This window comes from Lynx rufus, unplaced genomic scaffold, assembly GCF_022079265.1.
Source record: "Lynx rufus isolate CCGP_SWC_20201006 ecotype Redwood Valley unplaced genomic scaffold, mLynRuf1.p SCAF_13, whole genome shotgun sequence".
Lineage (NCBI taxonomy): Eukaryota > Metazoa > Chordata > Mammalia > Carnivora > Felidae > Lynx > Lynx rufus.
In genome coordinates, this window is record NW_025814827.1 from 44,746,095 (window position 1) to 44,890,273 (window position 144,179).

The window sequence follows — 144,179 nt, forward strand, 5'->3', positions numbered from 1 at the left end:
CAGATTAAAGGGCATGTGGGTGGGTTTCTGCTAAAACCCATCTTGAGGAGGGATCCCCGCTCATGACAAGTACCAGCAATGTCCTGGTCAGGAGGAAGGGAATGAGCACAGAAATAAGTCCAAATAAGTGTGCAGGGGACAAGAAGGACTCACCAGGCAGGATTTCCCCTGGATTTCCTGCCTTGCCTCCTGACCTTTCCCATCTCAGCCCAATGGATTAGGTCCCAGGCGAGCAGGCCCTAGGATGCAAACCAGAAATTTTAAGGAGGAAGCCAGTTTAGCTTCACTCAGGAGACCTAGTGTATTTAAAGATTCTTTTCATCCACCTGTTTTTTTGCAGGGAGCTCTGTAAAGGCAGAAGGAAAGGTTAAAAAGAAAAAGTTAAAAGTCTATGAAGCACAAATAAAGATGTTAAATATTTGTCTGGCAAAGAGATTAAAAATCTGGTACATGTCTACAAAGGAGCCTGAAGGAGACTTTGTCAAGGAGCAAATAGGTAGCACAAAAAAGACACTGCCTGGAACTTGTCTAGTTTGTGAGATTTGGGCAACTGTCCGCAGCAGCCAGGGTGCTAGGAAAGCAGATCAGGCATCCTCCTCAAGGGGGAGAGGGGGGCCCTGCGTGCAGTTTGTGTAAAGCCATTTGCTGTGGTGTGACATGGGGAGTAGTGGCCAAAAGGTGGTATTCGGGCAGGGAACCAGGCTGACCATCCACCCCGGTGAGTATGAAAGATGAGGCTACATGGGGCCCTCTCCTTCCTAGGCCACAGCTCATGAGCTCTCCTGGACAGGGGAGCCCCATGCACTTGGCTTACCCAATCATTGGGAATCAGACCAGGAATGACCAAAAAGCCCTGAAATATCTACCTTTGAACATGTCCCCATAAAAACTCCCTGACTCTCCTTCCCTTTGGCAATTAGTTTCTAGTAAACCAGAATCTCATGAGTCGATGTGAGCAATTGCAATAAAAAGCAGAGAAACAGCCCCAAAGTGCAATAAAGTAGAAACTATGTGAGTGTACCAGCCAGGGGGTAGACAATGAAGGAAGAAGGAAAGGAAATGGATTATCCAAACTAAGGCGGTGGCTTGGACAGAAAAAGAAAAGCAATAAAAAAATTTAAAAATAAGCAATGCATATATTTATCGGGCCTCGTTGCCCTGTGGAAGCCTGGCTTCCGCCTGCAGCAGCCAACTTCTGGGCTTATTGTCAGTGCAGGGTTGAAGGATCAAGACCATATTGAGCCCCAGGGCCCTTCTGCAAAGAGCTGCTCCTGTTCCTGTTTTTGTAAAGCCTCCCCTGACTGTGAGAAGGTAGCAACTACAAATTCATATTTGGAAAAGGAACTCTCTTAACTGTGAATCCAAGTAAGTTTGAAGGGACTGGTAGAGCAAGGAGGTGCGGTGGGGAGTTCAAAATACTTCCTTGTTCTGATTTAAATTACTTGTCCCCAACCACTCCCCTCCCCCACCAAAACATTCCAGATTAGCTTCCACATCTCATGTTGTGTTGGGAAGATAGAGTCCCCATCAGAGAGATTAGAACTCCATTGTACAAAGACTAAATTACCTTCAGCCAAAAAACATTCCTATCATCCATCTTAAACGAAACTATCGGTACAGGGAGAAAAATTGAATACAGGATCCTGAGGGATTCCGCTAAAGCCAGGAAATGTTTGCCAAAAAAACAGAGAGGAAATTGGCATATTGAGACTATGCAAATTCAGTAGACCAAATATAAATCTTCCTGACGTAGATACTAAAACCCTGAAATTTATCTCCTGAAATAATGGGACCCTGCGATTTTATTAACAAATGCAGGAAATTCTACAGACAGATTTCTTTTCTTCTTTTACCTCTACTTTACCTCTCTTAAAGGAGCTGTTCTCAATCCCCAGTCCAGTAAGTGAGGTCTTGGTGGGTAGAACTGTCTGGTTAACTCAGAGCATTTAACCCCACTTTTCCCTCCATTACCACTATCACTGATTAAGCTGCCACTTTGCTTAGTTCAGCTGAGGAGAAGGGAAAAAATTCATTTGTCCTCTGAATCATGAGAATAGAGCAATACGTTCGCTCCCTCAAATACACACCCACCTTTCCATAATGGTAGTAATGTGTGTGAGAGTACTTGGAAAAGTTTGAAATCCTATATATAAAAGTAAGGAACTGTCACTTCTTGAAAATCTATGTTTCTGGTAGGCTTCTGAGAGGAGTGATCCTTATGCCCTTACTGCTGGGAAAGCTGACTTATTATAAAAATGGGGCAAAATGGAAATGGGGGAAGCCTGTTGAAGGGCCCCAGTCTCCTTCTGACATAAGCTAAATGTCCTGATTACTGAGTTTCATTTATTCAGATCTGCTTTCTGGGATTAAGAGAGGATATGGTGCTGGAAAAGGCAAGTTGCCAAACCCAGCCTAGTCAAAGCTCTTGAGAAGACTGGTTCAGGGGCATGTAAATAATTAAGTGATACAGTGTGTGCAGCCTGGAAGGAGTTAATGCAGCCCCGGTAGCAGACAGCATGGAATGTTCTGGGATAGGCCTTGCCTAACGAACACGCAGTGTGGTTAGCCATGAAGTTGTCAGGCGCACAAGTGCCTTGCTCAGCAGGGACGAACCCGGCACATGTCTGCCACAACAGAAACAATAATACATGATATTGTTAAATCCCACGACTTCAGTAGTCTCTGGGGTCCTGCCTAATTAAGGCTTCCAGGGGATTCATATGAACATCCTGGGAGGCTCGAGGACATCCCTTTTCAGAGGGTGGGCAGCCGAACCTGGGGACCAAACAGGAGGTTTTACCTTCTGTGTCTGGCTTTTTACATGCGGGGGCTGCAGAGTAGCAGAGCTGGATTCCAAAGACTCAGGATTACATTCTGTCTTCCTTCGATCAGCAGAGCACTAAGATTGCTGCCACAGCAACACTTTGGCGCCGTCTGAGGACTCAGCTGAGGGCAGCCATCTGTTTCGCTTATGTCTTGCTGTTAAGGCAGCGCAAGTAAAGTGTGGGGGACTCTGGAAAGTGTGAGGCTGTGAAATGGGGGAGAGACAAGAATGGTCATTGGAATTCCTGCCTCCTTTGTCCATAAAGCAGGTGGACACTTCTTAGCTAAATAGTAGAGTTTTCTCTCCTCGCTTCCATGTTGGTAAGCAAGCTAAAGCTTTGTCCCTTTGCTAATAAGTAGTTGCTGGAAGTGACGGCTGACTAGACAGACACAACAAATTCAGTCAAAAAGGCCAAAGAGCTTAAAAGTTGAATGCAGTTACGGAGCTAAAATATTTGTTGTCCATCTTCTTGGGGGACAGGGTTTGGTCACCACTGTGCCAAATAATGCCCCACCTCGGTTCCTTACTTACACTGTCTGTGGCATCCACCAGACACAGCCATGGGGAAGCTGTGTTTGATCAAAGGAGGACATTTATAACAACTCCAGGTAAATATTCAAGAGCCTGGCTCTGACAGAGGCCTCACTTAACTCTCCCACTGGGGCTCACTGGGCTGCTGCGTGAGGTCGGGACACCGCGGGTTAGACCACAGGGTGACCAGCTTTCCCGTTTGACTGGGATTGAGGACCTTCCCGGGACAAAGGTCTTCTTTGCTAACCCCAGAATAGCCCCCAGGATAGTCAGACACCGTAACAAAGCTCAATGTAAACTTTCTGTGAGATACCACTAGCATTTCACCGGGTTCGAGACGGACAGAAAAGCCACACGTGTGAAGAAAGGTTCAGATGTGCCTGTCGTTTTCATTTCTGAGGCTGGGGCAAGAAGGGAAGCTTGGGAGATAGAGTTTCATGAAGCCAGAGACTAAACCTCATCTAATTCTAGTCAGCCTCCAAAACGCTGAACGCTCTCCTCCTGTCTCCCTATAATCAATTCATTGTCATCAGAAATGTGTGACACCTCGAAGGGAGGAGAGGACATGTCTTGAAAACTGATCAGAGAAATTGTCCCGAAAATGATGCCGTAAAATGGAAATGAGACCTTTAGAAAGAGAGATGCTGAACATGAGAAATCAGTAAGCCTCCGGATGGCAACCAGAGGAAGGGGAGAGAGATGAGAGTCAGGCCCTCAGGGGACCCGGCAGGTCAGTGTCCCAGAACCAAACATGGAAATGTTCCCCTGGCCCTCAGTGGGATCCAGGCCCCTGTAGGTGAGTCTCTTCTCCCCAGAGTTAAAGAGGAAGATGTCTATGAGCCTCAGAGTTCTCCCTGGGGTTTTTGTAAAGGCCTCCACTGCAGTGCTGATACTGGTAGCTCTGGCTACGGAAAGCTGACATTTGGACAAGGGACCATCTTGACCGTCCATCCAAGTAAGTGTAACAGGACACAGCTGCACACCAGGAATTCTGGAATTTCACCCCAGGTATCAGGCTTGACAGAAATGTGTGTTGCCTGGGAACCAGATCTTGCCTGAAGTCAACAGGACCCCCAAGGTCCTGTCCCTTCTTTAATCTCAATGTTAACAGGTTCTCTTTTGGACCCTAAGCCACCAGGTCTGTCTGATCCCTGCTGTTGAGTGAAGGTGACCTTGACCCCACAAAGATAGAAAAGAATCTTTCTTTGCTGCTTTCAGAACCTTCTTTGGAGATGCTGCCCAACTTTGGGGGTGGGGAAGGTCACCCTTTCCAGTCAACCCCCATCCCTCCACCAAGTAACCCAGTCTAACATTTAGTACCATTTCCTATCAGGAACTTCTTCCTTGTATGAATCTTAAATTCTTCTTAGTGCAGCGGAAGCCATTCCCACCGGTATCTTCTGCAGTGGAGAGGGATAATTGAGAGCAGAGTTTGAATAGGTATGTGGCGTTCAGTTCAGAATGGCTTTTAAATGAAAGCAGAGAGGGGAAAAAATGAAAACTGAATGGGAATCTGAGGTCTTATTTCAAATCCCTCTATGTTCTCTGAATGTCTCCCACTGCTTCTGTAGATGCAAAACTACAAAGAGAGAGAGAGAGAGAGAGAACAGAATGGAAAGAATTACATAGCCACTGTGTCCATTCCTATCGCTGAAACCACCAGGCAAGGGATTACAATTAATTCCAAAGACTTTCAGATACAAGGCTTAATACCTTTTTCCTCACGGTGACTTGTATCCTTGCTGATAATTAGAGCAGATAGAAAGATTTGGCTTCCGTGTGTTTGTTGCTGCACCCCGCTGGGAAGAGAGGAAAAACTCTGCCTGGTTGTTTTGTTGTTGTTGTTGTTGGTTTGGTTTTTTTTTTTTTTTTTTAAGATTCATAAAGTTCCTTCTGTCAGTCGTTGTAAAACTCCCTGCTGCAGGGAGAAGCGTGACAGCTCCAAGAAGCCGATACTTAGAAGGGGGATGCAACTAACCATGAAGCCAAGCAAGCTGGAAAGACCCACACTCAGTGTCCCCCGTGCACTTTTTTGCATTTTAGGCCTTTTGGCTTTCTTGCAGGGGTTCTAATGGAGTCAAATAGAAATGGATCGAGGAGATTCTGGAGCCCCGTGGGTGCTCAGAAATGGGAAATGAACAACCAGGTAGAAATATGTCTTTCGAGGTGGCTTGGTAAGAAGACTAGGATGAGGAGATGTGGGTAGGAGGGCAGGATGTGACTCCGATTGCTATTTCCGGGCACTCTGTTTTCTCAGGCTCTCCCTCCAGGGCAGAGTCACCTGTGCCAAAGGAACGAGAGTGGAGGCCATGTATTTCGGTGCAGGCACAGTCTATCAGGCGGAGTCCCTGCTCTGTGTGTGCTGGGGAGGTCGTCTGACATCCCAGTTATCTCTCCACTGAGTGGCAGCATCAGTTCATGTCAGGTGGGGATGGAGCTAGAATGTGTCAGGGCTGCTACAAGGCAGAATGTCGGGTTGTTGCGACCATCTTGAATGTGCCAGATGCCTCCAAGGGAAACCTGGTTCTAATGAGCAGGGGGCACTCGGACCAACTGCCCAGTTTTTGGTTGAGCTTCTCCAAGCCCAGTCGGATGGGGGCCAAAGCTGAGAGGTTGACATTTGAGCCTGGGAGCCTTCTGACCAAACGATGCCAGCCGGGTCTGAAGAGCCAAAATTGCCTTCAGGGCTCTGCTTTGGTTGTCAGCCCCCTTGTCCTTGTCATTTCAGCAAAACGCATCCACTTAGAAAGGTCAGCTCTTCATTAGCCAGACAAATGAGAACAACATATTGACCAGAGATAAGGAGCCCAGATCTCAGCATCTGAGAGCCTGGCATTTCCAGTCTTTTAATCACAGCGTGCTGGGGAACATATGCTGTCTCAGGGAAGGCCGATCAATGGTGCCTGAGGACCTGGTGTCACCAAGCTAGAGCTTGGAGATGGAAATGAGATGCAGATTGGGATGTTTTGTGGATGGGGGAATAACAAAGAAGTGAGGAGGAGAGGAGAGCTCACTGATGCTTTTTCAAACCTGCAGCATGTCAAAAATTGGAATCCAAGGTGGAGAACACATTTGCAGCAAGTTTCCTATCGTTCCCTATAGAATATGGCCTGACTGTGGCCCCACACTCACAGAAACCATGGGTACCTGAGATGCCTTTTGAAGTGGCATAGAGAGGTCGAGGTCTAAGATCTGTAAGAGTCACCTGTCAGTTTTTGCAAAGTGTTGAGTGGCTGTGTGGCAACCTCCTCCAACAAGTTGACATTTGGGCAGGGGACAAGCATATCAATCATTCCAAGTAAGTCTCCCCGTGACTTTGCCTGTGGGGTGTGGTGGGGCTGTCACATGCATGGGCCTCAAAGGGCTGTGCAAGTGGCATGGTGGTTGAGGATACCAAGCTGAGAAAATCAAGGATTATTAACTCTAGCCAGAAAAAAAAAAAAAGGTCAAAGAGTAGCAAATGTAGTTTTCGACCTTAAAAGTTAGCATACAGAGCTCAGGACTTGAAAATGGCAATTTGAAAAACAACCTGTGTCATCAACCTGTGTCCTCCCCACATGATGTCCCTGCATATGGGGGACAAGGTGGGGCAGGGGTGAAGATGAACAACGGACAGTGCATAATGGCGTTTAGGGAATGAGCAGGTTGGAAAGGAGCAAGGTGTTCAGAGCCTCATACTGAGTTAATCTGGAGACGATGGATTGTTCCAGAAATCTCGCAAAGAAAATCCTTCCCAGACTCAAAAGATATAATAAAGAGACCTAATTAAAATGCACTTGAAAATCATATGATCATCAGGAGAGAAATTACGTCTTAAAAGAAAAAGAATTTTTTAAATGGCCAGGCATAAAACAAATGGGCCTACGCCTTTAATTAGGCAGTGAGCAGCCCAAGATGCCCATTAGCCTTCCCTTTAATCCCCTCTCAGGAGGGCTCAGTCCCTCCAGCAGTGCACGGTCACAGCTGCTCTCAGCCCTGCAGCTCCTTTTCCTCTATCGCTCTGTTCCTTCGCCTGCCCAGGGAGAGAGAAGGCCTGCCTGCCTGCATGCCTGCTCTCCAGCCAGCAGGCTGGGTGGGGCCCCAGGTGTAAGTGCTGGCTCTCTCCTCTGCCTGGTTTTTGTTGGGCTCCCTATCACAGTGGAACACCGGTAACCAGAACTTCTATTTTGGGCGAGGGACAAGTTTGACTGTCATCCCAAGTAAGTCAAAGAAAATTTTCCATCGCGCGCCCCGTTGTGTCAAGCAAGGCCTTTAAACTCCAGCAAGAATTGTCAAAAGTCTGCTACTCTGTTTCTCTGCTTCTGGGGATAACTTTTGCTGGAACATAGCTAAGAGCCCCTCCCCTCCACACCAAGAATGATTTATGCCTTGACTGGTCTTTATTGCCCTGCCTGAAAATCCCTGAGGGAAGGAGGCAGGCTGTCCCCTAGCTCACCCCTCACTTCTGCACTGACCAGAGACGCTTGGCCCTTTGTGGCACAGGTCGTGGGAGCAGCAAATAGGGGGACAAGTATCAACTGAGAGGAAACGGGCCAGAAGGCTAGAAAAGGGAAATGAGATAATTTGGGAGAAAACCAAAATATGAGGCCGCGTAGAAGGATGAACAGGATGGCAGGGGTGTCCAGGCTCGTCACTGTGTTGGACCCGAGGGATCACTGACAGCACGTGGAGAGAGAAAGAGGGTTTCTGTTCTCTCCAAAGGAAAATTTGGCAGAAGAATTCAAACAGACCTCACATGTCAAGCCTCTCCTAATTACAGTCTCGCATCTCAGTTTCTCTGGCAGGAAATTAGGACGAAAGAGTCACTGGTGGCTTTGAGGTTGTAGAAGCATTGTGAGGAGGGGGTGCTGCACGAGAAATGGGTGGGGGGCTGCAGTGCAGTTTAAAGAGTTTGGAGCAATGATTTTTGTAATGACTTAGAACACTGTGTGTCTAACTACGGAGGCAACAAATTAACTTTCGGGACAGGAACTAGAGTCACTATTACACCCAGTAAGTACTTCATCCTTGGTCAGGGACTCAGTTATTCTTTAATTTCTAGGTCAGCTGTGTAAGATGCTGGGGGGGGGGGGTCCTACTAGACCATGCAGGCTCAGACATGGGAATTTCTATCTGTCCTTTCTCATAACTGGTAGAGATGGGTGTCAACCAAATATCTGAGCTTTCTGGGGCACTTGAATATTTAATTCAAAATGAGAAAATATGATTCACAATTCTCTGTTTGCTGCTGCCATCATATGCTAATGTGACATGTGAAGAAAATTCAGACAGAATAACTTCATCTTCACTTTTATCTTGTATGATAATTTTCGCTCCGAGTAGTGCACATGTTTGGAAGAAATGGTAGAAACACAGGCTATCAAATAGACAAGCAACAAGGAGACCCAGAGAGGCAGGCAGACAGAATGCCAGGCAGTATAATTTTACAAAATTAGTCCAGCCACTGCAAAGTGGCTCTCTTTGCAGATGGCATAGGTACTTGGAAAGGTGCTAAGAGCTGATGTTCTAGGTGGGACAGGCTTACTCAGTGGCAAGACTAAGCACTCATTCCAAGGAGAAAGCTTATTATTTATCTTTTTAAGTTTCTTTCTTTATTTTTGAGAGGGAGCACAAGCAGGAGAGGGGCACGGAGAGAGAGGGAGAGAGAGAGAAACCCAAGCAGGTTCGGCATTGTCAGTGCAGAGCGCAACTCGGGGCTCGAACCTACGAATCGTGACATCATGACCTGAGCCAGACGCTTAACTGACTGCGCCACTCAGGCGCCCCTCCAACGGGAAAGTTTACACTTGGAAAACCCAAAGATTTTGTTTTGTTTTGTTTTGTTTTGTTCCAGTAGTTTATTAGTATGGCAGCACATCTACATTTAGTAAATTATAGTTTAGGCAAGGCACATAATTAACTGTTAAAATCAACTATGTCTAGATCTATGACAGAGAGGGAGAGAGAAAAAGAGAGAGGGATACTGGATATATATACACACAGTAATGTGAAAAACATAGGGCGCATACATTTCTTGCACCTGAAATTAAAAGCTGTGGAAAATCTGAATATGTTCACTTAGTAATCAAAGACAACTTCACAAAATGGAAAGAAAAGCATACTGAAAAAGCGAGAACTGAAGGTATGGAACCTTTTCAAGTCTGCATTTTCCAACTGTCTTAACGACTCAGTTACCTAGAGGAATCTTTTTTTTTTTTTTTTTTTTTTTTTTTCCTGCATTAGAAATTACAGGCACGAGTACTGAGGATTTGGATGGCTCAGACTCTTACAGTGAAAATTACGTGATAAAGCACCTCCCAGCCAGGCTGGATGGAGCATCTTTAGACATCCAAGGTTTTTCTTCTCCTCTGTCCAGATACAATAGGAAAGTGGTGCTCTCCTTTCTCTGTATCCAAGGACAGGGAGTTCAGAGAGTGTCCCAGAGTTATAAAGTGAGACCTGAGCAGTGGGATCTGGGGACCCAGCAATGGTCAGTCGGCTTAGTAGCCAGAAACTTTCGGGGAAATTGTCCAGGGTCAAAACATAACAAACCAAGGAAAATGCCAAACTTCCCCGCATCACTAAGAGCAGCTCGGTGTAAGAATGCCATACCCAGCAGGGGACAGTCAGAGTGGCTGTAAATCAACGCAGAGCCCCAAATATTTGAAAACTGTATGTGGAGGCCAGCTATAATGAGTTTGTTTCCAAGCAGTGCTTCCAGAAATTGTTAGTGGTTGGTAGTTGCTATGGGTTTTGAAATTAGAGGACATCACAGCACAGTAGAATGTTTTGGAACAGGGGGAGCATGATTAGGATTAATGAGATGAAAGAAAATTCTGGCCAGAGGGCTAGAAAAGTCCTGAAAGAAAAGATACACTAGGCCTTTGGAGTGTTCCTTCAAGGGAAGAGTTGCAACATTTATCTAGGCCAAGAAGCAAAAAGCAAACACAGGCCAATTCCATACACAATCGACCTGGTCACATTTAAAAGTTTCTGCAATTATTCCAACGGCCTTGGCTTGGCTTCTTGGCCAAATCCCAGCAGTTCCTAAAAGCAAAGTGGAACAGTCCTCTGTTTCCAGAGCCAAGCCACTGGCCCCCACCCCACCCAGTGCGCACCCCTGCCCACGTGGTTTTTGTAGAGGAGTCTGATGCTGTGGGAAACAACCCAATCTTTGGCTCCGGAACCATTTTGAGAGTCAAGCCTTGTGAGTATAAAACACATTCTGGGACTCCCTAGTCTCAACCCGAGTTTCATTCCGTGCTGAGGAAACTTTCTGGTTTAGACATATTTGATTCCAAAGAAAGAAAGTGAAATTTCAGGGGCACCATAAGAACTTCACTAGTGTCACTCAAGAATCGCCAAGCGTTGCCTCTGAGAGAGCCAATCACACCAATTAACTAGAGTGACCCACAGCTTTAAAATAGAATTTAAAAAAAAATTTTTTTTATGTCAGCATCTCTATGGACCACAGTGCTTGCTATTTGGTATCTTGACTCCAAGATGGAAAACTTAGTGTGCAGTCTCAAGCTTAGCCACTTCTCCCAAGCCTGCCACTTAGGGAGGTGTGGGAGCTCAAAGGGCATTTCTGGGTGGTGTCAGGGGGAAGCTGGGCAGACCGGCTGGCAAGATGACACTTGCGACAGGCATCTGCCCTGTTTCTGTAAAGCTGCTGACAACAGTGAGAAGACTGGCAGCAGGGAAAGGCTGATTTTTGGGACCAGGACTCCTTTACCCGTCAGGCTAACTTACGTCTGAGGGCAAGTGAGGTCTTCATGTCTTTTCCTATTATGTGTTCTAGACTGACCATTGAGTTGTCCTGTTTTAGATTCCAGATAGACAAACCATGGCGTTGTTTTGTGCCCCTTTAAATATCCGTGACGAAGGGTCTCCGTCTTAGCCATCCTCTCCGACACGATGGGGGAGAAGTTTGTGGCCACAGCCACTCTGGTAAAACGGGTTAGTGGCTGTGTAGTGGCACTCCCAGTCCTCATCCTTGGGCCCCTTCCCTCGATCGTGTATTTTTTGAGCTTTTATGACAGCAACAAGAGAGGGGGAGAGATAACCAACAGCACCAGCCGGGCCGGTGTCTGGGGGCTTCTGAGCCGCTGTAGAGGTTCTGAGGGTTTCAGGGCATGGGTCTCTGGCAGGGAGATTTATGTAAAGGGTTGACCCATGGTGTCAATGTAGGAGGAAGTACTAACAGACTCACCTTTGGGAAGGGGACCGAGCTCATCATCCAGCCCTGTAAGTGTTTCTGCTCAGGACATCAGGATCCAAATGCAGGCCCCCTGGGAACATTTCCCAACCCTGCTCATGAGCCTCTGCTACCCCTGCCACCAATGGCACCTTCCTACACACAGAGGGGATTTTGAGCCGTGTAGATGAGGGAGGTGATACAGTCTGTGATTCGGAGGACTCCTGTGTGCTTTTGCGATTGTATTTGATTACGAGGCCATTGTTGGGAATTCTAGGCTCCAAGAGACAAAGGGTACCACTTAGGATTGGGGCACAAACATCTGTGGGCTGCCTTCTTAGCAGCACTGTGCAATGACTTTCACAGGAATTGCGGAAATGGCTGTGCATGTGGAGGTTTGATTGTTTCTCTTTTTCTGCCTTCATGCCCTCTTCTCTGCCTGACTTAGAGACCTTACATTAGAACAGTGATTAATCATTTGATTTCTGAGCCCCATCACTCATCAAGTCTGGCAAGAGGGATCCATTAACATAAAACCCAGAAAGGAAAAGGACAAAGAGTTCACTTCCCAGAGTCTCCAGTGTTGAACTTGACAAGTCTTTGGCCTTAATCAACGAGCCAGCACCCTATGATCAGTTGAGGCCAAAGAGGGCCACAGGCTGATAGTGTTAGCCAAGCAGGTATCTGCCTGGACCCCCCTGCCCTCACAGGGGCTAAGAGTGCAGTGTTTGGAAAATGGACATGGGTCCCTGAGGGCCCACCCGGCTGTACATCTGGGAGGAGGTCATGGAGAGAGCTCTGAGTAAGCCAGTGGAGGGTGGTGACCAGATGGAAACTTGAGCAAGTTTCTGTTATGGAGCATCTCACAGTGTGACCACTGGCAGTGCCAGGAAATTAGTCTTTGGGACTGGAACGAGACTTCAGGTCACCCCGGGTAGGTGATAGGAGCCATGAGGTAACTTAACTGTGTGTTGCTTTAAAACAGGGGGTACTACAGAGGGGATGTCCTGGCTGGATATAGTCCTTCCTCCCTTCCAGTGGAGGTGATCTCACAGAGGATATCTGCATTCAGTCAGAATTTGTGTTATTTTTATTTCCATTACTGAATCTTTCCTTTCCACCTGGGCAAACAGACTTCTCCCTGCTCCACGCTTCTTCAGTCTTCATATCCTATGTGTTTCCATTGGAACAGTGGGTCTGGGAATTAATTTGTCACTCCAGGCAGCAGAACGAAAAGGGTTCTCAAATGGAGACTAGAGAGCGCCACTTATTCTGGTAACTTTTCAGCGGCGATACGTGCAAATGGAAGGAAGTGGGCTAGGTGAACTTCTAATGACTGTTTTAGAGAGACTGTAAGGAAACTTGCTTAACGTCCTACACACTCAGCTTCTGAGAGGAGTCATTTGGTCAGACACTCAGTGCACTAAAAGCAAAACCTCGACCCTCTGAACACATAGTCAATCGCTAACCCTCTCCCCCAAAGCTCTGCTGTGTTTCATTATTTGCCAATTACAAGATGACTACATGATAATTAACATGAAATTATATAGATGAGTAGTTTGAGTATTTTGAACCCATAATTAAGATGCAAATTATAGAAGTTCTGGAGCATGCCACGAGCCAGTACCTCATACATAGTGGTCCCTGAAGACAAACAGTGTGTTCGGGCACGATTTGTTTGTGGCATGGGTTGATACACAGTTCAGGAACCTGTTTGCAAGCTGATTAGATGTCTCCAAGTGCCAATTTGGGGTCTAGATGAGCTGTGCTCAGTGAGCTGAGAAGTGCCCGCTTTTACAGCCTAGAAGCATGACAAGGTGGCTGGGTTCCTATAGTAAATGGAGAATAGGATTATTGCGTTGTGTGGTACTGGTGGATGCCTCTCCCCTTCATCCCTGCCACGCTGGGAGCCTGGCTGCAAGTCTTCCCCAGGAGGTTTTTGTTAAAGGGTGTGTCACTGTGGCAATAACAACAATGACCTACGCTTTGGAGCAGGGACCAGACTGACGGTAAAGCCATGTGAGTGAGGGGAGTGGGTCAATCTCAAAAGCTGATCAGGGCGAGTAGTGGCGTTCTTCTGTGCAGTTTTAGTGGGATTAAGACACTGCCCCTCCCAACCGAACCGAGGCATCCAGTTTCTTTGTGCCTGAGCTGGTTGGAAGTCTGTCAGTTAATGAATTCAGGCAATCCTAAGGACAGATCATAGAGAAGTAGAAGTTTTCACTGGCTTCTTCATTGGCTCTGGATATAAAGAAATGCTAAGGATAACAGGCAAACCCACATTCTGTGATAAGATGAAGACCTAACAACTCAGAAATTGGGGTTTCCTCCATAAGGACCCCTCTAATCCAAAAGGAGTGCAAGCAGCTCTCTTAATGTGGTTTTTGGCTTTTGTTGGTTTTGTTGTTGTTTTTACTAATATTCTTTATACGAACTACGGCTCTGAAAGTGGCATGGTGCTCCTGCCCCCGGTGTTAACCATCTGTGTTAGGTGGTTTGTCCCTGCCTGACCTTGTGAGTTGTCCTATGTGTCTCAGGCATGAGCAGGCCATCAAAACCCAGTGTTCTGGAAGCAAAATGGATGGTTTAAGAGCAAGCTCAGATCTCTCTGCACAGCTGGCTGTTACTTTTAGAGGGATGTCCTAACCCTGCCGAGGAGCTGGGAGCTGAGGCTGCGGGGCGGTGAGTCTTCTGCCAGAGGGGAAAGTGGCCTCGCTCTTCCAGTCTCCCCCTCAGTCCTTCCTTCCTCCTGATTATTGTAAGGCCTCGTATGACTGTGTGAATTATGGAGGCAGCCAAAGCAAGCTCTACTTTGGAAAAGGCACTAAACTCTCTGTTAAACCAAGTAAGTTGGGGGGGTGGTCTCAGAAACTAAATCGGTGAGCAGGACTCAAGGATGACCCAGAGTGAAGGAGGCGAAATTCACCAGCCTCTTTCTCTGTGGTGTCTTTCCACCCTTCACACATGACCCTCAAAACTGCCCCTGGTCTATGCCCCTGGCTGTCCTCAGTCCAGACGGGCACTTCCCTCTGCTGGACGGCAGAAAACTCTGGGCTTCATAACAGGAAACAAAGTTCTCCCCAGGATGGCATTTCTCAGGAGTGATCACCCGCCTCACTGTGGTGAGTGGGCAACCTTCTCAGCAGTGGTGTCGTAGATGAGCCATGGTCTGTGTGGCTGCTGTGTGGTTGGTTTTCAGGCACTAGAGTTAATGGAGCACCACAGGAGGGGGGCAGCAGAGTGGTTACTGTGAGGGGCTTTTTATTTAGGGAAAACGCACTGTGGAACTCAGACGGCGGGTATGTAGTCAACTTTGGCAAAGGCACCTCACTGCTGGTCACACCCGGTGAGTTCTTGTGGTTAACTAATTATTCTTTCTGGAAAGAAACCCAGTGGGGCCTGTTGAAACACAGCTGAATTTAATTGCTTCGTTTAGCATGCAGGCATTAACTGTGTCAGATGTGTGAGCCAGATATGAATACATGTTTCCCCAGAGGCTGGATTTGGTTATCAGGTCTATGGGCAGTTTGATAAATTGTATTAATACCACAGGCGGTGTTTCTCGAAAGTCCACATAGCATGTTGAGGCTTTGGGAAAGAGGCAGAGATAAGAGAAAGAAAGGCTCTGTGTTAGAGACAGAAACAAACCAGTGGAAAGGGAGACGACCAAAGCAGGAGTGTGTAGCCAAGGAAGTGTGTCCTTAACAGACAAGTGACGGGGACCCAGTTGAGTTTATGCCCGTGTCACCGGGTAGAGGTGAAAAATCTGGGAAGTGGACTGGGGACTCGGATGAGAGTTGAGCAGCAGGAGTTAAAAGCTTCTCATGGCTTTCTGGACAGCCCCCTTTTCGCCGAGAGGACCCACTTCACCCATTCACCTGACCGAGCTGTCCCTGTGGGAGGAGCAGAGAATCCCGATACCCTGAAAAGCTCCCCACCTCCACTGGATTATCTGTGATAAAGCAGAATGTTTATCCAAACTGTGAAGCTGTCAGGGACAGGGTAATAGAGATGGATTATAGAAAGCAGTATTGAAGAGTTACGGGCCATCCCCACACCTTGCAGAATTCAGTGTTTTTTGGTTGTGCTTTTGTTGTTCTTTTTTTGCTTTCCCATTAGAGTCGCAGCAACTGGGTGCTTTCCATGCCGACATACTCTTTGTAGCAATGCCTGCCACTTTACATTTTGTGGTATTTCTCGTCGACAAACCTCTGTGCCTGAAGCAGGTGTGACAATAATGTAATGGGGCTGATTTGTCAACAAATGGAGTTGATACATTTAAATGAGTGGCCCAGCCAAACCACTCAGCTTCAAGTGGCACACAGGTTATTCCAACACTGCCCATGGCACCCCTTCGCTTTTGAATCCACCCTCAAAGGTCAAGGCACATCCTTTTTTTTTTTTTTTTAAGACACATTCTTTTTGTACCATCCATGATGCCTCTGTCTTTGAAGGTGGATTTCATTTTTGTTAATAATCACAAGCCTTTCAGAGCCATGATTTATAAAATAAAGGAGGGACTCAAACTAGTTACTGGTACTATTTTGGTTCCAAAATGAGGTATGAATATAAAATAGTATCATTGGTGTGTTTGTGTGGCTCATAAACTGATTCTCATCGAGAGTCCTAAAGGGACTACTTCAAAGGGGTCAAAAATCATTTAGATGTTCAAATCCTGAGATGTTTTGAGCCTCTTTTAGCTATTTTATCCTCTTTACTTAATAAACACACTTAAGATAAACATAGCATGAAATTGAGGAAGTTTTGCAAACTCAGACCTCATCAAACCAATGAAGACTTTATGTATGAACTGAGATAATTATCCCAAATAAATTCCTTTTGGAAAAACATGAGGGCAGTACCTTCCAATGGGAAGTGCATATGATGTCCTACTAATTGATAACAAACCTATTCCACGAAATGGTAACTTTATGTCGGTTTGTGTAGAGCCACATAACACTGTGACAACTCAGGAAACTACAAATACATCTTTGGAGAAGGCACCAGGCTGACGGTTTTACCAAGTGAGTATTACAGACAAGACAAGACTTTATTTTTAAAGCTGTTGGTGTTCAAGGATCAAGAGAAGGTAAAATAAGAGAGATATTCATTATAAACTATAGAAGCAAAAATTACTGCTCCCTGAAGTGGTAATTCTGGGTCTCTCTACTCCAGAAAGGAGAGGTAAAGGAGACTTCTGAGGACCACCAAGATGGATTTACCACCATTTTCATTTGAATTGTATTAATCCTTAGAAAAATATTAGCTAAAATGCTTGAGAGACCCCTCTAAACACTGTAGGAATTCCTTGGTCCGTATTCTCTTCTTTTAAAACTGTATTCTCATTCCATACTTTTCACTTGCTTTTCCCACCCTTCTTTTGGCCTCCCTCCTTTGTCCAACTCAACATTTCATCTGGGCATTCATATTTTGAGAAACCATTATGCCCACTTCTTAGCCTGTCACTTAAGACTCTAAAACCTGGCCATTTTGGTTCTCTAAATTTATTCCTACTTGTTCCCTTCCACAAATGCTCTGCTCGAGGCAAATGAGGCACCTACTTCCCCTGAATGCCTGCACTTGCCCAAACCAATACCTGGTGTTCATAAATCAGTCACCATGGACCCACAACTGTAAACAGACTAGCACACATGAAACACATTGAGTTTCACAGGTGACACCGCACTGAATTTCATAGGGAGAGCTTGAGAAATCATATCCCTTTTTAAAAATTAAAGAGGCTTGGGTAAGAGAGATCCAGCAAGCAAATAGTAAAGTAGGAAGGAAGGAAATGCTTCTGTAGTGGATGTGGGAAGGACGGATCTATCCACAGGAAGATATTCTCCAGAGGAGAAAAAACACTGACTAAATCCAAGAAGGAAATGTATCGGCTGCCATATTACCTGTGTGTTCCTTGTTTCCCCCCTGGTATGCTCTGTTCCTGATTGTTTCTTGTTAAGCCCACGGTCCTCCAAGCAGCCAGAGGTGAGGAAAAGGGAGGACACCATGCTATACACTCAGCAGGGGTGTCCATGGACTTTTCTTCTCAGATTTTCCTTCAAGTTACCCTCAAAGTTAAGAGAGATTCAAAAGATTCACCTAGACAGAATAGGAGAAGTTGCCTATAAGAGAAACATTTCAGGTTAGCTCTCAACATGTGTACCTGAGGAAAGGGACAGTAAGAATGGAAAAGTGTCCACTGGGACAAAGACAGAAAATGTCTTGTCCTGGTGACCATCTGAGCAGGGAGTAGAAAGGGCTGGAGTTGGAGTTGGTGAATTCAGGGCTGGCCAGTGCCTGTAACTATCTTTAGTTCTATGGAATGAGAAAAGGTGAGAATCCCCTCTGCTGTTCCACAAGCTGGACGTCGGTCAGAGCTGTCTGGCTCCAGCACCCCGAGGGATGGACCGACATGCTGACCCCCACCCCTGCCGCGGGGCCCTGGCAGTCACCCTCAGTCTCTCCCACAGTGACGACAATATCTCTGACTGCTTTGGCGTGGTGCCATGGACACGAACTGTTCCTCCTTTGTCCAAATGAGGAATATGATCTTCAGAACCCCTGGAGAATTATTATCTAAAACACCAGAGGATACACTAGGATTTTGGCAGTCAGCATTCTGGGCTTGTACAGGAAAACTCCCTCTTTAGAATATTTAGAAAGAATATCCTTCATTTATCCAACGTGGAAACAGTCCTGAAATCCAAGCTGGTGCTAAGATTCTGTGCCAGGTTATTACTGTGACAATTACTTAATATTCTCTGTGCTCACGGTATCGCTCCTTCCAGAAGATCTTTAGGGAAAACTTAGTTCAGTTTCTAGGAGGTTTTTGCTGAGCTGAAGATCACTGTGTGAATAATAATGCGGGCAGCAAGCTCACATTTGGAGGGGGAACAAGGTTAATGGTCAAATCCTGTGAGTATCTCTGCTGAATCCATAATGAGTGCTCTAATTTCTAAAGGAAGCCGTAGCACTGAGCTTCATTTGGGGGCTGTTTTCTCCACCCACTTTTATTTTTTATGTTAATTCTGATTACGAATCCTCATGATTATACTGTGCCATAGGTACATGATTATACATATGCCATAGGTACATGTGAAAATGGGCACATGTGTGATGGCCGGGCACAGGAACAGATGGATTGGAGAGTAACAGGCTCCTTGTGCTTTTTGTCTTAACCATTGGGTGAGAAAGTCCTGACTGTGTTGAGTGCAGGGATGGGTGAGCACTGGAGTCAGGAGAGTCCTTCTCCAGTGGCTTTGTCAGGATTGCCCGACTCCTTCCTGGTCAGGGAGTGGGTCGGTCTAGAGGGGAGGGATGCACTGTTTAATCCGAGAAGAGCCTTTCCGTCCCAACCACGCTACGAATTGACCACAATAATATGTAGTCCCCTCCACTGCCTCTTTGGCTGGGGTCCCAGCTGGAGGAGCACACTGCCTGGATTGGGGGATTGAAAGGGAGTTCCTGGTGCACGTTGGCCTGGTTGGTTTCTGTAAGGCTTTCTATGACTGTGTAATATTGGCAACAACCGTAAGCTGATTTGGGGATTGGGGACAAGTCTGGCAGTAAATCCAAGTGAGTCTTCAAATTAACTCTCTCAAACCTGTCTGTGCAGTTTGCAATATCTCAGAAACCGTCTCTCCCTTTTGAGCCCTAATGTTTAAAATGTGCAGTTGCAGGTGGTGTTTTTCTCCCGTCCACCCAAGCTGAGCCCTTGCATCTCCTTCAGTCAAAATGACAAGATAGAGGGATCCAGGAATGCAGGGTAGGAAGGCAGTTGGAGTACCTGACTGTTTTCTTATAGCACAAACAGGTGGGCCCATTCCAAAAAAGGGCTATTAGGGAGCGTTGAAAGTTGGAGAAGGTGGGAATATGCATCATGTTTCATGGCATCCTCCATGCACACTGTGCCAACTTCGCATGGGCCATTGTAAATACTGTTCCCCTGAGGCCAAAGATAAGTCAAGCACTGCTGGGAACTCCCAGGACTCAGGGCCATCCCTGTGACCTCCTTGGAGAGCACCTCCCCACCAAGGACAACCCAGGATGACTCAGATTTGCCATATAATTACTGCATCTCTCAGCCTTCCTTGGCTTACAGCCTTACAGTGGATTTGTTAGAAGTAACGGGAAAGGAACTGGTTTCATCCTAATTCTGGCCTCCTCCAAGATGTTCTTGTCTCCAAGAATCTCCAAGAGCATCTTAGAGACCACCTACCCTGTTTGGAATTGTGCTTTGTATAACCAGGCTGTGTTTGTTCCCAGTAGTGTTTGCTGTGGCTTTGGCTGGGGCTAGCTCCCAGGACAGTTCCAGCCTTGGCAAAGCTCAGGGAGAAGAAGGGGAGTTCACAGTGGAGCCAAGGGGCTTCAGGAAAGACATCTTTGATATAGGGGTTAATGAATTTCTAAACAAGCTTCTGTGTGTTAACCTGATAAGACTCTCCAGGGAGAAGGTCACCTTACCTTTGCAGCTCTAAATGTAAGACATGCGTTGCAAGAAAAAAAAAAATGGGAAATGTCAATTGCAGTGCCAAAATGAAGAGACTGGGTCTAAATACTGAATCAGTTTTAATGTTCAGTTTGTGAAATGTAAGCCTTTCAGCAGAACCAGCTCAGGGTACATTTATTAGGGTCAGTGAGCTAACTGTTTTGTCAATGTTACTGGCATACACACTTCAAAGGAGAACCCAAAATAGAAAAAATGGCTAAGAGCATAGTAGTTAAGAACATGAATTTTGGAATCAAACTGCCTGGGCAAAACCTAACTCTGCTATTTACTGGACGTGTGACCTTCGGCAGGTTACCTAATCTCTTTATGCCTCCTTTTTCTCATCTGTAAAATGGGGATAATAATACTACCTACCTCACTGAATTATCAGATTAACAGAGTTAACACCTATAAAGGGCTTTGCCTAGTGGCTGGCACATAGTAAGTCTTCAACAAATATCAGTTATTATTACTAGATCAGGTTGCTGGCAGGAAGGAAAAGGAAAAAATCCTATCCTAAAGTTTTTGTAAAGCGCAGCAGTGGAGTGTGGCTCTGGCAGCAGAGGAAAGTTCATCTTTGGGCAGGGGACAAGTTTACAAGTGAAACCAGGTGGGTCTGAATGTTCCTGACTGAGGCACAACTGCCCACTACATTCCTTTTGAGGGTCATCTTATCCACCTTCTCAATTTCTAACCAAGGACTTTGATTGTTAGGTTTTATTTTCCTTTTATACAAGCTAGTAGGATGTGTGTAAAGCCCGGCTAATAGGGTCTTCTCTAACCTATTTGGTTTCAGCTAGAGGCTAAAAGGGCAGAAAGACTGGAGGTGATCTGGGTCTGGAAATTCTAGGCTAAGACTGAGAGAATATAAATTTGGCTGACCTTGGAGAAATAAAAACATCCAATGTGAGAGGCTCACAGAAAGTAAAAGTGATTTTCCTAATAGTACACTAGAGTAGAAACCGCCCCTATGGCTACTAGAATTCTCCAAGAACTGTCATTCAGGGAGAAAACTGTCTTTCAAGCATGGAAATAGCAAGCTTTTATTTGAAATGCAGAAAAAATGGGAAGGAAAGAAGAGAAACTGTTGGTGACTTGGATTTTTTTTTCTTTTGTCAAGAAACATGGAAGACCGCATTTTACATGGGATGGGGTTTTGGTTTTTTAAGTTTATTTATCTTGAGAAAGAGAGAGGGAGAATGGGTGGGGGAGAGGCAGAGAGAGAGGGAGAGAGAGAACCCCAGGCAGGCTCTGTGCTGTCAGTGCAGAGCCCGACATGGGACTCAATCCCACAACCCGTGGGATCTTGACCTGAGCCGAAACCAAGAGTCGGAGGCTTAACGGACTGAGCTGCCCAGGAGCCCTCCACAGGATGATTTTTAAGAGGCTATCACCAAATAGGAGTCGAAATGTGTGCAGCATACCCCTGGCGAGTGTTATAGAGGAAGAAGAGGAAGGAAATTTAGCAGAGTATAGTCTTTTTGTACTGGGCAAAAACACTGTGCTGATTCTGGAACAAACAAGCTTGTCTTTGGGACTGGAACAAGACTCACCGTTATTCCCTGTAAGTCCTTTACCACTTGAGAGAAAGCCCTTAATCTATAATGACCAGCTCTCACATCCCAGACACCTAATGAATTTCTAAATGAGCTTCCGTGTGTTAACTTGATAAGACTCTCCAGGGAGAAGGTCACCCTTACTTTCCTGGCTCTAAATGTAAGACATGTTTTGAAAGAAAAAAAATAGGAAATGTCAATTGCAGTGCCAAAATGAAGATGGTGGATATAAATATTGGACCAGTTTTAATGTTAAGTTTATAAAATGTAACCCTTTCAGAAGAACCGTTTCAGGGCACATTTATTAGTTTGTGTCTACACAGCACAATTGTCCAGTTAATTTGATTAATGTCAGCAGCTGATCCAGATACTTAGGCACTTCCTTGAGAAAACTTCTTTGAGCTCAAAATTGCCTGAATTGACTGTCACATTACCTAAATAATTGCCAGATCTGTTTTACTTTGTGCTGTATAGACTCAGCCTAATAAAAACAAATGCTGTTTTGTTTTTCCCCCAGTCTGTCTCCTCTCCACACAGAAAGTTTTCCTTCTATTCACACAAAGGAAAGATACCCAGCAAGCCATTTGACTGATTGCTGCTGCTAGTTTGCATTTATATGACTCCTTTCCTTGGAAGAGATTAAGACACTTCATACGACTTATTAGCTAAACAGATTGACAGCCTAATTAGAAGGAGAGACGCAGATTCTGAGTATCTTTTTGTGGCTGCTGTTCTGCCCCTTCGTGTAGAACATTTGGTCAGATTGCTCTGTGATACAGAAATGAGAAAAGGAGGCGATCTTCGTTTGTAGTGTGGGTCTTCTCTGCCGTACGTGAGAGGTGGTTACAGGAGGTAGAACAGTACTAAATAGGTCAGGGCAACTGACGGAGCCAGGAGCATTTCTTTCCCCTAGAACTCTTGTGTTCCCACAAAGCAGGGCTCGACAGATTTTAACATCAGCTGTTGGTGTGTGTCTACTCCTTCTTACTTTGGTTTTCAGACCCTTCCACTCCAGGTCTGTCCCTTCCATCCCTGGCTCCTTTCTCTCTCCTTTGATTCCTGGCAACCATGTCCACCCCAGCACCAACCCCACCACACACTGCTGCCTGCCTCTTTAGCCCATCCGTTGTATTTCGGAGAAGTTTCTTGGCTCCTCCGGTGATCTTCAATGGCTCAGGCACCTGAGGAAATCCTCCCTGAAGGCAGATCCCAGCAGAGTCCCCACGGAGGTGGAGGTGGCCACCATGGGCTACAGAACGCCTACATCAAGGCTGGCACAGGGGGCCCTGGATGAGGAACACCCCCTGGAGGAAGATCTGCGTGGAGTAAGGAACACCATGGTTTTCATGGTACATGAGTCTGAATCCTCTCCTATCTGGGAAACTGTAGCTTCCACCTTGGGACCCGAGACACATTGTCTCTGAAGAGACGTTTCACAGCAGGGTTTTCGTAGTAGCGTCAGCCACTGTGGACCGACAGGCTTTGGGGATGTGCTGCATTTTGGGTCCGGCACTCAAGTGATGGTCATACCGCGTAAGTGTCTTTTTTCCTCTCTGTGCACGAGTATGTCTGTAAATCATATCGAGGGCTTCTGTTTTATCCCCCATTTCCCAGGGAGTACTGAGCGTATACAGTTTCCGGATCTGGCTACACTGCCAGTTTGACCATTAAGATGGTGAAATTCGTTTTAAAAATAACTTTGACTGATTTCATTTAATGCCACCGACAGCAAAGGGAAATTGGCATGTCATGGCAAGCTAATCGATGCTCATTCACCACTGGGGGGGGGGGGAGGCAGGGTGAGGGGAGGTGGGGGCTGTCATTTCTTCTTATCCCTCCCTCCCTCCCTCCCCCCGGCAGTGAGGCCTCAGAATTCAGCTGACCTTTTCCACACCTTTCCCTTCTGGCAGATTAAGTGGTCGTGTTTGCTAACTTTCTTGTGAAAAAACACACGAGACAGATCTATTCTCCCTCAGTTTTTACTAAGAAAGCTTTTCGTTAGTGATTTTGACAATAAACTTCGGCTAACATATTCCCCCCACCCCACCCCACCCCCGTTCCTGTTAGTAATATCTTGGCTTGAACAAGCCCATTTCCCCCACATTATTCAAAATGCGTTTCTCTGGTGTGAACCCACTGCTCTACCCCCAGCCCTTTTATCTTCTCAACATGCTCTAATAAGATAAACAGGGTCACACACCATCAGACATATTTCACAGACAGAAAAGCCAAAGCACAGACAAGTTAAATAATTTAAGTCAAACCAAAAAAACCAGAACTGAGATTAGAGCTTGAGACACCCTGTTTTCTTAGGGTGAATTATTTTGAGCTGTCATCTTTGTGAATTGAAAACAATAGGCACAGGCCATGGGAACGTGCAGGGGTTGAAATTTAACCAAAACAAAAATGGACTGTGTCACTGCACTGTGTTTTAAATGGATCTCCAAGTGTTTGTAGCTGGTAGTTATCAGCTGCATCCTGGGCTCAGGGGGTTTTTGTAGGCCTCGGTATCACAGTGTTCACCAACAGTGGCAAATTCTTCTTTGGGGCTGGAACCAGATTACAAGTGTTTCCAAGTAAGTGCTGGAAACCAAGCAGCGATTTTGAAAAGGTGTTTTCTATTAAATGGCCAATTTGCTTTGGTACCTCCTCACGGTACTGCAGGCCGCCTAACAGTGTGCTCTGTAGGGTCCTCGGCGCCTCCACCTGCCTGGGTCCCTAGGGACTCCGGTCTCACAGGTAGAACTCTCTGTAAACCAAATCGGCTTAACCTATGTGTGAATGCCACGGTTCTGACTAGAATCTTATCAGCAGTGAAAATAAGACGCTAGAGAATCAGATGCATTACGACTCCAGACAAATGATCTGTTCCTCTCTTTTGCATTTTTATTTAAAATATTGGGGAAGGCGAAGCAAGTTCAACTTCGCCGATCTGAAAACTTTATGAATTATGCTTCTCTTATATGCAGAGAGACCTAGATTGACTTTGGATGTTTAGTCATTCAATTTCACCATCTGTGTGTGGAATCTGTAATGGGCAAGGGAATCAAATATAATTAAATGAGCAAATAATCTTCAGTAGTCAATATTCCTACATTGTTTTATGTGCTTTGCTCTGGACTTTTTATCTGGGATTTATCTCTAATAGGCTCCCCGGAAGGACAGTGAAGGTTTTTGTTAAGGTTTTTGTGTCTGTGTGGATAGCAACTATCGGTTGATCTGGGGCTCTGGGACCAAGCTAATTATAAAGCCAGGTAAGTCTCAGGTGCCTGTAAGGGAGAGGAGACATGAGTTGAATAATACAGGAAGCATAGCATGCAAATTATATTTTTAAGAACAATCTGGCTTGCTGGAGACAATGCATTCAACCCAAATGGGGTTTTCACTCCCAGTGAGAGGAAATGTCAGCCACCAGCTCTCTTGTTTGGTCTAGTTGCTTCCAGAATGAATAATACTTAACTAGCCCTGTACGAGAGCAGAGCTGACTTGTTGGGGAGTATCTAATTCCCCCTGATACAGTTAGACTTCTTTCCCAAGGATAGAACCGGCTTCATTCCACTGGAAGACCAAATTCAAAGAAAAGAGAAAGGTCCACAGTCAAAGACCAATGGGTGAAAAGTAGTGTGTCTGCAGCTTTCCCCACATCATTGCCTCTGGCTCCTGTCTTGGGTGTCTACAGCTTTCCCCACATCACTCCCTCTGGCTCCCGTCTTTGGATGCCTGCAAAACTTCCAGTCACTTGCTGGTGCATCACCTCGGGTTCTGGGCCTTAGTGCAAGTCCCACAAGGATGGAACTTAACAGGCAGTATCGGGGCAGGTCAAGGAAATATGGAGGCTGAAGGGATACCTGGCAAGTTGGCCTTTGCAGTGGTGGGACAGAGACGTGCTTAGCCTAGAAAGACTAGGCCCATCATCACCCCATCCCACCATGCCCCTTCCTGCGGGTTATTGTAAGGCTCTGAAGGGCTGTGTGAATTATGGGGGTGCTGGAAACAAGCTCATCTTTGGGACCGGAACTGCACTTTCTGTCAAGCCAAGTGCGTGAGTAGTGGGGTTCTGTGTCCATGGCAAGTGGCCAGTAATGGCCACTCTGGTGAGAAGGAGGGCCGGGGCTGCCCTGGTACCCCCACGGTCATCCCTTTCCTACCATGCTACAGCCAAGAAGGGGAAACAGTACGAAGGTTGAGATAAATCCTAGGAAGAAAAACTTCTGTGGCAATGTTGTTCCTATCTAAATGCTGCAGGCTTTCTGCTCCGTGAATTCAATTTCTAGGCCACATATCTGCTCTGGTCGTACCTTTACCTGGGGAGAGACAGCCTCTGCTAACCTGTTTGTACAATTGTGTGTCAGCTGGTCCAAGCACCTTCTCCTACCAGCCATCTCTTCTTTGTCTTGTTCTTCCAAACAAGGCTGCAGAGCTACAGGGGGGAGATTGCTAAGAAGTCGGGTGGAACTGACCCAGAGCTGGAGGAGGACAGAGAGGAGGCTTAGAGTAGGTTAACTCAGTTTTAAAACTGTGACCCTTGTAGCACCTTCCTGATTTTCCTACGTTTGTCTCCCCTTTCATTTTCCCCTACAATGAGTCCTTTTGGTTCATTCTGGACACCTACTGCTCCCAGGCTGAGGGGTCAAAAATTCAGGTTTGAATTCTTTCTCTCCAAATCTGAAGAATCAGCAAGTCACAGTCATGTCAGAGATGAGATCGAGTCTCCTCTCTCAGAGTGTACAGTTCTGACACTCAAGCTCTACTTTTAACCAAGACCTGGTACCACTGTCTTAGAGGCTCACCCTATGTCTTTTCTTCAATACCTGATGTATATTACCACCCAACCAATGCTCAGCTTTGTGATAAAGGGGCTCTTGTGAGCTCTTATGCCTGCCTTTAGGATACAACCATTCTTATAACAAAAATGTTCACTTCTTCCATTTGTTTCAGGACTTGACTTTCTAAATGTGCAGGAGATGGTGCATCCTAACTCCCTGCCCTTGTCTGTCTAAGATATCATGAGTTCACGGTGAAACTTCTTTGGGAAATGATAGGACTGTTTATGTTTTATTACTCCTCCCTGGTGAAATATTTTCTTTGGCTACCACATAGACACTATTACACAGGAAGAAAGCTTTGAAATAACTTGACCAATGAATAGGGGACAGGACTGCAGAGTTTGGTGGGAGTCTGGATGTGAGTTTAGATGGCTCTGTTGCTGGGAAACATCCCTGTAGAATAGGACTGCATCATCTCTACAGACCTGTGTGTCTAAGGCTGAGCTCACACATTTGAGAGCAAGAGTTGACAAATTATCTGATTCAGCTTTGGCAGAGTTAAACCTACAAATGCAAAAAGTTCTGAAAAGCTCATAAGTTTGGTCTTTTAAAATAAAAATGTTTTGCTTTATGTAGCACAACCAATTTTTTTCTTCCTACTCTAAAAGGCCAATTTCCAGAGACAAAGGAAAAAAAAAAAATCACAGGGAGTCCAACTGCCCCCTCACCACCACACCATGTGTCTGGTGGGGTTTTACTAGGGGATTCAGTAAAGGGAGGAAATGCTGTGGGAATAACAATGACAGACTCTTCTTTGGAGCCGGAACCCAGCTGGTGGTAAAGCCCAGTAAGTGGCCATGTTCTATTTATATTTGACCAAACAAATAAATCCTGTGAAGTTAGTGAAGATTTAATTTAATATGTAGACAAATGTACCTTTTGAAAGATGACTTTTGCAAATGCATGAAACATTCATGATTGTTGAGAATAGAGCAATAACGACAAATAGATGCAAAATGAGACCTCCCCAAATTGCCTTTAATGTGGTAGCTTAGCTCTCCTTCTTCCGAAGAGAAATTGGGGCCCTGAGTTATTTACAGCCACAGTGGTTCTTAAACTACGTTCTGCAATGATTTGTGTGTTTGCTGTGATCTTGCCCACCAAACAAACTTGTCTTTCATTCTATTAAAAATGAGAATCCATCTCATTTTAAATTCTACTAATATGTATAAGGTACCTTCTTTGTCTCTCATGCCTGCATATGTATTTATTTTAATAGATCCAGTACGAAACCCACACAGTTTCCTGTTTTGACAAATGTCCACATCTAGTCCCATACGTGTCAAATTTCGCTAAAAACATAGCTCTACTATTCAAATGCAATGGGGGATTAAAACAATTCAGAGATAAATTGATGGTCCCAGATGGCTTTATAAACACCTGAAAGGAAATTCAGACTAAAATAAAATGGCAGGTGTGATGGCTAGATTTTTGTTTAACGATCAATTTCTCCGTAGGGAGTAAAAACTTTACACATACCCCACTGGGGAGGATGGAAATAAGGAATTCAGGAGGCTAGCATTCCTGGGGGTTGCACCCAAGGTGTTAGTTCCTCCACAGCACCATTTTGGAGACAACAGGGCCCGTCCAAATGTCAGTCAAAAAGTTCATATTAAGAGGCATGTATTGTCAAGTTGACTGACTGGGTTATAATTGAGACTATGAAATGACCAACATAAGGAGCTTTAAAATAGGATAGCCTATTTGTGAATGGTTTAGCTGTGGGAAATGCCGAAAGACCAGGAAACAAGCTACATTGCTCCATAAGTTTGTTTAAATCTAGTAAACATGACCATCCCATGTTAATCTTTTTAAATGACTGCAATAAACAGCATTTGGGGGTCAGGTAGACAATGAGGAGGAGACAGTGGGGCTTGGTTCTTTATGAGTCAAACAAGGACCGCATCAGGGCTGGTGGTAATGGCACTAGGTGTCCATCTCTTAGTGCTGAGAGACTGTATCTGTGGACAGTGAAAGGAGAACATTTCCCAAGAGACTAGGATCCCTCTGGGCCAAAATGAATAATCCCCACTACTTCCTGCTGGCTCAGGGCTCTAGTGAGTGCAGCAAACGTGTTCTTGGCAGGGTTTGGTGACATGGCCACTCTAACAGAGCCAAAGGTGAGGGGAGGGCTCTGTAATGCAGTTCTATCCTCAGGTGGAAAATCAGATGTGTGGCTGACATGGCCCCGACCTGCCCCCATCTTTCTTTGGGCTCTGAAGGGTGAATTTCTAGCCCCATGGTTGTCGCCCAGCCATTTTTTTTGACTGCCATAATAGAATTGTGTTTGATATCGCAAAGGACTCTGCTGAATTGGTTGCTTTGGTAATTTGCCCTCAGTGTTAAATGAGGTCATCCAATTTCCTCTCTGCACATTTGCAATGAGCAGCATAAAATTCAGGCAAAATGACAAGGAGATACAGAGAAAGATGGCTGAAGAGATAATGAAGCCTGTTCATTACAGTAGGAGGAGATAGTGTGGGGATCTGTTAAGTCCCAGGAAGATGAAATATCCATTAAGGGGTGCTTTCCTGAAAAGTGTCACCAAGAGTTTTTGTTGTGGCCCCAATCACAGTGTGAACAAATTCTGAAAACATCATCTTTGGAAAGGGGACTCAACTTCATGTTCTCCTCAGTAAGTGCTGCTCTTGTAATTTTCTGATATTAAATCTCACAGAGTTCAAAGTTGTTTGGTGTCAGGCACGAAAAGTTTCTCAGGCTCTAAGACATGTAGGGAGCATCTAGGTCCTGGGCCCTTCTGCTCTCACAGAGACTCAGTCCTTGGTCCTTCCACAGCTCAGCCAAGTGCCAATTCTTTCCTCTCTAGGGCTGGGAAAGTTGCTGTCAGTGTTTTGCTGCTTACCTATCAATTATCTTTTTCATTGTTTATATATTATCAAGAGTACAAAATTGTGAAACTTTGCCCAGAGTCTATCTTCAGGTCTCCCCCCAGGCTTGTCCCCAGTGGACTTTATTTGAACACACTGCTAAACCCAGTGTGATTTCTGGCTCCAACCTAAGTGGTTTTGGAAGTAACCACAGCCTACCTATGACCCTCTCCTTCCACTTGTTCATAAAAGACCCACTTTTTCCCATTTGGCCTCTGCTAAGATTCCTGGCTCTGATGCCCCATGCCTTCTCATTTCCCTTGTTCCAGGGATGGGTGGGAGATAACTTTGTAAAGGCCTATTTAAATGCCAGAGGCAACAAAGATGGTATGTCAGCCAAGAGCAACATCTTGTGTCAAGCCTTCTCCCTGTGTGCCATTTTCCAAATCCTTTCCTTCATGTAGAAAAAGGAGGCACTCCTTTTTAGTTCTAGCACAGCAAAGAGTTCAGTATGAGGCCAGAGATAGGAGTTTCCTTCAGAACATTTTTCACAGGCTAACAATAAAATGGAAGTTTGCAGGTGGTTCAGAAATGCATTCTTGGGCCACAGCTCCATGTACAGAAACTCTTACAGACAGTAGACGGTCAAAGCTAGAGGCATCTTAATTATACCACATTTTGTAGAGGATCAGGGAGAAGGAGGCAAAGACAAGCAAGGGAAAACAAAAACTATTGTTAAGTGGGAAGATTTTTATCTGGGAAAAAGATTAACAAGAGGAAACATCCCGAAAAACTTGGGTCAGACATTCAGAGTTTTTGTTATAGAGGCAATCACTGTGGGGATTCAGGAAACACGCTTATCTTTGGAAAGGGCACAAGACTTTCTGTGATTGCAAGTAAGTGTCCCTGGCTATCTCTAATTTTGATCTGCATGGCTTCTTCCCTTAATGATTTTTCAATGTTCCCAGGAATGCTTTGCCCCCAAACAAAGGTCTGTTAAGAGCTGGGAAGCTAGTTCTGAGCAGGAAGTTAAACAGGTTACAATGGCAGGATTCAAAAGCCCAGCAGACAATCATGGGCATATAGCGCAGCCCAGCCTCAGTGCCTCCGGCTTGCTCTGACCCCACACCCTGGCCCAGTTCCCTCCTCCGATCCCAGGAGACCAAAACCTTAGGAAAGAAAAGTGGAGACTCCTTGGCCTGAGGCACATAGGAAGGCTTGTGTGAGATCCAAGAGCCATTTAAAATATTTAATGTTGTTATTAATTTTAAATTTGTCTAAGAAATACATGAAGATGTCTCATGGTAAAAACAATTCAAATTACAGATAAAGCCAATATTCACCTTGACCCATTTCCTTCAGTATCAGTTTGCTCCCCAGAAACAACCACTGGGACTAGTGTGGTACGTCGTGATGAGTTTCTGTTTAGAGTCTGTTGACGCAAAATTTCCTTCAAGGAGAGAGGCTAGAGACACAAAGAACTCGGGCTGCAGTTTGCAGATTTCAATTAGATAAGGCACAGTTTCTTGAATGCAAAAGCTGTTGGCAAAGGAGAACCACCTTCCCAGGAGCTCTTAAAGACTGGATAGGTCTTTGGTCAGAGAACACCTTGGCAGAAGATGGGAGGAAGAACTGGATGGCCTCTGAAAGCCAGCCATGTCTCTAGGACTCCAAGGGATGGTCCACCCCATGGCCAGCCTCTGTCACAGCTCTTCTGCCTGTCATCTGGTTACTGTGACAGTCTGAGCTTCTGTCAGCACTGCTCCTTGTGCTGTGAGTGGTTTCATTTTCTCAGCATCTGCAGGGATTTTGCAAAGAAAGGAAACTCTGGGTAGACTCTAGGGTTGGGAGTTACCAACTCACATTCGAGAAAGGCACCAAGCTCATGGTCACACCAAGTAAGTTCTTCTTTCTGGCTAATTATTCTTCCCAAGAAGGCTGTCTTCCATCACGCGGAAGCTGTCAAAACACAGGTGGTGTTTTTTTTGCTTGGTTTGTGTTGGTGGTTCGTGATACCAGCTGGAAAACAAGGTTATTAATGCGTATATTCCCTACGGCATTGTGCTTTAGCTTTTACTATCCGTGGAGTCTCTCCCTGAGAAAATATGTGAACCTCCATGAGAAGGAAGGTCCACGGAAAGTAGGGAGAAAAAAGGCAGGAATTGGATGAAAATAGACAAAAGGCCTGCAGGAATAACAAACAAGACGGGATCCCAGGAGACTAGCAGTAGCCACTTTGAGTGAATTTCCCAAGAGGTGCTCCCGCCAAGGCCCATTCTTTCAAGGAAGATTATGGCAAATACAATCGGGCTGGGAAGTTGCGAGTTATTAGTATTCATCCCACGTTCTAACCTAATTACAAGAAGATTGTTTTGGCCATGGGCAGTCATTTTAGATTTTGTTTTCCTGCTTGCCTCCTCCACCTCCACCTGTCTTCCTAGAGGCCCCAGTCAAGGTTATTGCAATAGCACTGAACACTGTGTAACACCAACGCAGGCAAATTAACCTTTGGGGACGGGACCACGCTCACTGTGAAGCCAAGTAAGTTGTATTCTTCTTTGGCTGGGCCTTTAGGGGCAATCAATCAAATCATTAGTTTGAAAAATACTTTAATCCTGTGCATCTGCTTGGGCTCTTTATTAATGTTCTTTCCCCAGGCCAAAGAGAGTTGGTTTCCTTCTCTGCTTTAAAATGAGATGCGCGCGCGTGCACACACACACACACACACACACACATGCACACACAATCTGTTACTACAGCTCATAGTGAGGGGTTCTCAGGAGCATATACAACATTTTCAAAGAAATAGAGATATAAACAACCACTGAGCCAATGAGAATGTCAGGAAGGACTTCCAGAGGGACCCAATGCCATACCACCCCTAACTAGGCTTCCCTGTGTGCTCCCTGGCCCTCCAGGGATGGTCTAGGGCAGGAAATTCCTCAGTGCCTCTCTGTAATCAATTCTGAAATTTAGCAATGTGTGCTGTCAGAAAGTATTTTTTTTTGACCACCCCCACCCACCACCACACCACCCGCCACTGCAGTTTAAATCTCTAAAAAGAACCATTAGAACTTTGGGCATCTCATCTGGAAACAAAATTTCTGTTGTAGAAAGTGAGACTCAGCGCTGAGTCTACTTCTGCAGCATCCCTGAGATGCCATTGTTCCCTTGGGACATTTTAAACACAAGTGTTTATGGATTAGGTGACATAGAATGAGCTTTAGAGATAGAAAAACCTAAATTCAAGTCCTGGCTCCCAGACTTTGCTCAGCTGTGTGACCTTGGGCAAACTACCTAACCTCTCTGAGCCTCAATTTCCCCATCCATAAAATAAGGATAAAAACAAATACCCACTCTGTTGAGTTACTGTAAGGATCAGATAAAATGACACAGCTAAAGTATTTAGCATAGTGCCCAAAACATAAAAGGAGCTCATTAAACCCTAGCTATTAATAATAATGATAAACATCATCCCCAACACACAGTGGAACTTTTGTTTTGCCCCTCGGGCTCTTCTGTCAAGACTCTGTCATGCATCAGGAGAAGAGCCGGCATTGGTGGGGGGAGGGTGGAGAATGTCAGCCTGCTCTATGAAATTCTTCACCTGGGATTTGAAAGTATCTAAGCGGAAATAGAAAGAATCCTCGCTCATTTAAATACAAAATCATCCAAGTGTCAGAGGCAGGGGAGAGGTATCTGCAGAGAGCTGCATGGTTGGAGCTCCTGAGGCCACTCACAGGGATGCACTCACAGTAGCTGAAACCTTACACAGCCTCCCACCACGCTGACCCCAGTGTGACTACCTCCAGAATGCCCCAAGACACAGGCTTCCCCTATGGAGGGACAGGGACAGAGAGAGGCTGGAAGCTTCATAGAAAAGAGCAACTTGTCCCCCAAATTGTCCTTCTGCTCCTCTGGGTGGTGAAGCTCATGGTGAAATATGGTGCCTGAAAATAGCCCCTGAATGAAACTCTCAGACCCAGAGATTGAGGATCAGTAAAGTCTCTGTAGAGGCAAACAGGGGCAGTGCCTATGGAAGAAAAGAGGTTAAAGGGCAAGTGGAATTGCCTACCATATGTCAGTCTGGGAACGGAGGCTCTGGACAAGAGCTGGAGGGGCTGTGTTCTCCAGCCCCATCAGGACGCAGCCCACAGGACACAGCTAAGACTGCAAGAAGAAGGGAGCAAGCTTAGTGGTAAAACCTTCCTAATAGGTTTTTGAACAATGAAAATGAGCTGTCAGGAGTAGTTGCCAGAGCACTTTCTCTAGAGGGTTTCTGAAAGGAGATAGACACCCTCCTATCAGGGGTGATTGAAGCACAACTCTGCCTTGAGGCAGGAGGAGAAATGAGAGAACCTCTTTAAGCCTCTTCCAGACCCTGGAGTCTCTCTCTGTGAAAAAAAACTCTGGCTCATTAACGCAGAGCTGCACCCTTCAGGACACCAGGGTTGTTGGGTTAGGTTTTGGAACCTTTGCTCGGCGTGTCCCAAACCCCCTTTGTTCCCGGGACTGGACAGGACAAACAGGTTGGCTTTTTCATCCTAAAGCTAGAAACACAGGTTCTGGGTCCTGGGTCGCTTGTGCTGTTGAGATGAAGTCAGGGGAGCTCTAGGGGGTTTTTGCAGAGCCCAGAGGCACTGTGGGAATAACTATGGCCAGGGTTTGATCTTTGGTCAGGGAACCAGCTTGTCTGTGCTGCCCTGTAAGTACCACTAGATGGGAGGGAAATGAGATGGAATGAGCCCGAGCGTCTCGAGGCCTGGGTCCATCTTGACCTCAGGTGCAGGGATGGAGAGGGAGGTAGAAAGGGATAATGAGGGGGAGGGATCGCTTATTCAGGGAGGAAAATCATAGGTGTGTGTGAATGACACCCAAGCAAGTGCACTGGAGGTTTCCCTCCTCAGGAGGGCTCGGTGTGGGGGAACGCTGAGTTGGCAGGTTTTTGATGCTGAGCTAATCACTGTGTACAAGGACAAGGCTTCTCCTTTATCTTTGGGAAGGGGACAAGGCTGCTTGTCAAGCCAAGTAAGTGGCATGTAATTTGAATTGTGCACTGAATACTATTATCTCCAAAGGGAAGACCTGATCTCTTTTCTATGGGGGCCTCCTTGAGTCAGAAGAATATTAAAGGGATTGAGCAGACCAAGGGTCAGTCATCTTCCTCAGCCTCTCATCCTTGAAGGAGATCTGGGAGGGGTAGAGGGGAAGAAACCCAGCAGGACCCCACCAGGAATCCAGGCCTGGGGTCTGCCTGCTCTCTCAAACTTCCAATAAGTAACCCCATCTGACGGCAAGTCTTCCTCAGAGATTTCAGTAGAGTTATCCCTATTTTGTAAACTTACAAACCGAGGCTAGTAGACGCCAGTGACGGATATAGTTCCAAGAGGCTCCAAGCTCAGACATCCTACAACTGCTTTTCTAGGAGACTCATGAATTCAAATCACCAGATAATTTAAAGGTGAGAGTAGCAGTGGTGATCAGTTGTCACCTGCACTCCAGTGGTACCGAGGACTGGAGTCACTAAAGAGTCTAGAGCGAGGGCCGAGGCTTTGTTAACCCCAGAGGCGCCGCTCTCTGGCCCTGCTGCCTGGGGAGTACAGCTCTTGGCACATATCATCCTTGGCGTCTTGAAAGAAGAGAAATTAGAAGAGAAGGGAGGGAAAAGCTTATATCTCATATCATGCAGTTACCTCATTTTGTAGCAAGATTGTTTCCCCATGAGCAGTTTGTCTTCATTTACCAGCTGTCTTCTCGGGGGAAGCCATTTTGTAGTAGTGTTTGTCACCAGTGTGACAACTGATGGCTGGTGGAAATTGAATTTTGGAGCAGGGACCCAGGTTGTGGTCACTGCGGGTACACCTGATTCCCCAGAGTCTCACCTGCCCTTAATTTTTTAACCCCTGTGTGCCAAGTATTTCTAGCTGAGACCACAAGAAACATATTTGAAAGGAAGCCATTTCCCTGAGCAGCAATACCCAGAGCCATTAAGCAAACACGAGAAATCCGTTTGGATAGAAACATTTTCGGATAAATAGGAATTCTCATTATTCTCTATCAGTCCCCTGTGTAAGTACTTTATTCCCCTTATAAGAAAAAAAGTTACAATAAGTATAGCCACAATTCATGCTATGGTGTGAGAAGAGATCTGCTGTGGGTTTGGAGGAAGAGGATTAGAAATGTGTTCAGGAAGATTGGATATGTTTTTGACAGGATATGTAACACAGTGTGAATTATAACCAGGGAGGAAAGCTTATCTTCGGACAAGGCACTGAGTTATCTGTGAAGCCCAGTAAGTATAAAAGTGTACCCCTGGATTAAGGAATGTCTGTGGATTAGGAGCTGATTTAGCCCCAATTATACACTATACGAAGAATGTTTAGAAAGGGTGAATGAGCATCAAATAGAAGGAGGACAAAAGTACCCCTGGCTAGGACCTGATGTCTTGGTGTGAAATGGGCATGTAGGGGAGCCCTGGGTATCTCTCCCAGAATATATGTGGTGAGAGTAAAGGGGTGTGACTGATTCTTGGGGTACCGGCTAGGCCCTGTAGCCCTGGATTTGCAGTCATCAGTGACAAGATTTCTAATTCTTTAACAAGCCTCTAAGGCACCATTCTTTTCAGCTAAGTAAGATTATGTCCATTTATGGAAGGAAACTTGCAAGTAATTATCATTGACCAAAATAACTGTGACTAGCCTCTCCCAGAGTCTGAAAATCACCTTTTTTTTTTTAATGTTTATTTATTTATTTTGAGAGAGCGAGAGCAAGAACAAGGCAGGGGTAGAGAAAGAGAGGAAGAGAGAGAACCCCAAGCAGGCTCCATGCTGTCAGTGCAGAAACCGACTCAGGGTTCCACGAACCATGAGATCATGACCTGAGCTGAAATCAAGAGTCAGAAGCTTAACTGACTGAGCCACCCAGGCGCCCCTGAAAATCACTTAAAAAAAAAAGTTTACTCATAAGTACAAGGGGATGCTTCTTGTTTCTGAAACTTTAGGCCAAAAATTTGTATGACATAGCCTCATGGAGCAGAAAGAACCCTTAAAATCATCCCTTTTGATTGTCTCCATTTATGATGGAACTAAGGCCTGGGGAAGAGACTGATCATGATCTCATAGCTTCATTTACCAGCTAATTTACCAGGTAATTTATGATGGTCTTACAGCCTATCTGTGCCTGAGCTGGAACTAAAACTTAAATCTCCAGTTTTCTGAGCTTGTCTCAACCATTAATTTACCTGGCCTGATGTTTGAGGAGTCCACAGGACTCACCTGACAAATATTTTTGTTCATCTACTCTCTGCCAGGCTTGATGCTCGGACCAGGGACCCATTAGGGAACAAACTCAATGTGATATTGCCCTCAGGGAAGTTACCTTCTGGAAGTGGATCTCATTTGTTCCTTCGAATGTGACAATCTGTATTCTGATCCCTCCTGGGCACGACCCTTTCGTGCCATCCTCACTACTTTAGAAAATATTAAAATTTATTTTTGTCCCATTTTTGAAGACTTTTGGCAGCTAGATCAATATAGGTCCCACTTTAGCCAGGAGAAAAGAAATGATCCAAAAGTAAAGTGGAAAACTAGAAATTTCCCCTGATAATTTAATCATTGTAAAATTATTTTAGCAATATCAAACTAGCAGCCAAACTAACCAGATAATTGCAGCTCCGTACCTCATTTAGATCCTGTAGACTGAGTCTAAGGAGGACGCAAGGATTTGAGCAGTTCCCTAGTTGCACAACCCAGTGATGCCCAGAGTGGAGGAGAAATTGTCTCTGTCCTGGGCTTTGTGAGTCTTCTTAGATGAAAAGATGTGAACCCTGGTTTAACATCTGAAATCAGAGACCACTCACTCTACATATATGTTGAAAGCTTATGTTTGACACTTAGAACTCTGTAGTAGAGAGTGGAAAGCAAAGATTCCCTAAAAGAAAGGGAGATTATAAAGACGGGTTTATTTATGATTTGTGGACAGACAATAGTCTGGCAATGATATGAGGCCTAACCCATAAAGTAGTTGCCAACTCTTTGCACTGCCAGCCTAGCCTTTTGATCTGGTTTTTGTTGTTGGGCATATCACAGTGTTTCTTCAGGTTCAGGCTGGCAACTGACCTTTGGATCTGGGACCCAGTTGACTGTTGTACCTGGTAGGCCTCCACAATCAAATGCTATTTGCACTGATCTATTAATCTATTAATGTCTACTGTACATACATGTAAGTTAATGGGCCTGGGGTTGAGGCTGGTGGAGAGATACCAACAGCACATGCCCAAAAGGGTAATGTAAGAAGAGAAGTATTTATCAAAGACCAAAGAGAAAGAGAAGGCTTTTTGCTAAGTTTGGAAGGGGAGTTGATGAAAAATGAGTGGAGAAGAAGCTATCCTAACCTAGAAGAATGCTGAATAATAGGAACAGATTCCATAAAGGGAGTCTCTGTGTCTCATAACATTTCCATTTGAGCCAGACCGAATGCTACAAGATGGTTTTACCAGGAACTAACTATCTTAAACCAAGTCTAGTTAGCCAGACATATTTCTAGCCTATTCTAGCTTATTTCTACTGCTAAACACAAACATGCCTATTTAAGATATTTAAATGAAGCTCTCTTTCTATAGCTCTCTGGTGCCCTTCCAGCAAAGTGTTCCCGTAACACACTGCTTATCATTTCTACAAGTGAGAACAAGTAAACCCCTTGCCCTCCAAAACTGCCTAAGTATTATAATTACTTGGCTTAGACTGAAGTCACCTCTATTTTATTTCTCATAACTGTGTTCATTTGTTGAGATTTGTTTAAATCCAAACTGTGTGGGCGTCTAACTGTTGGCACTGAGCTTCCCTTTCTGTTCTTATTGTCAGCAAAATATTTTGCTCATAAATAATGTTTCATCTAGACTTGCAAATGACAGCCAGCACTGAGGCCTCTTTTCTTCTTCTTTGCTAAAGAGAACATGCAGGCAGAAAGCATACACACACACACACACACACACACACACACACACACAAAAGCCAAAATGTACGGTTTCATTGTGGGGGCTGGAAGGAGAGTGTCGATGTGGATGTTAAAGTACATTTGGTTATGTAATGTAGGTACTCTGACAGATAGGACACAGGGATCTTGGTGGATGATACATACAGACTACAGCAAACCAGCTGGTGTGGTTTAAGATATCATTAAAAGTAGCCCAGCTCAAGTTGTCAAGCACACAGATCCAGGTACAGACCCAGGGAGAGAAGCTTCCAGATAGCCCTGGAACTAAAGGCAGAGAGTAAGGATTTTTCTCACAGTCCAGTCCACCTGAGGAGAATTTTCATTTATAATTAGGAAAAGAAAAAGGTAAAAAGCATTTACTGGCAGTGTCCTTGTTGCAAATATTGTGTGTATGGAGCACAGAAGACATAAGAATGAACCCAAGCAGAAAACTAAAGAAAAGAAATCGATAAAACCACTGGAGAAAATCAGTTGCCCTTATCTTGCCTGTCTCTGATAATGAATGTGTCTTCTTGGCTCATTCCTCACTTTGGTTCTTGAATTTTCTAGGAAAATAGCAAGAAGTTGGTGGGGTTGAGTGAGGCTTGACCTACCTTGGTTGGTCTCCTCTGTTTAACCACCTCCCTTTTAGGAAGTCCCAGACTTTTTGTAATGATAGTAAACACGGTGTACAACTCTAACATATTTTACTTTGGATCTGGAACCAAGCTCAGCGTAAAGCCAAGTAAGTTATAATTGTCTATAAGTGAAAGTCACCAACATATTATCCTAAATTCTTCTTACCAGTTTGTATTTGTTTTGAGTTATTTTATTTTGTGTTTTGGGTTCCCCCCCCATAACAATTTATCATTCCTTGTTCATATGTCTCTTAAACAGATATAAAACATAGTAAGCAAGTCCTATGATTCAGTAAACATTCTAAAACTGCCGACCCTACTCTTGGGATGGCATCCTATATATGAAAAATTCCCAAAGTTTAACTGCTGGCAATTTTTTACTAGTTGACAAAGGAGCCTTAGGATATAATTTAAAGTACCTATGAACGTTCCAGGTTTCAGAGAGAAGATGTGACAAACTAAAATTATATGCATCTTCTAAGATGAAAAGAATTAATCTTGATCTTCCTGACGAACTCTTACTGAATGCTTGCTGTGTGCTGTATAAAGTACTGTATAAAGTGCGTCTCCTACTTGAACTCATATTGCCTTCTGAACAATCCCGCAGGATGGATATTAGCATCCCCTGCTTTCTTCACAAATGAGGAAACTCTGTGAAAGTAAAAGCCAAAGCAAGAGGTTAGAATAGTTACCAAGGGCTTCTTACATAGGGGCGTAAAGGTAGGCCCGGAGGCAGCCTGCCTGCCGCAGCCCACAGTCTTGATGAGGTTAGTGTAGGTAGACCTAGCACTGTGGCACTAGTGGCTACAACTACGTTTTTGGAGCAGGAACCACAGTAACTGTAAGAGCAAGTAAGTAAGAAGGAAAGGGTCAGAATCATTTTTAAATAAAATGGTGGCTACGGTTATGGGCAGTTTCAACTGGGAAACTCAATGGTCAGTAGCTATGTTCCCAAAAAGCTTTCCCAGTTTGCATTAGGATCCTAAGATTTCTACTTCACTCATCTCCCTCACCTCCTCTTCGACCCCAGAAATGGCTCTCCCCATCAGGTACACCTTCACCACGATAAATTTGTTGAGGGCAAGGGCTTCACGGTCAGCTAAAAATCAAGCTAACTATCTGAAATGGTCTCAGGTCCCTGAAGAAAGAGTGAGAGAGGATGTCACTGTACTCTATTAAGATGAGATATCTCTTTTCAAATATTTGAAGAACTGCCATGTAGACGAGGAAGGGGTTAGTACAAAGGCAAAAACAAAACCGGTGGTTGTGAGGAGATGTATCTCAGCCTCTGGTAGAATCTTTTTGAACTAGGAGAACTGCCCTGCCGTGGAAAGGCTGCTTGGGAAGTCCAGAGCTCTTCTTCCTTGGAGATCCTCACTCTGGGTCCTTAAGGCTAGTAAGCACTGGATGTTAGAGAAGGGATGTCTATACCATTTTAGCTATGGGCTGAATCACCTCTGTGCTCCCTTTCAACTCATAAGTGCTAAAATCCCAGGATTCAAGCCTAGAGGATGAAAAGGTGAGAGCCCAGGCCTGTTCCCTCTATTTTTATTATTTTGATAGCTGAAGAAATCGGTCACCAAATTATTCATGAAGTAAAGGCTATTTGGGATTTTTTAAGCCTAGTAGATGGTGGGGCATGATTTCCCAGTGCAGTCAATGGGAAAATAAAAGGGGGTATCTAGAAGGGAAAAAGAAAGAGGAGAAAAGAGAAATGCCTGCCAGGAGGACCAGAGGTTGAATGAGGGAAATGAGGTGATTTTGCAGAGGGCAGATCTAGTCTATCAAAGTTTTCACGAGTTCAGCTTTGGAAAGGGATCCAAACATAATGTCAATCCAAGTAAGTGAGCAGTCTTTTATACTGGGAAATAGGGCCAGGGAAGCAAAGTTCCTTCCAATTTCAACCCTCTCAAAAGGACGTGTAATTGCTTTCTGACGGGAGGGGCCTCTGCAGGTGGGAAGGCTATTGTTACCCTAGACCGTTTGTCCCCTGAGAGAGCCTATGAGGACTGACTGTCCAGCTAAGACTGCTGGCTGCACAAGAAAAACACTTAAAGCCATTTAAAGAGGATGGAGGTGGATTTTCAACCCTATCCCCAGGGCAGAAGAGACAGTGGTTGGGGAACATCAGCACCAGGTTCATGTAAAGGGGGCCAGCACTGTGTCGATAGAGGCTCAACCTTAGGGAAGCTGTACTTTGGAAAAGGAACTCAGCTAACTGTACGGCCTGGTGAGTGGGTTGTTTTTGACTCTAGAGAAACATCACTGTGAAGAAACTGAAAGGGAAATGAATGAATTCCCTTAAACTAAGGGAACATGTGTACTGCCCCTCCTTGAGGACCCTCCTTGCTAGGTAGACTGGGATGGGGAGGCAAAAGGAAGGTCAAGATGACTTAGGGTCCCTTTTAGGAACTTGAGAATCTAAAAGGAGACTGTGTTCATCCCCACCAAAGGCAAAAGAGAAGGGCAATCCCACTAGAGTGTGTGAGGCTTCTTGCAACATATACTCTGGTTTTATACCCAATGCTTGGGGAAAGATTTGGCCCTCGGCCCAGAATGGGCATGCCAAGTTGGAGGATAGATTTACAAGGTTTATTTTTGTTGAGTCCTGTAGTTCTTGGTCATCTCGCTGTTAGAAGTAGCCATCAACTGTTATACTCCTTTCTTATCAAGAATGACTTCTCCATTGTATTCTGTAAACTTTCCCCAAGAAGGCTCCTTACCCCCTTCCTTAATACTAGCCTCACCAGTGGAGGCTCTAGAACAGCTAGAGGAAGTCTGGGAACTTAGACCAAGGAAAGTAAAGCTGATCCATAGTGCAGAGCAACTCAGAGAGCCTAGGTGGACCCACTAATGTATCCTTCCTCCCTTTGGCATCTTCCTTCGGCACTAAATTGAGTATAGAGACCCTAATGGTGCATGCCTGTGTGTGATTGTGTTTATCAGCATTTCCACCCTGGAAGCATGAATGGCCTGGAAGGTTTCCAGGGCTTAGGGGGCTTCCTGTTCTCAGGTTTCTCTGTGGGTTAAAAATGGTCAAACGGACCCCTGAATGAAGCTATGGTTGAGAGCTATTAACTTCACTCATAGATCTAGGTCCAAGCAGCCAAAGCAGAGAAATAAATAAATATATGATTGGGTTAGACCCAAATATGTGCCCACTTCCAGGCATTCCAGCTCTATAATGTGGGTACAGCAATAGCAAACAGGATTATCCTAAATACCACATCCCCCCCCCCACTTTGTCAAGGCTGTAGGAAATGTCCTTGGTCAAGTATCTACGGAGTCCCTTGGTCCCTTTGGGTTTTGATGGCCTGAAATCACCATGTGACCAACACTGCAGGAAACAAGCTAATTTTTGGAGGAGAAACTAGGGTGTTAGTCAAACCAAGTGACTACTGGCACTTGAGCCACAATTCTGTTTCTAGCAGTGAAGCCAGAACCCAGCCGTTAATGTGCTAGGTCAGCCCAAAGTAATCTGTCCCAAATTTGCCTTAAAAATGTTTAATCTTGCTCTTATGCACAAACACATATGTATATACAAATTCATTATGGATAAAAGATATTGCTACGTTGATATTTTGTCTATTTTCTTAAGGAAAACGATTAAGGTATATTTTTCTTATTTCTTCACATCTTTTATCTGATTGTCTCAAGAAGCAGAGGACGGTGGAAAGGTGTGCTTCTCTTTATTCAGAGTGGTTAAGTGATTTGAACATGGACACAATAGCAGGGCAAGGACTCACGTTTTCTAAGGCTCAATATATTGCTGTCTGTACAGGCTACAACCTCAATAACTAGCATTCTGATTTATCTCCCCTGGCCCTCATTTTTCCCAATTAATGCAACTGAAATATTGGTAACTCTTATCTCCCAGCTCACAGAAAGCATATGAGCATTAAAAAAACATTGCTCTGAAAAAGAGTTGAGCTGGAGGTTTGCTTGGGGTTTTTGCAGGAGAGGAGGGGTGATGGGGGAGAAGTATTGTTTTTGTTGCTGATGATATTGTCTTTTTCAATGCGGAAGAAAATAAGAAAGGGAGGAATATTTGAAAGGCAAGGTGATGTGATCAACACATGAATGTGTACAAAATAAATCATTAAGACATTCAACTAGGAGCCAAAAGATAATGTGGACCCAGCTCAACCACTCACCAACTCTGTGCCATGGGAATACCATTCAAGTTCTCTAAGCCTCAGTTCATCTGTCACATGGAGATAATGATTCCAGCTCTGCCTCGATCAAAGGATTTTGTGAGATTCAAATGAGATAGTATGTATGTGAAATCTCTCTGAAAAGTGTGGGCAGTCAGATGACTCGTAATTTTTAAAAAGTCAGATTTTATGAAAAACTCTATTGGAGGGTAACCCTGAGGTTTAACAAAGTTCAGCTATGGCAGAGAAAGGGTTAAACTGTGATATTGGATGAACCCTTCCCATTATGAGAAAATAGAACATGGTAATTATTGAGCAGGATTGTCCCCTGGAGATTATCAAAAACCTGAGATCACTGAAGAGACAAATGTGTGAGTTGGGGAGCTTGTAGTAAATAGTTTCAGAGGTTTCCTAACATCCCAAAGAGTATATGCGTTTAAGACCTTTCTTGAGTTTTACCTAAATACAGGCTTAGTGTGGAGTTGGGTTTCAACCAAGTGAGAGAACCTGGGAAGATTCCCACACTTAAAAGTGAAGCACCCTTTGGTTTTTGTGAGGACATAGATCACTGTGGTATTTCAAATACCCAGAAGCTGGTGTTCGGGAAGGGGACTGTGGTAAAGGTGGATCTTAGTAAGTATCACCACATGTATTCACACATGTAACAAGCTTTTTTGGAAGTCTCAGTGGACTTCCAGGTATCTTCAGTTTATGCGGATTTATTGGGGAGCAGAGCATTCTCTGTGCCTGCCCCATCCTAACTGTAAGATTTCATTCTGCTAGGTAATAGTTTGCATTCTTTGCCAACTTAATAGGAAAGCAGAATGGAGAGACTGCCTCTCTCTCTCTCTCTCTCTCTCTCTCTCTCTCTCTCTGTCTCCTTAATTTTTTTTATGTTTATTGATTTTTGAGGTGGAGGGGAGAGAGGGAGACACAGAATTTGAAGCAGGCTCCAGGCTCTGAGCTGTCAGCATAGAGCCCAATGCAGGGCTTAAACCCACAAACTGTGAGATCATGACCTGAGCCAAAGTTGGACACTTAATCGACTGAACCACCCAGGCACCCCATCTCACTCTCTCTCTCTCTTTTTTCTTAATTGAAATGAAGGAAACCTCTTCATGTTAGTAGCCAGTTCATCAGAAAAACCTATTCTGAAATACCAACACCTTCTCTTATGGCTGGTGTCTTCTCACAACCTTGATGCCCTCAATGGCCAGTACCAGCTTCCAACTACCCAAATAGCATCCCAAAATCACTTTGGAAAAACCCCTGTCTCACTTTAACTTTTCTAACCAGGAATTTACATGGTAGAACTAGACCTAGTACTTCAGCAGAGAGAAGGCATGATCTAAGCCTCCATATCCACGGTTGATGCTATGTGATTTGGATCCAGGCTTTGATCTCTCAAGCCCTCAATTTGCTTATCTGTAAATGGAGGTGATGATTAATTCCTCCATGCCTGGATCTCACGTCCTCAGAGAGACTTTTCCTGCCCAGTCAATCCAACAAGCCATCAAACCCAGCTGCTGCCTGGTTGTTTTCTATCCCATTGCCCAGCCTGATTTTATTCATGCATTTCCATCACTTGACATTATATTATCTGTGTATTTTTATGTGTGTCACTCCCTAGACTGACGACCTACAGGTGGTAGATGGGAATGGTGTCAAAGAGGCCCTCCACTATATCACTTATGCCTAGTTCAGTGCCTTACACACAGAGGTGTTCAGTGACTAGTTATCGAGTGAGTGTAGGACCTATCCTCCTCCTTACAAAGTAACAGAGCTCTGTTATTGCATACCCAAACACTAAAGCCCACTGAGTTCCTTGCAGAGGGTAAGGACAGAATACAAGATTTCCATTGTTTATAGTGATAAACAAGGTAGAGTGAATGGGTACTCGAGGTATTTGTAGGGCCTCATTTCACTGTGCCTACCAGGGGGCAAGTACGTTGACTTTTGGGAAGGGAACCATGCTATCAGTGAGCTCCAGTAAGTATCTGGTTATTACTGATTATAAACTTGTGCTTATCGTGTAGTCTTCTATTGCACAGGGGACTAAATGTCTCCTTATTCTTTAACTCAATGAGTATTGGGGTTTAGTAATGAAAGCCATTAAAAAAAAATAAAAAAAGGGATGCTGTCCCCATCCCTAATACTCCAACGATATCCCACGTTCCACTCCATGCTCATAAAACTTTTAGATACATTAAAAAGATAAAAGAAAGATTACCTACAGGGATAGAGCCAATTTGCTAACCACTGGTAAAATGAGATTGTGAGCAGGTGTTGGTTCTGAAGTAAAAATGGGGATCAGAGCTGATAAATATGGCTGTTAAAAAACAGATTACTTGGTGAAAAATTGCAAATCATTTTGAAGGAAATGAGTGTCAGCACTGTCTAGAGAATATCACTTGAACTCTTCTCAGGCTTTCCCCTACATCACTACTATTGTGTCCTGAAAAAAGGCTTTCACAGACTTAATTCCATAGTCTTTATTCCAGTGATTTAAAAAAAGGGGGGGGTGCGAAATCCCAGACAGAGCTCTCATGAGGGAGGGGAGAGGCATGTTAACCACATTAATCTATTATAAAGGTAGCTCATGTATTGTCAGGCAGCACGGTGCAGTGGTTTATAACACATTCATCTTTGGCAGTGGGACACGATTATTAGTAAAACCCAGTAAGTAGACAATATGTCACTAAGGTAGGAGACTTAATGTGGCTACTGAGGCCCATTGAACTTACTGCAGTATTTGTAGGGCCCAAGTGTCAAGAAATTAATGGTTTATGCAGACTTAAGTGCATTCTGATGTAGCAAGAAATGTTAAAATAATGGCATAGAGGATACAAAGATCTAGCTGTGGAGAAAAATAGGCATGGAGATGAACCAAAAATAACATACTGAAACAGCCCAGCCAAGGAGTTGATTCAAAGAAAAAGGCAGAAACTTTGGCTGAGCCAGTTCTTCTAACTTTGGCTTGATTAGTGCATCTGGGCCACAGTTTCTTCGTCAGTACAATGAAAATATTTAACATCAGCTCATAAGTAATTTTAAAACCAAAATAAGATAATGTATTTTAAAGTATTCTATAAATTATTAAATGCTATACACATGTAAAATAACATCTGTTTTCAGAACAAAAAGAAAATGCTAGGTCAGCTAGTATAATTCTTTCAAGGAATTACATATGTAGGGTATATATATATATATATATATATATAGGTTCTTAGTACACTAGCCATTTTCATGTGGATCTATAGCCATAGTCATTAGATCCTTCTTCTGAGGTACAGTGACATGTATGTTACCCAAATGTAAATGGCAGGAGAAAGGAAGCCATTTTTGTAAAGGCCTGAATTACAGTGACTACTGGGGGTAACCAAAAGGTTACCTTTGGAACTGGAACAAAGCTCCAAGTCACCCCAGGTAAGTCTAAATTCCCAAGCATTTTTTCTTCCTTATGTCATCTCCTCTCCAATTATAACATTTGGAGTACATGATAGGATATAATAGGCCTTTCTGACTATTTTCAGAATATTTAAATAAAGAGGTGGGAGAAGGATAGCCTCAGCTGTCCTTTAACATTCTAATAGTATTCTTCTGTCCAAGTCGTGCTCTTTCTTAATAGAAGAGAAAGGCAAGATATTACTCGTGAGACCCATGGAAAATAGTAGATATGCAACAGATAAGAACTAAAGAGAAGACAAGTGGTGTTTTTTACCAGACCTGAAGCAGACAGGGTGTCCTTTAATCAGAAGGACACCTGGCTTTGTGGGCAGAACAGGACTTGAGTAAGTAACAAGGCTGCACTGAGTCTGCAAAAAAAGTTGACTAGGGGAATGGGAAGCTGTCACTCATAATGATCTAGATGCCACTCCATAAAGTTTCAGATGGATTGAAGTTAAAATTAGGAGAGACACTACGGCAGGAATCTAAAAATTGATAACTGTAATGGAAACAATAAAAGGACTAGATTTATCTGTTGGATAAATAGAGTTGAAAATCATGAGTTTGATGGTGATAAACCAGAGATGTGGGTATATAGAGACTTCATTTTAAGTGTTGCACAATAAATGCCCAAATTTGTGTCAAATGGCCTGTGTGTTGTGTAGAATACAAAAAGAAAGCAAAGATGGAACCCCTGTTATAGATGAAAGGGTTCTACCTCTTGGTTGGGGGTATGAGAAGAGTGTAGACTTGTGGGTGTTTTTAGCTGACTAAGAAACAACTGTGGGAAGGGCCTAGGTTATACATGGGTCTTTGGGAGTGGGACTCAACTGCTGGTCAGGCCTGGTGAGTAGAATATCAGATGAATAATGGAAAGATAGAGGACAAAATGTCTTCATGTCTCAAGAAATGATTGTGTAATGGAGGATGAGCTGGAGTTTTAGGGGATCACTGTTAACTAGAGTTCTGACATCTGGCTCTAGCAGGAGAATTAACCCCAAGTAGCCATAATCTTCCTCTAAAAGGGACAAGGAGGAAGATTCTTCTCTTGAAGCTCCTCTACGATTTACCTGTCCTATGCTAAAATGTCTTGTGCGCCCAAGCCATTTGTGTCTTTCATAGTGGTAATGGTTCTACCTGCTCAGCCTCAGATCACCTGGTCTTTATTTGTAAAATAAGAATAATAATATCTAGGCAGTTGTGGCCTGAATGAGATAATGTACTATATGGTTATTAACCTGCTTGGCATGTAATAGGTTCTCCATAAATGGTTTTCTTTCGCCTTCCCTAAGTAGATTAGAGGTTGCAAAGCCCAACACTGGAAGGCCATTTTTGTGTGGGTGTTTGCTATGGTGTGAATGTCAGGATACAACAAACTCATCTTTGGTAAAGGGACCATGCTTCTAGTCTCTCCAGGTAAATGTTGACCCCACCCTGCCCTTATTTTCTCTGTGTCTACCTTAAGGCTTCTACATGTACTTACATGTGTTTTACCCTTATGGATGCATCTTCCTTGTTTTATCAGGCAACCTATGAATTTAAGATTGAGCCTTTATGGGGAACATTTAAAAATGAAAATAGGCGATGGAAGAGTTGGAAATAACAGTAGAATCAATTCACTGGGTCAGAATGGTGCAGAGACTAACATTCTAGACAATTAGGACAAACCGGGTATCTTTGGAAATAGGCTGGCTTCCTGTTTGAAGCCTGGCTGTACTTTCTCCCCAGGCATCCCTCCCATTCCTCTTACCCTCCATATCCCAAATTTAGCTATGGGATCTTGGATAATCTGTGACACATACACCTATGGAAACCTTTCATTACTGAGAAGATCTTCCCATTAAAACTGAAAGATCCTTGAAAGCAGAGACTCTTGTTATATCCCATGAAGCATCTAATTTGGTCCGTTTACAATGTAAGTGCTTCATAAGTGCTTGTTTAATGGAAATCAAGCACCTAAAGAAATCAAGTTTCCAGGCCAAGGGGAAGAAGAGATAAAGTAAATGACAACATCCAGAATGTGGTGAAGAGGGGAAGACTCTAGATTAGAAATCAAACAGATCCATGTTTGGTCTCTACTACCAACTAGCAGTGGAACTTTGGACAGATCTCTGGCTATGGGCCTCAGTTTTCTCTTCTGTAAATGGGGAAGCAGGTCTGCATGGCCTCTCTGCCCACCCTAGCACCAGGAGCTATGAATTTATTCCATGGCAGGGGGGATGCTTTTTTCTCCTACAAATAAGTCAAGTAGCTATCTGAAATCTTGAGTGTTTTCTAACTCATTAGGGTAAATCAGGAAAAGAGGTGAAGTGACAGAATTTATTGTGAGGCATCAGACACTGTGGGACTCACTGGGAGGAACAACAAACTCACCTTTGGGACAGGCACATGGCTGAAGGTGGAGCTGAGTAAGTAGTAACTACAAAATGTATTCTGGTGTCAGTGAACAGGTGAAAAGGAGATGTCATTTGCATCATTTGTATCTTATTTATAATTAACTATAATCTAGTACTGATGTATTAAAAACTGTGGCACCCAGACAAATTAGTGAAAGTATTCAAAGACTATACAAGCACATTTTCTCTGGGATAGGATTTAGTGAACCATTAAGACTTTTCCCAAGATATGACGCTGGCAGAAGTTTTGTCTAATATCAGAGATTTTAGCACTGCAAGTGAGCTAAATGGAGCCCAATCGAGAGGAAAAGCTAGAAGAGCAGAAAATTGCATGGCCATGATCTAATGGATGCTTTCTACTTCCAATGCCATTGATTCAGAGATGAACTGGGGGAAGGATGTTCAAGGTCATTTTATCCATGCCCCAAATAAGCTATACCAAATTCACTCCAGAGATTGTGTCCCTTTACACTAAACATTGTTCAAGAAGAGTCAGTGAAGTGCAGAGAAATGAGCCCAGGGCTTCTGGTTTCAGTCTAGCATTCTCAACTTGGCCCCAGCTGGTGGTGTAACATTGAAAAAGTCATTGCCCCTCTGTGTGCCTTAGACTCCTCCTGTGTGAGATGAGTGGGGGAAAAACACTCAAAATCTGTGGTTCTGGGACCTCACTCATATACCACTCTAGAGTTTATATGACTCAAGGGCACAGACTTATGGCTATTTCATAAATTCTACAACCCTGAGAAAATAATATTGTTAATCAATAATGTAACTTATCATAGAAACAGTAACTCCCTTGTGCCTATGATGTGTGGATGCGGTTAGGTACATAACACATGGTATTGTTTATCCTCAAACAACTCTAGGGGGCAGGAGGCAGTATCCCTATTTTACAGAAGAGGAAACTGAGGCTCAAAGAAGTAATTGTCTGAGATCCCAATGTTAGTAGAAAAGTCTAGATTCAAACCAAGGTCTGCCTGATCTCAAAGCCTTGCTCTTTCTACTACATTCTGTCACAGACCCTGTGTCAGGGCTTACTTAGAAATGAGAGACAATGCCAATCACCGTGAGTAAGGAAAAACATGGAATTTATCTTTTTATTCTTAAATATTGCCATGACTTAGAGATGGAGATTTGGGAGATCTTGACCTGAATTCCCCAAGAGTCCAAAGGATTCTCGTCCCCTTTTCATGAAAAGACAAAAAGTACCAGGGATACTGGGGGCATTTACCCCATGGACACAGAGGAGCTGCCAGTAACCACTGTCCTGATGCTCCCTTTCCCTGGCTGTATCTTATATTTTCCCCAGGTAGACCAGTCACCAGTGTAACTGATCGGCAAGTGCCCAACACAAGTGTGAGTTATAGAAAATGTAACAGTAAGGGCACTTTGGACATTGCTGAATCACAGAACATCAGCTCTGAATAGGAGCTTAGACATCATCTAATTCTGTCCTCTTTACTTTTACAACAAGGACATTAAGAGCCAGGGAGGTTGGTTGAATTGTCAACCTCATAAAGTCAGTGAGAAGTAGGGCTGGGACTAAAGCCTGGGGATTCTGGTGCCTGGATTTCACAGAATAGTGACTAGTGTTTGGTGAACCTGGTAGGAAGTGTGAGATATGTTCAACACAGGAAAAAAACAAATGGGTTTTACTACAGGAGTATTAAAAAAGTGTTCCTTTTTATTAGCACCTTCCAGTAGGCACCCTGGGCCTGCTCCCCAGCTATGGTATAAAAATGGAAGGAGAAGGAAATGGCCCATTTTGTCATAGCACAAATCACTGTGGGAAATACTATAGGCTCCAAAGTTGTCTTTGGGCCAGGAACAAGACTATTTGTCAAAACAAGTAAGTTCTATGAAATGATCTGATTGGGATTACAGCTGAGGGACATACATTTTCATTGATTTATTTGAGGGGATGGGCATGGTTTTGTCTGCTACTTAAATAAGAAGATAGGTTGGCAATGATAGTGTCGCATTATTATCCATGAGCATCATGAATTCAAGAAACACGTCCTGCACACCTAGCAAGTGTGGATGGATAAAACTACCCTAGGTTCTGGATAGAACTGAAATTCTGTAATTATACGAATGACCTTTTCAACCTGAATTTTCATAACATTTTTTATATAATCTACTGTATATAAAGTGGGATCTCCTATTGGGTTCTTCCTTATTTCTTGTCATCTTCCAGTGGTCTTAGGAAAATGAAGGGTAAATAGTAAAATTATATGCCTTCTCCCACTTTGGTACATGCATACAGATGCAGGAATATGCTTAGTAACTAACCTTTGTGTGACATAGGAATCCCAGGCTCAGGCTCAGTGACAGGGTGCCATTTTGTATAGAGTTATGTCAGAGTGTGAACACAGGCATTCAGAAACTCATATTTGGAACTGGCACCCAACTTCTGATCAGCCCAAGTAAGTCAGAACTCCTGAAATGTGTAAACCCATCTCCAAAACTGGGTTTACATTTTTATATGTAGCATTTAGCATGGTCTGTAATAGAACATCATTATGACTAGTACTACCGCTATTTTGTTATTATTGATAATAACAATGCTGCTAACTCAGAATATATATTTTCTACCATATTATTTTTTTTTACCTTTTAAAGAGAGTCAGTGTCAAGGTATCAGGAGGTAAATGTTTGAGTTTCCTTTGGAATCAAGTAACTTAGTTGTTCATTCAGATGCTCCCCTTCTCTGCTGAGGGTCAATATGAACCTCAAAATGTTTTGGATTTTATACTGCCTCCTTATTGTCTGTCTGAGAAAAGTTTCCTTGATTTTTTCCCTGCCTAGGTACTTAGATTTTGCAACTTACATTTATCCAGAGTATACTTTGCTTTGAACCTCTCCCATAATTGGCCTCCTTGCCCCAATAATTATGCACAGTAAAAATCAGTTCAACTGTTTATGATCACTGGGTCTCATCAATAAGCTAGGGACCACAGCTGCTTTTAAAAAAAGAAAGAAAAAAAGAAGCATAAGATACGGCCCCTGCTCTCAGAAGTTGCAGTCTTATCAGAGAAACACTTATATATTGAAAGTCTAACAATAACTTACATGTGAATGTGCCAAGATGGGTACTGTATGTGGTCATGCACAAGACCTGGGACCTGGCAGGGAGTCCTGTTGGCTGGAGACAGGACAGTGGTGACAAGGGTCAGTCCGCATTCCCAGGCAGAGACCAAGCATGATTCCACCTACATGCTTCTGGAAAAGGACTTACGTCTGTTATCTGCTGAGATGTTTGACTTTCTTGAGGACAAAAAGCCCCCTGGGCAGAATCCTTGAGTGAGGTGAGGATAGAAACTGCAATGAGTCAGGCTGAGTCACCAGGACTCTTACTCAGCCCCAGAGAGGAAGAGGTGACTGAGTCATGCCAAGGCATGTTTTTAGCACGGAGCCCCAGCAGGGCATGCTGGAAATGCTCTCGCTCCTACTCTTCTTTCTGGCAAAGTGAAAAATACATTTTTGCGTATGTTACCCAAGAAAATGGTACCTTCTTTTCAGGTGTGTCAGCTGAGGTAAGAAAATGCCTCCCCGGTGCCTTGTAATTTCCATCTTTAGAAATACACCTACCCTGACCTAGATTGGAGGCAGGTTTTTCCGCAACCTTTTGTGAAGGCTCTGTTCCCCCCCTCCCCCATCCCCAGAGGAAAATAGCCAGAGGCTGTGTTTGTCGATAGCTATGATGAGGAATAGGGAGGCCAGTGGGAGGTGGCACAGCTAAACCCATTAGGGTGGTTGTAGCATGCATTACAGGGAAAACAGAAGGATCAGGCTTTCCAGGTCCCCAGCTTTTTTTTTTTTTAATGTTTATTTTTGAGAGAGAGAGAGAGAGAGAGAGAGAGAGAGAGTATGAGTGGGGGAGGGGCAGAGAGAGAGAGGGAGACACAGAATCTGAATGAAGCAGGCTCCAGGCTCTGAGCTGTCAGTGCAGAGCCCAATGTAGGGCTTGAACTCACGAAGTGTGAGATCATGACCTGAGCCAAAGTTGGACGTTCAACTGACTGAGCCACCCAGGTGTCCCTCTAGGTCCCCAGCTTTTAGAGCTCCAGTGAAGGGAGTGTGTCCGTCATGAGAGGGTGCACAAAACCAGGACCTTTTTGTAATGCTCTTACCCAGAGTGTGGCTATGGGAACAACAGACTCACTTTTGGGAAGGGGACCCAGGTGATGGTCACACCAGGTAAGTGAGCTGTGATCCTCCTGTACAAATGACCTCCCTCCCATCACCCCCAAACACTGTTCCAACCCCCAGCGCTGGACAACTTCTTCTGTCCATGGGGGCAGGGGACATGTCATTCATCGATGCCACACCTAAGGTTCTTAGACAGTGACTGTCCCAAACCTTTGCCTGTCCTTTGTTTCTTTTACCCTCCGCTTCTCTCAGCATCGCCACTGACCATGCTCCCATCCTCAATGAAAATCTGCCCTGCTCTTCCCTGAGATTGGGTTTCAAATTGCACAAAGACCCACAGAGGTGAGAGCTGGAAGGGGCCTTGGGGACATCTTGTTCTTGTTGTAGGGGGAGCCAGAGGCCCAGGGTCCAAGCACCTGTCCAGGGCCATGCTGGGCATGCAGTGAAAGGCAGGGGCGAGGCCCCAGCCCCTCACTCAGCAAGCCCTGAGCTCAGCAAAGACACACAACTCTTTGCTAATCTGACTCTCAAGCCTAGTGCAAGGTAAGCCCTCTGAGGACCAGTAGCATGCACTGGCCAGGAAACCAAGAGCTGAGTTCCCACCTCAGTTCAGGACCTCAGCTCAGGCCATAACTTCTGAGAGGTTAGCTTTCCCAACTCAGAAGAAGGGAGCATGGTCTCTGGTTCTCTCATCCTTCAGAGATTTTATGGAAAGTCTTGTGACTTTTTTTCTCTGTGCTATGGTTCATAAAAGCCAGGCCCTGTCTGAATCAAGGTCATTAGGAATAAAGGAATAAGGGGGTGCCTGGCTGGCTCAGTCAGGACAGCATGTGACTCTTGATCTCAGGGTCATGAGTTCAAGCCCCATATTGGGAGCTAAAAAAAAAGGAACCAAAGACCTTTGGATGCTTTGGCCTATTTCCAGGTGGTAAAGAGGGAAGGAGAAAAGTACCAATCACAGGAAGGGCCAAAATCTGCTTGGAGTCTGGCCTACAGCCAGGGAAATGCATGGACTAGACCCATGGGCCTCAATGCAGGAAGAAGCCGAGGAATGGGAAACCCTAAAGAGCTAAAGAAGGGGAAAGACAGAACAGAAGCCTTTCAGGAAAAGGAGATAGAACAGCTTCAGCACAATGTACTACCAAATGCATCCTGGGCCCTCCAGCCTTGGAGACTTCCAGAAGCCCCTTGTATCTGACAGAAGAGCAGCAGGATCAGACCCTTAGTGTTGGCCAAGAGGGCAGGGTGGTGGTGCTGGTATTGGGGAGTCACTCCCCGCTTCTCTGTTGCCAGGAACGTGATATTCTCCTGGGTAAAGGAAGTGAGGCACTCTCCAGCCCCCACCACTGGCTCTCATCATCACCCCTTGAGGCTAAGGTTCAGGAGATTTCCTGCAACTCTCAGAGGGTCCCCAGTGTTTTTTCCCTGGATTATTGCCCCAGCACCACTCGGGCCGTCGGTAGGGGGAGGTCACATAAGACAGGATTTAGCAAAGGCTTTCCTCGCTGTGGGTATCAGGAAGCAACTACAGACCTATATTTGGAAGAGGGACCAGCCTTGTTGTTCATCCATGTGAGTATTATAGAAATTACCATTTCAATAAGGCAGATTTTGTAGACAGCAATATATTATGGAAGGATATCATAATAATGAGAGTCCGTGATGTGGTCTGCTCCATCCTTTGTTGTCTGGGAGTAACTTAGGGTGTTGGGTCTAATGAAATGGTCAAGGGTCTGCTGAACAAGGGTATTGCACGGTGCTTTCAGAGAACAAATTCTCAAGTTTTGAGAAAAGACACTTCACTCTTGGTTCAGTTTCTGAAGCACGACTTTCTTCATGGCAGCCAACAGGTCTACCCCCTCCCTCAACCCTGTGGCTGAGACTCTCTCTCATACCTCCCCTTGGATCCATGAAATACCTGTCCTATGTGAAAGTGTCCCAGCCAGAGTAAGGCACCCAAGGGTGCTGGAGGGAGGGGCATGTGAGGCAGGGATGGGTCTCCTCTAGCGGTGAGAAGCCTCATTTCTTTCCCTTAGTGTAAAGCCTTGCTGGGAATCATCACATTATTAGCTACTATTTACTGAATGCCTGACATGTACCAGTGATATTCTCTGTCTTGCTCATAAGTTCTCTTGCAAGGTTCACATCCATGCTAATGTCAGGTAGCTGGTATCATGCCCATTTTACAGATGAGGAAACAGAGGCTTCCCATAAGTAACGTGCCCATGATCACACAGCTAGGAATGACAGACTTAGAGTTTAACTCAAATATATTTGACTTCTATCTGACTATTGTTTTCTTGTTATCCCTGCTACCACATCTCTCCTGCACTCTGAGAAAGAAGACCCCAGATCTCAGAGGCCACTTATTTGGTCTTTGCTTCGCCCATCCTGAGTCCTCTTGCCATGGTGACTATGGCAGCCTTGGCAAGGACTTGGCATTTCTGGAGAGATCAGTAAAGTCATTGGATTGGGTTGGCAGGATGCAGGTAAGGCAGGCAGGGAAATAGAACCGTGGGCATGAGGTGACATGGAAAGAGAAATCTATCATAAAACCATGGAACAGGCTATTTAAAAGCCCTGTTCCCAAGAGTGAACACTGTGAACCCATGAGGGGACCAGGCAGCCGCCCTGGGTGGCAGAGGGCAGGTATTTGTACTGCATCATATCAGGGTGCAGGGACAAGTGGCAGAGCGCTCAATTTTGGGAGTGGAACAAGACTCCAAGTGCATCCAAGTAAGTGCCTGACCTTAGATTCTAGTCAAAGACACAGAAAGTCCCTACTCTGCTTTCTTAGGTGATGAATCTGCACTTCCTGAGCCAATTTCTCATGTTTCTTCATGAGACTTGAATGTTTTGAAATTTTAATTTCCAGCCACTGGCTCAATAGTGGTTTATTTTCTAATGCTAGAAATTGCCCACGGGGATTGGCCTTTTCATCATTCCTGAGACAGACTCTTTTGCTGTGTCTAGATCCTTTTGAGACAAAAGATCTTTATCAGAAAAGAAATTATGACTGATTATGACAAAAAATATATTTTTGTTATCATCTAGTTTTCATGAAAGGTGGGAAATTAAACTCCCCAAAGATGCTGGCCATTGGACACACTCACAAAACTCCATATCTAATCAAGAGCTGTAGTAAGAGCTTAAAGCCTAAATAATGCAATAAAAACCATAAAAACTTCAGAAAATAGAACCATACAGAATTCAAAAGAGAAATGAAATAATGCTAATAAAAGAAGATAGAGAGCAGGACTGCATTAAAAGTGAATTCAAATATTTAGAGGTCTTTTCTATTCAACAAATATTTACAAAGCACCTACTATATTCTGAGCACTATGCTAGATGTGGGGGCGGGGGGAAGGAAGGAAGGAAGGAAGGAAGGAAGGAAGGAAGGAAGGAAGGAAGGAAGGAAGGAAGGAGGGAGGGTGGAAATACAGAGTGTCTGCCACCCAGGATCTCCCAGCAGGTAAACACTCATATAAACAGACGATTCGGCACAGTGTCACCATGTTGTAGAGGAGATACATACAAGTTGCGATAGGAAGAGAGAGAAAGGCATGCCCTACCTCCTATCTTAGTTGCCTGGTACTTATATGCATTCTGCACTGTATTATAAGCTCTGTGAGGCCAGAACCCTCTCGCCTTTATCTTTACACCTCCACAGCCCAGTCCAATGCTTGGCACAAAAGTGTCACCAAACATGATTATTGAAAAAATGCCTTCCGGCTAAGGGAGTCAGAGAAGGCCTAAGCGGATGGGTAGTAACTGTTTAGAACATGTTGCTTTATTTTTTTTTTCTTAAAGTTTATTTATTTATTTTGAGACAGAGACAGCATGAATGGGGGAAGGGGAGAGAGAGAGAATCCCAAGCAGGCTCTGCATTGCCAGTGCAGAGCCTGATGCGGGGCTCGAACCCACAAAGCCATGACGTGAGCCAAAACCAAGAGTCGGATGCTTAACTGACTGAGCCACCCAGGCATCCCAGAATATGTTGCTTTAGACAATAGTAAGTATTCCCCAATGGAGAGAGTTGTCAGACTTCAAAATGGGATATTACATCCATCCAAATACACATGGGTGAAATAAAGCCCATCTCTCTGGGGAAAACTTCCTCTGCTTTGACCTGTTCATTAGTGCACTTCAGCAAAGCCTCTGCCCTGCCGTGGGTCTGTTCAGGCTGTATTTAAAAAGCCTGAAACCTATCATATTCCTCAAGAACCAGAGTTCAGAGGCATGTAAGAACTATAATGCCTGTGATAGGGAAGCAGCATAAATGGGTTTTACTGGCAAAAAGGAAAAAGGTCTGTTGATAAATATGTCTCCACTTGAGAGACCACCCAGGAAACTTTCCTCCATTAGGACCAGAATCTTCTTTGAAGTACACAGCTTCAAGGTGTATAGGAAGGTGTGTGGAAGGAAGACCAATAAATTCATATTTGGGAAAGGTTTTAAAGTTGCCATTGTTTCTAGAAGGTAAACTATGCAAAGTGTTAAAGCAACGTGGTTCCTGCATCTTGATTGCATCCGTAACTGCCCTCGAGCTGTTCCTGATGGTGGCAGGAGAATTCACTATACAGCTGACTACATGTTCAGCAATTCCCCAAATAGAATGAAGCTGTTTCATGATAATTAGAAAGAAATAATCAGAATCAATGAGACCCCTAATTGTGGCCATAGGCAGAACAGACTCAGAACACAGAAAACTTAAGGATTAAAATTAGGCTAAAATTTAGAATGGAATTTTAAATTCTTAGAGCTAGAAAAGGAACTTCTAAGGAACATACATATATATCTAAACCTGTATATGTTCCACAGATGTTAATGGATGTTTTAAGAAAAAAAGATTACTGGATCAAATGGTTGGGAAGTTTTGGATTCTTTACTGCAGGACTTCTCGGAGCCTTTAAAACTAGCTAATATGCCCTGTTAGTATACAGTATACAGCACTTTCCAAACTTATTTGAGCTTAGAATCTTTTTTTGCAGAAAAATTTAGAAAGAGTAGAGTTCTGTGAAATTCTCACCAAGAAGGATTTATCTAAACCACTCTCAAACTTTGAAAGATCTTTTCCCCCTTTGGATGTCAACCCTAACCTTAGAAACATCTGGAGAAAGAGATTCTCAAGCCCCGTACATAACTCCCTCCTGATTCGCACAACCTTCAGAGTTAAGCAATCTTCCCTGTGCATTTCATGTGAATATTCCTATGGCAATTCTAGCCTCTCTTTTTCTCTGCCCTCAAGAAATAATAAAACTACTTTCTAAAAGAAGGGCCTTGTGCAGGCCTCCATTTCATGATTCAGCCCTACCCTAGGTTTTCCATCTATTGCCAGTGCTCTGAATTCTCTTTCAAGGTTCATTTCCTAATTAATTACTGGCTCATCTTCAGACTCTTCCAATTTTCCTCCTTCACTTTCAGTGTGGGACCCAGAAAGGGTGTTCACCCTCTGGGAAGGCCAGAACAGCTCAAGGCTAACTATGAGGGTAAGATCTGTGGGGTTATTACACTGAAAGCTGAGATATTAGGACTCAGTGACCCAGACTGTTTGCTAGTGTCAGAGAAAGGGTGATCTGGAGGAGTCTGTAGAACAGAGGAGATGTTGCTGCCCCAGGAAGGCTGGGCCTGCCTAGGTTAGAGTTCTTATAAAGCACCCTGCTATTGTGTGTTGTCTGGTAGCTACAATAAGCTGATCTTTGGAGCTGGGACCAGGCTAGCTGTGCAGCCGCGTGAGTATGACCATGCACGTGTCAAGGGCCAGAGTAACTGACGACCTGTCTATGAGAAAACAGGCAATGATTTATGGCAAATGGGGAAATATTAAATACTAGTTTCCCATTTCTACAAGCTTTCTTGGTGACTTAAAATGGTCCCATTTCTCATATTAAAGACAGAAATGCCAAGAGCCAGTTGAGTAAATGAAAATCTGAGCAGAATAATTTACAGAAACATAAAAAGATTTCCAGATACTCTGTGCTCTCAAGCGAAGCTGATAATATCAGCACCAGATAATCTGATCATTCAGGAAATTAGCTCCGTGCCCTTGGGGGAAGGAATGACTTAATAGCGAACACAATGCTTGCAGGTAGCTAAATTCCTCCTTTTGGCTAATGACTTACCTTCTCACAGAATCTTCCTCTCTGGAGTTTGGTAGAGTTTTGAACCTCTCCCAGGGTAAAAGTAACCCCGACTCCTATCTGAATGGCAATTATATGATGTGACAGAGCAAGGCATGGAGGCAGGATGGTATGGGGTTCGTAGCAAATTCGAGGAGCTGGCAGATCTGGGGAAAATTCTGGCTCTACCCTCTCTAATAAAGCCTCCTTCCTCAACAGCAAAATGACAATAAGGACATCATAATAATATAAGACAATGTCCAGCCTAAAGCAAGTAATTAATAAATGGTAGCTTTTAATAATAATTATTATTATCTAGAAAAGATATCACCATCATCATCAAGGTCTTGCTATAAAAGGCTTACATTATTATAAAGAGAAGGGGGAACAGCTTCCCTGGGATATAGGAAATCTAAGAAACAAAGACTCAGGGAGCCTTTGAGGATGGTACTTTCACAGCCTGGTGGGTTCAGGCAGATTTATGTCAGGAAGGATATTAGAAAGGCCTTAGCTGCAGTGAGGATACAGCATGGATACCAGGCTAATCTTTGGAACAGGAACCAGACTGAGTGTCCATCCAAGTAAGTAAAGTGGGGCAAGGATCGACATTGACAATTGATTCTTCTTTGCCCAAGATGCTAAGTAAAGCCCAGGTATTTTCTTCTGAAGGATCCCAAATGGATCTTTCCACCCTTCCCCAGAAAATTCCCCCAACCAGCACTCTGTGCTTGGGAAACATCTTCAGACTGAGACTTTAAGAATCATGAGGCAAATGATAAACAAGTAGTCCTGGACCTTCCACGAGAAGATCCAAGATACTGCTGCCCTGAACAGGGGTTTTGCTCTACTGAATTCTTGGTTTATTGAAATCACAACCTCCAACCCAGGGCACTACAGCAGGATAGGGCAGGAGGAAAAGGGATGAACACACCAAAGTCTCAACCCAAAAGAGCAGAAGGTCTAACTCTAAAAAGTGTGATTCTCTTGTCTCCTGTGGGAGATCAGTGCTTCTCCTATTGAAGGAGGAGGTAGATTTAGTGAGTTTCTGTAATGGTGTCACCTGCAGTGTGAATACTGGAGGAACTGTGGGCAAATTCACATTTGGAAAAGGAACCCAAGTGTCTGTAATATCTGGTGAGTCGTCATCCCAGGTGGCACCCATGGGCCAGTGAGTGTCACTATTCCTTTCCTCAGGGGTATCAGTCTTACTATGGTAGGCTGACTGTGGGTGTTACAATGAATTGTCTTCAGAGGCCTGGAGCTGTCTTGGAGCTGGGACCAGGCCACCTGTGTGCCCACATCACTATCAGTTTTGAAAATCTGTGTTTCTCTAGGTCAAACACATTAAAATTTGACTTTAATGGTTCAATGGATATTTTCTAATGCCTTCTGTGTGGACATCACTCTATAAAGTGTTAGATTGAGTGCGAAGAAGTCTAACATAGATGGCTGACCTATTCCCAAATAGGATGAAAACTAGCCAAAGGCACATAACTATTATAAATTTAGCAACCTGAAAACTATTTTAGTATTAACCAATTGATGACGTCAATAGGCACAACAGAGATTCAAAGGAATAAGGTTACGACTGGGAGCCAGCCCAGATGGATAAGGTTTTATGCAGTAGAAAGGATTCATTGAGCCTGAAGGACAGGTAAGATCCGTATGGGCAAAGAAAGGAGAGTAGGGGGAATTTCAGGCATAAGGAACAACAAGAAAGAAGGCATGATGTTGGGCATGAACAAGGCACGTGCATTTTGGCCTAAGAAAACACATCTGATAATAAATTCGGATGCAGAGAAAGGCAAATAAGATGTCTTCTTAGACAACAGAGAAAAGGGATTCTAGAGCCTTTGAGAGAAATACAGATAATTAGGGCCGAAGGCCCCCACTAGGAAATCAGGGATCCAACTTAGAAATACAGACTGGATGTGAATGTGAGAGGAGCTGGCTCCTTCCGTGGACAGCTCAAGGCCTAGGGACCTCCCTTCTTCCTTCTTCAGTGGGCTCTAAGAGGTGGGTTACCCCATCCCTCAGAGGAGGGGAAACCTAAGGGTTTCTGTAATGGAGATACTAGGGGTGGCATGAAGGTGTTGCCTCCCAGCTGAAATTTGGCAAAGGAACCAGAATTTTCATAATTCTGGGTAAGTCTGCCCATGCTCACCAGAGGCTCAGTGGGACCTGGAGTCAGGGTTGCTAACTCACACTTCCGAGTTCCTGATACCTAACTACGAAGCACAGATTTAGTGGTAAGGAAGCTTTCGATCATTATGTGCCCCTCTGCCTCCAAAGCACTGAGCATCTGGGCATGGGTTTCTGTGGTCAGTTTTGAATTAAAATGAAAGTTTAGTATCCAGAATAGTTGAACTTCCACATTGAAAAATTGATGGTCTTGCTAAGGCCAACTGCTGAGATGTCATCGGTGGTAGGATATGTTTTGCTAAGGTGCAACAGAATGCCTCTCCTCCCAGGGCTCTGGCAGATGGACCCCTAAAGACCTCCAGATTAAAAGTGACTCATTTCTTGTCTTCAGACAAAAAGAGCTAGACAGGAGAAACAACAGCAAAAATGCAGATAGAGAAGCCCAAAGTGTATCATTTGATGACAACTAGACTTGAGAGAGGCCAAAATCACCTCAATTCTTCTGACTTCATTGATTGCTATTTCATTTTGATCTCTCACTAGCAAAGTTGAGCAAAAATTGGCCTGCCCCTGTTGGAGTCACCTCCCACAACAGACTTAGAGATCATTTTTAAGACCCACACTCAGCCCTTAGTGCCCTTCCTCAAAATCTCATGTTCTGTGGCATAGCTCTCTCCAGACTAACGCTGTCCAATAGAAATTTCTGTGACAATGGAGATGTTCTATCAACCTGTACTGTCTAATATGGTAGCCACCAGCCACATGTACCTACTAAGCTCTTAAAATGAAGGTTTTAATTTTTATTTGTTTTAATTTATTTATTTTTTAATTTATGTCCAAGTTAGTTAGCATATAGTGCTATAATGATTCAGGAGTAGATTCCAGTGATTCATCCCCTATGTATGACACCCAGTGCTCATCCCAACAGTATCCTCCCTGATGCCCCTTACCCATTTATCCCACCTCCCCACCCACAACCTTCCAGCAACCCTGTTTGTTCTCTGTATTTAAGAGTCTTTTATATTTTGTCCCCCTCCCTGTTTTTATATTATTTTGCTTCCTTTCCCTTATGTTCATCTGTTTAGTATCTTAAATTCCTCATATGAGTGAAGTCATATGATATTTGTCTTTCTCTGACTAATTTTGCTTAACATGATACCCTCCAGTTCCATCCACGTAGTTGCAAATGGCAAGATTTCATTCTTTTTGATTGCCAAGTAATACTCCATTGTTAATGTGTGTGTGTGTATGTGTATGTGTGTGTATATATATATATATATGTATATGTATATGTATATGTGTGTATATATATATATACACACACACACATACATATATATATATATGTGTGTGTGTGTATATATATATATATATATACACACACACATATATATATATGTATGTGTGTGTGTGTATATATATATATATACACACACACACATACACACACACCCCACATCTTCTTTATCCATTCATCCATTGATGGACATTTGGGCTCTTTCCATACTTTGGCTATTGTCGATAGCACTGCTATAAACATTGGGGTGCATGTGCCCCTTTGAAACAGCATATCTGTATCCCTTGGATAAATACCTAGTAGTGCAATTGCTAGGTCGTAGGGTAGTTCCATTTTTAATTTTTTGAGGAACCTCCATACTATTTTCCAGAGTGGCTGCACCAGTTTGCATTCCCACCAGCAGTGCAAAAGAGATCCTCCTACTCCACATCCTTGCCAACAACTGTTATTGCCTGAGTTGGTAATGTTAGCCATTCTGACAGTGTAAGGTGGTATCTCCTTGTGGTTTTGATTTGTATTTCCCTGATGATGAGTGATGTTGAGCATTTTTTCATGTGTCAATTGGCCATCTGGATGTATGAAGTGTCTATTCATGTCTTTTGCCCATTTCTTCACTGGATTGTTTTTTGGGTGTTGAGTTTGATAAGTTCTTTAGAGATTTTGGATACTAACCCTTTATCTGATATGTAGTTTGCAAATATCTTCTCCCATTCCATCAGTTGCCTTTTAGTTTTGCTGATTGTTTCCTTCGCTGTGCAGAAAATTTTTATTTTAATTTTTTTTTCCAACGTTTATTTATTTTTGGGACAGAGAGAGACAGAGCATGAACGGGGGAGGGGCAGAGAGAGAGGGAGACACAGAATCAGAAACAGGCTCCAGGCTCCGAGCCATCAGCCCAGAGCCCGACGCGGGGCTCGAACCCACGGACCGCGAGATCGTGACCTGGCTGAAGTCGGACGCTTAACCGACTGCGCCACCCAGGCGCCCCGAAAATTTTTATTTTGATGAGGTCCCAATAGTTCATTTTTGCTTATGTTTTCCTTGCCTCTGGAGACATGTTGAGTAAGAAGTTGCTCTAGCCAAGGTCAAAGAGGTTTTTGCCTGCTTTCTCCTCAAGGATTTTGATGGCTTCCCATCTTACACTGAGGTCTTTCATCCATTTTGAGTTTATTTTTGTGTATGGTGTAAGAAAGTGGTCCAGGTTCATTCTTCTGCATGTTGCTGTCCAGTTTTCCCAGCACCATTTGCTAAAGAGACTGTCTTTGTTCCATTGGATATTCTTTCCTGCTTTGTCAAAGATTAATTGGCCATACATTTGTGAGTCCATTTCTGGGTTCTCAATTCTGTTCCATTGATCTGAGTGTCTGTTTTTATGCCAGTATCATACTGTCTTGATGATTACAGCTTTGTAATACATCTTGAAGTCTGCCTCCTGCTTTGGTTTTCTTTTTCAAGATTGCTTTGGCTATTCGGGGTCTTTTCTGGTTCCATACAAATTTTAGGATTATTTGTTCCAGCTCTGTGAAGAATGCAGGCATTATTTTGATAGGGATTACAGAGAATATGTAGATTGCTTAGGGTAGTATTGACATTTTAACAATATTTGTTCTTCCAACCCATGAGCATGGAATATTTTTCCACTTTTTTATGTCTTCTTCAATTTCTTTCATAAACTTTCTATAGTTTTCAGTTGATAAATTTTTTACTTCTTTGGTTAGGTTTATTCCTCAGTTATTTTATGGTTTTTGGTGCAATGGTAAATGGGATCGATTCCTTGATTTCTCTTTCTGTTGCTTCATTATTGGTGTATAGGAATGCAACTGATTTCTGTGCATTGATTTCATATCCTGCAACTTTGCTGAATTCATGGATCAGTTCTAAGCAGTTTTTTGGTGGGATCTTTTGGGTTTTCCCTATAGAGTACATGTTGTCTGCAAAGAGTGAAAGTTTGACTTCCTTCTTGCCAATTTAGATGTCTTTTACTCCTTTGTGTTATCTGATTGCTGAGGCTAGGACTTCCAACACTATGTTAAATAACAGTGGCGAGAGTGGACATCCCTGTCTTGTTCCTGACCTTAGGGGGAAAGCTCTCAGTTTTTCCCCATTGAGGATGATATTAGCATTGGGTCTTTCATATATGGCTTTTATGATCTTGGGGTATGATCCTTCTATCCCTAGTTTCTTGAGGGTTTTTATCAAGAAAGGATGCTATATTTTGTCAAATGCTTTCTCTGCATCTATTGAGAGGATCATGTCCTTTCTTTTATTGATGCGATGTATCACATTGATTGTTTTGCAGATATTGAACCAGCCCTGCATCCCAGGTATAAATCCCACTTGGTCATGGTGAATAATTCTTTTAATGTATTGTTGGATCTGGTTGGCTAGTATCTTGTTGAGGATTTTTGTGTCCATGTTCATTAGGGAAATTGGTCTGTAGTTCTGCTTTTTAGTGGGGTCTTTGGTTTTGGAATGAGTTTTAATTTTTAATTGAATGTTCATTTTATTTAATTTTGGTTAGCTTTAATTTAAATAGCCACATGTAGCTAAAGACTATCATATTGGGGAGTGTGGTCTAGACCTTCTCTAGTCTGATGCTGACTGGCTCTAGGACTTGAGTGAGTGTTTAACCAGGACTCAAAGTTGGACATCTGGCCCCCACTGCAATCCCTTTTCCCCTCTAAGCTCAAACTGCATCTAGTGGCACCTTATCTTCTGCCTTCTCCTCAAAGCCACATTCTCTCAGCACCTCCACACCCTTCCACATCCCCCTCCCCAGTCCCGCCCATGACTCCCACTGATGATTAAAAAATCCATTGGGGTGTGTTGTGGCGCATAATGGCTTCTGGTCTCTCCTCTCCCTGTAAGATTTATGCCTTAGGGCCTTAACCCACAGTGATGGCAGACTCCCTGGATATGTGGACACTGGAGGGGAAAAGGCAGAATCCCTCAGGGCCAGAGCTTTGGACATCCCTCACACGTGACCAGGGACCCACCCTTGTTCTGCTGTTTCAGGGACGGCCCCACACCCTTGGGATGCCTTGACTAAGCAACCCAAAGCCATGCCAAGGGCTGATTTCCCTGGTTTCAGGTCCAGCCGGAAGTCTGCATTGCCAAGGCCACCCTGGCTGGCCTCACACATGGGGTGCACTCCTGGTCTGAGAAACCTTGCATGCATGATGAGGAGCTGTGGGAGCAGAGAACCACAGGGGCAGGAAGCTCTAGTCCCAGTGCTGCTCTAAACTCTCTGGGTGGCCCCAGCGTGTTAACCCTCCCAGCAAACCTCTGCTTCCTCCTCTAAAGGCAGGAGGTCTGAAAGAATAAACAATGAGAGTTACATTAAAAACACAAAATCCTCCAGAAATACTGAAGAATGATTCTCAGCACTAAGGAAAAGCCTCCAACAGCCCCTGCTTCATGGGGGGGTGAAGAGTAGAAACTGTGTATAACTCAGTAGCACGTTATGATGGCAACGTCCTAGTGGTATCAATAGCTGCAATCACTAACATTTATTCAGTGCCTTACGGTTTATTAAATATAATTCTATAAGGAGAAACTCCCCCTTTGTTTCTCAGAATAGCCTGGTTAGGAAGGTGGAAGAGGCAATATCTCCATTTTACAGATGAACTTTCTGACATTTAAGGGGCCGATGTGACTTGCACAGGGCCTTGTATCTAGTGAATGGTAAAACCAGGTCTGGGATGCAGGTTTATTGTCCAAAACTTTTATCAGTGAGAAGTCTTCTGGTGATGTGACCCTCCTTCCAACTTAATGCCAGCCAATAATAAACCTCGGATTCTTGTCAATACCCAGTCTCAGTTGGGGGAGACCACCCCAGATTCTAAGGCATACGGTTTGCTTTTCTAGGCCTTTTTTCTAGGCTTGTTTTGTCCTGCCAGAGCTATATTGTTGCTTGGTAGGCCCCTTGTGCTTTTGAAGAAGTTCCTATTAACTAAAAGAATGAGCAATACCATTAAGTAGCCAGCCCTATGTTTCTCGTTTCCTTGAATGGCCGGCAAGGCCAGGCAGCAAGCCTTCACTGAGAGTCTGGCCGCTTGGTCAGGACTCATGGTTTATACCTGTCCCTGACTCCCAGGCCCTTTGGAGCAACTGGTTTCTGGAATGTTCTTTCCCATTAAAGCCTGAGAATGTGACTTGTCAGTCCCACAGAGCCCTGCTCTTGCCCATCACTGGCATCTGGACTCAGGCCTGGGTTCGGGCAGGAGGCAAACGGACATCTCCTAACCTGGGTTCTTTTGGCCCACAGCTATTCAGAACCCTGACCCTGCCGTGTACCAGCTGAAAAGCCCTGAATTCAGTAACATCTCTGTCTGCCTGTTCACTGATTTTGATTCGAAAGTCAATGTGAAACCATCCACAGAGTCCAACATGATTAGATTGAAAAGTACTTCACTGGACATGAAGACTATGGATTCCAAGAGCAACGGGGCCCTGGCCTGGAGCAACAGCTTTGATTTGGGATGCAACAGTACCTTCAACTACACCTTCCACTCCAGCTCAGGTGAGTCAGCCTTGGTGCCTGTGCAAGCTGAGTCTCTTCACTTTGAGAGGCCTGGTTATTCCCGGAGTTCAAGTGGAGGGCATCTAAAAGCTGCTCTGACTGGTGGTCTCAGCCTCATCGATGGTCAGTAAAGCCCTACCCTCTTGTCACTGAGCACCAGCGAGCTCCATCCTGGCAGGTCGCAGGCTGTTGCAGGCAAAGAGCAGATGGGGAGAAGGTGGCAGGAAGGGCACTGGCTTCTCACCTGCCCTGAGTTCCTGCCTCCTTGCCTCTGCTCGGGCTGTTTGCCCCTTTTGCTGCTCTTCAGGCTCCAGTCTAATGCCTTTCTCCAAGATACCACCCCTTGTTTCTGTCTCTCTGCCAAAGGTCAAACCTCACCCAGTCATTTATTCATTCAACATTGATTGTGCCTGTACAATATGCCAGGTGCTGGAATGGAGGAGTAAATAAGTCAGATGAGGGGTGTGCCATGAGGAAGCTCCATTTTAGTTGGGAGAGACCATCCATCAGCAAGCAGAAATCTAGACAGCTTCAGATTGTAATATGTGCTTTAACTTGGGAGTTGAGGAAACAGCCAACTTTGGAACAAAAAGTCAGGCTCTCTAGAGAAATGCCCTGTGAGATGATATTTAAAGGATAAGAAAAGACCAGCCGTTCCAGGGCAAAGGAAGGATCCTATGCAGGCCTGAGGCAGGTGCACAGTGAGAAAAGGGGGAGAGCAGCAGGAAATGGGATGGAGGAAGTAGGGAAGGGTCACAACACAGGGCCTCCTAGGTCATGAGAGGACAGCCACCATTCTAAGTACAATGAGAAGCTATCAATTGGTTTTAAGCAGGAGAATGACATCCAATTTACTTTTTTTAAAAGAACACTCTGACTGCTGAGTGGAAAAGGGATTGTAGGAACCAAGAGTGGAAGCAGAAAGGAGGCTATTGCAGCAGAGAGATGATGGAGGCCCAGACAGGGAGGCAGCAGGGGAACTGAGTGGCCAACACTATCTCAGATTTAAAGTTAGACCCAAGGAGGGGTGAGAAAGAAACAGGAGATCAAGGAAGGCAGTTAGATTGTATGCCCAAGCAGTTGAGTCAGTGACAGAGCCATTTACTGAGATGGTGACAACAAAGGAACAAATTTAGAGTGCAGGGATCCAAACTTTGTGGGACACATGAAAACATCCACACTCCTTATAGCACTTGTCACTGTGTATGTCTTACTGCCTCTTTTCAGACACCAGACTGGAATTTACCCAAGGGCAGGGTCTGTGTCTGATGGCTCCTTGTGGCCTTGTGTGTCGTGTAATGTGTACTTTGCACGACCAGTGTTTGTTACATGAATGGAGTGGTACCCGGAAGCTACGGTGTTGATCCCACCAATGCCAGGGGCTCTCCTAGCAGGTGCCCATATGCAACAAGTTCCCTCCAGACATTTCCATGAGAGAATGTGGAAAGCCTATAGACAGACATTCATCTGCCCAAATCCAAGGTCTGGGGTGGGAAAGTCAGCACACTCAACTCTAAGAAAATTTCTTTGTTTCTCCTTTTAGAATTTCCCTGCGATGCCAATGTGGTAGAGAAAGGCTTTGAAACAGGTAAAAGAGGGGTCTATCCTGGCTTGAAATGCATCCATAATCACCCTGACTAGATAGGAGAGTTGGGAAGGAATATGTGGATCTAGAATGAAGTTAGGAGGAACAGGAACATTCTGGAATACCCAGGCTCCTCTCACCATCTCTAACGTTCTTTTCCCCTCTAAGTACTTTCAGTATGAGTCTCTAGTTTTACTAGACCCATGACTCACTCCTAGGCCTCTGTATTCCTTTCCCTTGCTCCATCCACTGTCAGGAGAACCAAAGAGAGTTTCTCAGTGGCCCACCTATGATATTTCCCACTGGCTTACACAAAGGCCTGAACTAATCAGGTTACCCTAAGGACATTTTCTCTCTGTCTGCCTCCTTTCAAGAAAAGCAGCAGAACTCACACAGCAGTAGTCTTATCTCTCAGGATCCTCACCTCTCCTCACTACCTACCCTGGACCCATCCATTTCCATCTGAGCCGTTTTCATTGAATGGTCCCTCTTGGGGTCCAGACACCAGCTTCTCACTCAGGGGCCGAGATCTAAGGGATTACAGTGAGTTCTGAGCACCACCCCGTCCCCACTCCTGAGGGATGCAGAAATAAAATAAATACTGAGTGCAGTTGGTGTTTTCCTTTTGAAAGGGAATCCTCTTAACCCTGGAGGAATGTACAAATATGCTTAGGAGGGGATGTGTACCCAAGTTCAAAGGGAGAGGTGGGCTAGGAGCTGAGGCTTTGGGGGAAATCATGGGTAGGTCACAGGGGCTGTGTGGACACATCGGATGTACATGCTAATAATCTCTTGGTTTTGCAGATATGAACCTAAATTTCGACAACCTGATAGTGATCATGCTCCGCATCATCTTCCTGAAGGCGGTTGGCTTTAACCTGCTCATGACGCTGAGGCTGTGGTCCAGCTGAGGTGAGCAGGCATCTCCTGTGTGAATGCGGGCCGTGAGGGTCTTAGGGTGGGTCCCCAAGGTCAGAAAGCAAACCTCCCCCCAGGGTCTTGCTTTTAGGTCCTAAGGCTGGGCACACCGAACTCTTCTAATTTTTCCTGTTAGGGGTCCCTGTTGTTAATCACAATGGCCTGGATCACTGGTATAACACAGTACACTCCTCAGGTGACAACAGTTACCTCAGTTGAGCCTTGTCTCTCCCGTGAATCACGAAGAATGGCTGTTATTGTCCTCACTTTGGAAGGAAGAAGTTGAGGCCAAGCAACATCAAGGGCCACCCACTAATTAGAGTCAAAGAATAAGAGAATCTCAGAACCCAGGCTCATTCGTACCCATGCCTTCCACTGTCCCCATTTCACTGCAAAACCTAGAGGGGTCCACAATTCCTTTCCTCATCTCCTCCACCCCCAATATGGTGGGAAGATATTATATTCCTAATACACCCTAATCCTGGCTAGCGTCTCCATACCCTTCTCTCCCAGTATCCCTGGTCATCCTACTGACAAGTGCATCCTGTTCCACCACCAGCAGAAAGAACTCCAGAGTCCATTAGAACTCTGCACATAGAAGCATCTCCATCACATCCCTAACTGTCTTGAGTCTGTCTCCTCAGTACCTAGCCTGACTTCTGCTCTTCCCTATCCCAGGTCGCCAAGAATGTGAGAGCCCAGCGCTCCCCTGCTCCTCCCACACCTTCTCCCCATCTTCAAGAAGAGAGGCACACTCTCTGCCCCCATGGAGAATAAGGTTCCCTCCACCTCTCTGGTCCCACTGGCAACGCCACTGACCGAACCCTAGCAGACATTTGTGATCAAGATGCTGAAGAGCTGCCAAACACCGCTGCCACACCCTCTGTCCCCTCATCGCTGCTTGTCACTGCCTGACACTCCCAGCAAAGGAGCTGCTGCTGTGGCCTCACCTGGCTGGGGAGAAACTCCCCGACCTTCCCCTGAGACTGCCCATATGTCCCCTGGATGAGGGATCCCCAGTGGGTCCTCTCGGGCTCTAGCTCCTGGAGAATGTTGTGAGGAGTTTATATATTTTAAATTATGTTCATAAAGGAATAACACATCGCACTTGTCCCCAAGATGTGAGGAAAATTATTATCTAGGCCCTGCTGTGCTGTGTATCTGAGCCACATTGTATATTCTGCTACCCATGACTTCATTAAAGGCGATTGAAAGAGCAGAGACTGTGTTTCTGTTTGACTGGGTTTGGTCAGGGTCACTTTCGGCTTGCTCTTGATCACTGGCTGGGCAGAAAGAAACCAAGGCGTTCGTCCTAATGTCATTCAGAAAGCCTAACTCAACAAGTTGCTGAAGTCAACCTCTTCCTGGAACAACCTCTTAAAAATTCCACTTAGAAGGCTGTGCTGGGGGCCAGGCAAACCCACTTAAAAGTTTAGGTCCCTGCTCTTCCGTTTTCAGGCCACACCACTGGGCCACCCATAGCAGGAGGCTCGCGTCCATGACTGGTAATGACTGGCAGTTGAAATTTGGCAGATGGGGACCACACAGCAAGTATCCCCAAAATGCCACCCACTGTCTCCTTCCGGGAACATTTCCTTTGCCTTTCCTTTCAGACTCAATTCCCACTGAAACGGTGCATTGCCCCCACAAATTCATGGCTGGGGACCACCCACCACTTGAATGCCTGGGTCCCAACCCAATGCCCCAACTTTGGGGTGCCCAGTCTAAGAGCAGGGGAAAGGGGTGAAGATTAGCCAGACTTTCTACCCACCCCCCAACCCCGGATGTTAGAAATAGGTCCTCTCCCCTCAAGCCCAGGGACTCTGCCAAGGAGAGTGGATGTCTCAAGCTCTCACCTACAGGACAGAAGGTAGGGTTCCCTGGGGCCCCTGGGATTCTTCTGAGTCTTCTGCTACCTGAGTGCCTTTCCTGGGGTCATGGACACTTATGGGAACATCCCTCAGAGATTCGGCCATCCTCCTCACAATTACTGATGTCAAGCCCAGTGCTTACCAATTCCCAGGGGTAAGAGAGAGACCTATCCCCAGACACCTCTATGGTTCACCCATGTGTCTCTGGCCACACCAACCATTAATATACAAATCCTTCCAAGCTACAATTCAGGCCTGCTTCTTATCACAGGGATAGAGCCACCAGTTCAAGAAGTGATTTAGGCATGTCCCTCTCCTCCATGAGCCCCAGGATCACCACCTATAAAATGTCATTTAGGACTGGAAGGCTGCCTGGAAGGAAGATGCATGGAAGCTCCATGCATCTCTGATTCTGTGGCCTCCATTCAGAACTAAGAACCATTGCCAATCTCCTGGCTAGCTTTACTGAGGACAGTCACAGAATCCTCAGTTCTCTAGGAACCCCCTCATCTGCAGCCTGAATACAAGTCCCTTTAAAGATCATTGGAGGGAACATCGGCCGAGGAAATCTCATTCTGGCGGATCACTGTCACACATAGGACAGAGGCCACCTTCCCAAAAGTGAGATTCTGCCACCTGTGGGGAGCTGAAAACTGCCTCCCCATGAATCTGACACAATGCCAGAGATCCCACCATTGGGAATTTCTTTTAATTAAAGGATTCTCCTCTCCATATTAAATGCAAATGCCCCTGGGAGGGTTAACAGAGCAGGACTTTATCAACCGTTAAAAACCTAAGGCAAATTCGTTTATTTTTTTTTTCTCCCCTAAAGTAGTAATTCACTTTGGTCTGTATGCAAAAGACCCAGGCACAGGATGTGTGGGTGGCTGGAGAAGCAGCTCTGCTCCTGAGAGTTGGCGGCAAAGATGCTGAGGCTAAAGGAGACACAGGGGCTTCAGGGCAGGGGACCGAACAGAGAGACCCCTCCAAGAACCTGGGAGGAAGCCCAGAGTGAAGGAGGCCAAGGGAGCCTGTGGAGTCATGCCAGCCCTGGGCCCTCATCTGTCAGGGCTCTGAAGTCATGGACCCCTAAGGCCACACAAGGACCTATGAGGTGATGGGCAGTGGCTAGGGATCCACTGAGACCCACAGAGAGAGCAGGGGCTCCTGGTTCCAGGCCCAGCCCAAGCCAAGGGTGACAACACCTCGGGCAGGTAGGAAGCCATCTGGAAAGCAGAGACATTTCTATCCCAAACCAGCGCTCCTCGATCCCAACAAGAACGCTCCCCCAAGTCTAAGGTGGTTACACCTAAAGCCACCTAGAGCCAAGTCAGGGGGCAGACCAGGAGCAAGCGGGTGTGCTGAGGGAGTGGTGCAGAGACTGTGCTCATCTTTATTCACTCTGCCCTCATGTCTGGCTGCAGGGCCCATCAAGGGTGTCAGAGGGAATTAAAGTAGGCTTATGAGGTGGCCCAGATACAGGGTTCCTGTGCCCACTGGGAGGGTCAGTGCTGGGCCTAGGGTCACTGCAGCAGAGCCCCTCAGTGCAGTAAAGGACCAGGTGTTGCTCAGCCTGGAAGGAAGAGGCTGCCGAGGAAACCTAGAGACACAGTCATTACATCCATAGCAAGGCCCAGCCCTGAAGAGCCCCAGGCCCATGAACAGGGACCAGCCTCAAGGAGAGGAGGCCACTGTCCATCCCACTAGGGAATATGTCACCAAGGCCAGTTGTGGAATGGATTCGTCTGGACAGACACCCTCCTGCCCTGAAGGCAGAAGAATGAACCAAATGACTTCTCAACCCCAGGCCTAAGATCCTAGAGAATTCTCTGACCCAGAGACCTACCCCTGAGTGTAAAACTGGAATCACTGTCCTGTCAGGAGAAGGGCAGGATACACAAGCATGCGCTTCAGGAATACCCTGAAGTGGGGTCTTCAGCTCCAACAGAGGGACCCTCTGCCATGACCCACTGGCTGCTGGAGAAGCAGCCAACTGAGTCTTCAAGGATTATTCATCTTCTTGCTTTACCCATTAAAATCCAACCCCTCTGGGTCACCTGGGAAGCCTTAACAGGTATCACCTTAGTTATCAGGTAACATCTTGGCAAGAAAGTCCACTCAACTATGCACTCCTCAGGATGGGAAGTGTATCTTGTTCATCTGTGTGTCCGCAACACCTAGCACGGTTTCTGGCACACAACAGACCCTTAATATACACACAACTAGCAAATGGACAAATAAATAATTAGTGCCGTTTGGCATTGGGAGGGAAACCAAGTTGGTGGGGGAGGTGAGAGGAGCATAAGAGAAAGGGAAATGGAGATTAATAGAGGAGTTGGCCAGGTGAGCCACTATTTCACAGTTTTGCCAAGAGCTGAGAGTAACCTGTCAAGAACTATCAGGAAAAGCAAAACCTGAGTGATGGTCCATTGGCCAGTGAAGCCCCCAAGCAGGCAATCATCCAATAGTCTGGAGGGTGTTACTCTGGGAGAACACAGAGGGAGCAGGGTAGGCAGAACCCCCGACACAGCCCAACCATTGTAAGGTCTGGGCCAGAAGGTCACATGACTGTTCCACCTCACTTTCCCCACGTGGCCTATCTTAAAACCACTTCTCCAGTCTACCTCCCTGGAGCAATGTGTGGGACAAAGGGCTCCTGACTGAGGACAGACCTGCAGGGAGTAAGCCAGGTAGGGACCCCGTGCTGTCATTCTGTTAATAAGTGCGCTGACTGGTGAGAAGCCTGCAGGACCATCTGAGCCCTGCCTTTGTATAAGGCCACCTGGTTTGCAGACCTCATTTCACCCAGACACACACATGTATAAGGTTTCCTCTGAGGATCACGCCAGAGAGCTATATTTTGAAACTAATAAACAGGTCAGACACTGAGTCAGTAGCCAGAAGTAGGACAGGAAGTGGAAAAAGTCTCCCACTTCCCTGCAGGTGTTTGGGGGCTAAGGGCCTCCCCTCCCCATTTCCATGACGTCATGGTTGCCGAGAGGGCAAATGGGGCACCCTTTGAAGCTCTCCCGCAAAAGCCACATCCTCTGCAAACAGGAGTTAAAAATACTGAGTGCGAGATAACATCGCCCCAGGCCACGTGCCGGGGCCAGGCTGGCTGGGCCGTTATACCGCCACCAACCGCAGGTGCGACAGGAGGACGGAGAGCTGGGAGGGGCGCGGAGCAGGGAGGGGACGGGGCGGGGGGAGGGCTGCTGGCGGGCAGCAGGCCGGGGAGGTGCTGCACACCCCGTTGCAGAGAAGCCTCCCCCGCCCGCCTCTGCCCCTCCTCTGAACCAAGCACTAAGATCAAACCTTGACCACACCTGATTAAACATTTGCTTAATACAGGGCAGGCCCTCAAGGCTTACGTCCAGCCCACCCTCCCTGGAGCCACATCTGGCCCCACACACAGCTGGAGCTGGTTGGTTCTCGGAAGAAGACCTTTACTCCAGGCCAAGGCTGAAGTGCTGGGTGATGGCCCTGACGGACATCTGCCTCTCGGAGACCAACAGCCCAGGATGCAGGAGACCAATAGGCAAGGAGCCTCAGAACTAAGACCAGAAACCAAGACGCAACGCAGGGCTTGGACGTCCCGCTCGGTGGTAGTGTCCCCCGCCGCCCACCTGGGGGCAGCAGCGCTCCACCAAAAAAGGCCTCTTTCCCTTAGTCTGCTTATTCTGAGGAAGGGAAGCCCCCCAAAACTTAGGAAAACCTCCTTCAGAAGAAAATAAAAGGGCAGGTGACTTTCATTCCGTGAACGGAGCCCCTTATCATTGCCAGTCGCTGCACGGGGCTCCAGAGCTTTTGTGATCCTATCACCTCCCCGTAGAGGGAAGTGGGTCCTGGGTCAGGCCCGGCAAGCGGCAGGGGGCACTACCTGCCTAGGATCATCAGGCTCGCTCACTCACGCTCAGGCAGAGCGCTAAAAGGGGAGCCTAGGGGGAGGAGCTAAAGGGAGCCTTAGGAGATTCAGAACTGGCGTTAGGGTCCACCTTCACCCTGGCCTGGTGCCTGGATCAGCAAATGCCCAGAGCCTCAGTTTCCCAGTGAGATCAGTGCTCTCTCACAGGGTAGTTTAAGAACCAACGCCTTCTTTCACATTGCTTTCCTGCCACGTGCCGGACCCTGTGCCAGGCTCTGGGCGTTGTCTCTGTACAACTGCATGACTCCACACAGATGAAGTCCAAGAATGGGCAAAAACAATCACCAGTGGCAGAAATGAGAACAGTGGATGCCTCTGAGGTAGAAGGATTGACTGGGAAAGGCCATGAGGGAAGTTTCTGGGTGGTGAAAGCTATCTGTATCTTGATCTGGGTGATGGTTACATGGATGTGTACATCTGTCAAAATGTGTCAAAATCTACACCTCGGACTTGTGCATTTTTGTGTATATTAATTAAATTTCAATAAAGCACCCTTCCTATTAAATGCAAACACAGTTTCTGTCCTCAAGGAGCTAATAGTCCAGTGACTATGTAAGCATGAAAGAGATGTGTCAATTTCTGTACTTTCATGATGGAGGTTTCTGTTACATTTTGGGGACGAGTCCTGGGCAGGAGTCAGGAGAACCGATTATCTGTAAGCTTCACAGCCTCACTAGTCTTCAACTTTTGAGTCCCAATTTTTCACCAGTCATATGGATAAAATATAAAGTAGCCCACCTACTTCTCAATGCTGTCGGTAAGGGTGCACAAGCTTAGTAAACACACATGCATATACAGTAAAACCTTGGATGGAGAGTAACTTGTTCTGCGAGTGTTTTGCAAGATGAGCAAACAATTCTAATAAATTTTAACTTGATAAACGAGCGATATCTTGCAATGAGTAGTATGTGACGCTGAACGTCACACGATCACAACTAAGCCAATGTTCTTGAAATTCACTTTGATATACGAGTGCTTTGGATTAGAAGCATGTTTCCAGAACTAATTATGCTCACAAAGCAAGATTTTACTGCATAAGGAAATACCTGGGAGGAAGGACCATGGCCCCGCATGCTGATTGCCAGGCTGGCCCACCATGCTGACCAACAACAGCCCCTGGCGAGCTCCAGGCTCCCAGGTCCCACTAGCATGTGCTGTTTCCCATAGCAGATGACCACCTCTCACTTCACCATGGCCGTGGGAGCTTCTAACTATACCAGCATGCATGTCTTGCTCCCTCCATGGCTTCCAGCTTCCAGGAGGAACCTGGATGGAAAGAACCTCCTGATGGAGAACCTGCCAGAAACACTGGCAAGGCTGTGGCCCCATTTCTAACAAAAGCCACTACTCCTGGCCCCAGAGCACTCCAGGCCTCCCTGATCCCCTACCCTGAACACTTCTGGTTCTTATCTCCCCTCTCACCCTCCAGGGCCTCTGTGCCCCCAGAAAGGTCCCTGGGAGCCCCACAGGACACAAGATCTGAAAGCATAAGGCAGACTTCTCCAGCACCCTCCAGGGGACAGCTTCTCGGGGCAGCCATCTTCTTGCAGGCCAGAACACCCTTAATGGCTCCAGGGGGCTTTCACCACCTTTGGGAAGAGCCCAGTCTTCCTCTTTGCTCTGGAAATGGGAGCACATTCCCATTCCAGGTGTAGGGTCCACAGGAGAGATCCCTCCCATGTTCAAAACCTTTTGAAAATCCCACTGAGGCAGAGGAGAGTGCCTGTCTACCCTTTCCCTGAACCACCCAAATATAATCTGGCCAAGGAGAAGAAAAGAAAATATTAGGGGAAGAGCACATAAATGTAAGACAAGGCTGGCAGGACTTAAGAGAGCTTAAGGAGATGAAGGAATGTGGTTTAGAGAGTGGTGAGAAACTGGCCTCCATTTCATGCTTCCAGCCTTGATCAGGGGAAACTGGGTTAACCTTAAAAAGGACTTCTCTCCAGTGGAGACTTCAAGACACTATTTTTAGCAAACTCTGGGGTGTCCTTGCTTCTCCTGGCTGACCCGTTATTCCAGAGATTTACCAAGCAACATGGGTGCAGCAACGTCCTTGTCTAGAATCTTTAGTGCATAATAGCCTGTTCCACACCAAAGCAAACATTGTCTCCTCTGATCTTCATGGTAAACCTAAGCCTAAGACAGAGTACTATCTCTCCCTTTCACAAGTGAGGAAGCTTAGGTTAAGTGGCTTGCTGGGAATACAGAGCACTAGGCCCACATCAGGACCCCCTGGCTTTCCAGGAAGCAACTGTGGACATGAAGCCCCAGTTGGTTCCAGAAGCTGCCATCAGAGGGGAAGGAGCAGGAAAGGCCTGGGGTCTCTGGACTTGCCCAAGACAAGTCTTGTATTCTGCCTGGATGTCCCCCCCTCTTCTGAGACTCTGCACCTACTTGATCCCCCCTTTAGAATCAGACTAGAAGGCAAAACAGACGCCCACACATTTAGGAAGCACTCCTCCAATGCACATTGTTCCTAGTAGTCTCCCGAGGCAATACTTTCATTCTTTTTTTTTTTTTTTTAACGTTTATTCATCTTCAGAGACAGAGAGAGACAGAGCATGAACGGGGAAGGAGCAGAGAGAGGGAGACACAGAATCCGAAGCAGGCTCCAGGTTCTGAGCTGCCAGCACAAAGCCTGATTCGGGGCTCGAACTCACGAACTGTGAGATCATGACCTGCGCCCAAGTCAGACGCTCAACTGACTGAGCCACCCAGGCGCCCCCCGAGGCAATACTTTCTGCACACGCAAACTCCACTACTCATTCATATGGCAACACAAGTTAGTAAAGTAATATCTAGACACACTCAGCTGGTTGGGCTCCTGGCTCTCTCAGCTGTCAGATCTCAGCCTAAATGTCACCTGCTCAGAGAGGGCTTTCCTGACCACTGCTTCTGAGGAGCTCCCTCCCCAGCTCCATTTACAGCCACCTCACATTGTTTATGTCCTCCACTCCCCAAAGAACAACACGATTCTATTTATGTGCTGATGTGGCTCTCGATTCTATTTATGTGCTGATGTGGCTCTCCTCCCAGCTAGGATTTAAGGCTCTGAGTGGGAGGCACCTGGTCTGTTCTGATCACCTCTGTATCTATTGTACCTGGCACAGAGTAGGCACTCAAATATTTTTTTAACTAAATGATGAATAGAAAGAAAGAGCTCTCCTACCAGATATGTCTTACTAATTAATATCCTGAAACTTGATTGGGGTAAAATGTTAATAGTTGAAGCTGAGTGTTGAGCATCTGGGAGTTTACTAGTCGTGTGTGTGTGTGTGTGTGTGTGTGTGTGTGTGTGTGTGTGTGTAAATTTCTATAATAAAAAGTTAAAACCTAAGTGTTCATCCTTGAATTTTAAAAAGCAGAGCAAGCCAGGGGCACCTGGGTGGCTCAGCTGGTTAAGCATATGACTTCGGCTCAGGTCATGCATGATCTCACTTGACCATGAGTTCAAGCCCCGAATCAAGCTGGAGCCTGCTTCGATTCTCTCTCTCTCTCTCTCTCTCTCTCTCTCTCTCTGCCCCTCCCCCACTCATGCTCTGTCTCTTTCTCAAAAATAAACAAGCATTTAAAAAAAATTTTTTTAAGCAGAGCAAGCCTGAATAGCTGACCTAATGAGGGCTCCTGGCAGCGAGGGCTCTCTCCTCTGGGGAGAGGAAGGCCTGCCATTGGCCACCATAGTCCTATAGCCTAAAGCCAGTAAAACTGGATGTGCAGCTGAGGGAAAAAAGCAATATGTGTGAAATGGTCCTCAGCGTTTCTGATGACAGCCATGAGAGTACGGACACATTTGTAGAGCAATTACATTAACAAGGTACTTTCACTTACATTTTGTTGGGACAACATGTGAAGTATTATTATCCCCATGCTTATTATTTTATTATTTATTGCACTCAAAGCCTAATCTAAATGCTTTGGAATAAGACAGAAATAAGATTCAAACCCTAACACTTGCAGACTGAATTTCCATTTCCTCATCTCAAGGAATAGCACCCCCTTCCTCATGGGATTTATAGGGAAACATAAACAGCAGGAGGGCACTTAATACCATTGCAGGCACATGGTAGACACTCCATGTCAAATCACTCACTCTTGGACAGCAAGGGTTCTTACCTTTTAGAACCCTGTGCACTATGCAGTGCAGTACCTAGGTGCCTAATTATTTGCTAAATTTTAGAGACAGCACAAAAGGTCAATACAGACAATAAGCAGCAGAACAGGTTCTTAAATCAACACTTTCCAGTCAAACAAAATGCTTTCTGCAACACCAGGCTGCCTGGGGGAGGGGGAAGGGGTGGCGGGAAAATACATCTCTTTTTCATCCCATCGATAGAAGTTTTGCAATACGCATGGACCTGCTTACTAATTCAATGTCAGCCAATGTGCTTTATTTTGCTTTGCAGAAGCTTCCTCCTACTTCTTTCTCATTTCCCTCATCTGAGAATCCTTGTTCCGAGAAGTGTTCTGGTCCCCTCACAGGAGAGATCCATTTTTTTTATATTTGTTGAATTTTTTTTTTAAATGAAATGTAGGTACAAAGTCATAGAGCACTCAAACTTTAGACAGCCCAAGCCTCTGGTAACTGGCCAGTGCTCACTTCTGAACTTCCACAACCAGAGAACAGGCCTCTGTGACCTCGCCAAGTATTTTCCAACCATCATAACAAAAGTATTTTGAAGCCTGAGATGAAAGGGTATGATCAAAGAGGCCAAAGGTATAGGCTGCTAAGAGAAGAAAACACATGAGATGGTTTCCATGTGATAGGGCACAGGAAATGTGTGGGCAGGAGGTGCTCAGGGCTGGGCTTCCCACGGCTGCAGAGAATGGCAGGGAACAGACTCTGTACAGTGGTTGTGGCAAATGGCTTCCGGCCCCACAACAGAGAACAGAAAATAAAAATAAACCCACCTTATAAAAGGTGTCTAGCTAGAAGCAGCAGGAAATGCTGCTACTCTCTGTACCGTAGTACTCAAAATCCACTCGTTCCACATGCTGTATTGAGCACCCATGTGTAAGGCCCGTGGAGAGACATTATCGCAACACCACTGGTGGGTATTAAGAAAGGTCCAGAAATAAGAAGAGGCATCTAATGAACAGATTACCTATCCTGGTTCAGTGCCTCTCATCTACCATGTCTTTAGCTACTTCAGCTAAAAAAAAAAAAAAAAAAAAAAAAAAAAAAAAAAAAAACAACACCTAAGAGTCAGAAACTCCTTTAGGGGAGTAGAGTAGGGGTAACACATTCTTTTAAGCTTGAAGGAATAGTTCCAAAGCTAACTCTTCTGTATATGCATAGCTGAGAACCACCGAGCAAGTCAAACAAGTGAGTCACTTGTAATGAGTTTTTAACTAAATTTAAAAACCCGAACTCCAAAAGCATTCTATAGGCATTTTGCCCTATTACATATGGGGAAAAAGACACTTCAAAGATGAATGTTTCCAGTTGATGGTCCCTGGTGTGGGTTAAATGGCCTCTGAAACAATAGCTAACCCGATTAACTATGTATCACAGGATCATTGAAAGGCATTAAACAAAACCTGATGAAGTTTTGGGAGTGATGGTGGGGTTTGGAACGGACAGTCAAGAAAAAATTCTTGAAGACACTGGTGCAAAAAGGTGATTTTATTAAAGCATGGAGACAGGACCCGTGGGCAGGAAGGGCTGCAGTGGGGTTGTGATGGGTAACTGATTATATACCCTCAGGTTGGGAAGGAGTTAGGGACAGCTTAAGTCTCTAAGGAATTTTGGAAGCAAGGTTTCCAGGACCTTGAGGGGCTAGCTGCTGTTAGGAAAATTTATTTCCGTTCAGTAAAACCTCAGTCATGAGACCCTTCAGATGTATATCAGGGGGCCATAAGCTTGGAGTATGATTGCCAGCATGTATCTTGGAGGAGTTGAGATAAAGGAAGCTTCCGAAGGAATTTTTATATGTTAAAAATAACATGTTATATGTTACAGGGTCCTGGGGGATCAGGATGTTAAGGCAAGATTCCCTTTTGCTCCTAGCAAAGTGTCATCACTGAGGCAGCTGAGCTCCTGGAGGGAGGTCACTCTGCCGGTTTCAAGAACTTGTCAATGGGCTATAAGCAGTAAGGGAATTTGATTTTTCATTTGCCTTAGTTTCCCACATCACCATGGCCAAGTACTTAAACCCCTTTCCTTTGTTCTTGGGTAGCCGGGCTATCCCATTTTGGGGGAGGGGTTGGGTGCTATTACCCTGTACTTTGCCCTCAGCTTGCCTCACGCTCCCCTCATCAAAACCTGTACATTAAAGTCTCTGAAAATTATGATGTTCTTCCTTGATAAAATTTATATTTCCAGTTAAACTATGACCCATTTGCCTCAAAGTTCAGACTTTTTATCCAAAATACCTGTTTATCAATCTAGGCTAAAAATAGAAGCCTCCTGATAAAGCTTATCGGTATACCATTTAAAGGAAATTAAATTGCTCAATGATAATTTTAGTGAACCAGTATCTCTAAGAATTGTGAGATATACCAAAATTTGAGAACCATTGTTCTAGCTTAGTGCTTCTCAAACTTTAATATGCACATAAAGGGTGCATGGGTGGGGCGCCTGGGTGGCGCAGTCGGTTAAGCGTCCGACTTCAGCCAGGTCATGATTTCGCGGTCAGTGAGTTCGAGCCCCGCGTCGGGCTCTGGGCTGATGGCTCAGAGCCTGGAGCCTGTTTCCGATTCTGTGTCTCCCTCTCTCTCTGCCCCTCCCCCGTTCATGCTCTGTCTCTGTCCCAAAAATAAATAAATGTTGAAAAAAAAAAAAAATTTAAAGGGTGCATGGGTGGTTCAGTCGGTTAAGCAACTTCAGCTCAGGTCATGATCTCACAATTCATGAGTTCGAGCCCCGCGTTGGGCTCTGTGCTGACAGCTCGGAGCCTGGAGCCTGCTTCAGATTCTCTGTCTCCCTCTCTCTGTTCCTCCCCTGCTTGCACTCTGTCTCTCTCAAAAATAAATAAAGATTAAAGATTTTAAAAAATTTTAATATGCACATGAATCACATGAGAACCATGTTAAAGATTTTGCTGCTATAGGATCTGGGGGGGGGGTCGGGTGCTTGAGACTCTCCTTTTCAAAGTTCCTAGGTGATTCTGTTGGTCAGAGAACTACATTTTGAGTAGCAAGAATGCAGACCAGGGCTTCTCCAACTTGGCTGTATAGGAGGATCAGCTGTACCTAATACAGATGCCACCCTCAAAGATTTTTAATTGGTCTGGGGTGTGACCTGAGCACTGGGCTCTCATTTTGAAGTTCCTCAAGCAATTTTAATGTACAGCCAAGTTGGGAAAACCTCTAGAGCACAACCCCTCATCTCAGTAGTCAGCTAAATTTAAATGGTGGAATTCTCAGCATAGCTTAGTTCCTATATATAGCACCCAAGATGGAAACAGAGTTGCTAGCATGATACACATAAATATGCCTACACTTCAACCAGCAGATCTATTGCTCTACGCAAGCTGTGTCAGGACTTCTGATCTTAAGCAAGTGACAAAACTGATCTTTAATTTCTTCGCGTATGTCATGAGAATTAGAACCCCCGAGACAGTTGAAAGAACAAAACGAGAGAATTATTTGTGCAAGTGGTTTGAAGAGTACCATTTCCTATAAGCAAACACATAAACAACCCTCACATCCTGCACTCCGTTAACACTGCCTAAGAGTTACATTCCACTTTTCACCACCAAAGCAAGCTGAAACATGTAAATGTGGAAGTACCCGCTTAGTTCAATTTCTAACAAAGTGCTTAATGATGCAGTTCCAGGAATGCATTGTGTCATAAGCATGGAACCACCTGTAACAAGTGAGGGATTAGTAAAGGATTACCAGCCTCAGGGAAAAGACAAAGGACTGTCATTTCCCAGGGTCCTCAGCACTGCCTTTTGTCATTAACTTCAGATATACTTAATGAAAACAAGGAAGCAGATTCACATTTGCAAGTTATCAACTCCTAAAGAGCTCTGCAGAGGACTGAAGGGAAAGAAGGATTTTAATACCAGTAAAGAAGAAAAATAAAAAAAAAAAAGCCACAGGCAGAGGAAGGAGTGGCATGGAGTTTATTAATTTGAAAGGCAAAAAGGAGGTCCCACTTAATGGAAAGTAGAGGCCATCTTCATAAATGCTCATTACAAAACTGCTCTAACACAGAAGCAAGGGAACTTCTCTGGGCTCTCCACCTACATTCCAAATCAGAGTCGGTAGGAAGTATAAATCTGAAGAAAATCCACGTGTCCAAGTTGCCATCTCAAAAGCTCTTATCCAGGGGAAAGCAAAAAGTGAACCTAAAAGAGAGAAGCAGAAAGGTAAGAGAGATATCCAAGGTTTTTAAAAATGTCTTAAAACACTACAAGACAGGGCCCCAAATCCTTCCAACAAAATTCTAAACCCACAAAGAAAAAGACAACTATGGGGTTCCCAAATTCTGGATGGCATTTAAGCCAGGCCAGAAGAACCAGAATAAAGCAAATATTCTTCACAGAACATTTTACAGAGATATCCATAAAAAGGAATGTTCAAATCTGAATCCCAAGCACACCAAGGCAAAACTTACTAAGAGTTGCAGGCTTGGGTTTCAACTCCGCTCTAGAATTAATAAGCTACGTGACTTAACAGAAGTCACTCTGACCTCTCTGGCTCACAAACTCTTTGGGGGGGGGGGGGGGGGAAGGGGTTGCAATTGAGCCTCCAGGGCTTTTCTGGATCTAGAAAGCCTACAAAGCACTACATTTCAGCTGGAAGAACAGGGAGTAAAAGAAAAGTAAAAGAAAAACTCCCAAAGAAAAAGAGAAAAACTCCCAATCTCAAATTTAACACGGAAAGAGAAGAAATAATTTGCACTGACAGATAAGGTTATTTTTGGCAAGAAGGTGGAGGATAACTCCAAGAGAAGCAGCTGCCCTACTGCTAGTCACTTGAGATGCGAGCTGTAAGCTGTGAGATGGGTTCCTCATAGCGTCTCATGTGCTGCGCTAAGGGTGCAGCCAGAAAGTGGCCCCTTAGATTTAGGGGCTCCAACACACTGAGCCGTCAGTAGCCATTTCTCCTGCAGTGTGCCATTAAAATTCTGCAATCCTCTTTGGCTGCCACGACTTGAAAAGGGCTTGAAAACACTACCTTTCAGAAGAGCTGAGCCATCCTGGCAGGTAAAAGGGCATCACCTTATTTTGCATACCGGTTAAGGTGACCTGGAGATTCTAGCATCAGAGCTTAATAGAAAGATATCAGACTTCTAGCCAGAGTGCTTTTATGTCAGTAACAATGGTACTTAGAGACATGATACAGAACTGTAGAACATTCTTATATCAATAGAATTGTGAGAAATGCATAAAAGAGCAAAAAAAAAAAAAACCAGGAAAAGTGTTCACAGTGAACAAACAGACCTGTTAAAACTCACCTATTCACTCCACCAAACTTCCTTTTTTTAAAAAATTTTAAGTAATGTCTACACCCAATGTGGGGCTCAAACTCACAACCACAAGATCAAGAGTCACATGCTCTACAAACTGAGCCAGCCAGGTGCCCCACTCCATCAAATTTCTTAAAGCAAAAACTCTCTCAGGATGTCTGGGTGGCTCAGTCAGTTAAGCATCCAACTTCAGCTCAGGTCAGTTGGATTTCACAGTTGGTGGGTTTGAGCCCTACGTCGGGCTCTCTGCTGTCAGCAGAGCCTGCTTGGGATCCTCTGTTCCCCTCTCTCTCTCTCTGCCCCTTCCCTGCTCGTGTTCTCTCCCTCTCAAAAAAATAATTAATTAATTAAAAAAAAAAAAAAACACTCTGGCCACAGACTATGAATTATGAATGCATCAGTTCTAATGGCCCAGGTGAGAGCAGACTAGAACATAGGATCATTTGAGTGAGGAGCCTTGAGACAGAATTATAAAAGAAATCCTAGTTTAGTACAAAAGTCAAGTTTTAAGCTTCTATGGTATTAAAACAGTCAAACAAATCTAAGACACACACGAAGGCTGGTCCATCTAGAAGGCAAAAATGACTCAGGACCTAAGTCTCATGATAGTGGTTTTCAGAAAATTCTACTTAACAAAGACCTGCTTCCTTCTTTTAAGACAAAACTACATTTACCAGATAGTATTCTAAAAGCAGAGGAGCTAGGATTCTTTGAAATGTTAACAAAACTGGACTATTCAACAGCTCAGAAGAATGGCTTCAACTGCTAACCAGGGGATGAAGATTTCAGGAAACTAATCAAATTTCTTCCCATAGTATCAAGACATGCAAAATGGAAGGCACCTACTGAGAAAAATTAGCATGACTTCTTCAGTCTATGTCACCCATGCAGAAAAGACAGTGCCATCTGATCAGTCTGCTCTAATCACCTTAAAAGAAAGCCAGGCACAACACAAAGTTAAAAATAATTATTCTCTGTATAGACACAAAAGATAATGCCAGACAGGGTCATTTCCATTTGGAATCCGTATTCTTCTCCAGCAGCATCTCTATTCAGACACTAGCACTGAGCAGATAGGCTCAAATACTGATTTTCCTTCAAACCCATCTCATCCTGGATCCCGGTCACCCAATTAACAGTGAAATTAAAGAAAATGTGAATCAAGGCCATTCTGCAGAAATTCTAGGTTCCGAGCTCAATGTGAATCACTACAATCTCAGAAGGCACAAATCATGTGTTTCTAAAAATGAGAGGGGCTTTACAGATCAAGCAGTCTGATCCTCTCATTTCATAGATGAGGAAAGCAGTAGGTACTGGGAGTTTATAATAGATTTTTCCAGGGCCGTGCTGTCTTTAACACTGAAGCCACCAGCCATACGTGGCTATTTAAACTTAGTTAAAATTAAATAAAATGTAAAAATCAGTGCCTCAGTCAGGCACATTTCAAATGTTCATTAACAACACATGGCTAGTGGCTACCATACCAGATGGTACAGACTTAGAACTATTTCCACGTTGCAGAGTTCTACTAGAGGGCACTGCACCAAGGTCATCCCCTCTGGATAGTAAGGTCTCCTGATCTGCCTTCTCTAGCATGTCTTCTGGACCCAAGATGACCAACTTTGTAGAAATATTTTATTTATTAATTTTAAGTAATCTCTACACTCAACATGGGTGGCCAGGCGCCCAGCAGAAATATTTTAGAGAGCCTACCTTCATCTTTTCTTATCTCTCCTAAGCTTTCTCATTGAAAAAAAAGAAGCTTAACATTTTTAATGAAAACCTTTTAACAAGAAGATGTAATTCGTCATCCAAAAGTCTCTGAACAAAATAGAGAAGAAGGAATATGAAAGTTTAGAGTCAAGTATCTGTTATCAAGTTGCCACTCAGTCACTTAACAGTTCCAGGGCCTGGACAAGTTAATTTAAAATTCACCAAGGTTGGGGGGCACTTGGCTGGCTCAGTTGGTGAAGCATGGGACTCCAGATCCTGGGGTCATGAGTTCCAGTCTCACATTAGGTGTAGAGATTACTTTTTAAAAATTAAATTTCACTAAGGTTTAATTACCTCATGTGTAAAATAGGAATACTATCATTCATCAACCTCATTGCAGGAAGAGGCAACAGGATCACATGGGTTAATGTGTCTAAGAGTATATGTGAGTCCCACAAGCCTGATAATATGATAACCGTAAAACATTTCCAAATGTTACCTAATTTTGTAGAAGGTCTTATGCAAACATTGTGCATTTTGTTGTATATACTGACACTAACTTTCTACCTCTTGTGGATGGATGATGGAAATCTGGTAACACAGATAAAAAGCAACTGAAGAAAAAAAAGCAAAGCTCAAATGAGGATCCACACAAACAGCACAATCTCCCTGAAATACACTGGGAACTATCATGAATTCTAATAATCACAGGCTATAGCAGCTGCAAGAGAGTGATGAACATCCAGATGATGTGCATAGGGAAACTGGGCCTCAGAAACAAGCTTATTTGTCCAATCAACTAGTTAACAGAGCAAACTCTACAATGCAGGCCTTCCAATTTCTAGTCTCATGCTTGTGTTCTACCCTACAGTCCTTCAAACAAATTGTTTCCTTGGCTTCTTTCTTCCACAGCACTTTCCAAGTCTTAGCATCCATGTAACTAATGATTTAGCTATTTTTATAGCATTTTCTTACAGTTGAAAGGGTTTATTTATTCATACACTCATTCAACAAACATGCACAGTGACTGTTCCCCTCATGCTAAGCCCTGAGGTCCTTCAGGGAATTTAAGAGTTCAGTGGGAGAGACAGGAAAGCAAATGAACAGTTTCATAACTACTGGCTAAATGCAGCACTACAGGTATGCACAATGGGCCCCAGAAAAGACTCCTATACAACTTGGGTAGGAATTATCCAAGCTGAAAGGATGGAGTAAGGAGTTAGGGCAGCAATGAACTTCATAAACACAACTCTACTTAATATATTTTTTTTATTGAGAGTTTTAAACAGACCAAATACAAAACAGAGTTCAATCACCAATTAGTCGTTAACTAGTGTTTTTTAGTAAATAAAATAAGCAGATTTAGGGCCTTAATAATGGGTACAGAATCTCCCCCTCCATCTGGTGAAAAAAGGGGGCTGGAAAAAAAAAGATTATACTGTGTGCTTAGCTCAAAACACAGTCTACAAATTTAGAATAGTTCCTTTTTTGAGAACTTACTTGGTAGCTAGCTCTAATTCAATAAGAGGAAGTGTCAAAGAGAAAATGAAATAAAAACTGAACAGCGCCCCCCCTCATCCCCCCCCCCCCCGTTCAAAAAACTTAAAGATTATTACCAGTGGAGGTCATGTTGGGAACAAAAACAGGTCTAGAATGAACCAAAAAGGTGCTCTTCAACTGACAAGAAAAGGAAATAAAGGGAAAATCTGTGGGTCTCTGTGCACTTGAGGTCTTCCCTGGATAACAAAATCCCTAAGCCACATTAAGGTTGCATGACCTTTGGAGCCTAACTCCACACTGCCCACCAGTGGTCAGAATGTAAAGCAACCCCCACCTAGCATGTAAGCCCACTTGGACCTCTGCTGCCCTCCTGTGACTGGAAAAAAACTAGATTTTATCACAAAGGTATCAGTGTTCCCCACCCCCACCCAGCCCCCACCCAACTCAACTTTTGCTTTGTAGTAGTACATTCTCGGCAGGAAATGTACGACCCACTAGGTGGCAGTAGAGCCTAAAGAATATTTAGATTCCCGTCCAGAGGAAATTTTCTAGGACACTACACAGGAGTACCCCCTTATTCAAGGTTTCCCTTTCCATATTACTGCAGTCCATCACAGGGGAAGCAGATGACCCTCCTTCTAAAGTACTGTCAGGTCAATAGTACCCTAATACTAGGTCACAACACCTACATCATTCACCTCACTCCATCTCATCACATAGGCATTTTATCATCTCCCATCATCGCAAGCAGGGTGAATACAGAACAGTAAGATGTTCTGAGAGAGAATATAGTCACAACACTTTAATTCCAGTATATAATGGTCCTATTTTGTGATTCGTAACTGTTGTTAACCTCTTACTGGGCCTAACTGATGAACTGAACTTTACCACAGGTATATGTATATAGGAAAAACAATAGTATACATAGGGTTCGGAGCTATTGGTGGTTTCAGGCATCCACTGGGGGGCTTGGAACACATCCCCCACAGAGAATAGGGGATTACTGTGCTCCCCTGATAAATTCAAAAAGCCAATAGCAATTGTTTGTAAATAGCACTGCTTGTCAGAATTCTGTTCTGCCCAGCTCGGTTAGTCCCCTTGTTCCAGCCAGGATTAAACACCATAAATTTTTAAAGATCTGTGGGAGAATGGTCTCTATTATAAAAACAAAGCAACACTAATAAGATTTTAGCATGAGCATTGGAGCATTTTGCAAACAACCTCCCCAGGGGCTGAGCACATTTCCAAGCTCAGGTTTGTCCCTTGTGCCCAGTTCACATTCCCTCAGATCCAGGGACCCTGTCATCAGGAACTTCCCTTCCCGAACTGTGATCCAATGGAGCTGTGTCCCTCTTCTTAATTTCCCTTCAGAACACCTCAGAGAAGCTGACAAATTTTGAAAAGAACTTCACAGACGTAAAGAAACAAACAGGAAATACTTACAGATAGTATGTAAATTTTAAAATATTCAAATCTACTGAACTGTGTCATAAATTCATCCAAAATGAATTTACAGCCACCTAAGTGCCAGACACTAATCAGCAACTCCAAAGGTCACTAGGAGCATTTTTTACTTTTGCATTTTCATTTTTAGGATCATCTAAAAACTATCATGAGTGGTATGCCTGGCTGGCTCAGTCAGTAGAACATGCGACTCTTGATCTCTGGGGTCACTGAGTTTGAGCCTCACGTTGGGTGTGGAGTTTGCCTAAAAATAAAGTAAGGGGTGTCTGGGTGGTTCATGTGGTCAAGCGTCAGACTTCAGCTCCGTCATGATCTCACGGTTCATGAGTTTGAGACCCGTATCGAGCTCTGCGCTGACAGTGTGCAGCGTGCTTGGGATTCTCTCTTTCTCTTTCTCTCTCTCAAAATAAATAAACTTTAGCCAACTATATAACCAGTGCTGCCAACTGAGTGGCACAGGATGGGTTTTCGGGAGACCACATAGGCTGGCTAAAGGTTGGAAAAGGCTGTGTTAATAGATCTAGGTTTTACCTTAGTCCTAGCTGAATGAAATTGTCATGAAGCTCAGGTCTTCCAGCAGAGGGAAGGGAACTTCAGCTGAATCTACAATGTCTAATCTGTTCAAAATCTTTTTTTTTTTTTAATGTTTATTTATTTTTGAGAGACAGAGACAGAGTGCGAGCAGGGGAGGGGCAGAGACAGAGGGAGACACAGAATCTGAAGCAGGCTCCAGGCTCTGATGTGGGGCTTGAACCCACGAACCAAGAGATCATGACCTGAGCCAAAGTTGGACACTTAACTGACTGAGACACCCAGGCACCCCTAATCTGTTCAAAATCTTAATTCCCAGCATCGACTGGTTAGGTTATTCTTTCTACTTTTCTGTGTTTTTTAAACTTGTTATAATAAAAGCAAAGAAAATAATAAGGAAAGCACAGTGATAAATAACTGATTTTCTTTTTTAATCTTAACGTTTATTCATTTTTGAGAGATGGAGAGAGACAAAGCGTGAGCAGGGGATGGGGCAGAGAGAGAGGGAGACACGTAAACTGAAGCAGGCTCCAGGCTCTGAGCTGTTAGCACAGAGCCTGATGCAGGGCTCGAACTCACAGACTGCGAGATGATGACCTGAGCCAAAGATGGACACTTAACTGACTGAGCCACCCAGGCGCCCCAATAGCTGACTTTTTAAACACACTTCTTTAACTCTGCAATTGCCAAATACTCTATAGTAAACAAACAAGCAAAAATGGGGTATAAGAAAACTTTTTTGAAGTCACTGTGGATTATCAGGCTTTTTTTTTTTTAATGTTTTATTTATTTTTGAGAGAGAGAGACAGAGAGAGAGAGAGAGAGAGAGAATGAGCAGGGGAGAGGCAGAGAGAAAGAAACAATCTGAAGCAGGCTCCGGGCTCTGAGCTATTCGCACAGAACCCAATGCAGGGACTCAAACCCACGAACCCTGAGATCATGACCTGAGCCCAAGTCAAATGCTCAACTGACTGAGCCACCCAAGTGCCCCCCTCATGAGGTTATTTTAAAATTAAAGTAAGACATGGGTGCCTGGGTGGCTCAATCAGTTAAGTGTCCAACTCTTGATTTCGGCTCAGGTCATGATCTTGTGGTTTGTGGGATTAAGCCCCGCAGAATTCTCCCTCTCTGCCTCTCTCCCCAGCTCGAACTCTCTCCCAAAATAAATAAATAAACTTTTAAAAAATAAAAAATAAATAAAAGACACAGAACAAGAAGCACTTAAATCCTGACCTATGGTGAGCTCTATCTGTATGTTAATTTAGTTACTTCTTGAATATTTATTTTTTCAACTCAATGCCATTTTCTTCTGATCTGCCTTTTTTCAGAGTAGCTGATAGTTTTAAATGTCATCCTCAAATTCATACAAGAGCGTACACTATAGATGTTTATTCTTTTTATACCCAACCCTCAATGTACTTGGCAAGTATAGAGAATGTTCAATCTGTTTTGTTCTACCTTCTGAGTTGGTACAAATATTGAGAACTTACTTGGAAAATATTTTAAAAGTGTTTTGGCACACTACACATAAAAAGGGAAGGGGTGCCTAGGCGGCTCAGTTGGTTAAGCATCCAGCTCTTGATTTTGGCTCAGGTCAGGATCTCACAGTTCATGAGTTCAAGCCCCATGTCAGGCTCTGCACTGACAGCATCTTTCTCCCTCTGTCTCTGTCCCTTCCCCTGCTTTCTCTCAAAATAAATAATAAACTTAAAAAAAGAGTTAGGGGCATCTGAGTGGCTCAGTCGGTTAAGCATCCAACTTCAGCTCAGGTCATGATCTTACAGTTTGTGGGTTCTAGTCCCACGTCGGGGTCTGTACTGACAGCTCAGAGCCTGGAGTCTGCTTCAGATTCTGTGTCTCCCTCTCTCTCAGCCCCTTCCCTGCTTGCTCTCTCTCTCAAAAATAAACTTTTTAAAAATAAAAAAAAGCTAAAATAAAAAGAAGCACATAAAAAGGGAAAATAGATACAGGTTTAAAAGTAGGAGAGTATAACCTGTGTCAAACAAATGATCTTTGTGAAAAATCTTTTGGGCAATGTCTGAAAAAAGGATTTTTCAATGAGCATACTCTCTACAGAATGATTTACCACTGTAATCTGGGATTGGAAGATTTTGCTCTACCTTGGGCCCATTAATTCCCAGTTGAACAAGTGGCCCTACGTTGTTAATATGGTCTGCAGTATGCAATTCCCGCTGAGCCTGCTTTTTTGTCTCTGTTTTTGTCATAATTTTGAAATACTAAGCTCTCTGCAGCAGAGTCCTCTTCCAATCACGTCGGCCATAGGAAATCATTTTCCATGATTTGGTATCTCCCTGAGCCTAAAGAACACCCTTGAACTGTTTGCTCTGTTCCCTTCCTAAGCATACACATGACTCCTCTAGAAAAAATAATTTTAGTAATCTAAAGCAAATCAGTCAAAACACTTATGACTTTCCCAGCAAGGTTACTATCAGAGAGCCCAAGAGTCACTCATGAGGTTTGCAAGTATAAGGTCAATGTTGGTGGTTTGGTTTTTTAGCTGTACTCAAAGAGTTATCATCCTCAGATACTTTGTCTGCTGCCTCTGCTCCCAAATGGCATATAGCTCCCTTCTCTGGACTCCCACAGTACTTTGTTCAGATCTTTGGTGTGGCTCTAACTATGCTGAATTTTAACTGCTATGTTTATAGGCCTTCTCCTCTACTAGAAAAGTTAAGAGCCACATTTTACTTTTGTTTGTATTCCCAGTAACAAGGCACTGACTGCCACATAGAAGGTGTGGTAAGGGGAGGGAGGGGGACAACTCAAGCCCTGATCAGGTTTCCAAAGAGTTAAACTGTATCAGAATAGTAGAAAGAAGTACTTCTCAAACTTTTTCACTGAAATAAACAATTTCTGTCAACTTACCACTACCAAAAATGAAACCTTACCTGAATTAACAGAACTGTTTTTGAAGCAGTTATCAACAAAAAGAATCCATGGAACACTGTAAGCAACTGATTCATTCATGCCAGAAGTTAATGTACAGTCCTTGTCGCATTATTGCATACACTTTGGACACAGTCACTAACTCTTGTGTTATACTGCTGATTAGTACAAACATGACAGATTTCTTAGTGACATAGGCTAGTCCTAGGATACTTTTCCCCAAAAAAGGATAACATTTCCTAAGGTTCTTTTTTTTCCTACCACCCAATAGCAACACTAAATGTTATGATGGAAAGGCAAAGAAAAGAGCGCATTCACTCATCGTAAGCCAGGTAGGGTACTAGAGGAGCACTGGGCCAAGAGCACCACTAGGGAAGGCACCACTCTGCAACCACCTAGCTGTGTGGCCACAGAAGGCCTCTGTTTTCTCATATATAAAATAACAGTGTCAACACACAGTTTGGAAACCACTCATGTGCTTCTTAGAGATTTAGGATTCTGCTTGGGAGGAAGAAAGGCCAAGCAGAGAGGGCTTTTCAATTCTGTCAATCAAAACAACTCCAGCTCCATTGCTGTTTTATACACTGAGATTCTACATCAGAGTTTAGAGAAAAAGGAGTTCCACGCTAATAAAGGGAAAATGGCAAACGAACCAAATGACATCTCATCATATATTTTAAAGTCTTCCCCCAAGCTAATCCAATTTCCCCATTTATTTCCACTTTAGCACACATTATTAGCAAATGGCCACAGTCCTTCATTCAGCATATACTGGATGTCTACCAGATGTGAGCACTCTACTAGGGGAACAATGGCCCAGCATTTAAAAGTTACCTGAGATCAAAGAAAAAAATTATAGAGCAAATCTCCAGGCAGAACCTACAATTTATGTCTCTTCCAAGATTTCCATTATTTTCATGAAGTTACTGATGCAGAAACTTAGGTATTAGCTACAGGCAAAGTCTTACTTTCTGTTATCTTAATGATTTGCAAAACAGTGAGAAGAGAAGGCAATGACCAAGAGAGACAGCACTGAAGACTCACGATCAGATTAATGCTTTGCATTCCAATAGAAAATTCTGCAAATGTCTTATCAGCAATATGGGAAACCGGGCAACTATAATCAAAACCAGCCACACTCAACTTCCATGCCTAAAATCAACATTATGGCACAAGGGCTATGATCACTACTTACATTCTTCTAGCCTCCTACTCCTCAATTAAGTAAATGGGAGTAATTCAGCCAACGAAGTTCATTACGACAAGGTGCAGGATGGTGCTGGCAAAGAGAAAATCAGCAAAAGCTCGTTCTGGGGAGATGCCTTGGAAATCCGCTTTGTTCTGTGGGTTGATCTGTATCCTGAGGCAAACTGCACAAGAAGCAAAACATGAAAATGATTATCTAGAAAAAAACACAAATATGACTGCTAATGAACACACCCATACTCTACGTCCCAGTAATTCTAACAGAAATGATGCATAAGTGCATCCAAAGGCACATACAGGAATGATACCCAGGACAGCCCCAAACGAGAAATAAACTAAATGTCTCTCAACAGGCAAATGGATAAACTATGGCATATGCACACAATAAAGTACCATGCAGCAGTGAAAAAGAACTTCACAACATGAAGACCTCCCACAAATATGTTAAGCAACACAATCCAGACACCAAAAAACCCATGCTGTATGATCCCATCTATATACAGTTTAACAGGAGGCAAACCAATCCACGAAAATATAAACCATATAAGCCTCTTTCACAGGAAGAGGAATGACTGGGAAGGTGCAAGGAGGGCTCTAGGTGCTGGTAATGTTCTGCTCTGGGTGCCGGCCAGACAGGTGAATTTAAGAATTCATGATGGTACAACCCAGTTTTATGTTCATGTTTAAGTTAAAAGAAAAAAATATGATGTTTCAGGTTAAAAACCAAAAGCTCACTCAGAAAAAGATATATATTACTAACATATCTTCAGAACTCTCCTATCTCCTGACTTAAATTTATAATTACACCTCGATTGGGGTGTAGGTGAGGCAGTAACAAAGAGGCCGGGCTGAATGACAAAAAGTTATAAAACTGTGAATTTTTTTTTTAGCTCATTTATTTATTTTGAGAAAGAGAGTGCATGTATGAGCAGGGGAGGGGCAGAGAGAGAGAGGGAGAGAGAGAATCCCAAGCAGACTCCACACGGTCAGTGCACAGAGATCTATGCAGGGCTCAAGCCCATAAAACTGCAAGATCATGACCTGAGCCAAAATCAAGAGTCGGATGCTTAATCGACTGAGCCACCCAGGCACCCCAAAATGAATTATTTTCTAATAAAATGTGCATAATATTGGATAGCACAGACCATAAATAGAAGATGCTTATCCATGAGGACCTCATAGTTATCATCTTTGATATTAAAGTTCTAGCAGCTGCTTGTCTCAAAAAAAGGCAAGAGATCTAAACTATATAACGTTGACAGAGAACTCTCCACTGCCACACTCTAGATCCTTGAAGATGCCAACCTGATACATTAGCCACAGTCACCATTTGACATGAAATGGAAGCTCTACGAGTACACTTTTCCAAAATATCTTTATGCCTGTGTTAAATAATTACACTACTGAAGAAAATCTAAATTTGCTTCAGGCTAACAGCCCTTACATCACCAACCAAGAAAACGAAATGAACTGAGATCTAACCCAAAGATCAGAAAACTACCAGATTAGTTCTCCAGAGGCCATTACCATGGCAACAGTTTTCATTATGCTTAAACATGTAAATACTGTGAAACACTACTGATCTTTTCAAGCACCTGGACTCTTCAAAATATGAAGGACACTGACTGAAGCAAGGGCAACCAATTAAAATCCCGCTGTGGAGAGTACAGACTGGTTCAACCATTTGAGAGAGTTGGCAATATCCATTAAAATTTTAAATGTTTTTACTTTTTGAATAAGGAATTTGTCTAGCAGAACAAAGAATTTCTAACAGCATGTTCATAAAGTTGGAAAAAAAAAAGTGAAAACAGTCCAAATGTCATCAAGGGGATTATTTCAATAAATTACACTACAGACATGCAATGAAATCCTATGCAATTATTTCAAAAAAGAGAGATAAATTCTCTATATCCTGACAGTAAAGACAACCGAGATATATTAAGTGAAAGAAAAAAAAAAGCCAAAAAATTATTCCATTCTCCATTTCTCTTAAGAAAAAGATATTTTCTCATTTCGGTTAGTTGGAACCTGGGAAAAAATATGGAGAAATAGATACCAAACTAGTAACAGTGGCTCTAGAGATGGAGGGTGGGGACAGAGTTCTGTTTCAGAAAATATGAGGGGACAAAAGAGAAGCTCCCTGTGAAGGTGGGTAAGGTAATGAATTGATGCGTTTTCATTACTACAATCACAGTAAGCCACCTTATTTTATTGACAGCGTAAGAATCAGAGTTCCATGGAGACAGAAAGGACCTTGGAGTTATAAAGGCAAATACCCATCTGATACATAAAATGCCCAAGAAGGGGGGGGGGTGGGGCATACTGGCGGAAGGTGCATGATCACCTGGGAAGTTTTCCAAAGTATACTCACCACTACTAGAACCTGATAAGCCATCCCTAGGTAAGGAATTACAAACCTTCCAGAACCTGTGTTACTGATAGGGGTGTCCTATCCCTCATAAGCACTGGGATACAAACATGGCAAAGAAAATCTGTTCAAAAAGCTCCTCCACAAATGATCATTCAGTCTCTCCCTAAGCACTTCCAAAGATGGAAATTTACTACCTCCTAAGGCAGACAACTTCATTTAAGCAGTCCTAATTCAATCTATCTCCTTAAATGTTCATTCATCCAGCAAATTATTTACTGAGCACCTATTATGTGCCATGCATCACCCCAGGTGCCGGGAACATGGCACAGAACAAGACAGACAAGAGTCTGGCTCCCAAGAAACTTACACTCTAATAGAAACATATAATAAGTAAGCAAATAAACAAGGAAATATCGGGTAGTGATTATGTGCTATGAAGAAAATAAAACAAGGAAAGGTTCAATTTGGAGTTTCAGGCAAGACATCACGTGAAGATGAGGCAAGAGGATTTACTAATTTGGAATGCAGGGAATGGGTCAGAACTAAAAACATCAATGTGGTAAATTGTAGTTATATAGACATTAAACTCACCTATGGAAAGAAACTGGAGAACAGGAGGTATCTAGCATCATGTCCTCAGACAGAGAAGTACCTAGCACAAACAGTAGGAAGGGAAAACCAATGAGGTGAGAAGGAACAACCAGGAGAGTGTAGTGCTATAAAAGCTTCAAGAAGAAAGTACTTCCAACAGGAGGCAGCAGCCAACCATGTTAAATACTAAATGTTGTTGCACATTCAGGCAAAGTGAAATAGATGGCCATTAGGTTTGGCAAGATGGCAAGCAGTTTCACTGAGCGGTGGAATAGACCACCTCAAGAGTGGGGTAAGGAATGAACAGAAAGTGAGAAAGAAACAGCAACTATTCTATCAAGGCATTCTGTGATGATGGGGAAGAAATGGAATGGCAGCTGGAGGGGTTTCTGGGACCAATTTTTTTTTTATTTGTTTATTCTTGGGAGAGAGAGAGAATGTGAGCGTGTGAGCAGGGGAAGGGATAAAGAGAGGGAGAGAATTCCAAGCAGGCTCCATGCCATCAGTGCAGAGCCCGACATGGAGCTCAAACCCACAAACTGTAAGATCATAAGCTGAGTCAAAATCAACAGTCGGATGCTTAACTGACTGAGCCACCCAGGCTGCCCTTAATTGGATAATATTAGAGTCTGCATATATGATGGAAATGATCCAGTAGAGAGAGAGGCTTTTTTTTGGGGGGGGGGGGGGAGGGGTTGAGTGTTTTGTTTTGTTTTGTTTTGTTTTTGGTGCAAAAAGGTGATTTTATTAAAGCATGAGGACAGGACCCGTGGGCAGGAAGAACTGCTGAGAGAGAAATAATAATGCAGAATGAAAAGATGATTGCAGAAGTTGAGTCCCTGAGGGAACAAGAGAACACTACCCAAGTGAAGGAGCTGGCATTGGACAGGAAAGAGACACATCAACCATTATCATGGGAAGTCAAAGAGTAAGGGTACAGGTGCAGATGTGCTGCTAGGATTCCTTGCTGGGAAGATGAAAGGATTCCTGTCTACCTTTTTAGTAAAAAAGTAAATAAAACAAGATCATCAACTGAGAATAAAGGAAAAGAGGATATACAGAAGAGAGTTAAGAGAGAAGTTATAATGCATTATTTTGGAAAAGCAAACACTTAAGGGAGTAATATAGGACCACTGGGTAAGTGGTCCTATATGTGTGCCCATGTGCCTATTTTCACCATACTTCTCCATCAGAGCACTCCATCCAGGTACTTGTCTGTATCTCCCACTAGATTATAAACTCTAGGACAGCAGAGACCATGTCTGTGGGTCTCACAGCTCATCCTCAGTATATGGCAGAGAATATGGCACATAACTGTTTAGTATCCACTTAATTATTACGGGCACACTCACGATTTAACATATACAGTGTTAAGCAATGAAGATGAACAGATGAAAAGACAGTCCCTTTCCTCAAGAGGCCCATCTTCCAGAGTGAAGACAGACACACAAATATATACAGCACAGTATCAAAGTGCCACACCTACCTCCCACCCTCTCTCTCTCTCTCACACACACACACACGTGAAATAAGAATATAGAAAAAAGACCAAAATCTGCTGGAGGAGTCAGGGAACGGTTCCAAAGGGAAGCAGCACTTGAGCTAAGCTAAGAAACAAAGGAATTTCGCAGGCAGTCAAGCAAAAGTAAAATAGCTTGAGACATCACAGCACGTTCAGAGAATATCAAGTAACTAATGCTAGGGTATGAAGTACAGAGGAAGCAGAGACAAGAAGTGAAACTGGAGATATAGATGGGATCAGATCATGAAAGAGCCTGGTGCCATGAAAAAGATTTTTAAGGGCACCTGGGTGGCTCAGTTGGTTAAACTTCCAACTTCAGCTCAGGTCATGATCTCATGGTTCATGAGTTCGAGTCCTGTGTCGGTCTCTATGCTGACAGCTCAGAGCCTAGAGCCAGCTTCAGATTCTGTGTCTCCTCTCTCTGCCCTTCCCCTGCTCACACTGTCTCTGTCTCTCTCAAAAACAAACAAACAAATAAGTTTTTTTAAGGTTTTTGATTTTTCACTGGGACACTGATAAATTTTATGCAGGGAGTGCAATGATCTGATTTGCAAGTCAAATCGAGCCCACAAACACAAATGGAAGACAGACTGGAGGGAGAGAGACCAGAGGCTGGGAGACAAGTGAGGAAGATTACAGTGGTCTAAATAAGGGATATTGAGGGGTGCCTGGGTGGTTCAGTCGGTTAAGCATCCGACTGTGGCTCAGGTAATGATCTCGCAGTTTGTGAGTTCAAGCCTTGCATCAGGCTCTGTGCTGACAGCTCAGAGCCTGGAGCCTGCTTCAAATTCTGTGTCTCCCTCTATCTCTGCCCCTCCCCTGCTCATGCTCGGTCCCTCCCTCTCATAAAAATAAACATTAAAAAATTTTTAATAAAAACTAAATAAACAAGAGATACTGAGAGCCTTGGTCACTGAGGATGGAGAGCTAGCTACAGATATGAAAGAGATTTAGAAACAGGCACAAGGTTAGCAAACTTCCAATCTCTGGGATAGCAGTTATGGTAGATAATATTAGGGCCCATAAATCTGATAGATAATTCCCAAAGAAATGCTGGACCCCAGTCCACATGGCCCAATAGCTCCCATGAGATAAATACTCTGGATTAGGCCTCCTTGCCCTTTAAATTCAAACTGCTTTTGGATTTGTACACTGGAAGAAACGAACTATTTTTTTTAATCCAAAACTGTTTCATATGGATTAGACAATAAAATAAATCAAAGTTGTAAAATGACTTAAAAAGTGATTTCAAGATCAAAGACTTATTTTTAAAAATCTTCATGTTTTCTGCTTATCTCTCCTAAATAGTACTCTGAATGAGTAGAAAGAGGGATTTCACTTAGGGTAAAAAAGGAAACTAGAAGGGCTGCCAACCCGGGAATGTTACTCTAACAAAGGGACAGATGTCCTCAGCTACATATCTAACCATAAGATAAACAGTCAGCTGCTAAGGAAATTTGAAATCTGTCTTTTCAAGCTTACTATACTTTACACTGTTGATCCAAAAAAAAAAAAGATTTCTCAATGGCAATTTTCTACCTCTGGCTCCTTGAAACCACAGGTAAGTCTCCTAGCCATAAGGGAATAGAAGAAAACAGACTATTTTCACTGAGACCAAATAACACCAGGTTTTTTAAAAACGTGACAGTAAAAAAAAGAAAGAAAAAAGAAAAAAAGTGTGATAACATTCTATATTAGTTAAAAATATACTGATCAATTTCCAAAGAACATATGTTAAATTAACACATGTAGAAGGAATGGAACAAAACAGGCTGCCAAAAAGAAATTAGGAAACCAGACAAAGTAAGTTTTCCCTCCAATTCATCACTGTAGGCTAACACCAATTGTAAGTCTCTCCCTTACTCAAATTTAGAAAAAAAGCAGGGAGTAGAGGGGGAGGCACCTGGCTGGCTCAGTCAGAAAAGCGTGCAACTCTAGGTCTCCAGGTTTTGAGTTCAAGCCCCACACTGGGTGTAGAGATTGCATAAGTTAAGTAAATAAATAAAAATAAAATAAAGTAAAATAAAATAAAATCTAAATCCTGAGATGCTTTCCCATTACCTACAGAATAAAATCTTTGGGCTGGCACTCAAAGCTCTAGCATCCGCACTACCTAAACTTTCAACATAACCTCCTACAATCCCATTCTCTAGCTAAATGGCCTCCTCCCTCCTCTTCCAACAGGAAACCACAGGAAAATTAGCAACCCAGCACCATAAACAGGTACAAGGCTTCCCTTCCCAACAATCACAACAAAGGATAAACTCCAAATTTCAAATTTCCCATTAAAATATCTCCTGTTGAGGGGCACCTGGGCAGCTCAGTCAGTTGAGCATGACTTCAGCTCAGGTCATGATCTCACAGTTTTTGAGTTTGAGCACCGCATTGGGGCTCACTGTATGCAGTGTGGAGCATGCTTCAGATCCTTGTCCCCCTCTCTCAAAAAATAAATATTAAACATACACACACACTTTAAAACCTCTCCTGTTGAGGATCTGGGCTAACAATGAGCAGAGAGGTAGTAAGGGCATTTAATAAGGGCAACGTTGTCAAAAGAAATGAAGATGATACCCTTTGATGGTAACTATGAACTGTGATGAATGCTTTCTTTTCCTGAAGCAACTTTCATTTCTCTGGCCCAATTACCTGTAATCTAACAGTTTTGGAAATCCCAATCCCCCACATTGACTCCACTAATAAAGTGCCCTTTCACAGACATTCTCTTCAAAGACAAGCTATGATTTCTTACTAGGGAGGTGGGTAGGGAGTCTGCCAACTCAACTGTAGATACAATAGCTTCAAAAACAGGAAAAATTATCTGCTCAAAAAATCTTCTGGTTTTCGGGTGCCTGGGAGGCTCAGTTGGTTAAGTATCTGACTTGATTCAGCTCACATCATGATCTCACAGAGCCTGCTTGGGATTCTCTCTCGCTCTCCCTCTGCCCATCTCCAATCTCACATGGACACCACTCTCACTCTCAAAATAAATAAACATCTTTAAGAATTTGTTCCCGGGGCACCTAGGTGGCTCAGTAGGTTAAGCATCCAACTTCAGCACAGGTCACGATCTTGCAGTTCATGGCTTCAAGCCCTGCATCAGGCTCTGTGCTGACATCTCAGACTCTGGGGCCTGCTTCAGATTCTGTGTCTCCCTCTCTCTCTGCCTCTCCCCTGCTCATGCTCTGTCTCTCTCTCCCCACCGCCACCCCCAAAAAAACATATAAATAAATAAACATTAAAGATAATAAAATAAAAATAAAAATAATTTGCTCTGGTTTTATCACATTAGTAATCTACAACTGTAGTCCATACCTACTCTTCAGTAAATCACACTCTTCCATATAGCCTTAAGGAAGCATTCTTAACCTTAAGAGGCTTATGAAACCAGGGAGACTTCAGCAATAAACTTTCTTTTTAATCAGCTTGGGCCCCACCCTATTCCTACTCCTGCAGACCTGGAAGGCAAAAATCATCAAACAAAAGTCACTGGAGGTTCTCAAAATTCCTTCTCCAGCCTAGATAATAAAAATCCTAGTCACAAAAAGTCGGGGGCAGGGTGAGGGCAGATGGGATAGGTCAGGAATCTGGAGCAAAAAGGGTAGTGCATCTGGGGTATATGATGGTGGTAACATTTGAACTCCTGATAGCCAGGATGCTGCCACAAAGAACCTAGTGTTGGTCCTCTAGGACAAAACTCAAAATCATAATGAAACATCCAACTAACAGACTATTAACTCTCAAACTCCAGACCAAGCTAGTGCACAAGTCATTAAGTCTTCAGGCTTAAAGTTTTGAGAGAGAAAGCAGAATATCTCTGGTTTGAGTCTGAAGTAGCATTTGTATAAAAGCCATTCTATAGACCTATAAGCAGAGAACCACTATAAATTAACAATTCTAATCCTGTATTTTGTCTGTGCCCCACCTAAACTGTACACTCATTAAGAACAAGGAACATAAACCTGATGCACCTCCAAAGCTTTTTATCACAGTATTTGTATTTGATTCAAAATGCAATTGATGGCCTGATAATAATCACAGTGGGAAAAAAAATTAATTCTGGCATGTTCTCAAAGTCAGAGAGAAGGCGATACCAGGGACTGGAAAGGCCATCTGATGGCCACCTATAAAGTGGACTACCTAACACTCATGGGCCAAGCCTGAACTTGGCATTCATACAGTTCCTACTGGGCAACAAAGGTCAGATTTTGGCAAAAATTTACGGGACAGTCAACTCTTGTTAAATATGACTGTCTACAAGGTATCAAATGCTGGGAATCAGAATAAAAGCTAAAACAGAACTATGTGAATAAAAACTGAGTTCAGGCTAATGAAATAACAGTTTCATCCACAAGAAATAAGTAGAAGCAGCTAAAAGCCAAAGTCAAGTAAAGGTTGATTCAATGAGCAAACCACCTGTATTTATATTTCTTACACTGTTCATTGCAATGTTTCACTGGCGGTTAGGAGTGATTAGGCCAAGTTGAGAGAGATGCTTTCAGAGCTGGGTTTCCATTTTAAAGGTCTACCAACTTTAAAGATATGTTAAAGCTAAGTGAAAGTTGAAATGGAGTTTTCCTGGATCAATAGGAACATAGTGTACTGGATCACCAAGTTGAGAAGCAGCATGAAGAGGGTTTTTCTAGAGACTTAATTCCAGCTCCTAGGCGGCTGTTTGGCATTAGGCTTGTGGTACCTTTTCCGAGCCTCAATTTCCCCATTCACAAGAGGGCAATGCAGCTCCTCTCATAACGTCACGAGGCGGGGAGCTGATACAAAAGAGAGTGCTGTGGGAATAAAAGCAGTGCGCCAAAGTAAACACATTATTACTGCGATTACTTATAGAATCATTACCCGCTAGGATGAAGCTCCCCACACAAGAGATGAAGCCCGAGAGAAAAGAGTTGAAGGGGAAGGTCCCCACGAGGAGGCAATAACCGAACTGCAGCGCCCCGGTCAGCAGTATGTACAGGAGGTACGCGTCAAGCAACTTCAGACGCTGAGGAGTGGAGCTCAAGTACTCTTCTAAGAACCGCGAGATGACGGACACTACCGACGCCGACATGACTACACACTCGGTCCTCCGGCCTGCCCTCCGCAAACACCTGGCGAAACCGATGGCCACACCGGATGTAGCCTTAGCGCCTGCGCACCGCTGTGGCCCAGCTCCGCCCTTTCCGATTTGCCACTTTGCGCAGGCGTACACGCAGGCCAGGGCGCGAAACAACTAATGCGCAGACGCAGAATACATCCACAGAATGAGCGCTGCGGCCAGAGAAAGCTAATGCGCCTGCGCAATGGATCTGTTCGTGGCCTGGAGACGTGTACTCTTTTTGTCCTACTTCCGCGGTCAGGTTGGTGACGCCCACAGTTGCTCTAGCAACAGGATAGCGTGAGAGGAAGAGGGGGACAGGTTTTACAAAGGAAGGCGTAGCTCCCCTAGGATTCGGGCTTTCTTTGGACCACTGGCGTCTTCAAAGATTAACTGGATCGGAAGTGAGGCAATGTCTAGTGCTACCGGGGTTCAGCACCCGAGCCGCCCTAGCTGTTAAGGGCAGATGCCTGTCCCAGATCACTAGGGCAAGTTAAGTTCCCCTTCAGTGAGAAACACCGCTGCTAATCACTGCGCAAGCACCAGTTTACACTTGGTTATGGGCGGAGGGAAGTGTGGGATGGATGGAGGAGGGAGGGAGCTTGACCTCTACCCGGTCCTGAACTGGACTGAGATATGGCTCTGGGAGCGCTTACTAATAAGCACAGTAGAACCTAAATTCACAGACATTGTAATTCAGCTAACATTTACTGGTCGCCTCCTCGTAGCGTTGTGCTAAATTGTAGGTACCGTTGGGCCAATCAGATATGGTCTCTTTTTTTTTTTTTAAGTTTGTTTTTTGAGGGAGAGAGAGAGAGAGAGAGCGCGCGCACCAGTGAGGGAGGGGCAGAGGTGGTGGGGAGAGGATCCGAAGCAGGATCGGCGCTGACAGCAGTGAACCTGATGTGGGGCTTGAACTCAGGAACCTGGAGATTATGACCTGAACCCAAATCGGATGCTTAACCCGCTGACCCACCCAGGGGCCCTTCAGATGCGGTCTTAAAGGGGCCTGTGTTTGGGGCGGGGAGCAAGAGAAAACAGTCGATTAATGTGAAGACAATAAATGATCAAGTTTAGCAACCTTTTACTCCAAGCTAGCATCTTGAATCCTGTGTTATATCCCAGGATATCAGCGTCAAAAGTCCCATAAGAGCATTGCTTGGTTCAAACCCTACCACCACCACCACCACCCCCCCCCAACTCATTTTGCAGGGGAAACTGAAGGTTTGTGGTTTTGTATTTAACAAGTGGAATTGCCTATTTTTACTTAGCGTTTTAACTTTTTAAAAAAATAAGATCCACTTTAATTTCTGGCTTTTGCTGCACTTTTAATTTCACATTAATCTGACCTTCCAGCTCAAGTTCATCTCATCTTTCAGCTGCAGGTTGTACATAACCAGGTGCTTTTTAAGCTTATTAACAAATTTGAGCTATCCTAGGTACTCAATCAAAATTCCTAAAGCAGCAAGTAAAGACAAGGGTTCTGCATTTTCATTTTTTACTTGTTAAACTGGAAGCTATATCACCATCAACAAATGTGCCATTTAGCAGTGGTGAGGAAAACCTTGGTCAGGTTCTAGAAAGAGAAATAATTCATGTCCTCAGCTTTATGGGGCACCTGGGTGGCTCAGTCGGTTAAGCGTCAGACTCTTGATTTTGGTCAGATCATGATCTCACAGTCCTGAGATCAACCCCAGGGTCAGGCTCCAAGCATGGAGCCTGTTTGTGATTCTCTCTCTCCTTCTGCTCCTAACCGCTGTGAAAAATAATGAATTAATTAATTAAAGGAAAGAAAGAAAGCTTTGCAATCTATTTGAAGAGGTATATTCATATTCACACCCACAGAGATTTGCACTGCTGCTATATGAACTTAAGTGCAGTCTAAACTCTCTTATGTTGCTGAGAAGAAAAGGGAAAAAAAGTGTGAATAACCAGGCTGGTTCCCATTTCAATATAATAAAGCAGGAACCTTCAGTTTCTCTGACAAGTTGAACCTTTCTCCCTGCCTCATCAGCAAGTAGGAGGGTAGCTTTCTCACCAGTATTCAACTTCAGACTTTAAAGGCTAGGCTGATGCCTTTTAATCATTCAGGAGTGAATTTCTCAAGGGGTTTCTGTTCCATCAGCCAGGCTCCTTCCAGCAGTTTTTCCCTTATGCTTTGTCTGCCTTTGATCCATGTCAACTATCATCATTAGCATCTCCACAGGAACTCCCAAAGGGGGAAAGCAGAAGAGATGAAAAATACCAAATTCACTTACCAAGTGCATTCTTTTCTGAGACCTGCAAAGTCAAACACCAATATAATAAACTAAAGCTGTTCTGGACTACTTAAAACATCAAGAAAAGGTCTTGTTCTGTGTTCAGTTTATGATTCTATAATCACGGAAACATTTTTGACTTCTCTGCCAATAGGAAATTGCTAATACTAGTATTGATTTCAATCGTTTGTACATTTATTCATTTTTTTAAATGTTCTTTTTGTTTGTTTTAGAGAGAGAGAGCACAGATGAGTGGGGAAGAGGGGCAGAGGGAGAGAAAGAATCATAAGCAGGCTCCATGCTCAGTGCTGAGCCCAACATGGGGCTCAAGCCCAAGAAGACCCTGGGATCATGACCTGAGCCAAAATCAAGAGTTGGATGCTTAACCTACTGCACCACCCAGGCGATCTGATTTTAATAGTTAAAATCAAAATGTTAATGTATGTAAAAATTCAGGGTCAGAATAATGGATAAGAGTGCAGGCTTCCCAGTCAGCCAGTCCTGTGTTGGAACATTGATTCTGCTGTTTACTAATTGTCTAATTCATGACAAGTTAGTCTGGCAGCTCATTTTCCTTTTCTATGAAATAACAATAGCAAGATCATTGGAATGTTCTGTTAAAAAGAGAGCCATAGGCCCAAAATGGCACTGCTTAGGCTTAGTCCTCAAACCAGGGCTTAATGCATAATCTAATTGCAGTTTCAACATCTCCCAGAAATGTAGTCTTAACCAGTCGGGAATTTTTCAGTCAGCACCAGTGAGTCTGCCACACAGGCCCTCTCCATCCCTCAAAGGAAGATAAGACCCCTCGCTTTCCCCCCACCATGGAAAAGTGGCCTGAACAATCCTTTCCTTTGGCTAATAACTTTCTTGCCCTGCCCTCTTTCTATAAAAACCCCCCATTTTGTAAAACTCCTCAGCATTCCCCTCTATTTGCTAGATGAAATGCTACCCAATTCATGAATCGTTTTAAAAAGCCAATTAAGTCTTCAAAATTTACTTGGTTGACTTGTTTTTTAACAGTTGTGAGGACTAAATGAGATGTTGACACTAAGCACTTAACATAGTATTTGACACTCAGTAAATGTTTGTTCTTAACAACCATTAGTACTGGTGATTAACTATGATTCCTCTAGTTCTCTGAATAATTACAAGTTGAGCAAACCACAGAGCCCCAGTATTTTGGGCACGCAAGAGATGGCACTGAAAGACTACAAATTTATAAATTGAAGCTGAAGTCAGAATAGACCTTAGAGGTTTTATTAAAAAACACTGTTGGAGAGGAAAAACTCTTCCCTCTAACCATCTTAGTTTTATTGGCCCTGTAAATTAGACTAAAAAAAGACAGATTAACAAGAGAAAACAAACAGAAGTTTATTAACATATGTATCGTATATACACATGGGAGTACCCATTTATGAGTAACTCAAAGGGGTGGTTAGAACTTGGGCTTATATCACCTTAAAAAACAAAATTCAGCTGAGTACATTTCAAAGATCTTACTGGCTTTATCCAATGATCCATAATCAGGCAATATTCAATCTAACAGAAAGGAGCTCTGAGGAGCTATACAAATGAAAGACTTTTATAGGCAGAAGGGAGCTGGGACTAGGAAGTTATAATGACAAAAAGCAGATTGGTTATATCAAGGTCACTTTCCTTCAGGGGATGGCAGGGATCTATCAGGCACACTAACTGATTAAGGCTAATTAGGTAATTCCAGATTGTTACCATTTCTGGGAAAGTCAAAACTAATATTTGATGATGTAGAGCCTAGTATAAGTGACTCCACTTAGAGCCTGTTGTCTTGTTTGTAACAACATCACCTTAACAAAAAAGGAATACACTTTTGGAGAAATGACAAAGAAAAAAGACTTTGAGTTTCTAGGGCAGCAAATTGTGGGAAGGTAAAAATATATGAGGAAATTAGTAAAAAATAAGGGTTAGTTAGGAGAGTTTGTTACGTAGATTCCTCTGGTGCCCTCTCTGGGTTGATAAGGATCTAGACTGCTTCTGTTCTTCCTTTGTAAGGGGGGCGGGGGAGGGAGAAGGCACATCTACAAAGTTAAGTCTTACTTTTACACAAATAGGAGGAGGCTGAGAGCTTTTCTTGTATCTGCTTCTTCTCAATTGCCTTTGGCTCAAAATAATCTTTATGGTACAGTGACATATTTTGGGGTGGCATGTTCTGCTATTCAACACTCAACATCATAAAACAATAGGAAAGTGGAGGGGCAAGAGGGTCCCCTTACAGGCAAAGGCCATGACTTTACAGTGTCTCTGTACAGTAAGAAATGACACTCTTTATCAAAATACAAATCTTGCAGAGAAAAGGACTCTTCTAAGGAAAATCTCTGCATGGGAAAGAAGAGTTTTTTCCAATTCTTCTTCCCTGTATATTTTGTCCTTCAGAGCCCTCCTTTTGCTTTTCTTAAGTATTGTATATAACAGCTCCACCTTTTAAATTTGCCCCAGTGTGGCTAACACCCCCTTCTTTATATTTTTTAATGTAAGAAATGTGTATTCAGTCTTCACCCCTGTTCCTGGCACAGAGCTCCTAAAACTCTCGTAATTTCCTAAGTGATGATAAGAGCACTAGGAGCATCTTTTGTTATAATATTTGGTTTTGTCCTCAGTTTCTGTAATAGCTCCAGAGCAATAAAGGTGAAAAGAGCATCTTTTGTTACTCATAACAAGCCCCTTTGAACCACACTGGTATCTAAGTTAATGAAATGGCTTTTGGAAAGCCCTCAAGGTAGGGACCGGTTGCCAGGGAAACTAACTCTGTGATTCCAGGGTAGGAACTTTAAGCCCCATGCTAGAGAGGAAAGGGGCTGAAGATGGGAGTTCAGTCACCGATGGGCAATAACTTGATCAGTCATGCCTCTGTAATGAAACTTCCATTAAAGTAAAAAGGAAAAATTTGCCTAATCAGAGAGGTTTGGCAAATTTATGGGTTGCTGAGCACATCTGGGCACTGGGTGAGTGGTGTAACTGGGGACAACATGAAGGCTGTGTGCCCCTTCCCCCATGCCTTGCCCTATGCATCTCTTCCATATTGCTGTGCCTAAGTTGTATCCTTTTATTACTAAATCAGTGTTAAAAAAAAAATTCAGCTGAGTAAATTTAAAGATCTAATTGACTTTATGCAAGAATTTATGAGTCAGGGAACATCCCATCTAGCAAATAGAAATGAGTTCCAAGGAGTTGTACAAAAATGGAAGGTTTTTGTAGGCAAGAGGAGGGTGGGACAAGGAAGCTAAAAGGATTATTCCAGGCAAGAGATTAAGTCCCTGGGGTCTCAGTCAGATTGCCTCACCAGAGCTGACCAGGAAGTTCCAAAGGCAGAAAATGCAGTTAGGTTAGGTATTAAGTCTTGGTGAGGTTTTAGCAAAAGTGACTCCATTTTAGACCTTGTGTTTCTTTTTAACACCAGTAATACAGTAAACTGTTTTCCTGGGTTCTGTGATCCATTCTAGCAAATTATTGAACCTCAGGAGGGGGTCATGGGAATCTCCAATTTGTAGCCAGTTGGAAGAAGCACAGGTGACAACCTGGACTTGATATTCTCCTGTTTATTTTGTCATGTCAATTTGATTCTTCAGCTAGAAAGCAGAGGAAATTCTTCCTCATTTTTTGTTGTTGTTTTTTTTTTTAATGTTTACTTATTTTTGAAAGAGAGACAGAGCTCGAGTGGGGGAGAGGCAGAGAGAGAGGGAGACACAGAATCTGAAGCAGGCTCCAGGCTCTTAGCTGTCAGCATAGAGCCCGCGGCGGGACTCGAACTCACTAACTGTGAGATCACGACCTGAGCTGAAGTCGGATGCTTAACTGACTGAGCCACCCATGCGCCCTGGAAATTCTTCCTCCTTGACATAATCTTTGGGAGCCCAAATCTTTGAAGAAAACCCCTCACTTTTCCTCCCTAGTGCCCAGGAGTCTACTATATTGTGCTGTGCAAGGGAAGAACACTCTCCACACCATGGGACTGAACTTATCACTGCTTGAGGAACACTGTTCTATAGAATTTTCTGTGATGATGCAGATGTGTCTGTGCTGTTGGGTATGGCAGCCACCAAACACTTGTGACTACTGAGCACTCAAATGTAGCCAGTTGTAACTAAGAAACTTTTTCATTTTTATTAATTTAAATCTGTTAAAAAGAAAACTACAGGCCCAGGGATGCCTGGCTAGCTCAGTCAGAAGAGCATGTGACTCTTGATCTTGGGGTCATGAGTTCAAGACCCAGGTCAGGTGCAGAGATTACTTAAAAAAAAAATTAAATCTGAAAGAAGAAAAAGAAAACCAAAGCCCCAAAATGGCTTCACTTACACCACATTCCCAAATCCAAGCTTTAGTACCTAATCTAATTGTAGTTTCAACATTCCCCAGAAATGTAGTCTTAACAGGTTAGTCAAGAATTTTTCCATCAGTGCCAATGAGTCTGCCACATGGACCCTCTCCCTCCCCCAAAGGAAGAGAAGACCCCTTGCTTTCCCCTACTATGGAAAAGTGGCCTGAACAATCCTTTTCTTTTGCTAATAGCTTTCTTGCCCACCCTCTTTTTATAAAAGCCTTCCATTTCATAAAACTCTTCCCCTCTATTTGCTAGAGGAGACACTGCCAGATTTTGAATTGTTTGTTTATTTTTAGGGAGAACACGAGTAGGGGAAAGGGACAGAGGGAGAGAGAGAAAATCCCACACCCCTGGGATCATGGTCTGAGCCCAAATAAAGAGTTGGTTGCTTGGGGTCCCTGGATGGCTCATTCACTTAAGCATCTGACTTCAGCTCAGGTCATGATCTTATGGTTCATGAGTTTGAGCCCCATGTCCTGCTCTGTGCTGACAGCTTAGAGCCTGGAGCCTGCTTCAGATTCTGTGTCTCTCTCTGCTCCTCCCCAACTTGTATTTTGTCTCTCTCTCTCTCTCTCTCTGTCTCTCAAAAATAAATAAACGTTAAAAAAAAATTTTTTTAAAGAGTTGGATGCTCAACAGACTGAGCCACACAGGCACCCCTCATGAATTGTTTAATAAAGGCAATTAGATCTGCAAAATTTACTTGGTTAAATTTTGTTTTCTAACAAACCTAAGTAGCCACATATAATTAATGGCTATCATATTGGACAAAACAACTTTACAACTATTCCACTCAGTTCCTATGTTTAATCTAAGGGTCATACCTTGTTCATAGTTCATTCAAAACACAGTCACGCCCATTTGAAACCAAAGAATGTTCTATCCCTGCCAGACCTAATCTATCAGTTATCAGCTCCACCAACTCCTAGAATATTTAATGTGACTTATAGGCATAGGAAAGAGGGTTTGTCAAAACTAGTTTCCATCCATAAAGACCATATTAAAACTTTAATCATACAGGGGCACCTGGGTGGCTCAGTTTGTCAAGCATCCAACTTCGGCTCAGTTCATGATCTCAGGGTCATGAGTTCAAGCCCTGTGTCAGGTTCTGTGCTGACAGCTAAGAGCCTGGAGCCTGCTTCAGATTTTGTGTCTCCCTATCTCTCTGCCCCTCCCCTGCTCATATTCTCTCAAAAATGAATAAAACATTTTTTAAAATGTTTTTAAACTTTAATCATACATAAAATCACACATGATGGCAATAGACGGAAAATAGATTATGTTGTACTTGCACATAGTGTGTCTTGTCTTGAAGGTAAGGAGAAAATTTCTCTCCAGGGGCCTGCCTAGAACAGGCACTTAGAGTCTTCTCCAGTCTGTAATTCTAGCAGATCCAGCCCAATCCTAAATTATCCCAGCTCTGGAGACACCTTAAGGAATCTATTGACTTTGGTTATAAAAGGCATTTTCCATTTACACGTTTCCTACTTCCAAGTAGGAAGTACCTCATAAAGATGGTTTGGTGGGGCGCCTGGGTGGTTCAGTGGGTTGTGCATCTGACTCTTGATTTTGGCTCAGGTCGTGATTTCACAGTTCATGGGATGGAGCCCCAAGTCAGGCCCTGTGCTCGGGATTCTCTCTCCATATTTGCCCCTCTCCCCTGCGTGTGCATATGTGTGCTCTCTAAATAAATAAATAAACAAACAAACAAAAGATGGTTTTGCACACAGAAACAAAATACACTGCCTCCTGAGATGAGGTCTAGAGAGATACAGTATCAGTTCTAGCCAGGTCATCCTTGCCTCAAAAACTGCTACATCTTAACAGGTTTTCAGAAGAATGAGAGATTTTGTTGTCCTATCTTGAAATGATGAAGCCCAGAATTTCCTATAAGGTACAATTTAAAATACAGCTCCCAAAGCCTTGACACTTAGCATATTAGTTTATAGGTAATTGTTTACACAGCTGCCTCCTAGCTGGACTTTTTATCCATTTATTCATCCAGTCATTACTGAGTATCTACTCTGAGCCACACCCTGTTGTAGGTGCTGGCAGCAACGCTGAGAACAACAGAAAACCCTCCCCCATACCCTCTCCCCAACCTTCATTCAGTTCTAGTGAAGGGAAACTAATAATAAATTAGTAAACACAAAGGCACAATAATTTCAGATGGTGATAAGTGTTATGAAGATAATAAAATACAGTGATGTAAATAAATGTAAATAAAAATAGAGTGATTGGAGGTCTCTCTTAGACCCTGTGGTCAGGAGAGGCCTCAGAAGACAGGAGGTTTGAACTGAGCTCCGAAAATAAAGTTGCCAGCCCTGCAAAGGGACAAACAGCCTGGGGTGGCAGCAGATAGAAAGTCTATGTTTACCACTAGAGCAGGCTGTCTATTTCCTTTTGATAAGGGTATTCTTAGTGCCTAACATAAGGTTTGGCTTTGAATAGGTATACAGTAACAATAATAGTAATAAATTTTAGCATAAATGTACTAAATGTTTATTGGAATTATCTTGGTTAATCCTCACAAGACACAGTCAGGGGAAGAAAATTAAGAGACACTAAGTAATTTACCCAAATGCATGTAGTGGATATGTAGCAAAACCAAGACTACCCTTAACCCAGATTTCTGACCCCAGAAACAATGCTTCTAATTAACCAATGAGTCTCAGTAAACTCCAGCATCTAAAGGACTTCTTAAAATGCAGTTTTTAGCATCAAGCCAAACCAATGAAATTAGAATCTCAGAGGTTAGGGATTAGAATCCTGAATTTGTAACAAGCCCTCCAGATGATTTTTATACACACTGAAGTTTAGAACCACTGCGCCCAGTTGAAAGAATGAATGCCACAACTCCACTCTTTGTACTGCTTTGCCCCACATCTGGCAAATTCCTAGGTCCCTAAACTCTATACATGCCCATTCTCTTAAACTTTGAGGCCTTATAATGGTCATCAGATCAATTTAACACTGTGTAACAAGAAAGGAGAAATCTCAGAATCTAAGACCTGCAAGAGGGCTAATGAAAAACACCTTGATAAACCCCGTCCCTGTCAGCATTCTCCCACTCACCCTCCATCACTCCTTAGTTTGGTTTTAATCTAACCAAGGGGATGACCTGAACCCCGACAACTCCCTCAACATTAGGACTTGTTTACCAGTTCAAGTAAATTCTGGAGCCAGCCTCAAGATTTGGCTCCTCTGCTGAGCAAGCCTGAAGTAAGCTCCGGACCTAAGAGATAAGCCAGCCACCCCCACCCCCATGCCCCATATGGGATTCCAGCAACCTAGAGCAGACCCAGCCTTATAGGTTAGTACTTCATTTGCCCTTCCTGAGGGTAGGGGAGGCAGGGATTCCCCAAACTGAGGGAGACCTGGCATTGAGCACATCTTTCCTGGGAACTAGGTTGAGAAATCTCCAGAGCACAGGAACTGCATCTTGGCACATGTCGCTAAGGTTTAGGGTTGCCAGATAAAATACAGGATGCCCAGTTATGTCCCAAACATTGCACGGGATGTACTTATTCTAAAAAATAGCATTCGTTGTTTATCTGAAGTTCAGTTTTGGGCATCCTGTTTTTTATTTGCAAAACGTGGCAATGTACTTGAGTTACAGGCCGCCAGGCTCTTTGTAGAAACATTTAACCAATAGTAGTGTCTCCACAAGCATCTTAAGCATCACCTTACAAGAAACACCAGGAGGAGGATTTCAGCGGAGAGGGAGCTCTGCCGGGAAGCCCAGAGTTGGTGTGAGCGTGCAGGGGTAGTTTTGTCACTTTTTAACTAGGGCCGAACGAGGGCTGTGAGGGACCCGGTTGTTTCAGTACTACCCATCTCCCTCACTGTCCCCCAAATGTGTGAGCAGGAATCCCGTCCTTTTCCGTGAGACCCCAGAGGCCCCTGTGCCGGCACGCAGACCCCGGCTCGACCACCAGCCGGGTTCAGGTCCCGCCTGGGCGTTCTGGGGACCTGCGCCTCCGACCGGCGGCCCTGGCCACGCCCCACTTTGTTATCCGACCCTTTCCTGGGTCAGCTGGTGCTGGCGTCAGGCGGAGGGATGGGCTGGCTCGGCTCGACCCGGCAGGGCTTGTTTACTATGGCTGATGATCTGGAGCAACAGTGAGTTAATCCTGTGTCTTTCTCTTGCTCTCTCTCTCTCTGGGCCATGATCCCGGGACTGTCGGTGACTGAGGAACAGTTGTAGACACCTTCCCGCCTTTCCTTTTCCAGGTCGGCTTCATGGGAGGGCCCGGGGTTGCGTTTGCTTGCTCTGCTTCTGCCCAGAAGAGGCAGCAGCAGAGCTCGGGGAGCGATGGTAGATTAGCTTGCCTGAGCCGGGGGACTCTGACTTTCCACGCTTAGTCTTCGCGATCGCTCCTCGCTCCTCTGGTACAGAGCGGTTAGACTTAGTGGTGATGGCCCAGCTCCTCCGCGCAGCTCGTGGGATGTGGGCGCGGGGGTAGCAGCCGGGTCTGCTCACTGGGATTTGCCCCCAGGACAGTGGTCGGGGGGGTGGGGTGGCAAGGGCCTTTCTTAGCCCGGCAGGGAAAGGGCTCGCGAAGAAAAGAGAGAGGGCGCCGGCGCTGGGATTGTCTGGAGTAATGGGCTCGCAAGTTTCTTTAGTTCTCGCCTACTGAGACACTTAGCCGCTTCCCACCCTAGTTAATAACGTTTTTTAATCATCACGAGATCCTTAATGCTGTGCTTTCAGAATTACCGTTTTTGGGATTTGTTGACACTGTCTCAAGGGCATCAGGTTTGGGATGCCACCTGTAGGTAGTGTGACTAGCAGTTCGCAGTCTGATAGAAGCAAGGAAAAGTTGCTTCCAGAATGACTCAGCTCCCAGCCAAGCCTTGGTTTCACCAGAACAGGGCCTCTCCTGGATCCTGTGTTCCTGCTTTTCAGAGCTGCAGAACTGGCAGCCTGCAAAACTAATTAACTTTATGACCATAGTATCTTCCTGAGCTTGAAGGAACTGCTCAGGAAGAGTGTTGCTTTCTGAAGATGACTTTTCCAAAAGGAAATTTACAATGGTTACGATGACTTAGGGAAACACAGATTAGAGCTGGTAGAGATGCAGGTAATTCAGCTCTTTTTTACAGATGAAGAAGCCAGCACCCATGAAAGTTAGAGGAGACTTGCCCAAATCACAGAGGTCCAGAGCAGGCTTCTGACCCAACACAGAACTCCTTTTGCTTCAGCTCCAAACAGGATAAAAGCCCTTTAGAGGGAAGAGACCACTCTGGCCAGGCCAAGTTCAAGGCTAAGTGACTTCTCTGCCCCTTGCCTCAATTTCCCACTCCAGCCCTCACATCCCCAGTAGTATTTAGCAGATGCAGTGTGCCAGATATCACTTCCAGTGCTTTAGAACATTTCTGGTGAAGAAGAGAGGCAAAGTAAAGCTTCTCCCTGAAGAATATCCTCTGAGCAGCCCATCGTGTTGTTCCATTGGACAGCATTTCTCCTGAGCACTGCTTTGGGCAGATACAAGGCAATGTGGGGTCCACGTGTCATGGTCTGACTTGTCACAGTGTCTGATGTGGAGAGAAAGTCTGTCTCTTAAGACTGGCAAAATTCTGCGGTCTTGGTGCTCATGCTTTAAGCCCACAGTAAGGAATTCCAGCGGAGTATTAAAAGGGTTGAGAGTCTCCATAGAATTGGATTGATTGAGGCTGACAATTCTCATCTGGCTTAAGCCATTGATACACCACTCTTGGCTGAACCCTCAGTATTTCTTGCAAGCCTCTGGCAGTCCTTGAAGAGTTGAATGTATGCAGCTTATGATTTAGCTGGGGGAAAAGAACATTTATTGGAAATTTATCTTATGCTAGGCATTATTCTATGTGCATAAATGCACTTAATCTTTATGAGATCCCTATGAAGTAGATACTATTATTACCTGTCTCTTAAAGGTGAGGAAACTGACAGATAAAGGCTACATAATGTGCCCCAAATCACACTGCTGATAAGTGGCAGTGCCAGGATTAGAACTCTGGCTTCTGGTTTTAGATCACACTTCCTTTCAGAAAACGGAGACCGTGTGAAGATGTGGTTATATATTGTGAATTTGAAAAGCTGAGACTGGGGCCTGAATGTCTCAGTCAGAAGAGCATTCAGCTCTTGATCTCGGGGTCATGACTTTGAGCCCCACACTGGAGATTACTGAAAAATAAATAAATAAACAAATTTTAAACCTAATTCTCCTTTAAAAAAGAAAAAAAGAAAAGCTGAGGTACCTGCCCAGAGGAAGGGTACGGAGAACCCTGGATCTGAGATCTGGGTTGTACTTCTGCTTGTTCTCACCAGCAGCATGGCCTCTTTGGGCATCAGTTTCCTCATCTGTAAAATAAAGAGGCTGGACTAGATGATTCCTAAGGAACCATCCTAATCTAAAATTCTGTGCTTCAGATGGTGTATCAGGATGTCCTGTGTGTGTGGCCAAGAGGGATAAGTAATGGTTGCCCTCGTTCCCCCACAAAATACCCCTGCCTGAGTATGTCGATATTGAAAGACCCTTCCTGTAGCTGGTGGTATCTACCTTGTAACTCCTTCATTCAGGCACAATTCAAGAGAAATATCATACAATGGAAAAGGAGTAGTGAACTCATTTGTTGAGTGTCCAATTTGTCCCAGGCACGTTATGAGGTCTCTCAACATATCTAGATGCTCCAACACTGGTTATTTATCAGGCCAAAGCCATTCTGCTTGTAAATGGTGATAGTGTGATGGCAGAACCAGAGGGGGTTGTTGTTTTGTTTTGTTTTGTTTCCCCTCCAAAACTGCTGCTTTCAATCTCTACCCTGCAATGACTTCAATTTCCTTGGGCATAAAGGGGCCGGCAGGATGGATTTTCTTTATTTTACCGTATGCTATTGGAGGTGAGGACATATGTGAACTTTGTAGACATTTTATAATCTGGAAAAACAAAGCCAGAGGCAACCTGGGAACGCAATCACAGCAGGACTTGAACCCAGGTCTCCTGCCTTCTTCTCCGTTCCTGTCCCATCTCATTGTTCCAGGCTGGACTGATTGATTACGTGAGAGCCCAGCTGGGCACTGACCTTGCTCTGTTCTTCTAGGGGCTTAGAAAAGGGCACGCACAAACCCCAAGGCCCTGCCAGGAGGGCAGATGGCATGGGAATTTGTCCTACCCTAAAGGAACATCTGGTCCTGGGGATGGCAAAAGATAAAGATAACTGAAACATTAGTTAATAGTTGGTATTTTTTCTCTTGTGATCTCCTTGAACATTATGATAACCAGTAACAAAAGTTATAAAGCTCAAATGAGATAATAAATGTGAAAGAGCATTGCAAACTGTAAAGTGTTATACACACACGGCATCCTGAGTATCTGTTGAAACAAAGGGCATGTTGTTACTAGCCCTTAGCTGGAGAAGAGTAACAGTCTATCAGGCAGCAGGGAATTGCTGACCGCCACAGCGGCAGGTCTTCTGAGCCTGGGAAACACCCCGATAACTCTTGTAACTGTCAGCAAGGCTGAGAGTGTCAATGTTGCCAATGATTGTCATCGTGTCTCCTTGTCTCAGGCCTCAAGGCTGGCTGAGTAGCTGGCTGCCTGCTTGGCGCCCCACGTCGATGTCTCACCTGAAGAATGTGGAAGCCAGGATCCTCCAATGTGAGTAGGAGGGATGGTTTATCCCACCTCCATCAAGAGGCCCAAGGAGGATACAGGATCTCCCCAGAGCCTAGTTGACAGAACCCACAGATTCTTGATTAATTAATAGTGCTTGGGGTGGGAGTAAGTGGTGTCAGTGGTTTGAAGGGAGAGATTTGCACTGAGGATACCATATTGTGTGATAGTGATTTTTCGACATCTCCCTTCCTGTCCATCATGCTGGTTCCTGACACATCCCATAACTTCACTTCAAAGCCAGTACCAACTGTCAACACACAACACACACACACACACACACACACACACACACACACATACACACACTCATCTATATATTCTCTCTTTCCCTCCTTCCTTCCTCCCCCATTCTTCCCTTCTTCCTTCTCTCCCTCTCTCTTCTTCCAAACACACATGCCTTTCTCAGCTTTACCACCTTCTACCCAAGGACCAGCAGCAATCCTCTGTTCTCTAATATTGCTCTCTTTGTATTCTATCCAGTTAGGCACACCACCTACCTGGTTGCTACGGTAGTTTGGGATTCCAACAGATCAACTATCAAGAGCAACATTATGTTGGGGCGAGGCATCCCATGATTGGCAGCAGCCACAGGCTCAGACAAGACCCGTGGGTCACGTCTGCCTGGTTTCCTTTATGATCTTCCCTGCCCTGCATCCACTGCCCCAGCCAGATACCTTCTCTTCCCATGGGCCTGAGGAAGTAGGGCTGCAGAGCAGTCACAGCTCTCAAGCCTCCACTCAGGATCCAGGCAACGTCCCCCCCAAGCAGCTCTGTCACAGAGCAAGCACTGCCCTGTGAGAGACTAGATGGTCTACAAATAGTGCTTGGAGTTCATCTCTTAGGGCATATGGGTCAGAAGGTTGTGAAAGGAAGGAGGTGAGGCAGGTCAGGAGGGATTTGGCAGTGGAGAGAGAAAGCCAAGGAATGGTAGTCCAGGCAAAGTGATGGTGCTGTCAGAAAACAGTCTTACTGCTCTGCCCTGGATTCCCGTCTCCCCAGGCCTCCAGAACAAGTTCCTGGCCCGATATGTGTCCCTCCCAAACCAGAACAAGATCTGGACGGTAACCGTGAGTCCCGAGCTGAGGGAACGTACCCCCCTGGTGATGGTGCACGGCTTCGGGGGTGGCGTGGGCCTCTGGATCCTCAACATGGATTCACTGAGTGCCCGCCGTACCCTGCACACCTTTGATCTGCTTGGCTTTGGGCGAAGCTCGAGGCCAACATTCCCGAGGGACCCAGAGGGGGCTGAGGATGAGTTTGTGACATCGATAGAGACGTGGCGGGAGACCATGGGGATCCCCAGTATGATCCTCCTCGGGCACAGTTTGGGAGGATTCCTGGCCACCTCTTACTCTATCAAGTACCCTGAAAGGTAAGGAAGAGCCACCCCTCTTGCTCATGACCTAATTCCCTCTCCCACTGGGAACCTTACAGTATTAGTTTCCAGTGGGTCTCTTCTTCCTGGGCAGTTTAAGGGCTGTGGTACCTCTAAGCACATACAACTTGTTTTTCCCTTTTTCCTCCCATAGAGTTAAACACCTCATCCTGGTAGACCCATGGGGCTTTCCTCTTCGACCGACTGACCCCAGTGAGATCCGTGCACCCCCAACCTGGTTCAAGGCTGTGGCGTCTGTCCTAGGGCGTTCCAATCCACTGGCTGTTCTACGAGTAGCTGGGCCCTGGGGTGAGTAGCCTGCAAAGAAAGAATCTATCTCCTCAACCCAAGGCTGTCCCATTCTAGAAGCCCCATTGCATCCAGCCTCCCACCATCCCCACTTGTCCAGGAGAGGTGGGAATAGACCTGGCATTGTTATTTAAAGCTGTTAATCTGAACTAGATCTCTTTGTCTGCATTTTCAGAAGGTTCTTTTTTTTCCTTCATCTGCATGCAAAAAGCTTTCCTGTGTGGGGCACAGATAGAGCAGAACTATCACTCTGTGCCTTGGCTAGACCCCCAGAGAGAGAGAGAGAGAGAGAGAAGGAGGCCATGAAGTGACTCTTCCTCTGCTGAGTTCTTATGCTACATATGTGAGTATGTGGCACATACAATCACATGTTGGTGATTCGGTATGGTAACCACCACTGGATACCATCTCTGCAGCTCACCCAGCACCTGTGGGAGGGAGATGTCAGAACCAGAGCCTCCAACATGACCCACAGTGGCAGGCAAGCCCCTCTAAACCATGGCCTACTCCAGTGAGGTATCACATCTTCCCCACTTAGAAGTTGTCAGCAAATTTTAATGGGTGAGGAGAGGAAAGGAAGTCGGGGAAAACCAGCCATAGTAAGTAAAATTCGTAGGTCTCGGCCTTCTGACCTCATCCTGCCAGCACCCTTCCTTTCTGGGGGGCTTTTTAATCTGATGAAGTAACAAGCAGATTCCCTCTGTAGAAAAGATTGTGGACCCCCTATCTTGCAGTGACGGCTTATGTACACATAGTAATATTCAGTTGCCAATTACTACAAATTGATTGCTAATGACTAAATAAGAGTTGTCTCTCTACGCCCTTCAAGAGAAACAGAATGACTTTGGATAAAAGAGAAAAATGAGCATTTGAGTAGAGGTAGGAGTTTAGGAAGAAAGGAAGGATATCAAGAGACAGGTGCAAAAGAAGAGTAAATGAGCAGAGAGCTGACCCTCTTAGAGTTCCCAGCACTCTGGACTCCAGCAGACCCTCTGTAGCCCTCTTCCAGAGAGAAGTCCTGCTCTAACCACTCTCCCCATTTCTCGACTTGCATCTGGCCAGGTTCACGCATGGGCCTCAGAGCCAGTATGGTTGGGCAGTTGGCTGGCAGCCATGGAAGAGGACCAGGGCCCAGAGGATCCTGTCTGTGCCTCCATTTCAACACCTTGATCCTCAGATGCAGAGAGAAGACCAGGAGAGAGAGCAAGAGATCAGAAGTTGACCATCAGGCCCAATTTTTAGTGTGTTTTAGGTGCCCTACTGCTTATGTGTGTGCTCTAAAGTAAGGTGAAGGGAACAGATTGCTCTAAAACAGCAGCCCAAGTCTGACATGCCAGAGTTAAGTTTACTTCTCCACTCGTATTCTATTACAGACCTGAACATGAGAGGCCTCTTGGCAGGTGGTTTCATCTGCAACCTTCAGAATATTAAAAGGCCCTAAGGGTCTCAGGGTGCCTGGCTGGCTCAGTCGGTAGAGCATGAGACTCTTGATCTCAGAGTTGTGAGTTTGAGCCCCTTATTGGGTGTAGAGATTACTTTAAAAAAAAAAAAAAAAAGGCCCCAAGAGTCTCAGGGAGAAAGAACTTAGTTCAGACTGTGAGAGAAAAGCATCTCAGCCATGGATTCTTGGGCTTGAGACCCTTAGAGGAAAAGAGCTTGGGACTTCCTTGAACTGAAAATAACCTGCTTCCTTAGTGACATTGGACTGCCTACCTTCTTTGGTAACCAATTGACTCTCAATTTGTACTCATCTGGAGCTTCCCGACAGCTCACACACTCTGTCTGCCACTATCGAGTTAAATGTACAAAGCAAACAAACCCCTAGAGAAATAACATTCGGTAAAGTTGTCCAAGCAAATGTAACACAGAAGTCTTCCTGCACACCCCCACCCCCGCCACCCCCCCCCCCAAACTGGCCACTCCCATGTTTTTCTCTCCCCTCCAGGGCCTGGCTTGGTACAGCGATTCCGGCCGGACTTCAAGCGCAAGTTTGCAGACTTCTTTGAAGATGATACTATATCTGAGTATATCTACCATTGCAATGCACAGAATCCCAGGTGAGGGCGGCTCCCAGAGCGAGCTCGGAGTGCACAGGTTTGGAGATGAAACTCCAGCTGGTAGAAAAACTCCAGAACTTTGTTGCAATGCGTCTTGCACAAAGCTCTCATTCACTTAGGGGAATGCAGGCACTAGTAGGCTCGATTATTTCCAGAGACCTCCCCAGGGATAGGCCCAAAGGGATGGAGAAGATAATAGATTGATGAAACATGCTGTCCATCTCTAGAGGAAGACTCTTACTCTCCCCTGGAGATAGGCAGTTAGCCTGACAGGCAAGAGTCTGGAAAACATTTTAAAAGATTTTTAACTGAAAAAGTGATATGAATATATGGTATCTTTTAAAAGGCAGAAAGAGAAAGAAAGAAAGAAAGAAAGAAAGAAAGAAAAGAAAAGAAAGAAAGAAAATCTTCTCCCTCCCAGCCTGTAGTTCTCAAATTTCCTTGCTGTTTCCAGTCTGAGATATTATGTGACATTGCTTCAGAGAACTTCTTTGCACATCTTCTTTTGCACACACGTGACTAGATCTGTACATTCCTACAAGTAGAATGGCTGGTGGAAAAGTGTGATTTAAAACCTAAATTCTGTACACCGTGAAATGCTTACTGTTGGGACAGGAACTCCTTCTACGCCTTTTGGACATTTTGGGGTGTCCCCAGAATCTTGAGAGGTTCCTATCTATGATTGCTCACACAGCAGGCCCCACAAACCTGCTGATCTGCATTCTTGGCACCTGAGAGCCAGGGCAGAGTCAGGGAGGTTATCTTCCTCTCAGGCAGTGCCCTGTGAGTGGCTGATACAGGAGGATCTGTGGGTGGCACCGCCTCTGTGGAGGCCTCAGCCTGCTTGCTGTGGGGCATCTGGGGGAAGCCAAGGTCACCGGAGCAGCAGCACTGCCCCGCCTCATGCCAGGCCTGTCCAGGTCACCCGTCGTGAGCCCAAAGCTGTGAAGACGGTGGGGGGTTGCATTCCAGCATTACTGTCTGAGCATTAGCCTCACACCCAGCTGGCTTTGGGGCAGCGTGGGAACTGTCTAGCCAGCATTCCGCATGAGCTCAGCTAATTGAAGGGCCCCGCTGAAGCAGCAGTATTGAAACTCAGCTCTGCAGTCAAATCAGGTAGCCCTCTGCTTCCTGCTCTCGACCCCTCTGTCAGCCCCCACTGGGCTCAGTGCCAGTCTCCTACCCCAGCTCCCTCCTCACAACTTTCCCCAGTCCCAGACCTAGTTGTGTGCAATGAATGGCCTCCCAATCTAAGCCTCAGAATATATAATCACACAGCTCCTTTGTGTCCTGGGGAAAGCAGAGATGACATCAGTGATAGCCCTCTCTGCCTAACACCATCACTCAATTAAAAAAAAAATTTTTTTTTTTAATGTTTATTTGTTTTTGAGAGAGAGAGAGACGGAGTGTAAGCAGGGGAGGGGCAGAGAGAGGAAGACACAGATTCTGAGGCAGATTCCAGGCTCTGAGCTGTCAGCACAGAGCCCGATGCAGGGCTCGAACTCACAAACAACGAGATCATGACCTGAGCTGAAGTCAGACGCTCAGTGCACTGAGACACCCAGGCGCCCCACCATCACTCACTTTTATAACCACCTGAGTGTTTCTGAGTTGTAACCCTGACAGGCCCGTAGTAACTCTTACCAGTCCCTTGGAAAACATGACATTTGGCCAGGAAGAAATATGTGGGGGCTACCTACTCTGCTCCACCTAACCTGAGGGGCCCTGTACATGTCATTTTCTTCAATGAAGGAATAAAGAGGATATAATTCCCCAATTTGTAGATGAAAACATTAAAATGTATTCTGGTTACATGACCTGCTAAGAAAATACAGCCAGAATTTGAACTCGTGTCTCTCTGACTTCAGAGTCCATAGTTTTCCACCATGCTGCTATGTCTGAAGGAAGAACTCTGTTTCTGCTGGCCCGTGCAGAACTCAGGCCCGCCTTCATTCCGGGGCTCCAAAGGAGGGGGGACACAATACCTGAACAGGCTGGGCCTGGCGGGCAGCAGTCTCCTGAAGCACCCCGCCTCCTGCCTCCTACCTCCTGCAAAAGCTGCAGAGCAGCTCAGAATGTCAGCTTCCTCCCCAGCCCTGCAGACCCCTTATGCTCCTTCTCGGTCAGCTCTGCCTAAGGAGATGGCCGGGGAGCAAAGTAGATTAGATGAGCCTTGCTTCTCACAAAGTACGGCTCCCCCTAGGTCCTCACAAGACTGGTAACAATCCCATCAGGAAGCCCTTTGCACTGCCATAGTATTTGCTCTTCACTACCCCTCTAACATGAGCCCTTTGCCCCTCTCCTTCACCCCTAGCAAGCTAAGCCCCTAGTCCATTCTCTTCCTGCTCCACCACCCTTTCATGATTCTTGGGAAATCTGATGTTAAATAATCATATGATTAGCTATTTAACGCCTGCCTCCCCAAAATGTGGGATAATCGTGAGCTCCAGCAGGGCCGGCACCACGTGAATCTGACTCCTGTGTCCCTACACTCAGCCCAGGGCATGACATGTCAATATTTGTTGAGTAAATGTTAACCATTGCATCTCTGGACAATTCTCAGTGTCCGGGGTTTTCACACGTGTGTCCCTTCCTAACTGTCTTCTGTGCTGGGAGGCCTCCACAGATTCAGGCCTACCTCCTAATCTTATCAGGATTTAAGGCGCCCAGTGCTGGGGCCTGAGAGGGACACACAGGACAAGGATACTGCCCCAGCGTCTGAAGAGACCAACATGTTGACACTTTATGCTGCAGGGCTTATTCTACTAACTGCCTCACCGTGTTTTGCTCCTTCAGTGGTGAGACGGCATTCAAAGCCATGATGGAGTCCTTCGGCTGGGCGCGGCGCCCCATGTTGGAGCGAATTCACTTGATTCGAAAAGATGTGCCCATCACCATGATCTACGGGGCCAACACCTGGATAGATACCAGCACAGGAAAGAAAGTAAAGATGCAGCGGCCGGATTCCTATGTCCGAGACATGGTATGTTGGCCCGCCAAGGCACAGGATTGAGGTGGAAATGTGGTGCGTTGAATCCCCGCACACAGTGATTAGCTCTGGGCATGGATGAGCCTTGGGATGGAGAAGGGTGATCAGAGAGTCGGGGGGAAAAAGGAATGGACAGATGGGGATGGCGTAGTGCGTTTGAAAGGGCTGACTCAGTAATACCGTCATCAGGGGCTTTCATTGTTGCTTAGCACGGTCCAGGGAAATGACCGGTTCTCGTTCAGTAGCCAGACACAGACAGCATGATGCCACTCCAGACCCCCTGTCCCACCCAAAACCAGAGCCATGAACAGTAGAGCAAGTAGTAAAGGCTGCCGGCAAGCCTTCCCACCACATTCCTGCCTTCCCTTTTTCTTATCCCTCTCCACCCCCATTTGCTAATGAGTGCTTAATTAGGCTGGGTGCCACGTATGGGCCCTGGTTCATCAGACCTGTGGATGAAATGAGCAGATAGCGGTGGGGCTGGCATTGAAGGAGGTACAGTGAATAACCAGAGGAGAAAATGAATGGGACCTTGGGATTCATGGACCCCTCCCCCTGCATGGGAAAGTGCCCAGATTCTAGGAGAAAGGTGGACCGATGTTTCTGGTAAGTGCTCATAGGTGATGGGCAAGCAGGTGTAAGGGAAAAAGAATCGGTGTGAGACACCAGTTTCCGGTGCCCCGAACAAAGGGCCTTTCCACCCCTGGCGGGCTCTTCCTCTCTCCATAGGAGATTGAGGGTGCGTCGCACCACGTCTATGCGGACCAGCCACACATCTTCAATGCTGTGGTAGAAGAGATCTGTGACTCCGTTGACTGAGATGCTGTCCGTAGAGGAAGAGGAGAAAGCCAGAGAGTCGCTCTCGCCTCCCTGTCCGCTTACTCGCCCCTGTGTCCTTTCCTCACCGACTAACACGTGCCAGCCAGGCAGTCTTGGGCTGTCCCCAGCGCAGGACCACAGTGAAAAAGCGCACTCCTGAGCCCATGCTAAGGGTTGGAGGCAGAAGCCATGAGAGGCCTTGAGCTCCCCTCCCCGGGGAAGAACATAAAGGGTTGCATAGTGCCACCCATTCTCTCCATGCCAAGTGTCCCCCAGATGGTGGTTGTGAAGGGATCGCACGAGTCATGCTCCCTCCCTGAGCCAAAGGGAGGGCGGCCTCTTCCCCTGGGTGAAGGAGAGGCTCCCAGCAGCCTTTCCCAGCTCTGGAGTGTTTTGTGGGGGTAGGTTCCAAGCAAAAACATCTTCCTCCATCACCCCCTAGTCTCCATTCCTTGCCTGTTTTGTCCAGATTCTGATTGGGAGCTAACTACCAACTAACTACTAACTTCTCAACTACCAAGAATAGGTCCCAGAGCTCCCTTGACCTGCCGAGTGCCGCCCACCCCCCCCAACCCCCCCTGCCATGACCTAAGAAGTCCTATTCAAAGCCCTCATGAGTGGATGAGGAGCAGGCCAGGGCAGGACATGGCTGGCCCATGGTGATACAGCTCTGCTCCAGGAGAGCTAAGGCCAGAACCCAGGTCTGCTGACACCCAGGACTCATTGCTGACTCTATTTTGCTAAAGTCTAAGGCAGGCACCGTTGCCATGAGTCTGGTCCTGGTCACTGGCCATAGGTGAGCCCATCCCTGTCCCACATTCTAGCCCCATTGTGCAGGGGTGCCACTGTCCTGTCCTGTGTCTCAGTTCCAGATGCCTGAGCTGGGGACACTCCAGGGCTTCCTTCCCTTGCCCCCTCATCCTCCCAACTGGGAGGCCTCTTGGCCTCCCTCTGTGCCTTGGGCCCTGAAGCCCCACCTGTAGTATAGAGCAAAGGTGGCCCCTGGTGGAGAGACAGGGAAAGGCCCTTCAACCCCAGGGCTGTGTCTGGATTCCTTACTCCCCCTAGTATCTGCGGGGCTTTTCTACTGTCCCCAGGGCCAAAGCCCACCGTGAGCCCCTGCCCACGGTCCAGTGGAGAGCCTCCAGCCAGCAGTTCCCTGTCCTCGTCAGCCACAGGATGGTTCTCACTGCCTGGCCCTCCATCCCTGCCATCTGTCCCCACAGTCACCAGCCCATCCCACCCCCCAACTACCTGTCAGCTGTCTCCCAGGGGCTGGTTCCGGGTGCTGCTCTGAGGTTCTGGGCAGCAGGCTGGGCCTGGCCCCGGAACCAGGGCAGCTCCTGTCTGCTCCCGTTTTGTAAAGCCAACCCTTTCACCAGAATAGTATTAACTCCTGGTGCTTTGTACTACTGGTCCGGCTGCCTTGGGCTCCTTTTCTATATTAATAAAGAAATGAGTGAAAACTGGTGGCAGTGATGTTTAATATTGCTCTGATAGGAGTGCTGGGATGGTACTTGAGGTGGAGAAGAAGGCCCAAGAAGTATCTGCTTACATGCCACCTGTCTCCTGTTTAATGTATCATTCACCCAGGTCGGCATGGGTCATGTCAGCCAAGCCCCTCAGAGGATGGATGAGGAGTGTGGACAGGCCAAGCCCCAAGTCACAGGAGGAGAATTGGGAGAACTGGGTGCTTCCCCACTGCCCATCAAAAAGCCCTGTCTTTGGTGTGCCGGGGTAGCTGAGTCAGTTGAGCATCCAACTCTTGATTTCAGCTCAGGTCGTGATCCCAGGGGTCATGGGATCGAACCCTACATCATACTCTGCACTGAGCGTGGATCCAGGAGTCCCTCTTTCCCTCTGCCCTTCCTCTTTCTCTCTCTCTCTCTCTCTCTCTCTCAAATTAAAAACAAAATAGCCAAGGGGCGCCTGGATGGCTCAGTCGGTTAAGCATCGGACTTTAGCTCAGGTCATGACCTCACAGTTTGTGAGTTTGAGCCCCACATAGGGCTCTGTGCTGACAGCTCAGAGCCTGAAGACTGCTTTGGATTCTGTGTCTCCTCCTCTCTCTGCCCCTCCCATGCTGATACTCTGTCTCTCTCTCTCTCTCTCTCTCTCTCAATAATAAACATTAAAAAAAAATTTTTTTTAACAAAATAGCCCTGTCTTCCAAAGTTCACTCCACATGGGCCTGTACTTGGACTGTTCCTACCTCCTACTCATCCTCCAGGTCTCAGCTCAAATATTCCTTATTCAGGGAAGCTTCCGAGACTGACCCCCTACACTAGACTTAGACTCCTTCTTCTGTGTCTCCATGGTGTACCCAACTGCCTCTTTAAGACCCATGAACTTGTCACTTGTTTACTGTCTGCCTTTTCATCGTAGACCAGAAGCTACTTAAGGAAAAGGAGCACATCTGGCACCTAGTTCATGTTCAGTAAGTGTTAGTTCTGATTGAGCCAAGAGAAACAAGGTATGCCAACTGCTCAAAAACAGGTGCAAATCACTACCAACAGTGCCTGCTGCAGGCTGGCAGGCTCCAGCAAGTCTCCGAATTCCTCACTGCAAACAGCATAGAAGCCCACACTTGTCATGAGGAATAAATGAATGAATAAGTAAGTGAACGGAATTCCTGGGTATAATTACAAAGCTCTGATCCATCCCAGGATGCTGTGTCTTTGTGACTGAAGATTGCTTGATGGCCAACCGCTGCTATGGCTGGTGTTTGGAGCTTATTGTATGCCAAGCACTAGGGTTACATGTGTCTTCATGGCACATCAGACTCTACTCAGAGACACAATTAAGTTATTATGTAAATCTATACAAAATTGCCACTGAAAGGGCCACCCTTGAGAGGTTAGGAAGGCCTCTCTGCGGAGATAAGGACCACTGCTGAGTCTGAAGGCAGTAAAGGGGGAAGGAGCGTCTGGAGAGAGCAAAGGCCTGTTAGCAGGGATGATGCTTGAAATGAGGCTGGGGCAGTAAGTAGGAATCTGGGTGCTCCGGCCTCTGGAAGAATGTTGTGTTCATCTGAACAGTGGTGGAAGGAAAGAACTGGAGTGAGGGCCAGGGTGGAGTGGGGTTGTGACAGGATCTGATTTGTGACTTGAACCCGCTGCCCAGGCTGTTCTGTGGAGTACAGATCAGAGGGGGTGTGTCCCTGCTGGGAAACTTGAGGCTACTGCAGCAGTCCGGGCCAGACATGTTGGTGGTTTGGATTTGGCTAGTGGCTAGTGGACACACGGGAGGAGGGAGCTGCAAGAAAAGCTTAGGAGATAAAATCAAAGGGACTTGATGTCAACACTGAATGATGCTACCACCCCCGTGGAGAACTGAGTGAGACAGGCACTGGTCACCAAACCCGCTCACATAGCAACACAACCCGCAGTATTTTTTTTTTTTTTTTAAGTTTATTTATTTTGAAAGGGAGAGCTAGCGGGAGAAGGGGAAAGAGAGAGGGGGAGAGAGAGAATCCCAAGCAGGCTCTGCACTGTCAGCACAGAGCCCAATGCAGGGCTCAAACTCACAAACCATGAGATCATGACCCGATCAAGAGTCAGATGCCCAACCGACTGAGCCACCCAGGCGCCCCCGCAGTATATTTTTTAGCACAGATTCCTGGGCTGTCTCTGCCAGAATTTGGTTCAGTCCAACCACGACATATGCATTTAAACACATTACCTCAGAGATTATGATGCCTCCTGTCCGCAGGCACTGATCTAAGGGAATCTGTGTCTCTGACACTAGACCTGGAAGGCCCTATGTGGAGAAGTATGGCCTATGGCCCTGGGGGTTCCATTTCCTGCTTGCTCCAGAGCCACTTCTCCCTGGGAACCTGCATAACATGCTGATCTGATTTTCTCAAACCCAACACGATGCAGATACATTCCTCATGACCACATGTAAGAGTCTGAGAAAGGTCACCCAGAGTGCCCTGTTTCCACTCCCAGGCCCACACACATGGATTCATGCAGGCGCCTGTGCACACACACACACACACACACTCCTAACATTCTCAGGGCTAGGACTAAGAAACCACTATGTATATACCACTAGACTGCACCTTTCCTGGTAGGTTCTAAGGATTTGGGGTACCAGTTCACCCTATAAATGTGAGTTCCCCAAAGACCTAGCAGTTTGCAAGGAGAGATTCCACAGACAGACATAAACTCAAGACTGGGGCGGTCCTGCACAATTCAGGGGCTAGCAGGAAATGCGCTAAATTTAACTGCCTTCTTGGGATAGACACCAAAATATGTGTGCTAAAAATGCAGTCTGCTTTCATTGCCAAAAAGATGGTGAAAACTTGATGAATACCTCTCTCCCGTCTGACATATCACACTATAAGCCCACAACTGCAAGTGCAGTTCATGACCAGATAGAAAACAATCCTGTTGGCTGATAATAAGCACAATGTCTAATAAACAGTGAGAAACATCACTTTTCTCATCCTGTGAGCTTTCAATTCCTACAGAGTTCTCCCTGGAGAGAGTCTGGAAGGTCTTTTTCCTCTGGGATCCTTCCCTCTTCTGCCCTCCCCACAAAGTCCTAGTCTGTCTTGCAGAGGCAAGCCAAACATGGGATTTTGAGGGTCAGTCCCAACCCCATCCGGGTGGGCGAAATAGCTCAAAAGAAACCATCTCTTCTCTTGCTAATGTTGACTGCTTTTTGTGGCATAAATTCAGCATTATTATGCTAGAAGTCTTTGTCTTTATCCTACTAAATAGCACTCTTCAATAGGATAAGGAGAAAAGACAATCCTAACCTGACTTTCATGGGAATCATGCATTCTTAGATTACCAAGAAGGATTCATTGATGCCAATGGATGTACAGAACCCTCCCCCCAATTCAGGAAGATAAGACCTCATTCTCTCAGTTGGTAATTCTATAAGGTGGTAAGAGGAGCCCACAGCAGACCTGGCCTTGCTAATGATTAAGCTCCTTCCTCCAGTGTATTCTGAAGCAGGAGGAAGACTTTGTTATAATTTGGCAACATTGTATATTAATTGATCCATATGAGCATAAATTATACAGGCAAAATACACCTGAGACATGCTAGTTACTAAAAAGGACTGAAGGACTGTGGCTGCAGGCGATGTGTTCATCTTTTCAACTTGAAGAGTGGCTTTGGAAAAGAAAGAGCACCTGACAACCCATGTAGTGTCACGGATCGGGATTTGGGGGACAGCTGTGACTTATGACAGAAGATTTATGGGCCTCTGATAAATGTCAAGGTAACTAACACAAAAACCGGTCATCGTGTACTTCCTAAAATTGTTGGAGAAAGGGAAAGATTTCCAAATAGAGCTGCAAAACCATATAATACAGCTGTGGTTTTCCTACATGGGTCTATGGACTGGAGCTGGTCCATGACAAAGGATTTCAGGTCTATAATGAAAGAATATTTTTTTCAATATTTTTAAATTCTGAAATTATGCCCTTTCTAACCTTTTCAGGATTAAATTATTGTTCTCCTATGAAAAGATGATGATAGTCTAAGATTGTTTGGGGGTGGGAGGAAATGTCATTTCCTGTTGCCAAACACATTAATTTGGGAGATTTTTTTCCCCTGAAATTTTAATTAATTTTAGTAAAACCCTAAAGTCTGGGAAGTGCTACATTTTAGAAGACCAGACTGGGAAAGGAACTTGAATTTTATCAGAAGAAGATAAATAGATTATATGGAGCTCATGACTGGTGGATGACCCTGGAAAGATAACATTGCTCAGAGGAAGTAGATCTAATTACAGTTTTCAACAGTAGTGTACATGTCAAAAAGGAAATCACAAACCTTCTGAAAAGAAGCCTTTGGATGTGGATAAAAGAAGAAACGAACAGGAAATAAAACCTGGTAAGAGTTCAGAATAGATGTTAAAATAAACAGAGGACATGGGTGATGCTTTTTTAATTCAGACTGTAAAAGTGATCCAAGGCAGGATATGGCCGTGCCAGGACATCAGCTCTTTCTGTTGGAAGCAGAGCACCTAGTAAGTTTTTGGCCCACTAACAATTTCACTTGCTACAATGTTGAAGAAAGATGGCCAGACATAATTTTTACAGATTTCAAGAGGTCAGATCTTAAAATGATCCAAGGAAAATTACCTAAGGGGCTCAAAAAGGGACAGAGAGTTCTCAAATGTGAAGTTCTAGTAGTTTTCCCCCAAAGGATCCTGCTGAGGAAGGAAGGAGGGCTTCACCAATCAGGAAACAGCTGCACACTCTGTCTTCTGATGTGATCAAACTGTGGGCCGAGATGAAGGTCACATCTCTTACATCAAAAAATGGATCAAACAGGTAAAGCAAGGACAGTTCATATGAAAACATTAAACCGATACGAAGGTTTTAGTGGGCTGGAAGCTCAGTTTACAGCAGTAAAAGATGAAGCCACCAAAAACCCCAATGCAATGTGTGGTAAGTGAGCCCCCTTATTCTCTGATCTGAGTGCAGGTTCAACTCTGAGAACATTTTTCTTTCTTTCTTTTTTTTTTTTTTTAATTAGTTTATTTATTTTGAGAGAGACAGAGCGCAAGTGGGAGAGGGGCAGAGAGAGAGGGAGAATTCCAATCAGGCTCCACACGGTCAGTGCAGAGCCTGGCACGGGACTCAAACTCGCGCAACTGTGAGATCATGACCTGAGCTAAAACCAAGAGCCAGAGGCTAAACCGAATGAGGCACCCAGGAGCCCCACATTTTTCCTTTTTTATGTGAACAAAACATTTTCATCGTGGAAAAAGAAGTCTTTAATTTTTTTTAATGTTTATTTTTGACAAAGAGAGAGAGAGAGTGTGTGAGAGAGAGCATGAGTAGGGGAGGGTCAGAGAGAGAGGGAGACACAGAATCGGAAGCAGGCTCCAGTCTCTGAGCCATCAGCCCAGAGCCCGACGCGGGGCTCAAACTCACGGACTGTGAGCTCATGACCTGAGCTGAAGTCGGATGCTCAACCCACTGAGCCACCCAGGTGCCCTGAAAGAAAAGTCTTTTAAAAATCCAGCCATGGGGCTGGAGACTGTTTCAGATTCTGTGTCTCCTTCTCTCTCTGACCCTCCCCTGCTCATGCTCTGTCTCTCTCTGTCTCAAAAATAAACATTAAAAAAAAAAAAATCTGGCCATAATTATACCATCCAGAAATAACCACATTAAACATTTTGGAATATTTATGCATTTATATGTTTATATATGTGTGTATTTATATTCTAGATACATATACATATATATGCACACACATTATTATATATAAATATATATTTACCAGGATAAAAGCATACTGACAAATTGCTTTATTAAATGTTTTCTTAACTTCATTGTTATAAATCTCTTTTTACATCAATAAGTAAAGAATGTAAAAAAATATATCATTATTTTAATTGTAGTCCTTTGTGTAGATTTGCAATAATGTATTGATTCATTTCTCTATTGTTGGATTTTAGAGTTCTTTCTGAATATTTTTAGATTATGAACAATGCATGAAGCACCTTGTATATTCATTTTTGCCTGTTTGACCAATCCTAGATATAAAATTGTAGAATTGAAGGGTATGCAGAATATTAAGGTTTTTGATAAGCCCCAAAATAGTTTATACCAAACAATCAGAAAAGGGAAAGCAAGCCAGAAGAAAAATAAATGTTTTATCTTTGTGTACAGGACAAAAAATATGAAAAAGCAATTCACAAAAGGAACACAGATAGCCAATGAACACATGAAAAGATATTCAACCTCACTAGTAATACAGTAATACAAAATAATAATGAAATACTATTTTTTACATGAATATTGTCAAAAAAATTTAAGATTGACAATATAATGTCAAATGTGAAGAAAATGGGCATTTTTATATAATGGTGGGAGAAGAAATTGTTACCACATTTTTTTTTAATTTTTTTTTTTAACATTTATTTATTTTTGAGACACAGAGAGACAGAGAATGAACAGGGGAGGGGCAGAGAGAGAGGGAGACACAGAATCGGAAACAGGCTCCAGGCTCTGAGCTGTCAGCACAGAGCCCGATGCGGGGCTCGAACTCACGGACCGTGAGATCATGACCTGAGCCGAAGTCAGACGCTCAACCAACCAAGCCACCCAGGCGCCCCTGTTACCACATTTTTATAGACAATTTAACAGAATCTAGCATAGTTAAATTTATTTATTTATTTTTCTTATTAAACCTTTTGTTTCCTCATTAAGCTTTTTTTTTTAATCTACTGAAATTTAAATTTTTTTTTAACGTTTATTTATTTTTGAGACAGAGAGAGACAGAGCATAAACGGGGAGGGTCAGAGAGAGGGAGACAGAATCCAAAACAGGCTCCAGGCTCTGAGCTGTCAGCACAGAGCCCGACGCGGGGCTCGAACTCACGGACCGCGAGATCATGACCTGAGCCGAAGTCGGCCGCCCAACCGACTGAGCCACCCAGGCACCCCTAATCTACTGAAATTTAAAATGGGCATGTGGGGTGCATGTGATTCTTGATTTCAGGGTTATGAGTTGTGTAGTCCCACGAGTCCCATGTTGGGTATAGAGATTACTTAAAAAATAAAATCTCTAAAAAATAAAATAAAATTGGGACTCCTGGGTGGCTGAGTCAGTTAAACGTCCGACTTCAGCTCAGGTCATGATCTCATGGTCTGTGAGTTTGAGCCCTGTGTCAGACTCTGTGCTGACAGCTCAGAGCCTGGAGCCTGCCTCTGATTCTGTTTCCCTCTCTCTCTGCTCCTTGCCTGCTCACATTCTGTCTCCCTCCCTCAAAAATAATAAACATTAACAAAAAATTTTAATAAAATAAAATAAATAAAATGGGCATATACTAGGAGCCATGAATCCTAATAGTCAAAATTTATGCCAATAAATGTTAGAACCATTTATGAATCTCAGTGTCCATTGGCTATAAAAATGACATCTAAAATTATATTATGGAAAAAAATAAAAATATATTATGTAGTTTTATAGGTACTGACATGCAAAGATATTTGAAAATACCAAGTTGTGGACAGTTCATGTAACACCATTCCATTTTTGTAAAATAAAAGCTACTTGTGTGTGAATAACTATGGGTATGTCCCATAAACATAAAATACGTTTAACAATTTTTGCTGCTACAGAGTGGAATTGGCTGGTGAGACTCTCATGTTTCCCTTTATACACTTTTCTACTGGCTGAAATTTGGCAACGAGTGTGTACTTTCATGATTAAAGACAAAAAAGCTCTCCAGTCAAAGGTGATCCTAATTTTGACTTACATTCGTGTTGTTGGTTTCAGGGGTGAGCTCCTTGAGGCCGGAAGCAGGTCTGCTTGCCTTGTTTTACACAAGGTCTAGCACAAATACATACCTAGGGTTGACAGAGCAGATGGAAGCAGAGAGCACTGTGGACTGGGCTCCCTGGGCTGGCTATGTAAAGACAAATGCAAAAAAAAAAAAAAAAAAGAAAGAGGCTTAATTTTCCCTGCTGAAAATCAACCAAGAGACTTCTCCCTTCTCCCTTTTCTTAGACATTTACTTTAAAAAGACGTGTAAGTTCTTTCACTGTCTCTTTGAAATATATAATACAAACCTTTTAAAAATCTAAATGAGCCTCTGGCCAGTTTTGTAAACCATGATGCCTTTTTTTATTTTTGACATTTATTTATTTTTGAGAGAGAGAGAGCACGAGCAGGAGAGGGCCAGAGAGAGGGAGACGGATCCGAAGCATGCTCCGCTTGCCCCTGTGGGGCTCGAACCCACAAACCATGAGACCGTGCCCTGAGCTGAAATAAAGAGTCAGCCATCCAACCAACTGAGCCACCCAGGCACCCCACCCATAATGTCTTTCTTAATGACCTGGAAACCGTCTCCTTGAAGTGTAATCTTCAAGAAAGTCAGCACCCCATCTCCTTCACTCCCAAACTACCTCCTGTTATTAAAGCCAGTTAGCTAACAGATGGTCACCCCAATTACCAAGTGAATTTAGGATGAACTATGCATGACAAATGGAGCTGTCAAGTTCTCTTGAGGACTCATTCTTTATCTTTTTTTTTTTAATGTTTATTTTTGAGACAGAGACAGAGCGTGAGTGGGGGAGGGGCAAAGAGAGAAGGAGACACAGAATCCGAAGGAGGCTCCAGGCTCGGAGCTGTCAGCACAGAGCCTGATGCAGGGCTCGAACCCATGAACCGTGAGATCATGACCTGAACCGAAGCTAGAAACTTAACCAACTGAGCCACCCAGGCTCCCCACTCATTCTTTATCTTGACAAAATGTGCAATTCGTTGAACCTACTGGGCTATATAAAAGGGTGGGATTTATTTCTCTCTTCACAGTCTCTTTAGAGGATTGCCTGGGATATTCATCAAGTAGCCAGGGCTCAAGGGTGTGAGAGCCCCTGACTCAGGGGATCCCAAACAGACTAGGTTCAGCCACTTGCTGCTGAAAAAATCCAAAGGCAGAGAGACCAGTGAAGGTAAAACAAGGATTTATTACCATCGGGCCAACACCGGGAAGACAGTGGATTAGCGTTTCAAAGACTATCTCCAAAGTGCCAAAAATAATTCCAGGTTTATATAAGGAAAACCTGAGGCAAAGGTGGGTGGATACTTGCAGGTGGGCAGTGAAGGTCAAATCAATCATTGTCTCAGAGTCAATCACTGGCTGTGACTTGTGGCTCAGGGCAGTCTAGTTACTTGAGAGGGTGGTTTCTGTTCCCATCAGGGGTTGCTTTGCCCTCAGGGTCTTCCACTCGAGCCAAGAGACAGGCTGAAAAGACAAACCCGACTAGAAATTTGAGGTCAAAATGGAGGCAGCAGAGGTCCTCCTTCAATCACATTAAGGTTTCGGGACGCCTGGGTAGCTCGGTAAGTTAAGTGTCCAACTCTTGATTCTGGCTCAGGTCATGATCTTGCGGTGGTTCCTGAGGTCGGGCTCTGCTCTGACAGCGTGGAGCCTGCTTGGGATTCTCTCTCTCTCCCTCTCTCTCTCTCTCTGCCTCTCTCTCTCTCTCTCCCTCTCTCTGTCTCAAAAATAAATAAGTGAACTTAAAAAAAAAATCACATTCTGGTTTCATCCTTACTTAATAATCAAGTCGTTTTCTTTCTCTTCTACCTTTGTGAAGAGGTTGTTTGGGTTGGCAGGGGACTTGGTTTTTAATTATATTTCCCCAACAGCTGCCAAGTGATCAGATGGGCTCATACATCTTTGGAGGCCTGGGAGCTCCCCAGGCTCTGTCTGCTGCAGCCTGGAGCAGCCCTCTGGGGCTGGGAGGAGGACTCATGGAGGCCCAAGGCAAATGAGGGCAGTGGAAATACCTTAGGAAAAGGAAGTCACATCAATGAATGGAGAGCACTGCTGGGGCCCACTTGGACACACTTCTCCAATCCCCAGGCTTTCTGGGACCAGATGGCAGGCCATTTTTAAGGTTCTGTCATTTGAAGAAGGGGAAAACCTACTTCCCATTGGGTCTTAGAAGTGGAATGAGTGTATAGAGTACCAGACTGGCTCAGTCAGTAGAGCAGGAGACTCTTGATCTCAAGGTAATGAGTTCAAGCCCCATGTTGGGCCTAGAGCTTACTTAAAAAAAAGAAAAGAAAAGAAAGAAATGGAATGAGTGCAAAAGTGAAAGTAAATATAGACTGAAGCAAAGTTTTCACGCAGAAAAACCGTCTCTTGGGTTGCCTGGGTGGCTCAGTCAGTTAAGCACCCAACTCTTGATCTTGGCTCCTGTCATGATCTCACTGTCTGAGGGATCAAGCTTGGCATTGGACTCTGTGCTGACAACATGGAGCCTGCTTGGGATTCTCTCTCCGTCTCTCTCTGCCCCTTCCCTGCTTGTGTGCTCATGCTGTCTCTCTGTCTCTCTCTCTCTCTTTCTCAAAATAAATAAATAAATGTTAAAAAATAATAACAGTAGACATCTAATAAACATCTATTGGACATATCTAGTGTGAGAAACCTTAATGTAGGTTCCTGGAGAAAAAGGGCCAGGGACCCAGAAACCTGTAACACCACGTTTTCTGCCCTCAGTGGCACTTATCTTCTTGGGGAAGACAGACTAGCACACCAAACCCACGAAGAATGAACAGGCCTAAAAGAAAGGAGGTTTTTCAGTGAGCTGAGAATGTAAGTGCTTGGCTAAAAGCTCCCAGTGGGGACTTAGAAATGTGTTGCTATTTTTAAATCCAAACCCAGAAACTTTTGGTCAGTGTTTTAAAGAGTTTCTGGAGCTAGGAAAGAAAGACAACTGACAGCTCATGAACGTCCAGATGTTTTAGGTGAAACTTTCCACAGAGGGGACATGATTCTGAGGCCCTCTCCGTGCGTGCCCTACAGGAAAGCAGAGGGCCCTACCTTCCTTCTCTCCACTAATCTGACCCCAGACACCTGTGCTGTCTCTAATCTCGTGGGCCTCAGAGCCTTAACTGCTCTGAGATGCATTGCAACAGTAAGCTGCCTCTAGTGCCAGGGATGCCCTGGGCAGACCCTCCCAGCCAAAGGGTCTAAATCTTGGAGCTTGAGTCCACTCAGAAGGAGCAGGCTCTTTGGTACATGCAAGGCCTCCTCAGTTTCTACAGTTCCCACTCCTGGCCTGCTAACCCCCAACTAAATTCCACTTACCTGAGCTCACCTTTCATCATCTGTTACCCACAGGATACGGGTGTCAGCTTTGGGAGGATTGCCGATCAACTTAAGTTGTAAAATGTTACAGGAACTTGCAATGCTGTAAGAACAGAGACACTGAATATAGAAATGGCCAATAGCCAGACCATATACGATGGTAGAATCTGGCCCACAAACTCTGAAGCAACCAGGCAAGGAAACCAAGCTACAACCCCTGCAGCAGTCAGCCCAGAATAGTCAGGAAGGGAATAATAAACACAAAATTCTGAACAGTGGTTATCTCCGGGGTGGGAGGCAGGGCATACACTAGGGGAGGAACCCACATGGGTAATTCTCAGTTTGGGATTCAGGTAGTGGGTTCATTGGGAGTCAGTATATTAGAAAGCTTTATAATTTAGACTCCAGTATGTATTTTGTTAAATAACAAATATTCAACTGAGTAAATTTTATTTTTATTTATTTACTTTTTTATCAACTGAGCAAAATTTTCTAAAACTATTTTTTGTTTATTTATTTTTGAGAAACTTTCATACATAATAGGATCTATTTTGGATCCTCCATTTTGTTCCTCCAATCTACTTGCTATTTTTTTTTTTTAATTTTTAATGTTTATTTATTTTTGAGAAAGTGAGACACAGCATGAGCAGGGGAGGGGCAGAGAGAGAGAGGGAGACATGGAATCTGAAGCAGATTCCAGGCTCTGAGCTGTCAGCACAGAGCCCAACAGGGGACTCAAACCCACAAGCCGTGAGATTATGACCTGAGCCAAACTCGGCTGCTTAAGTGACTGAGCCACCCAGGCGCCCCACAACTGAGTAAATTTTAAAGATCTGATTGTCTTTAATACACAATTCATGAATTTGGCAACAAGAAGGGGTCTGAGGAGATGCACAAAATGGAAGGTTTTTATAGAAGAAAGGTAGGGAAAGAAAGTTATTAGCAAAATAAAAGGATTGTTCCAGGCGAGGCAACTTTTCCTGATGGGGGAAAAGCAAGGGGTCTTATCAGTACAGATTACCTCGTCTTCCTTAGAGCCATGGAGAAGACTCACAGGCCAGACTCATTGGCGCTGATGGAAAAATTCCTGAATGATAGGTTAAGACTATGTTTCTGGGGGAGGTTGAAATTGCAATTAGATTAGGTATCAAGCCCTGGTTTGGGGACTGGATCTAAATGACACACCATTTTAGGCCCGCGTGTTTAACGTGTTAAATTTATTCTTTGGTACATGTCAAAATTTATATTTAAAAAGATAAGGGCACCTGGGTGGCTTAGTCAGTTACTGCAAATAAAGACAAAGAGAAGCTACCTCTCTACATGGGAATTTTGCTCAACCTTGCTTGCCTAGGATTCCTGGGATAAGGAATCGACCCTGTCTTCCACCATCTGCATTCTACAGAGGGGTCAGCAATACTCAGAACAACTCTCACAGAGGGGACTCAGCAATACTCACATTAGCCTAAATGAGGCAGACTGGCCAGCCCTCAGTATGTCCCGTGCACAGGGCAGCCCAGGCTTGGGCACTGTCATGCTGAGGTTTCTACTCCCACAAACAGGCTCTGCACTCTCAGGACCACAAGGGGCAATCCTATGGAAAAGTCTCATATTTGGGTCCCGTGCTTAGACCCCACTGGGAGAAAGTGGGGCAAGTTTGGTTCAGGTAAGAGCATGCACTTTCTGAGAAGGATCCAATTGTGGGGGGTCCTTGGGGGCACAATTTACAAAGCTGTTTCTGAACTGCCATTACCTGAACCTAATGCCCCTGAAGCCCACTTAGGAAAGAAAGCAAACCCGAACATGTCTACACTAGCAAGAACTAGAGTAGGCACAAGATTAATACCACCAGACATATCTCAGAGAATCTTCCAGTGCACTGTCCTCCATCTGCCCCCTCTCCAGCCCCATTTTAACAGTTGAGTCCAACTACCACTCCATGTTACCCATTACCCTCCTCTCTAACATCCTAAAGTATTGCTATCAAAATGCCAAATCTTCAGTGATTTTCCACTCTCCAAAAGAGAAAAATCCAAGCTGCTGAGCCTGGCACTCAAGAACCCCACGCCTAGTCTCTCCAAAACTTACCACCCAACCTCAGCTCCCACCTTACACACTCCGTACACATCATTTACTTCAATCTAGCCATTATCTTCACTCTGCCCCAAACTGGTCCTGTGCCCCCATGTGTCTTACCATTGGGAAAGTGTTCATGCACCTCATTTCCAGAGCCCAGCTCTTGTCCCTCTTGCTGAAGCCTAAATTGGGTTGTCCCTCTTTAGACATACTTTTCTTGCACTTGGAATCAGGAATCCACAATGTAAAACTTGAGTGCTTTAAATATTTTTTATTTAAATGTAACACATATACAGCATAGGCTCAGTGAAGTACCATAAGGTGAGTACTCTCATGTAATCACCACCCAGATCAAGAGATAGAATGGGACTAGCACCCCAGATGTCCCTTTCAAGCTGCCTCCCCCATCCCAAAGGTAACCCTCCTCCTGATTTCTAACACCATGGGTTAGTTTTGCTTCTCTTTGAAATTCATATAAATTGAATAATAAAGCATGTATTATTTTGTGTTGGACATCTTTGCTCAACCTTATATTTGAGAAAATCAACCATGCTATTTGTGACTTATCTTCATTGCCATACACACACACCTGCACACACACACACACACACACACATGCACGCCCTTAGTCATCTAGCTTAAGTGGGCCTCTGTTTTTTAAATTCAAAGTATGATGACTGAGGAAACAATATCACTTTTTTAGCCAAAAGTGATTTTTTTTAATCCAAAGCAGAATTTTTACTCTACAGAAATTTATTTAACATGAATTACATTCATAAATTTATAGAGTAAGGCACAAATTATTGTTAAGGTCAATGGTTTTACAACATTTTCTATATGAGGATAATCCTTCCAGGAAGTTTCAGGCTGCCACTTTATCCTGCTTAAACTCCAGCCACTCGCATGCCTGCTTTTCCTATACTTGAGCATGTTAATGGTTCTGACAACTAAGCTAACTATAATAAGTGACAAAGGCAAATATTTTCCAGACCAAAGAAACAATTCTATGATGCACTAGCAGGAGGATGCTACTTATGTTTGTTTGTTTTTTTAACGCATTAGCTTCACTATATAATCGCTGTTTTATATTAGCCACCACCTCCCTCCAATTGTATGTGATCATCAAACCATAGAAGTTTGGAGATGGAAGGGTCCTAGTGTTACAAGCTCCCTCATTCTACACACAAGCCCAACACAAGTCAAGAGTCACTTAAGGTAACAAAGTATTGAAGGAATAAAAGCCAACTCTCCTGATGAGTTTATAGAAAGAAAACCAGTAAAAGTTGGGAGGTGCAGGCAAAGGATTCATGGAAGATATGAGATTTAAATTGAGCATGCTTAAATAACTTAGAGTCTTTCACTAGAAAGCAATGAGCATTGGGATGCATGCAGAAAGAGCCAGGATCTCAGTTATATGACTCCCTGAAGGCAGATTTTATTAACGTTGGTATTCCCTAAGCCTGGTAATATATCAGAGACATGAGGGACTCCATAGTGAGTGAGTAGGAGTAAGGGAGCAAGCAAGTGAATCTGAAACCATATACTCTGGGGAAGCTTATGTAGAGAAGGAAAAAAAAAATGGAACCTCAGGGAGGGCCTTCAGTTAAAAGGCAGAAGAAGGTGTCACCACAGGGAACAAGAAGAGTAGTCAGAAAGCAAAGCAGCAGAAACAGAATTATGCAGGGTTAGCAAGCAGGGGAGGAAAAATCCAAGATGGTAGGAGTGTCAGTAGTTCCAATATATGAAAAGGTTATGAAGAACGAGAACCAGAGAAAAAATCATTGAGCAATTATAAAAAAATAACCAGAGCAAAATGTCTACCACTAAGCTGGACTAGCCACATATTTTGGCCAGGTAGGAATTGGGGTTCCAGTGCAGCTGGGAAGAGCAGAGAGCATCCATCACCAGCCTGGAACCATTGGCATGCCCCCTGAACCCATTTCTCAGAGCACCCACTTACACTAGTGCCTTGAGTTCTGCAACAAATAGAGGCAAAAAGTGCCCCCTCATATCTGTTTACATAGATCAGTGTGTATATAAATTTGAGAACTCTCCTAGGGGCGAAAAGGGACTGGAACTCTGATGCTAATTTTTTCTAATGGTTATTTTTGAGGGGGTGGGCAGAGAGAAAATCCCAAGCAGGTTCTTCACTGTCAGCACAGAGTCCCACACGGGGCTCGATCTCACAAATTGTAAGATCATGACCCGAGCCGAAATCGAGTCAGATGCTTAACCTACTGAGCCACCCAGGCGCCCCAGATGCTCATTTAGCTTCAAAGACTTCAACATCTATCAAGAACCCTCCTCCAACACAATAGACCCTAAAGTGTTCAGTAAATGCAGCAAGCATAAATAACTTCAGATTGGCTTCAGAGAAGTATTTAGAATAAATGGTAAAAACTGGGTAGGACTGTGAGAACACTCGAAAGTCTCACTTCTCACCTCTTTCCTGCAATCACCATTGACTCTACATGTCTCAGATCACCAGACTAGGTCAGGATCAGAGGGTAGAGAAGCAAAAGGCTCACACTCCATCAGCCCCGGCTTTCATAGCAAGAATAGGGACAGGGAGTCACTACAAAAGCCTCTTGAGGTGCTGATGCCACTGGCATTTGCAAAGCCCAGACTGGCCTTTGACGGGCAAGTGCAGGTTTGCTTCCATTCTTTACCACTTAACAAACATTTATTGACACCGCCTATATGTCAGGCACTTTTAGCAGGCACTGAACACACATCCGAGAACAAGCCCAGTCCTTGCCCTCCAAGAGTTAATAGTCTAGAGCAGAAGGTTCATAGATGAACTTCAGGGTGTTCTGGGAAATCCCTTAAATTACATGCAAACTAGTGCATCTATATAGATTGCAAGGGGAAATGGGAAAAAGGGGAAAAGGAAATTCTCAAATGGATTTGTGACTCAAAACGGTTAAAAACCAGTGATTTGGGACCATCCATTTCCTTCATTTCTGAGCTCTTGGCAAGTACCCAAGTACTTACAGCACCTCTTGAGTGTCTCTAACCTTTTGCTGTGCTCCTGACTCCCTTCCTCACCAGCTCATGGCAGACCCCTGGCGGTAGAGGAGGGAAGTACATCTCATCATGGCCGTCGACTCGTGGTTCCCAGGGGCTCAGCCCCAGGAAGGATAGTTTTATCCAGGAGGTGACTGCTCCTGAAATTTTGGATGCCTTTGGGCTCATATGGTAGGCAGACCACTGTCTACTCCCTGATGGGCAGCATATTTTTATCTCTTTCTAAGGTACTGGCTGTTTCCTGAGACTTTTCCAGACTAAACGCACACAGACTGGGGATGGAAGAACACTCTTCTCTGTTATGAGGGGTGAAAGATATCTCAGCGAGTGGTTTAGACAAGGAAGAGGGCAGGGGGAGTGAATGCACTGGACAGAGCATTTCTGGCCTCCTAGTCCTATTTCTTACAGAGATTAATAAAATGTCATTCTGAAATGTTCGTTATTTTAGTACATTTTTGTTAGTGTGACTCCCTCTCAAACATGAACCACCGACCCCCAGAAACACTTTAGGCCTTCAAAAAGGAAGGACAGGGGCACCTGGATGGCTCAGGCGGTAGGGCATCTGACCTCGGCTCAGGTCATGATCTCACAGTTCATGAGCTCAAGCTCTGAGTTGGGTTCTGTGCTGCCAGCTCAGAGCCTGGAGTCTGCTTCAGATTCTGTGTCTCCCTCTCTCTGCCCCTCTCCTGCTCATGCTGTCTCTCTCTCTCTCTCTCTCTCTCTCTCTCTCTTTCAAAAATGAATGAACATTAAAAAAATGTTCTAAAAAGGGGGAAGGACAGATCTCCTTAGGCCATCTCTTGGGTGATACCACCACTCTCTTCCTAAATGCTATACTATTCTGCTTATTTCTACAAGATATGAAACATGTTTAAAGGGGGAAAAACATATCAGAGTGTTCTAATGAGCTTGAACCACAATATTTTTTTTTTAAATCTAATGACCAGAAGCTAGGGCAAGTTATTTTTAAATTACCAGTAATTTTCTAATTCAGCT

General features: G+C 44.5%; 2 protein-coding genes and 1 gene segment (V, D, J or C); 2 read left to right on the forward strand and 1 right to left on the reverse strand.

Moving 5' to 3' along the window:
• Positions 1 to 11,454: 11,454 nt before the first annotated feature.
• LOC124508775 (T-cell receptor alpha chain C region-like) lies at positions 11,455 to 70,791 on the forward strand. The segment is given in 5 exon segments: positions 11,455 to 11,581; positions 66,815 to 67,069; positions 68,613 to 68,657; positions 69,459 to 69,566; positions 70,251 to 70,791. Coding segments are annotated over 4 exon segments (519 nt in total).
• Positions 70,792 to 83,423: 12,632 nt separating this feature from the next.
• Positions 83,424 to 103,721, reverse strand: DAD1 (defender against cell death 1). Its single transcript, XM_047075426.1, has 3 exons — positions 103,446 to 103,721; positions 94,100 to 94,274; positions 83,424 to 83,665 (listed from the first exon to the last, which is right to left on the reverse strand). The coding sequence occupies exons 1-2, from the start codon at positions 103,654 to 103,656 to the stop codon at positions 94,144 to 94,146; spliced, it is 342 nt and encodes a 113-aa protein (XP_046931382.1). The 5' UTR covers positions 103,657 to 103,721; the 3' UTR covers positions 83,424 to 83,665; positions 94,100 to 94,143.
• A 10,606-nt stretch (positions 103,722 to 114,327) lies between these two features.
• On the forward strand, positions 114,328 to 126,971 carry ABHD4 (abhydrolase domain containing 4, N-acyl phospholipase B). 2 transcript variants are annotated; one of them, XM_047075427.1, is made up of 7 exons: positions 114,328 to 114,420; positions 117,850 to 117,938; positions 118,956 to 119,328; positions 119,486 to 119,640; positions 121,586 to 121,697; positions 124,494 to 124,680; positions 125,416 to 126,971. In XM_047075427.1, exons 1-7 carry the CDS (start codon positions 114,359 to 114,361, stop codon positions 125,503 to 125,505), a joined length of 1,068 nt encoding a protein of 355 aa, XP_046931383.1. In that variant the 5' UTR covers positions 114,328 to 114,358; the 3' UTR covers positions 125,506 to 126,971. The 2 variants fall into 2 exon arrangements, with proteins under 2 accessions (XP_046931383.1, XP_046931384.1); XM_047075428.1 differs by lacking the exon at positions 114,328 to 114,420 and adding an exon at positions 114,477 to 114,531.
• The last annotated feature ends 17,208 nt before the right edge of the window (positions 126,972 to 144,179 follow it).

Bases quoted from the DNA above. Each gene is read 5' to 3' on its own strand.
- ABHD4 (XM_047075427.1), top strand. From the start codon at position 114,359: ATGGGCTGGCTCGGCTCGACCCGGCAGGGCTTGTTTACTATGGCTGAT. The intron at 119,329-119,485 runs GTAAGGAAGAGC...TTCCTCCCATAG, and splicing joins TCTATCAAGTACCCTGAAAG to AGTTAAACACCTCATCCTGG. The intron at 119,641-121,585 runs GTGAGTAGCCTG...TCTCCCCTCCAG, and splicing joins ACGAGTAGCTGGGCCCTGGG to GGCCTGGCTTGGTACAGCGA.
- DAD1 (XM_047075426.1), bottom strand. From the start codon at position 103,656: ATGTCGGCGTCGGTAGTGTCCGTCATCTCGCGGTTCTTAGAAGAGTAC. The intron at 94,275-103,445 runs GTAATGATTCTA...CTTCTTGTGCAG, and splicing joins GGGGAGCTTCATCCTAGCGG to TTTGCCTCAGGATACAGATC.